The sequence below is a fragment of the Neolamprologus brichardi genome, chromosome 6 (genome assembly GCF_056152115.1).
Source record: "Neolamprologus brichardi isolate AB-2024 chromosome 6, ASM5615211v1, whole genome shotgun sequence".
In the NCBI taxonomy this organism is placed as follows: domain Eukaryota; kingdom Metazoa; phylum Chordata; class Actinopteri; order Cichliformes; family Cichlidae; genus Neolamprologus; species Neolamprologus brichardi.
In genome coordinates, this window is record NC_142109.1 from 10,678,805 (window position 1) to 10,808,350 (window position 129,546).

Genomic DNA, 129,546 nt, shown 5'->3' on the forward strand with positions numbered 1-129,546 from the left:
CGCTATGCGTCGCCAGGTGCTTCATCGGATTTGAGGTGTTACCTCCTTTGACAGTATCACAGTATCAGCTTAAAGCACTTGTTGCAGGCTGGTGAGTTTGCATATTTTGCTGTGAAGTACAGCCAGACTTTTGACCGCTTCGCCTTGGGCATTTTTAATCTGTAGCTCTGCTCTAAAAGAACGTACGTACCTGGGCCCACCTATCCTCAGAAATGTAAAATGATTGGCTAGAATCTAAAGTGTATCACAACTCAGGAAAAAAAAAAGCACCGAAATAAAGCACCAAAATGCTCACTGCAGGCTCCCGCCCTTGGCCCACACACCTGTTCGCGATCAGTTGTCATCACCTGTCCACTACTTAAGGCTGAGACACAGATCTTCTCATCGCTGGATGATTGTGCGAGACACATTAGTGATCCTCTCAGCTCCCGTGAATCTGTGCTTAAGTATTTTTGTGACTTGTGAGTAATTTGCGAGAGGGGGGGGGGAATATCTCCGGGATCACCTGTTGAGAGAAAAAGAATAGAAAACAAGCAAAAAAACCCAAAGCAACATACTAAACACAACACCATCGCATTAATCTAGCTAAGTGTAAACAGCAGTAAATACTAAATATTGAATGTTGTTGTGCAGCACGCAGGACAGACAGCGCACAATGTGCTTTGAAGTAGCAGCCAAGAAAGGTGTGATTTAAGTCTACGAACAGTGAACACCCGTGTGCACACCTGTGTGGATCGGCACGCTTGTATTCAAATAGTTTCCCCATGTAATGGTCTGCAAGAGGATGTAGAGAGCCATAGCCCTGTCCCCCAGGGCATGAAGCAGGCATGGAGGAGATCCAGGCCCCAGACATCCAGAGGCCCCAGAGTGCAAGAGCCCAAGGAGGACCACCGGAGGGGCACCTGTGACCTTCCTGCTGCGCGAATGTGTGTGAGTTTGGACTTAGAGATGAGAACAAGTGTGAGAGAGCTTCCCCTTGTGTCACGGTCGGACGGTCCTCCCCGGACGACCTGCTTGTTTATTTGTGATGTGTGTGCGCCTTCCTCTCTTTCTCTCTTCCTCCCTATTCTGCGGGTTGGGCTATGCCTAGGGGCGGCGTCTCCGAGAGAGCGAGAAAGGCCGACCTCTGACCCGGAAGAGTAACCTTCAGCTCCAGCTGCCGCTAATCATTCCTCACTACACAGAGGTATTTAACGGGGTGTCCAGACGGCAGTCGACGCTGGATTGTACTCGGAGCTCGGTAGATAAGTGTGCTCGTGATCTTATAACCCGCATAGCAAGGCAAGCCTTCTTATCCGCTGTTGTGTTTGCTCGTCTCTCAGGTGGAGAAGTACGGAACGGAGGAGTGGAGAAAAGGGGTTCACTGGTGTTTTCGGGAGGAGGAATTCACACGGAAGGAGTGCACACCGACCTCACGGGGAAACTCGCCTTCACCACTTTTGGGATTTAGAGAAAGGACATTGTTGGATATCTCACTGTTTGAAGACTGTATTTCTAGCACTGTAAATAAACGCACTGTCGGCTTCAACTCAGAGCTCCGCGCCTGAATCCATACCGCTCATTAGCCCTGACACCTTGGACCTTTGGAACCCTGGATTTCCCCCTCACTGTATATATTCTGCACTGATATTGTTTGGAAATGTCAACCTGCTCTGCGCTTGAGTCTCTACTATCAACGACAAGTTAAAGCTTTGTTGTGCAAAGAAGAAGCAGCCACATGTGAATGCGATCCAAAAAGGCCGCCATCTTATAGGGAAAACTTTTCTGTGATAAGATGTATTGAAAATTGAAAGTTGAAATTCCTTTTGGAAATCAGACACCACATCGGGATGAAGAGAAGAGAAGACCAACTGGCTTGTTATCAGCACTCGTTCAAAAGCTTAAATTTCTGATTGTATGGGGGTGAATTAGTGCCTGGAATTCGCTTGCCCATCTGGGAAGGCACTATCAACACTGAAAGGTATGCACAGGTTTTAGAGCAACATATGCTCCCATTCAGATAATTTCTTTTTCAGGGAAGTGCTTGCATATGTCATCAAGACAATGGTAAACGTCATACAACAAAGATGACCCAGGACTGTTGAGCAGCTAGAATGCTATATTGGACAAGAATGGGACAAAATTCCTTCCCAAATCTCCAAGAACTGCTCCCAGACATTTAGAGAATGTTTTTAAATGAAGAAGAGATGAACAGTGGTAAACACGGACCTGTCCCAGCTATTTTGAGACATGTCGATGCCATCAAAATCAAAGCAATCTAAGCAAAGCTCACTTGTCATTCCAGGGATACTATTATGTTTCCGCAGTCTTAGTAAGTGCAAAATTATAAAATGGAAAGCCAGTTTCATATTACATACATTACATAGATTCAGAAGTAGCTTTATTTATATATGAATTCATATTCTCTATTCACCCACACCATCCTCCAACCATAGACCACCACCACCCCAACACATCCTCCTGTTTTTATCCCCTGTCAGTCTTATCACTGTGCCCTTGGCTTTCATTTCTCCGGGGTATTGATGGGTGCTGCGATGGCACGATGATTGACAGGTCAAGCTGATTTCCACACACTAATCATGACATCACCGCTCAGTCAATTTGATTTCATTTCACATCACATCACATCATATCAGAGCAGTCTGACTAGAAGGCAAAAAATGGCCAAAAGACATTTCACTCCTTATCTTATAGGAAAATAATGTACATTGTCAGTGTCATTTAAAGCACAAACGATCTGCTTACACTTGGGTGTATTATCAGCTGTTTGAGCGAAAAAGAAGTCCCTAAACTACCACAATGCATTCTTTTTATGTATTTATCCACTGATTTATTTTAAATTTCTCTGCCATGTGAAACATGAAGTACGCTGGAATTACTGCCTCCACCAATCAGCGAAGCTGCCATTTTTCTTCATGTTGAATTTTGCTCTTTTAGATATGAAATTTTAGGAATGCTATTTATTTACCCCGATAGAAATTTGAAGTCATGGCCAAAAAAGAGTTCACAATAAGGTCCTCTTGATCCTGACTTTTGATTACCAGATTGCAATCACTTTATCCTTGAGTCCAAGTCATTGCATGTTTTTAAGAAATTCATAATATCTTGAACACTTAAGGGCTTAAAAACTTGAACGCTTATTTGAAAAAGATCATATAACAGTAAAAGCACTTTGAGTCTCTTTCAAGTTACTGAAAAGAGTGGTTGAAACATGTATTTACAACAATGCTGACAATGATAATATTTTAATTATGTCTTACCTCCTTATCTGTCACTCTGTGATTTCCATAACACTTGGTGACAAGATGGATACATTCAGTTTCTCAGTTTTTTTTATCCAGATGAGTCAGGGGGGCTGGAGACTATCCTGGGGGCATGGTACACCCTGAACAGGTCACTGGTCTCTCGCAGAGTTAACACAAATAATCATTCACACTCAAAACAAATTTAGAATTGCCAATTAAATTATCTCATGCATGTCTTTGGATCTAGTGAGAACCACGGAAGCATGAGGAGAAAAAGCAAACTCCACAGAGGAAGGCTCTAGCCAGCTGGACCTTTTTGCTGTGAAGCAACAGTGTAACCACTACACCACCATGCTGTACCTTTATAGTCACTACCCCAATAAGCACATAATTTGATGCAATTTGATGTTCTAATGGGTAAAGTAACATGCATCATATAGCACAATTTTTGTGACTTTTTTTTCTAATAATTTCTTTTTTATGTCGCAAATCAACATCAACAATTTTCCAGTCAAAACTAGATAAATAACAAATATTGAATTACTAAATTCATTTTAGCACTAGTAAGACTCAACATAAAAATAAAGCTATCAGGTCATAAAACATCCAAAACAACATATTTCAATATTTAGAGCCTAAAAACGTCTATAAATTGATTACATTTCTCTCTGAATCACTGTACAGGGATGTACGGAAATGTGACAAAATCCAATATCACTTAATGCTATTAACTAGGGATGCAACGATACCAATTTTTTCAAACCGATACATACCGATACTTGGATCTGAGTACTTGCCGATACAGAGTACAAAAACCGATACTTCTACCACACACACACAAATGCAATGAATTGGTAGACAGGTTTTATTTTATTCTCTGCCGATAAAAAATAAAATCTTAATAAAAATGACCACAAAAAAATTTCAAGTGAAAAATAAGCACTTCTGTTAAATTATTGCAGAGTGTCCACATTGTAATTTAAAAAAATATCACTGAACTATTGGCACTGTCTCGAGCTTTCAGAATAATAAATAAACACTTCTGTCTGGAATAAAATAAATACAAATTAGGTTTGAGAATAAAATAAACTTATAAATTGTTGCAGAGTGTCCATATTGTAAACAAACAAACAAAATAACGAAAGTATTTGGCATTGACGAACTCCTCATCTGCCCGTGGATCATCAGTCCACTGCGCCGTTAAACCGAGGACTGACATCGCACACACTGCTTGTCTTTACCTCTTCAGAAAGTTTTGGCACCATTATCTCCCTGATGTGTGGGCGGTTGGGAATTTCATATCGCAGCTCGAGTATGCTGAGAAGATGGTGCAATCCTATGTTTTCCACGGCCGGCATTGGCTGGTCATCCAGAGCAATAAAATGAGTCAGCGCCTCTGTTATTTAAACTGCCCGTGGATTTTCTCTTGACATTTTTCATCGCTTTTCCAAAACCTGAGTTAAAGTTGGCTGTTCCGGTCCACACTGCTGACATTTTGTTTAGCCTTGCTACAGCAGCCTCCAGTTTCTCTTTTTTTTTTTTATCTGGAGCCACCAGTCTCACTCGCCTAACCCTGTGCCTGTTTAGCGCGGGATGTCCCCCTAGTGGCCAATCTAAAAAACTACAACAGAAATGACAAGCCACCCTCTGATTAATGAAATAAGTTAGTATCGGTTCATGGTATCGGTTAACTTTTACGAGTATGAATACACACACATTTTACAGTATCGGCCCCGATACCCGATACCAGTATCGGTATCGGTGCATCCCTACTATTAACCTATGTTTATAATAGAGCATTTTTTAGAAATATCACGAGTATGGTTCACTAGAGGGATCTCATGCATGGCTAAAAATGGATTTACCATCATATATTCTAGTTTTAGCTCAACGGGGGACTATGGTTACATCATTTTTATGCCATAAATTTCACTAATTTATAGAAATCCAACATTGACGATGCCTATATGTACATTTAGAATAACAACTGAACTATATAACGCATGACATTCATCAACTTACCTACCAATTGTGATGGTCACAAGCGTGGGAGTAGGTAGGGGTGAATAACCCAATTCCCTGAATGCTGGAAACACAGTGAATTTTGAAAATGCTCCAGACATTTACTGACTGATTAGATGCAACAATGTCACAATACCTGTCCCTAACCTGATTTTTGCTGATTGGCCAGGAGAAATCTATGTTGTTCTTTAACCTCACAATGTGTCAGAGGGAGGGCAATTTTGGTTTTGATTTAAGTCATCAAATATGTTTCCTCGCCACACACTGTGTTCCACACCAGTGGAACACACACTGTGGTCCACTCGTACATACTGTACACCAAGAAGCTAATGAGGCAAGTCAGATCAGGCGAGTGAGGAGGTGGGAGTGGCTGCACACAAAATGAAAGTTAGTGCATAGCAAAACACAAGCAACAAGAATGAATAGATCTGCTAAGTGAGCGATGACTGAGCAACCATGGTGCAGATTTTTTCTTTGTAATCTTTTTTGCAAACTTCCTTTCCATATCTCAAGAAGGTCATCTTTTATAACAAGGCTCTAGAGGGAGTAGAACATGGCTGGGTTGAAACTGAGTCCTACTCCTCCACAATTAAATTCTTATCCTTCACTCTGTCTTTCTCACTGCTTCTGTCTCTCTCCTTTTATCTCTTCCTTTATTCCACACGTGACTATACTGTACTATAAATAACAGCAGCATTCCCCCAAAACATCTTCCCACTGAGTGAAAAGAAGCATTAAACCTAAATAAGCATGCCTTTGCCTGACAGGCAAAAGGCCAATGTTTCACCTCTAAGCCTGACGCTAATCATGGTGACAATATTTAGAAAAAATGTGCACAGATACTCACAGCAGCTCTGTCATCTCTGACATTTCCCATTTTCCATCTTGTTATCTGCAGCCTTTTGTTGACATTCCCAAAGCCTCACGTGCGGAGCCAGAAACAGTCGAAGGAGGGTCTAAAAATAGCAGCAGCGCATGGCTCAGTGTGCCCAATACGATTGAGCACGTTTTTAATATCTCCTCATAAATATGCATGAGATTAAGTACTCCAGACTCCACTGTTTATTGAGTGAGAAGCATTGTTTTGAAATTCATCCACTCCCTATGCCCGTGCAGCAAATTAGTTGTTTTTCATCCAGTTTAATGCGAACAATGCCTCACTGAATGACATGTGAATGGAACCAGAACAGATATGATAGAAGATACTGTTCCTATTACTGTAATCATTACACAAAATGGAAGTAATTAACATTCCCAGTGAGGAGTTACTCGTTTTTTAAGTAAATATGTACCTTCTAATTTACCTTTGTTTTGTTGTTGAAACTCCTGTTTAGGCAGTCACATGACCAAACTGAGAGAATATCACTTGATCTCCTAAATATACAAGAGAAGAGCCAACCTTTGTCGCTAAAGCGGTCTAACACTCACAGTTCAGTGTTTTAAGTTCTTTAAATGTCAGAGTTTACATAGTTACCCAGCAGAATAACAACACATTATGTTCTTTATGCAAATCTGTGTGTTACAGAGCTTTGTGTGTGGGTCTCGGGGTGGGGGAAATGCTGATGTCTACCTTTTCCCAATGCACAATGCCTCTAATGATCTATGTAGGTGCCAATAATTAAACCAAGGGTCATCGCTCATGACCTCACAGCCAGGACAGCATATGCCAGAGTAGGTGCTGAAAGATCTGGCTGCAACTTCATACGTGTATTTCACAAAGACCACCTGTCTGCAGCAGATTTTCTTTGTCAATTTCCATGCCACATCTGCAGTAAAGTAGGTGCAACTGTTACCCCGGTTAAAATCCCCTCTGCTGAATTGGCTCCAGTGACAGCCTCCATAATCTGAGGGGACAGGTGTTGCTATGACAACAGCTTGCCCTGAGCTGAGTTGGCAGAGCTTACAAACAAATGATTACAAGAGTTAAAAAAAAACAAAACTCTGTCTGTGCCAAATATACCTGTAAAGAACGCACACGGCGTTCTGCTTCCTCTGCTGTTCTGTATGAAGAAAGTGTAAAATGCATCTAAGGCGTCGAAGGCGAGCACATTCAGAAGGGATTTTGAGACACAAAGTAGATACCACACAGTCGGCATGAACTGACCTTGAATCGAGCAGCAGATAACTTAGTGGAGGAATTGAAAACTGACAGCGCATGGTAGTCTCATCGCTCTGCTGGCTGAAGATAAAGCTAATAATAGAGATACTGAATCTTACAAGTTAAAAGCAGCAACAAAGCAGCAGTAAGGCTTTGCTTACAAAGTTCTCCCTTCTGAATCCACGAGGAACAGCCGTGTGACCGATGACCAGCAGTTCTAGTAACTTCTGGCTTTTTTAAAATTTCCACCATTAAGGTTCCTGATGAGTTATATGTTCAGGCTGAAGGCTTTGATCCATATCAGTTAAGTCCAGCTGACAGCTACAGTGAGCTATGCTTTTACAGATAGGGCAGAGTTACACAACCTTTATTTGCTTTTTTGTTATCAACTGCCAGCGTGGGTGCTAATCTTTAAAAAAAATGATGAAAAGAAGTGCAGAACTGTCAGTGTTTATTTGGAAAATTCTTGGGAAAGACACATTTAACTTAAAGCAATTCAATGTTCTGCGAAGCAATCATTAAATCAAAATGCAAAAATATGATTATAAGCAGCTGATTATCTGGACTTTAACTGGAATCAAATTTGGTTGTTGCCGTAAATGAACAAAAAGAACCATTTTAAAATGTTCCAGTGTGGCATTGCAAGCATTATCTTGAGTGGGTGTGATCAGCTCTAGTGGGGCAAAAATGCGACACAGCCGCAACCCGGTGGATGTTCAGGCACAGAAGTAGTTTACTGTTTACTGTTGAGACTTTAAAACTCTGAACATGCTAGGATGTAACAGAAACTTCATGTTACGCTGAGGTGAACTTGTATCTGGTCAGAAACAGGGTTTTTCTCACAAAGAAATCTCTTACTGGAGAAACTCTGCATTTCCCCAGAACGCTCCCCCTGTTTTGTTATTTTGTTTGTTTTTGTTTTAAACATAGTAAAGTCAACAATTGTATCAGAATCAGAAAATTTTATTGATTCCACAGGAAATATGTAGTTATAATTAAAGGTTATGTCATGTGTCAGTTTGTATAATTTTTTCTACATCTGATAAAAATAAATTGTGGAATTTATCCAGGTTATTCAAAAAACAAGGAAAGATAAAATTCATGTGTGTGTTCTGGAAAAAACAGTGCAGGTGTGAAAAAAAACTGATTGGTATTACCAAGTCAAAATTTTGGTGTGCAAAAAAAAACCCTCAAAAAACCCCTAATCTGTAAAAAAAGAAAAAAAATAGACTACACGTGTAATTTAGTTATTTAAAGTTGTAAATTATGACAATTTAAATTCACCTTTAAAACAATTCGAACAACAACAACAAAAAAGAGCACACAGGAACAGCAATAAACACTAAGAAACACAAGAAAACATGTAAATGAAATGACCAAGAACTAAAACAGTCTGTTTTAGGCTGCTTGCAGAAAACATTACATTACCATAGTTACAGGATTTTTTATTCCTGCCAAGGAGATTATCTTTTCAGTAGTATTTGCGTATGAGTCATTCTGTCTGTAGTGACAGCTTAAAAGGTTTTTATTATTTTATTATTAATAATCCAATAAAATTTGACTTACATCCACCGAGGTCTTCAAGGTCAACTTAATGATTTATTGGTTGAAAATTGTCAAGGACAACTTAGAAACTATGATTCTTAGTGTGGTGTGTATTGTCAACATATAGAAAGTGCCATATGAAGATTTAAAATATCTCGTCACATTTGACCTCTAAACAATAGATTGATCTTGAAGGTCAAAGTCATACTAATGCTATATAGCTATTTAAAATAACAACAGATATTCAGACTAGACCATACTGGCATGGGGTACCCGGACTAATTGTTCCCACAGACGATGTCATATCACACCTGCTTCACACATCACAGACGAGTTCCTAGGAGGGGATTATGTTAGTATGCTCTATGGGACTACAGTTCAGCATTCAACACAGTGATTGGGTTGGGAAAACATGTCTCCTCCTCCATCTTACTCAGCACAATAGTGCCTCGGGCTGTGTTTTAAGTCCCCTGTACTCACTGCAAACTTACGACCTTACACCTCATACTTACACCTCAAACCTGGAGAACTGGTGCCAGGAGAACAACCTCCTCCTAAACGTCAGCAAGACTAAGGAGCTGATCGTGGACTTCACAACAAAGCAGACGAGGAATTACAAGCCTCTGATCATCAGTGACGCCCGAGTGGAGAGCACGGACAGCTTCCGGTACCTGGGTGTCCACATCACTCAGGACCTGTCATGGTCATGTCACATCAACACCCTGGTCAAGAAAGCCCATCAGCATCTCTTCTTCCTCAGAAGACTAAGAGACTTCCACCTGCTGCTGAGGGTGCTTAAAAACTTCTGCAACATTGAGAGCATCCTGATGGGAAACATCTGCACCTGGTATGGGAACAGCACCAAGCAGGACAGACGAGATCTTCAAAGAGTGGTATGTTCGGCCGGACACATCATTCACTCTGAACTTCCTGACCTGCTGTCTGTCTACACGAAGTGGTGCAAGACCAAAGCCAGAGAGATTATGATGGACCTCTCCCATCCCAACAACGGACTCTTCTCACTCACCTCCCTTAAGGCCAAAGCAGAGAGAATGAGGACGAGCTTCTTCCCTCAGGCTATTTGGGCCCTGAATCAGGGGTTGTCTGGACTGTTAGACCTTTTTTTGTTGTTGTTACTGTAAACTTTTAAAATTTAATATTTGTAAATTTTGTAAATTTCTTTACTGTAGTTTAATGGTCAGGCATTGCACAGCACTAAGCATTTCACTACATGTCGTACTGTGTATGATTGTGTGTGTGACAAATAAAATGTTATTTGATAGTTACATATATACATGAAAAAGGCTTTTTTACTTGAAATTTATTACTAAAAATTTTAAAGAACTTTCCTAAAAAAATGAAATGAAATGAATGCTGCACTTGCAGTAGATCTACATAAATAAAATAAGATTATAAATAATATTATAGTATAAATAACAATAATTATTTCCAGTAATAACAATACTATAAATTAGATTTCAACAGGCCAAATATTAGAAGCTAGTGTCCTTATTTCCACCACACTATAAACTTATCAAAGTATGTATAAAAAGAACAAATTAGACAGAATGTTACAGAATTGCAAAAAGCAATACTATTTGCCTTTAAATTAAGAGAGAGCTTCCCTGGTGGAGGTTTGTGCTCTCACAACGCTTCTTGTTTTTTCCTGCAATGATATTTATCTTTATTGATAGCCTGGATTATCTCATTCCCTTTTCTATTATTAGTCAAAAGTGTTTTCCTTAGAGGGACACGATGTGCAGTAATTCGATATTCAACAAAATAGTGAAGTCACATACTGTCGTCACCATCCCCTGTAGTACTCTGGAGTTATGAGGACAACGCCACCAGTACATGCAAGATGTATTACTATAGAATGTTCACATCCTTTCCCAGTCATGCTACATCAAATCATCACGTGGGGAAAAAGCCTGAGGATGTGACTACATTGATGTGTTACAGAATGTGTCATATCTGCTGTTGTGTGCCTTGTTCTCCAGCACATAATGTAATCGTTAAAACACATGCAACCCTTTCATATATATTATTATTGACATGTCATTTGCTACTTCCTGATCCCCTTTTACTATGAGTAATGTTGGGTCCCCTTTTTCCCTGTTGTGTTTAAAGTGCAGCATTTTTTCCAGATAGGAGAGAAAGTGTAGTGAATACAGTGGTGTCCGTGCACACTACAGTGCTCTTCAGCAATGTTAAGAGGAAATGCTGGTAACCAGGAGAACACGCTAGGACATATCTGTACGTATCTGTATCCCAGTTTCATGCAGCTACACATTTTTGCTGGGAGTTACATGAAAAAATCAATACCACTCTCATATCTGTCCATTTACCATGTCCATTAATGGCTGGTCAGCTTCACTCTCCAAGGATACTATGCTAGTTGACTTGTGAAGACCAGTATAGATAACACTATGATAAGCTGCTGCACCAGCCAAGAAGCAATCCACCCATTCGCCTTTAATAAAACTACAACTTTCTGTGTTTCTGTTGGTTTGGTTGAAAAATACAACTAAGTTTTAGACTTTTAGGAATGTATTTTTATGTTCGAGAACAGAGGTATGTGTTTCTGTTATTAGCGTTTAGCTGAACATTTTCAGTTGCTCACACATGCAATTTGAGATTGAATTGGAGAGAGTGTTGCTTGAATATAGCTACCTATACAAAAAAAATGGTTATGCTTAGATTGCAGCTTGACCTGTTTAAAGTAATTAAGTCAAGTTGGACTTTTCTAAATAAATTGTAAAATCAGTGCCTTTATCTCAGTTTCGTATGAGAAAGTGAAATGAAACTGTTCTTTGTGGACATATTTGTAAAGCTGTTTAATGTATTATTTTTTCTCTTATGCCTCAGTCACAAGAGTACAATAGAGGAAACCTCTTTGTGACTTGGAAAAATTGATGGTTTCCCATCAATTGCATTTTTTTTCTAACTGCAAGAAGTTGCATTGACCAACTGATCGCCCATTCAATCACACAGTGATTACACAGGTTGCTTGATGGGAAACAACCTGTCACCAAATAATTGTAGACTGACTCAGATTGACTATAAAATGATTCTCAGACAGACTAGTGAACATGTGGCAATAATCGCCAATGAACCAATCTGACCAATCACCCCACTGCATTTGGAACAAGTGCACTCATAGCGCAAAACGTGCACCAGTACTGATTATACAACGATATGGAAATGGTACCTCAGAGACACAGGTTGACGCCTTTCTGGGTCAATCAGCTCTCTGAAATGATTTCTTTCCCTCCTCAGATGTGGTCTCAACTCTGCCAACAACAGTTCAAACTGCCCAACTGATGTCCTGAAATAGGCACGTCATCATACAGCTTCAACTCCTGAAAGAAGAAACTCACAAGTTAAAATGATAAACTGTTCTAATATTAAAATTCTAAGGTCATAAATTTATGAGAGACACTTCATAAGATGTGTTTAAGGACTGTTTGAAAACAGTTAAAACTCATCTTTTTAAAACAAGGGGTTAATACCTAAAACATATGTTTATTTCATTGTTTATTGTTATTTAGTTAATTAACAATCCAAATTTTGAGACAGACTAAACAGTGTAGATATAAAACCATCCTAAATACCCGGTAATACTCGTACCAGCCACAGGAAGTTTTGTAAATATTTAGAATTTTTAAGTACATATACACAATACCATGTGTTTACATTCCCTAGTGCACAAACGAAATAAATCCAGGCATGTCTGAGAGAGCCACATGGCATGTCGGCTCCTCCAATGAGGAGCTACTTCATCAACCTCCAACACAGCACAGCACTTTGCAAAATATGTAGGAAAACTGTTCCCAGTAAGGTGGAAAATACAAATTAGTTAAATACACCGTGAAGAACAACCAGAGTACGAAGAAGGAGATACAAGCGGTGACGTGTGACCCAAATGTAAAGGTATGACTCCACCAAGCCTCGATGCAGCACTCCATATGACACGAAGACCAAATGTGGATGGAAATTACTGATGCGGTTAAATGGGCTTTAAGCAGCTGGTTGAAAAGCTCAGCCCAAGAAACCAAATTCCAGTTCTATTTATTTATGCTATAAAAATAGATTATATATAGATATATAGATATAGTTAGCTCACCTCCAAATTCGTCTGAATGTTGTCAACAGACTTAAAGGTCTTCTGTGAATTCCTCAAGTAACAGTTTGTTACATGACAGTTAGATACAAACTTGTTTATTCAGCTTTCTCATCGTAGAACACGCAGGAATTAAAAATGTATCAACCCAGTTCCTTGGGAAGTTGTTTTCAGGAACCACAACCCACAAAGCTACCTTTTTGTAGGTACCAGGGTATTTTAGTATCTAACATCAGCTCTCACACTTGTGCTTGGGATAGTAAAGCATTTAAAGCATGGAGGTGCTTCTCTGTGGACTCCGGCTCATATTCTTGCAGAGCTGTCTCATCCAGGAACACTTCAAATTAGCATCTCTGCCCACGGGGCAGTTCTAGGAAAATGCTGGACTGTCTGTAACGTGGGAGCCAGGAGCTGGCTGACAAAGCCCAGAGGAACAGAGAGGCCCTTACTGCCTTTGGTTCAAGATTTTAGAGCATGAGTAGGAGAGATAGAGTAGGTGGATAGTTTAATCACTTTGAAGTAAGAATCAAACCAGGGTGTTCTAAAAAGTTCTGGAATGTGGTAGCAACAATTAAAGAAGAGTAAAGTTTAGTAGATTACTTGATGTGAGAAAAAGCACACGTAACAGTCAAACCAACACATTTGCTCCAAGGCGTGTACTTAAAAACTGATTGAGAAGAGGAATTTAATATTTAATATTTAATAATGATTTTGCTGTGTCCACACAGGGAGTGGTTCACTGCGCATGAGTTACTTTAAAAGACGGTTGGCCACTTGTAGACATTTTTTTTAATGTAACCTTTATTTAACCAGGAAGATCCGATTGAGATTAAAAACCTCTTTTTCAAGGGAGACCTTGCCGAGATAGGCAGCAGCAAGTGTCTCAGAGTTACAAAGAATTACTCAATTAAATACAGGCAGCAACAACACACATGCAAAAATAAATGAAAAAATAAAGATAAAATAAAGATAAAATAAAATAAAGATAAAATTCAAATAAAAATTCAAAAATTCAATTAAAATGTCAACCAATATATTTGAAACAGTTGCATGTTATGGACTTGGCCTCAAGGGGTTCTTTGTTTAGATTTAAAAGCACTTAATGAAATGAATTCAGTAATTTTCCAGTTGTTTTGCCAACATGGGTGCTAAATGGACAAAAGCTCTTTTGCCAAATTCAGTTTGGGCAAATGGAACAGAAAGCAAGAAGTGAAGATGCGGACGAAGAGAATACCTACCAGGATGTTTCAGTGCAAGCACGCTCTTATATATAAAACTGTATAAATGAGAGTTCCTCCGACTTGCCAGAGCAGGCCATCCTACCTGAGAGTATAACTCACTATGGTGAGTCTGAGATTTACGGTTTGTTGTGAACCTCAGAGAAGCATGATACACAGTATCAACCATTTGAAGAAATTGAGCAAAAGTATTCATATATAGAATCTCCATAATCCAGCACAGGTAAAAATGTTGCAGCAACAAGCTGCTTCTTTGTATTAAAAGAAAAACACAACTTATTTTGAAAATAAAATCTCAGTTTTACCTTCAAATTTTTCACAAGATTCTCTACATGTGGTTTGAAGGTGAGCGAGTCATCAGTCAAAATTTATATATTTATACGTGTGAACCAACTCTATTTTATTACCTTCAAGAGTGGTTACTGATGGAATTATTTGGGCCCATTTTCTTGATTTAGAAAACAACATGAGCTTTGTTTTGTCTGCATTGAGGACAAGTTTAAGCTGAAGTAATGAGTGCTGGACAGCAAAAAAAAAAGGGGGCTTTCTGCAAGGAGTCGATGGCTTGGACAAGAGTTGAACCACAGCTGTAAATAACTGTGTCATCAGCATAGAAGTGCAAGGTTGCATCTGGCACATTTACACCATGATTGTTTACGTAAATGATAAATAGAAGGGGACCTAATACAGAGTCCCGTGGCACTCCGTTGCAACTGTAGCAAATTCAGAACATAGATGATCAGATTTAATGCACTGAGACCTATTACTGAGGTAATTTGAGAACCATGCCACTGCTCTCTCAGAGTCCTGACTGGAGTTTTAAAAAACAATGATCAACAGTGTCAAATGCTTTTGACAAATCAATAAAAAGGGATGCACAGTGTTTTTTCTTATCAAGTGCAACAGTAATATCATTTACCAGTTTAATTGCAGCTGTGATAGTACTGTGAGTTTTCCTTTGTTGTATGAGAATGTCTTTAATTTATATATTAAAAAATAATGCAATCCTTTTGTTAAACGCTGGAAGTAAAGCTGAATGACTTCTCTTTGGTACTTAAATGGAAGTACATAATTAACCTAACCCCATGCAAGTCTTTGGCTGTGGGAGACCTGGAGAGAACCCACACAGACATGGGGAAAATATGCAAGCTCCACATAGAAAGGCCCCAAACTGGAATCAAACTGGACCTTCTACTGTCACGGCGAGTGAAGTGAGCCGTGTGGAGATAATGAAGTAGGATCCAAACGCAGGCACTTGTAAGTGATGACGGACAGCAGGAAGAACACACGGATGAAATACGATGGATACACAGACGGACCAGTGACTACAACAACAGAAGACACGACTTAAATACACTCAGAGAAACACAGGGAGATTACACATAGGTGGGGGACACAGCTGGGAGTAATTAACGAGACGAGACAAGGGAGGTAAAACTGAATACACTCACATGAGACGCAGACCTCACAATAAAACAGGAAACAAGAGATTACTATACAAGGACGCAGACTAGATACTGAGAGACAGACAGAATATAACACATGGAACTCAATGCTAAATATGAGGCACAAATCCTGAAACACGAATAAACAGAAACATGGAATAATAATAATAATCATCATCATCATCATAGCACCCGAAAAACACAACAATCATTCAAAAATAACCAAAACATCAGAACTCAAAATACTGGGTGTCATGGCGGAATGAGTGGACGCGTTTGGTGGCTGCTCCCTATAATCAGGAATAGAAAAACACCGAAAACTCGTTAACAGACAACTCAATTGAGTAAGGCGAATGTAGTTGGTGAGGAATAAGGCAAAAGGAGGCCAAAATGCCAAGGGGACATGACAAAGCCGCAAAAACAAATGCTAACAATGCAACAGGACAAGATTGCACGAGCCCCGACAGTATAATTAGCGACTCGGCTGGCGAGTTATTATAAGCTATCGAATCATTGAAATCAGAAATGAAACAAGATAACGAAAGACTGAGAGAAGGCATCAACACGCTACAGCAGGAACTGGGCGGCAAACTCGATAAGATAAAGGAGGACATAAAAACTCTGTCGGAGAGAGTGGGGGAAGCTGAGGACCGAGTGGGAAATATAGAAGACATGACACTGGAGTTAACTGAAGCGCTCCTCCAAAGTTTGAAAACACAGAAATTTATTCAGAACAAGCTGGTGGATCTAGAGTCAAGATCCCGCAGAAATAACATACGCCTGTTTGGAGTGGAGGAAGGCGCTGAGGGGAGATCCGTCCAAGACTTTGTTTCGGAGTTGCCACAGCACGAAATACCTATACCAGACGGGCTGGAACTCAAGATCCAGCGGGCCCATCGTATCCCCATACAGAAACCACGCCCTGGAGAATTCCCACGCCCGATTCTTATCAATTTCCAGGAATTCACAACGAAAGAACTTATACTTCGAGAAGCTTGGAAAAAGAAGCAAATCCAGGTGAATGGCAAGACGATTTATTTTGATCATGATTATGCATCAGATATTGTCCAAAAGCGCAAACAATACAGAGAAGTTAAACGGATATTAAAGGACGCGGGTGTGCGCTTCCAAACTCCCTACACGAGCATGCGGATCCATTGGCGGGACGGAGTCAGAAACTACAGCAATGCACGAGATGCGGCTTTGGAGTTACAGAGGCGGGGATATGATGTACAGATCCCGGCGGTATCTGAGGAGGAGGACGCGCTAACTAGAAGGTGTCGAGAGTGGAAACGGGTCCCAATTTCCCGTCGAGAGCAAATTACCTCCCCGGGGCAGAGAGCTAAAAAAAAGCTGGAGGAATTTCAGAGAAATGTTGATTAGTTCGGGGGACATCTCTCCCCTGCCACTGATCAGAATATCACAGGGTTGCCTCATCAATTCAAAGAACGGGAGGAGCAACACCGGATGGAGGTAAATACGTTGGACTATAAGATGGGAACAATATTTTCAGTTTTCAAACTTTTTATAGGGCCCTCCCTTTATGGAGGTTTTTACCCTAGACCTACCAACGGGGTCATGGTGGGAGATTGTTTTTTCCTACTAATTGGGAGTCACAAGTTTTTGATTAATTTTTGTTTTACGTTTAGTAATATTGTTTTTTCTTCTTTTTTCAAATTTGAGGGGATGGTTACTGCACATTGTACAAGTCATGAGTGGTGTAGGTAAAATAAACATTATCTGAATCAATATCAACGGTCTGGGGAATCCGGTTAAAAGGAGTAGGTTGTTATCTAAATTGAAACGACACAAGGCGCAGATTATATTCATTCAAGAAACTCATATGTCAAAAGAAGAACATGAAAAATTTAAAAAGTTTGGCTATGTAAATTCCTTTTACAGTTCATGTAAGAATAGCAGACGAAGAGGAGTTATAACTTTAATTTCTAATACGGTAAATTTTGAAATGCTAGAAGAAATCTGTGACAAGGATGGTAGATATGTTGCTGTTAAAGGGAGGATTAATAATAATGTGGTATCTCTGATAAATGTGTATGCCCCTCCAGAGGGCAACCCAAAATTCTATCAAAAACTATCTGAAAAAATTATTAGTTTTAGTGAAGGGACTCTGATATGTGGGGGTGACTGGAACTGTGTATTAAATCATACTAAAGATACTACAAGCTTAAAAAGACGCAAAAATAATAAATCCAAGGCTCTTAATTTACTTATAAAGGAAGTGGATCTTTGCGATGTATGGAGAGAATTACACCCTCTGGAGAAGGACTATACACATTTTTCAGTAGCCCATAAGGTACACTCAAGGATAGATTTCTTTTTGATAAATAGAAGCGATAAACATAGAGTCATAGAGTGTAATATCGGTATAGCTGATCTGTCGGATCACAACGCCATACACTTGACTATTCACTTATATAATCAGAATAAGAAATCATTGTGGAAATTAAATACTGGTATTCTTAACAATGAATCTGTGGTACAAGAGATTAAAAAAGAATTACAAGTCTGTATTGCTGACAACAAGGATGAACAGATGGATCCAACAATAATTTGGGATACTGTTAAAGCAGTAATTCGAGGGTATCTGATATCAAGGACTACCCATATCAAAAAAATGAAAAAGCTCACACAATTCAAATTAGAACAACAATTAAGGGATTTAGAAAAAAAACAGCATACAGATTTGAGTGCCGACTTGGCTGAAAGCATTAAAGATGTAAGAAAACAACTAAGCGATCTGTCTATGGAGGAAATAGAAAAGAAACTGAGATTCACAAAACAAACATTTTATGAGTCTGGTTCTAAAGCAACCAAAGTACTGGCTAAACGGTTAAAATCAATACAAATAAGTAATGCAGTTAATAAGATTAGAGATCCAAACACCAAGGAACTATTATATGAACCAATACAGATAAAAAATGCCTTTCAAAAATATTATAAAACATTGTATAATCAACCCGACCAGAAAAACAGACAAGAAATTGAAGAGTACTTGGATCAGTTAGACCTTCCTTCTATTGGGACAACTCAAAATGAATTTTTAACTAAACCAATCACTAAGGAAGAACTGGATAAGGCAATAAGGAGATTGAAATCTAATAAAAGTCCAGGGAGTGATGGGTATCCCAATGAGTGGTATAAGACTTTTAAAGAGGTTTTGGCTCCTATTTTGATAGATTCCTTTAACTGGACATTGAAACACGCTAAAACTCCACCCTCTTGGAAAGAGGCCATTATATCAGTCTTACCAAAAGAAGGTAAAAACAAGGAAAACTGTGACTCTTATCGCCCAATCTCTATTTTAAATGTGGATTATAAATTATTTACATCCATAATCACAAGACGCTTAGAGCTGTTTCTCCCAGATCTGGTGGATGAAGACCAGACAGGGTTCATTAAGGGGCGACAGACACAAGATAATATACGACGCACATTGCATATAATTAATGAAGTTAATAAAGAGAAAATCCCAACAGCCTTAGTGAGCTTAGATGCTGAAAAGGCCTTCGATAGAGTCTCTTGGATATTTCTTTTTGCTGTTTTGAAGAGAATGGGCTTTAACAGTATCTTCATCGAGTGTATACAATCCTTGTACCACAGGCCATTGGCTAGAGTTAAAATAAATGGGGACCTGACAGACAGTTTTGAGCTCTTCAGAGGAACCAGGCAGGGTTGCTGCCTGAGTCCAGCCCTTTTTGATCTGTATATCAAGCCTTTGGCTCAGTATATACGGCAAAGTGCAGACTTAAAAGGGGTTTTAGTTTCTAAAATTGAACAACGAATAGGTCTCTTTGCAGATGATATAATTATATACCTACAGGATCCTGACACGACCTTTCCTCGGTTGATTAAAGCATTAAAATATTTTGGCAAAAACTCAGGATATAAATTAAATATCGTAAAGACTCAAGTACTCTGTCTGAATTGTTTTCCCAAAGAATCAATTCAAAATGAATATAAACTAAAATGGGACTCAAATAAGATCAAATATTTAGGTGTCTATCTAACTAGTGAAATAAGTACACTATACGAGGCAAATTATGTAAAGATTAGTAATACAATCCAAAAAGATTTGATTAAATGGGCTCCGCTTGTCATGGACCTTAGCTCAAGAATAGAGGTAATAAAAATGAATGTGCTTCCCCGACTACTGCATCTATTCACTTCATTGCCAGTCCATATACCAGATGCACAATTTGGTAGATGGGATAAATTAGTTAGTAGATTTATTTGGAAAGGGACAAAGCCAAGAATAAGATTTAAAATACTCCAGTTAACAAAAGAAAAAGGAGGACTTGCCCTCCCGAATTTCAAGGAATATTTCTATGCAGCCCAGCTGAGATATATTGTTTACTGGTGTTCACCGGATTACACCTCAAAATGGAAGCATATGGAGATAAATTATTGCTTATCATGTCATCCACAAGCAAGATTGGGAGAAGAAACTATCCAGTCTACGAACACAAATCTCATTACTGAATTCACTATTAAACTCTGGTGGATTATAGTGAAGAAATATAGAATTATAGAAGACTGTAAATTGCTGATTTGGCCTGCATATTCTCGAAAATTCCAAAGTGGACAATGGGATAGTACATTTTTAAGATGGGTCAATAAAGGAATTACAGCAATGTGTACATTAATAGACGGGACAACATTCAAATCCTTTGAGAATTTACAGAGACAATTTGGACTGGATAAATCAGATTTATTTAGGTATTTTCAATTAAGACATTTTTACAATACAGAAATTAGGAAGAAGTTCTTGAGAGAAGGAAGCCATATAATAGAAATAATAACAGGTGCATATAAAAATCCTCCATCAAGAATTTTATCGAAATTATATAATGGCCTGCAAAATTTGAATAGGAATGAAACATTATATATCAAACAAAAGTGGGAATCGGAATTACATCTTGAGTTGTCAGAGGATGACTGGCGATCCGTATGTCTCACACAGCATAATTCCACTAGCTCTAGACGATGGAGAGAATATGGCTGGAAAAATGTGATTAGGTTCTTTATTACTCCTTATATCAAAAGCAAGCAGCTGAAAACACCCCAACAATGCTGGAGATTATGTGGAGACTGGGACGCCAATCATTCTCATGTGTTTTGGAAGTGTAAAAATATCAAACCTTACTGGGAAAGCATTGCGGTAACAATGACGAAAGTGCTGGGGTATGACGTGCTGTGTGAGGCACGAGTAATGTATTTTGGAATATGGGAAAATGTAAGAAAGGAGGACCATTACTTGTTTAAAATTATGTTGTTGTCAGGCAAAAAGGTAATAACAAAAAACTGGCTGAAAAGTGACCCTTTAAAATTGGAAGAATGGACTGATGTAATCGAGGACATATATATAATGGAGAAAATGACCTACACTTTGAGACTGAAATCTGACAAACACCGAAAACAGTGGACAAAATGGATAGCTTATAAGACTCATTCAGCCCCATAGGGCAGGGACCTCTCCTTGTTGTTTTTATTTTTGTTTTTTTTGTTTGTTTTTTCCCCCTTTTCCCTTCTTCCACAGATTGGGTGTCCTTTTATTTATTTATTTATTTTATTTTTTTGTGTTCTTTTTTTCGTGTTTTTGTTTGCATGTACTATAAAATTGGAAAAAGTACAAAATAAAAAGTTATAAAAAAAAAAAAAAATACTGGGTCGACCCAGAACCGTGACATTCTACAGCCCTATCCAACTCTCCAGGAGTAACTGCCTGTCTCCTGGAATCGCCTCCATGCTCTTAATACATGTCATTGCTGGAAGGTTTGCAGTGTCTCCCAGCATAGTTTTGATGTGTCATCCTGGAGGAGCTGGATCACCTGTGCAGCCTCTGTAGGGTCCAGGTATCATCTCATACTACCGGTATTACCACTGGCCATAATCAAATGCAAAGCTAGTCAGAAAATACGGGGAGGGGAAAATGTCAGTGTCCTCCACCTGCAAAGTCATTCCTGTTTGGAGTGTTGTCTCATTGTTGCCCCTCTAGTGCACCTGTTGTTAATTTAATTAACACCAAAGCAACTGAAACTGATTAAAAAAAACCTCTGACCAAATCAGTATCCCAGAAGTGACTTGTTTTTATGCTTTTCTGAGCAGTGTAAGTTGTCCTCTACTTATCCAAGGACATTTTCCAGTTAATCTTGGTTGATCCAGATTTAGTATGTATGTATAAATGTAAACAAGTAGACCTGTTGCTGTTAATACTGTATTTCATTCTTTGCTTTGAGTTGCATGCTTAGTTTAACACATGACTGATCATTTATGTACTTAGAAACCAACAAATTCTCCTTTTAGCCAATGGCCAAGTAACTTGCCATTGTATCTAGTATAGTTGGCATGCATAGTTGCTAATTGCTTTTGCACAACAATTCCTTCAATTAGCCTTGTCCCTCAGTTCACTGCATTCATTTATCAATGCAAGAGAGAGCCTGTGTTTCCTCTTTAACCAAGAAGCCACTTTCATCTTTCTATTTCTATTTTTGGATTACTTCTGTGTTGACCAGCATAGCCTTTCCTTCCAGAGGCTTGTTACTTAGAGCTGGTGGGATCTGGGCACATGTGTCCCTGTTTGTTTCCGATGTATTTTCAGCGAGGTTAATGCGTGCTGACATCACATAAATGTCCTCTCATCCAACTGAGAATATGCCAACCAAGCAGCAAGCAAGCCAACTGCACGCACACAGGCACAGTCACACACTTTTTATCAGTCTGCCCTCATCTCTCATGTGAGGTGATCTTTCCTTTTTCAATAAACTGTAAGATCCCTCTCACTTGACTTCATTTGTAAATAAACAAGGACTTCCACTTGATTACTCTTACACGTTCATGTGACAAAATCCACTGCTTTTCTAGGTCTTCATTTATTTTTTTCTGCAGTTTTTCCATGGCTTAGATTTAGTAATAATTTCCATCTCTATCAGAGAGATTTTGGGGTATAACCCTATTTCAAGAACACCAGGTATTGTGTAAATAAAATAAAAGATTTTTCATATTACTTAAACCCTTATATCCTGTTGCACTGGAAATGGTACAAGGACTGTGAAGTGAGTATCAAGTGTATCAAGAAGAATATGAAGTGTTGAAACTGAGAAGAACTGGCATTGTTATTATTATATGACCTTTATTCATTTAGTTTGTATAATGTAACACGCACGACACATTTAGCAGCAGACTGTTGTGTAGAAAGAAGCACCAAGTAGAAGATCTTAACTAATGATTGGTTACAAACAGAGGTGACAAAAGTTTGTACATTCTGTACTTAAGTAGAAGTACATAAATAACCTAACCCCATGCAAGTCTTTGGATGTGGGAGAAAGCCATATAATGCTACATTCACACTGCAGGCAAAAGCACATCAAATCCGATTTTTTTTGACCCTATGCAACCCATATCCGATCATGGTATGACAGTGTGAACGGCGCAAATCCGATATTTTCATATCTGATCATGGTATGACAGTTTGAACAGCACAAATCCAATATTTTCAAATCCAATTTAGGTCACTTTCGTATGTGGTACTGAATCCGATACATATCCGATGTTTTAGAAAGCGACTGCTGTTTGAACGGTCATGTCGCATTAAATCCGTCTTTTACGTCACTGACACGAGACAGACGGCAATTATCAGCGCTGGAGAAGCACCCAAGAAGACATCACGAACGCTTCCTGGCCATCCTACGTAGATGTCAGTGAAACTGTTGGGAAGACGACGTTGGCGAAACGTGAGCATGTTATTTGTACTGTGTAATCTGCAGATTCTGACAGAAATCTGCAACTATCCTTTGAAGCACCACTCCTCTCTTAAACAGCAATAAGGATAATTATTAGGTTATTTACATTATTATGTAAATAACAAAATAACTTAAAGCAAAAATCGGGAAACGTAAAGTCCGAAGTCTTTATATTAACGGCCATCTGTCAAACAATACTTTTTGGTCTGGGTCTAAACAGAGCGCGTTGAGTGTGAAGTCTTCTTTTGCGCATGCTGGCCGCTTTGAGCGTTCACACTAGAGCGCATTTGCTGTCGCATTTTATTTGTAGTGTGAACACGCAGACAAAAAAATCAGATTTGATCAAAAAATCCGAATTGAGCATTAAGACCTGCCGTGTGAACGTAGCCTTAGTTAGAGAGACCTAGAGAGAACCCACACAGACATGGGAATAATACGCAAGCTCCACGCAGAAAGGCCCCAAACTGGAATCAAACTGGACCTGTCCAACTCTCCAGAAGTAACTGCCTGTCTCCTGGAATCTCCTCCATGCTCTTAAGACTATGGTGGGAGACACTGCAAACCTGGCAATGACGTGTATTGATGTGTTATCCTGGAGGAGTTGGATCACCTGTGCAACCTCTGTATTGTCCAGGTATCATCTCATACTACCAGTATTGAGACTGGCCAATCAGTATAAAGTGTGTCTAGAAAAATATGAAGTGTTGAAACTGAGAAGAACTTGTCTTGTTATTATATGACGGTGGCAGGGATGTGGTCTTTGGGGTATGCTGCAGGGGAGGGGTGGAGCTGTGGGCTCAAGGGGCAGTGCCAGGGAGGCTGATGGGGCAGCAGTTTCGTCCCTTTTAGTGACACCAGAATGGGAGAGAAGTGTTGTGGAGTCAGCTGAAAAACGTGGAGAACGTGGCGGTGCCAACCCACAAACATAAATAAAAAAGACAAACTGAACACTGTGTGGGTCCCCATCTGTTCACAATGACATTTATTCATGTCATTTGTGATGTAAAGTGCACGACACATTTACAGATTTGGACTGGGGTAACAGCAGATTGTTGTGTAGAAAGAAGCACCAAGTGGAAGATCTTAACTAATGATTGGTTACAAACAGAGGTGACAAAAGTTCATAAATTCTGAAGTAGACATACATAATTAACCTCACCCCATGCAAGTCTTTGGATGTGGGAGAAAGCCAAATCACTTGGAGAGACCTTAAGTAGAAGTACAGATACTTCTTCCATCCATCTATTTTCTTCCCCTCATCCGAGGCCAGATTGTGAGGGCAGCAGCCTCCTCCCTGGTGGGACATGTCTGAAACACCTCAACCAGGAGGCATCCTTGACATATGCCTGAACCACCTCAACTGACTCCTTTCTATGTGAAGGAGTAGCGGCTTTACTCTAAGCCCCTCCCGAATGGCCGAGCTCCTCACCCTATCTAAGGGAGAGGCTTTTGCTTCAGCCACTGACCAAGATGCATTCCGCTTGGCCTGCTGGCACCCATCGACTGCCTCTGAAGTCCCACAGGTTAACCAAACATTATAGGACTCCTTCTTCAGTCTGATGGCTCCTTTCACCTCTGGTGTCCACCAGATGGTTCGGGGGTTACCACCACGACAGGCACTGACCAGCAGCCACAGCTCATTGCAGCAGCCTTAGCAATGGAGGTGCTGCACATGGTCCATTCAGACTTAGGCTACGTTCACACTGCAGGCAAAAGCACAAATCCGACTTTTCTGACCCAATGCGACCCATATCCGATCATGGTATGACAGTTTGAACAGCACAAATCCGATATTTTCAAATCCGATTTAGGTCACTTTCGTATGTGGTACTGAATCCGATACATATCTGATGTTTTAGAAAGCAACTGCTGTTTGAATGGTCATGTCGCATTAAATCCATCTTTTACGTCACTGACACAAGACCAGTGTTGGGACTAACTTACTTACTTAATAACGCGTTACAGTAACTACGTTATTATTGTGGTAATGAGCACGGTAACTAGTTATTATGCCAAAATCAGGAATGCGTTAATCGTTACTGGGATTTAGATAGGCTCGTTATTTGTTACTTTGTGTGGTGGCTATCGCGGAGCTTCCACAGATTCAGTAACATTAGGAAGTGGTGGAGGCCAACAGGTGGATGAGGGAAAGGGGAGGCAAGAGGAGGAGAGACCCGAGGCGGCCACCGGTCCAAGTGCCAGGTGAACTGAACTTCAGGTAAGAAGTTATGACCTGCAGTCTATCTGAGTCAGATATAAACCAAGTTTAGGTGGAGTTTATTTTTGTTGTGCTGACTTTTGACGTAGGCTAGAATCATGGCGGCGGTCAACAACGGTCCAGGTGTGGGATTTCTCTTGTGGAAATATGCACATTATTTTTTCCTTTCTATTGGTAGGTGGCACAGTGCACTTGTGGCAAGCAAGCTAGAAGACTGGTAATCTTGCTGGGTATCCAGTTACGGAAGCAACACAAGAGAAATCTGAGTAAAACCAAAGTTACTTTCCCTAGTAACTAGTTACTTTGAAAGTAACAAGTAACTTGAAGTAACTAAGTTACTTTTGATAGAAGAATGTAACTAAGTTACTAATTTAAAGTAACTTACCCAACACTGCACAAGACAGACGCCTTAAAGTCCGAAACAAGTCTTTATATTAAGGGCCATCAGTCAAACAATGCTGTCTAAACAGAGCGCGTTGTGTGTGACGTCTTCTTTCGTGCATGCGGGCCGCTTTGAGGGCTGTGAACGGTTCACACTAGAGCGTGTTTGCTGTCACATTTTATTTGTAGTGTGAACAACCAGAAAAAAAAATCGGATTTGATCAAAAAATCGGAATTGAGCATTAACACCTGCAGTGTGAACGTAGCCTTAGTGTCTCCAATCTCCCCAAGAGTTGAAGTTCTCGTGGACCGGGTCCTCTGCTAGGCATTCCCAGCTTGCATGGAGGTGATCTTTAACTAACCAGTGCCTTTCAACCTCACACACTAGCTTGAGCTCCTTACCCACCCAGGTGACGTTCCCAGGAGGAGCGTGGTCCCATGGGCAAAGGCCTAGCCACCAGGTGCTCACCCTTGGGCGTCCTCCCCAGGTCAGACTCCAGGGCAGGAGCATGGCACCAGGTGAAGTGTTCCCTTGATGTTATGCTCATGTTCTACATGGCTCTACGTGACTCATGACTCAGCCCCAGCCCCATACTTTTACACCCTGTACACCCACGACTGTGTCACCTCCAACAAAGACAACATCATTTTGAAGTTCGCGGACGACACTGCAGTGATCGGTCGCATCACTGGAGGGGACGAAGCGGCTTATAGGAGAGAGGTGGCTGGTCTGGTGTCATGGTGTGAGGACAGCAACCTCACCCTCAACACTGACAAGACAAAGGAAATGATAGTGGACACGAGGAAGAAGAGGAGGCCTCACCCACCGTCTATCCGGGGCCTTGACGTGGAGAGGGTGAGCAGCTTTAGGTACCTGGGCGTCTCTCTGAGGACCTCACCTGGACATGGAACACCACACAGCTGGTCAAGAAGGCTCAGCAGCGGCTGTATTTCCTGAGGAGGCTGAGGAAATTTGGTATGTCGGCCAAGATCCTCAGCAGGTTCTACAGCTGCATTGTGGAGAGCACCCTGACCAGCTGCATCACTGCATGGTACGGCAGCACTACTGCTATGGACTGCAAACGCCTGCAGAGAGTGATAACAACCACGGAGAAGATCATCAGAACTCCGTTGCCCTCTCTGCGGAGCATCTACCATTGCAGAGTCCAGAGGAGAGCTGCCTCTATCCTCAAAGACCCCACACACCCCCAACACGGACTGTTCACACTAACACCTTCTTCCCCACTGCCATCAGACTCTTGAACAGCTGACCCATTTTCAACAGTAATAGTAATTTTTGTTGCACATCTGGTTGTCTTATATATTAAGCCAGTATATTAAGCTATAGCTCTTTTGCACACATCTGTTTCAAATCTCCATACTTTGTCTCCTTTTCTGTCTTCAGCTATTTATTTGTACTATTTGTATTTATATGTTCTATTTCTATTGTATCTATTAATCTGTGGGTGGACAGCAAAGAAAGAATTTCATTGGACGAAGAAATGCCTTTTCTCTTGTGACACATGACGATAAACACTTTGAATCTTGAATCTTGAATTTAAGCTGAATCAGTTATGTAGAAATGTAAGGAGTACAGAGTACATATATTTGTGTGAAAATGTACCTGAAAATTCTGCTTAACTAAGTATTTGTACTTTGTTACTTCCTATCTCTCTTATCTCTCTTTATTAAAAAAAAAAGAGAGCGAGCAAGAGAGAGAGAGAAAGAATCCCAGAGAAGCCAAGTTTTTCAGGATTTGTGATGGTGAAATGTTTGCCGCTGTGTGCAAGACTGCATGGGAAATGGCACTCTAATTTGATGCTTCTAAAATTAAAAATGCAAGAAAATGTGAGATTTTGATGATCTATTTAGACATCATTTTTAGAAATAGGGACAGATTTCTATATTGATGCAACAAGGTCAAAGAACAATACTGAAATGCTCCGATCATCAGGTGGTGCTTCATTAAAAACAGACAGCTCTGTAATTGAAAGCAGTGCATGGGTTCTGAAAACCATTGTCAGTGAACACAGTTAATTTCAGCATCCACAAATGCAATTTAAAACTCTAAAACACTTTGCAAAGAAAAACATATCTGGACAAACCTAATTGAAGATGGACTGAAGCAGAATGGAAAACCATTCTGTTGAAGGGCAAATCAGAGCTTGATTTTTTTTTAAGTTATGTATCCTTGGAGAAGAACAAGAGAGGGGCCAAATGTCTTACGAGTTTTCATGCAGGCAAAGGACAGAAAGTGCACCTGGCAGAGATAACTTGCAAGGCAGCAATCATGCTTGATTTGGACCAAAATACACAAAATATACTACCTTACATTTTTCTGCAATTTTACAGTATAGTCTGTTTATTTTAGCAAGGCAATGCAAAAGCTGGTCATTATTATCATATCATCATGTCATTATTATACATATATTACAACCTTATACTCTAAAAGATTGATGTAGCTTCTAGGTCTAAAAAGTGATGCAACTGCAGTTGTGCCTTAAACCTGCATTCTTTCCTGCAATGTTCAGCAAGGGGCTGACTTTTCTGGTCACAAAATTATTTTACATAATATTGTTTTTCAAATACTATTATGTAAACAATATAGAATAACCACTTTATATGGTGAGGTCTTGCTCGTTTGGACGTGGAAAAGTGGAGCTCCTGGAGGACCCTAATGACTTGCTTTCTGCTTTTTCTGTTTCTTTTCTCTTTTTTCATCACTATTAAGGCCTGATGGAGAATCTAGCTCTTTGTTAACATTGCTGATGCTCTATGTTCACCTATCTGAATGGTAAAGGTAAATGGGGGCATGCAAAACTAGACTAGACTAGTTATGATCATTCTGTTTGCATGTGTGTTAAGTATTTGATTTGCATCTTTGTACTATTTCTTTATGAGAATAATCTGGTATCAATATGATAATAGACATCAAAGTGTACTGCTAGTAAATTTGTGCAAAAGTGACTTAAAGCTTTATGACAGAAGAGAGGGTCTTACTGCTTACTGCAGTGTTGAATAAAAAAAATAAACTAAAAATCGTTCTGTGAGATTGAATTCTCAGAATAGTTTAATAATTCCTGAGGAAATTATGTGGTTACAGTTGCTCCAAGACAGTAAGAACAGTTACTGACCAAACTAAAATAAATAATACATAATATATTACAAAGTTACAATATGTAACAAATAGGTCTAATATATATACAAATAGCTCAATTCTAAATATCCCAGTTTGTAAGACAAATGAAACATATATGGTTAAAATTGTACTTTAAACTGTAAAACTGTTATTTTCACCACAGACGATGTTATTGTAGAGAATGAGTAACTGCTCAGCGGGGGAAAAGGATGAAATGATTAAAGGTTTTCTGTATTAAATGAAATAAAAAAACATTACATAATACACTTAAATGGGCTTTAAAGCTCATTGCTGACCAAAAACACAAAGGTTTGTTTCGCATTTGCCAAAAAACAATTTGATGACCTCCAACACTTTCTGGGGGGGATAAAAATCTGCTAATGAGACAAAAGCTGAACTTTTTGGAAGCGTTGAGTCCTGCTACATCTGCATAAAACTAACGCAGCATGTCATAAAAACAATATCATACCAACAAACATGAATGTGGTAGTGTTGTGGTCTGGGGCTGCTTTGCTGCTTCATGTTCAGCCACCAGCTCATACCCTGAAGTTCAAGAGCACTTGGGTTATGCAGCATGACAATATTCCAGAACACACACAGCAATGGCTCAAAATAAATTGTTCTGGAGTGGTCAACATCTGGACTGAAATCCAATTGAGATGGTTTGGGATCACATCATGCTTAAATAACCCTCCAAAGTGGATGATTTTAAACAATTCTGCAAAGAAGAGTGGGCCAGTTGTCATTATGAAGAAACCAGTTTTAGATGGTTTAACCCAGGGATGTCCAACTCCAGGCCTCAAGGGCAGGTGTCCTGCAGGTTTTAGATATCACCCTGGGTCAACACACCTGAATCAACTGATTACCAGGCCTCTGGAGAACTTCAAGACATGTTGAGGAGGTCATTTAGCCATTTAAATCAGCTGTGTTGGATCAAGGACAAGTCTAAAACTTGCAGGACACCGGCCCTTGAGGCCTGGAGTTGGACACCCCTGGTTTAAGCTTTCTTACACAACTTCCTACTCAAAGCAGCCTTCAAAAGAAGGGTACATTGTGGTAATAATGGGACGGGCATGGTTAGCAACAATACTCAAGTAAGCTGTGACATTTAAACAATGCTTAATTGGTACCTAGTGGCCTGAAGTGTGCCAAGAACACCACCTCCAGCAAACTTACACCAATTCTGACCCTACCAACCGAATGCTACAGCAGAAACCAAGCCTCATCTGACTAGGCAATATAAGACTTCCAATTGTCCAATTATGGTTAACCCACATGGAGTGTAGCCTCAGTTAACTCTTCTTAGCTGACAGGAGTGACACCCACTGTGGTCTTCTGCTGCTGTAACCCATCTGCTTCAATGATTGTCGTGTTGTTCATTCAGAGATTCTCTTCTGCATAACCTAGTTATTGGAGTAACCATTGTCTTCCTGACTGCTTGAAGCAGTCTGCTCACTCTTCTCTTTTTTGGACAATTCTTTGTAAATCCTAGTTGTGTGGAAAAACACCAGTAGACCAGGAGCTTCTGAACAACTCAGACCAGCATTCAAGTTCAGTTTGAACTTTAGCAGGTGGCCTTGACTATTTATACACATCTAAATGCACTGACTTACTGAAATGTGATTAGCTGAAAAAATAGTGCATTAATAAGCAGTTAACAGTTGTACCTAATAAAGTAGACAGTGCATGTATGCGAAGAGTCGCAACATAGCAGACCAGTGTTTTTATAAGTAGTTCTGTTTTTCTTGTATACTAAAAACTTCACAGTGCACATGCAGCTCCTGCAGACCATAACAATAATTATGATTTTGAACAACAACTAAACACAAAGGGCAAAAGAAAGACTGATGATATCTCTGCCACTGAAAGCTTTAAGTGTTCAACGAGCAACATTTTATGTACACCTGCATTAGGAGAAATAATTGAAGATGAAGATAATTTAAAATCTTTACGTTACATTATATAAGCATACTCAGTTTTGTCTTTCTGCAGACACTCATTGACAGGTTTCTGTAGAACATCTCCTCTCAGCACAAAAACATGTACACATGTCAAAATTATCTGAGAGACAATCAGAATGTTTTTGAAAAAGCCTACACCTCTGATTGTACCGTTTCCCATAATAACTTAATCAGCAGTTAGGTGGAATTGCTGACACGTTCCCAAAAATAGGGGAACATTTATCTCGGAGAATAATGAGCATGCATTATTAGCAAGCATCCTATTATTGCACACTTATCTTGTTTTTACGGTCATCCCAAGTATTTTTACCCCCACTGCACAATTAAAGTGCAATCTCAAGCATTAATTAGCTCACCCCAGGGCTAAATAGTAAGCTATAATACCAGGTTACTTTGCTGTGTGTCTCACACTATTACATGCAAGCATGCATGAAAGCCACTGGACCTCTACTGGTACATCTTCTATTTAGAAAGTGTACTTGTTCACTTTATAGAAACATAAATGTTAAATATGGAGAAAGCCATAAGCATTAGATTATATGAATACTGATACATCACAGAGGAAAAACCTTAAGGAGAGTCACAGACAATTTAGCAATACAGATTATCACATTTAAAGCCCTGAACCACCCTGAAAATATTTGCACAAAAGTGGACCGCATACTAACCTACTCCTATGCTTTGAAAAGTTGAGCTTTGGTCCATGGTGTCTCCAGGCAATTGCTGAATTGCATTAGTATAACATTTAACAAGCGAGGCTCTGAAGTTCTCTGCTCTACATGTAAGTGACCTCTGTAACTCCACCTGAGGAAAAAAAATTCCACAATCTGAATTATTCTATAAGAATGTTTTAAGCATTGAATAATAAAAGACTGATGTTATGAAAGCTTAACAAAATGAATGTCAGAATATCCCTGATATGAGCATCGCTAGCCTTTAGCCGGTGAAGTTCACAGGAGAGAGGGAAAGATATCATTCATATTTATATAAAGTACAAGATTCATACCAACAACAACAACAACAACAATAATAATAATAATAATAATAAATTAATAAATAAAGAGAATGAAAAGCAGCATTTACTAGTTCAGTGTTTGTGTGTTGTCACAATGCAGAATTAATTTTCTTGAAATTGCTGAAGTAGTTTTCATAGCTTGCTTGTATTTGTGTTTTCTTATGTTGCTGTGTATTGAACTCATGTGGCTACCAAGGGAAAACAAGGGAACTGTTTTTGTCCTGAAGGCCACTGAAGGCTAAAAAACAGTACAGTACTAATCACCATCACATTTTCACAAAGGGAAAGAGGCACGAATGAAAGCACAACACAATGACCTTGGGAGTGTCACCGTTAACAGCGGGGTATTGTTGTAGACATAGCCAACTGCAAAAAGGAAGATCTTTTCTCTACCAGGAAGTAGACATATGTCCTGTACAACACAGTTCATTAACCCCATATGTTACCCTTGGCACCTACATCGCATACTAGCAACGTGCAGTGCGGGAGAATAGTAAATTCATGTCAGTGCCAAATAAACATGCTGCTTTTGTGTGACTCACTTTTATAAGGTGTTATAAATGTGGTGGCGGAAGACGGCTCAGTCCAAACAGATATTTTGAGATATTCATGTGAGAAATCACAATTACTTCTTAAGATCACTGTATACTGACTCCCATTTAAATATGTCATTTTACAATATTCCTTAGATCAGGGATCTCAAACTCCAGGCCTCGAGGGCAGGTGTCCTGCAGGTTTTAGATATCACCCTGGGTCATCACAACTGAATCAAATGATTAGTTCATTACCAGGCTTCTGGAGAACTTGAAGACATATTGAGGAGGTCATTTAGCCATTTAAATCAGCTGTGTTGGATCAAGGACACATCTAAAACCTGTACGACACCAGCCCTCAAGGCCTGGAGTTCGACACCTCTGCCTTAGATAAATAAAGCAGTGATTTAAAATGGCTTAAAACAGTTACTGTGATGATTAAAAGAACAGTCTTTAACACGTTGTCAATGGAAAATTGTACTTAGTAGTCAGTATAATCTTTTAATGATATAATTTTGTATATGGTAGAATACTGCATGTAACCATTTGTGTTTATTGAAAGGATGTCTCATCCTAGGAAGTCTGTAACATTCCAGGGTGTTCTGGCTTTCACCCCCACATCCTAGGAGCATGAGAAAGTTCGTACCTTGTTTTATTGTTTTACGGTAGGATTAACGTAGTTATATCTGTTTCCAGTCTAAGTGGTTTTGGTTTGATGAACTGCTGGACTTTCCAGACCAGCAGTTTTAGGGAAGTCTTTATGGGGTCACACTCTGACCCCCCCTCACACACACACACCACACACACACCACACAAGCACCCACTGAAGTGTATAAATAAAGGACCAGGGCAAGTCCTCAGCGCGAGTCTCTGAGTCTCACTCTAGGCTGCCCTTGCTAGCAAGAAATTCTGTGTGTTTCTCCTCTCTGATTCTCTACTGAAGAAGTGTTTTAGAATATATCTCTTAACATTATTTGGTCCTTCGTAGCCGGAGCAGAAAACATCAGAACTGTTATCTGTGACTCTGTTCCAAGATCCAGCACTGATTCCTGACGCCGTGGGAAACCAGCACTGAAGCCTGTGCACAGCCCTCTTAGACGAGGAGAGAGCCCCAGGACTTGAATTCGGGTCTGGGCCGGTGGCCTGGTCCACGGCGCTGGGATTCAGTCTGATGATCCGAACCACCAGTGAGACGTCGGAGGGTGAGAAACACTATTTTGGTATATAAAACGGCCGCAAAGGTTTAAAGTAACGTGATAAATTAGGTTGGGTTCGCCGAAAGGAGCTGAATTAGACTTAGGTTTTAGAGGTAGCCGAAATTACTTCGTGACAAATTAAAATAGGTTGGGTTCGCCGAAAGGAGCTGAATTAGACTTAAGTTTTAGAGGTAGCTGAAATTACTTCGTGACAAATTAAAATACGTTTAAGCAAATGAAAACACGTTGAGACAAAGAAATTAAAATAGGTTGGGTTCGCCGAAAGGAGCTGAATTAGACTTAGGTTTTAGAGGTAGCCGAAATTACTTCGTGACAAATTAGCGCGCAAATGTCTATATGTGTGTGTGTCTGGAAGTAAGTTGATCTTACAGCACAATATGCTGCTGAACTACTTCCATTTTTTGTTTTCTTTGCTGAGGCTCAAGTACTGGTGACAAAGGAGAACGGTTGAGTTTCATCTCATAAAACTGATACCGCTTCACCGTTAGGGTGAAGTTGAAGGCCGTATCAGTAAACCACTCTGAAGTCAAGCGTGCCAGCAACGGCCCAGCAAAATCTTTGAAAATGGAGAATAAACAAAAGGCTAAATTACAACTTATCTTTAATGTATTCATACTAATAATAGCAAGGATAACAACCTGTAAACTGGTATTAATGATGAAATAATATTAATATGAAGAGGCACCTCAGTCAGTCATGATGTGAGGTGGATAATTGTTGAAAGTAATCTGCATTAAGCTTTGGGTTGCTCAAATTCAGTACAATGACATATGAAGTAAAATAGGTAAATACTTTAACTAATTACGTGCATAGAGGCACTTGACCTGTTTGAAAAACTGTCATCCTAATATGAGCCATTGTTGAGATATAGAGCAAACCTATGAAAACAACTAATATGCTGAACCCTGTATGAAGCAGCTGAAAACTACATGATGGAGAAGCTGAATTGAATATGAAAGTGCAAGTCTTTGCCACTGTGGGGCAAAGCACGCAACCACTGTGTGAGGTTGCGTTGTGGTCTCTTCTGAGCTGATGAGCAAGCTACACATTATCAGATTGAGATCTGGCTGAGAACTCTTCAAAGAGAGGGAAACGAAACTATGATAACTGTGATAACTGGAGTGTGCAGAGTTTCCGTGAGCAGTTTTCCTGCATCTTGACTCATGTGTGTAGAGTGTTCATAGCATCAGCATTATGTTTTTGTTTATTTGTTTTGTTGGGTTGAAAATAATTCAATATATTTCTGATCATATTTATGGATCACAATGGCACATGCCATTGGCCAAGTGATTTATTTACGCAGATGAAAAAAGTGAGTGTGAATGTGTCTGACGTCACAGTGTTTTTGTGCGCTGTGTAAAAGTAATTGCCTCTGATTGTGAGAGCGGTGATTCTGCAGGTCACCAGCTATTTAAAAAAAAAAAAAAAAAAAAGAGTGAAAAAGAGACAAAAGTTACATTGTAGATGAAAAATAACCATAGGAAAAAGGTTTTGTGTTGATCAGCCAAGAACAACTACACTCTCATTTTCTGCTTTTAAGAAAGGACAGTTCACAAAAACAGAGAGAGAGAGAGTTGTGTGTGTTGATTAAGCAGTGATAATAATAATGAAAATGTCTTAGTTTGTCACTTTCAGGTGACAAGCAGACCTGAATCAATTTTCCACATGCAGCGGTCGGAATAAAAGTTATAGTTTAACATCATTAGAAACATTCAGGCCAAGTTTCTGGCTAACTTATTTACAGCACCATGTGTCTCTCAAACTCACAAGCGAGCTCTCACTCCTCCCTGAAGACAAGGAATGCAGCTCCAAAGAGCAATAACATGGCAGATAAAGAGACAGCAGCAGAGTCCTGAGCAAAGACTCCCGAGCAAAGAGTCCCAGCAAGCAGCAGCAGTGTGGACAAACAGCATCAGAGAAGAAGAGCAAACCCATCATCCTGCCTGATTGGATGAATGGCACTGTGTTCCCAACAAGCTGCAAATTCACTGTGCATGTGAAAAGAACGTTTGAGGAGAACTGAGGAGACTGTTGGAGTTTGACATTTGCCACCTTTGGAGAAAATGGCAAGAAGAGACAGTGAAACACCGGACAAAGCTGAAGGAGAACTGCCTGCTATTGGACTGTTGAAGTGGGAGAGGACAACAGAGTGAGAGGAGTGGTGAGAACACATAGGAATTTTGTTTTTAATATGGGAAATTAAAATTTGGGTTAGAAAACCTGGGAAAAAGAAAACTGACTGCTTAAGTGGGAAATTGTGAAGGAGTCTGAAACACTACAAAAAGAAACATACACAAACTCACACACACAAGCAGAACATGCATTAAACCTGCCTAATAACACAAACACACATGCAATGAAAATTAGCTTGTTATCTCTTATCAGTGTTAAAACAGACACTTGTTATCAAATGCTGAATTTATCCAATGCAAAAAATTGACTCTCTAGGTTGCAGGACAACAGTTTAACTTTTGTGGGGAAAAGGATTCTGGTTTGACCAACCAGAAATCAGACAATAAATTTAGTTGTTAATATAGTAAATTGGGAGATGCTTTCTGCTTGATTGATGCAGCACAAGTAATTTACTGTATGAGGGAAATTCTATTTTTGTGATTACATTTTGAACATGCATTTCTGTTGTCCTGTCATCTTAGTGGGTTAATAGCTGATATGCAAATTAGTTGATAGTTCTTAGATTAATGAAAGGTGACTGAATTCTAGCACGAGTGAATGAGATGTGTTGGAGTTTGTTAGAGTGGAGACTCTAAAACACTGAGTTTCCTGTTTTGATGTGTGAGTGAATCCTGTACCTAGATACACAACTCTGAATACATAAGAACAAACGTCTTTTGTGAAATAGCTGATGACATGTCTCATGTCTATGATGACGGGAAAAAAGAAAAACTGGATAATATGGATCTGTGGCCCAAATGAGTGAAAGGCACAGACTTGGGGATTAAACTCATAACATATTAGGGTTATGTTGTGTGTTGTGCAGCTGATGGTTGGTTTGGAGTGAATGTAGCTGATGATTTTTCTTTTGTTGTGAAGTTGAGCCTGCCAATTAGTATGATGGTATGATAAACCATGCTGATGGTATGATTTACCCTCCTGAGATGAGGAGCTTGTGTCATGACTTAACAAGGCCTTTTTATTTTGTTACTTTCACAGTGCACTGAAAGTTTTGTTTGATAATCTCTGTTTGAGCAGATCTGCACGATTTAGAAGTGCTATACGATACGTCGTCAAAAAAAAAAATTGTTACAAGTGAGTTTCTCCACATTGAAATGGGCTCAGGAGAAAGCCACTTATTTGGGACAATTAGAAAATGAGAGTCCCTGCCTAAAAAGGATTCAGCGAGGTAATCCGATCTAAAATTCTTCTTTTTCTTTTGAAATGACGTCATTTTGCTGAGGGTGGAAATCAAATGCGGCGATAGTTTCCACTATCAGCAAAGAAAGAAAGAATGGATGAATGAATGAATGAGTGAAATGGAAATGAAAACAAACTGACTGACTGGTAAAACCTGACAAGACTTGACCACGACTCAAAGTTAACCTCCACCTAGACAGGCCAAAAGGGTGGATGAATTTATGTGTTTCTTTTTACAGGAGCAGAAAGATGACAGCAACATCCGAGGTTGCATACCGATTTAGCTTTTAAATGCCACTTTCTGTGTCTGTGAATCTACCAGAGGTGTGTTATTCATGGGTTTGTGTTGCTCACAGAGATTACTGTGAGAAAGAGTGTATACACCCGCGCAGCGCTAACATTTACATTTCTTTTCTACAGCATTACAGTTCTTCTTGTGATTTGATGATGTGATTTATACCAGAACAACTAGTTAATGTTTTTCTACTACAAGATTTCTGGGTTTAAGTGTGAAGAAACTGTGTTTATAGGTTATGAGTTGGTGATGCTGTTACACTGTGTTTCCTGTGTTGAAAACTAGTGTCACTTCTTTCCACAGCTATGGATGGCTAACTTTATGGTCTTTTTATGGCACCTCTGGAAACTGTCGACCTGCGTCTGACCATCGGGATGGTCAATGTGTATTGCTAATGTTTGTTTTTCTAAGAGTACATGTAGAGAATTCAGCAGAAGCGGACAAGTGACATGAGAAAAACAAATAAGAGATGCAGTGTTTATGGAATAATTTAATATGGGGCTCATTAGCTAACCACCATTGAGCTCATAGTGATTGATGAGTGGAGTGACTTTGCTTAAGAGAAGTCACCGATTACATTAATGTTAACTGAGTACATGGGATGATCCATGTCTGAGGCAAATTATGGAAATATTTGTAGTTTACTGATTTGAAAAAACCTGCACATGATACTTGTCTTGCTGATGTTGAATGCTTTATTACTCTTATAATATAATTGTTTATAAGTGTGAAGTTTGATTTCACTTCCAGATCTTGTTTTCCAGGCCATTATGGTGTGTATGCAGGCTCCTGGCGGAGCCAGGTGTTAAGCAAACTTAATATGCAAAACACACTAACATCTTTTATTGCAGGATTATAGGTCCGGGGTGGTGCTGCTCCAGAGGAGGAGACACCCTGATGTTGCCTGGGACATGATCTAGCTAACCTTTTTCTTTAAGACAGGAATCTGGTTTTGATGAGTTGACTCATGGGAGTGTCCATGCGTCAAGAGGAGGGGTCCAGGATTAACATGAAACAATGAATTAACATTAAACTATGCTTTATATGATTTTTGCAGCGATTTGTGTGATTAACAGTTCATTCAACGGGTATTAAGCCTATGCAAGTGGTGCATCCATGCTCAGATGAGGCTTTGATGGCCTATAAGTGAAGTTCACTGAACTAAAGAATGTGGTTTGATGATTGTTGACATGCTCTCCAAATAGAAGTTTTTCCTCCTAGCAAGGAAATACAGGTGCAGCAGTCATCTCCTGAGAAATCTTCAGAGGCCCAGTGATAAACAAGAACCATTCCAGGCATGGCTGACAGCCCAGGCAGTGGTTGAGGTCAAAGGTCAAGCTGGTTGGGGCCCATCATGAGATCAGAGTTTGGAGCCACAGCAAGGACCACAAAACTGCGTTGGAATGAGAGCTGTGCCAAGGGGGATTTCCAGAGGCCAACAGAGAAGATTGTGGACAACAGACGGGCACCTGAAGGATGAGGGGGGCGTGCCAAGCTCCATCGACAGCGCAGGGGGAGTCCGAAGATGACATCATGATTCTGTGAAAAGCACATGAACCAGAAGCTATGGTGGTGATGACAGCAGTTTCCTATGAACATCACCTAATGCTGTGTCACTGTACTGTGCATACGATGACACTCTGAAGACTGCTGGGATCATAACAGCAGTAAGATAACTGGACCCAGCACCCTTTCTACAGAGGGGTTTTTCTGCAGAGGATGGACAGTAGAAGAGTCATAAATATTCCTATCGCAGGACGAAGGCCTAAAGTGAGGTGATGGGGGTTGATAGAGGCCATTTCAAGTGCTTCTGACCACTCCAACTGCCTGCAAAATAGCGGAGAGACCCTCCTGGATACATCAGAGCAACTGCAAAAAGGTTGAGGTCCTAGAGGATTCCACTTCCTTCACAGAAATCAACTAGTAGAGGAAAGTTTCACCCTCACTTGGTTGCTTCAGTGGCGAGGGGGAAGTGCTGATTGGGCGCCCGTAGGGAATTGCTCGCACTTCAACCTCCAGCCATTGGCCAACTCTAGAGTAACCAAGTAGTAGGGTGTGACGGACCTGTACGTAGCCAGGACTACTCATCGGAGTTGGGATATTTCTACTTTTATTTTGTGTCTTTGTAACGTGTATACTGCCATGTTTAAAACTCTTGATTAACCGCATAATATTTTCCGCTGTTGCTGCATACATAGCCATGACAAGTGATGATAATGACTCCGACCTGTTGGAACATGAAGACTTTGTGTGACCAATGACGATGTGACAGAAAATGTACAACAAGATGTTACATACTGATATCTCATTTAAATTTATACTGACAACAGGAGGGAATGTCAATGGAAAATTGTACTTAGTAGTCAGTATAATCTTTTAATGATATAATTTTGTATATGGTAGAATACTGCATGTAACCATTTGTGTTTATTGAAAGGATGTCTCATCCTAGGAAGTCTGTAACATTCCAGGGTGTTCTGGCTTTCACCCCCACATCCTAGGAGCATGAGAAAGTTCGTACCTTGTTTTATTGTTTTACGGTAGGATTAACGTAGTTATATCTGTTTCCAGTCTAAGTGGTTTTGGTTTGATGAACTGCTGGACTTTCCAGACCAGCAGTTTTAGGGAAGTCTTTATGGGGTCACACTCTGACCCCCCCTCACACACACACACCACACACACACCACACAAGCACCCACTGAAGTGTATAAATAAAGGACCAGGGCAAGTCCTCAGCGCGAGTCTCTGAGTCTCACTCTAGGCTGCCCTTGCTAGCAAGAAATTCTGTGTGTTTCTCCTCTCTGATTCTCTACTGAAGAAGTGTTTTAGAATATATCTCTTAACACACGTTTAACATCTTACAGCTGCTATAGCAGTAAGTGACAATCTTCATAATCAGAGGTCTTGCAGGTAGATAAAAGGAAGGATGTTTGAGTGTCTAATCACAGAACTTTCTTCATAATTTTGTTGTTGTTTGTATGTTTGTTTTAACAGCTATACAGATTGTATGATTGGTCCCTGCAATTATAGCACCGGTGCCCTTATATTAAATCCAGTGTCACATATATAGTGTCAAATAATTTTATCAACGGCCATATATCTGCTTTCTTCAGCAGGGTAATCAATAATAATTTGTTTTAAATACACATAAAAAAGTACAAACTCTCTAAAATCATGCTATCTCTCTTTTTTTTAACATATAATGACTGAACTTGGTGGGAAAGCATTTTACTCCTACATTACATGGTAACTTTCTTTAAGTGTATCTGTAAAAGAAATCAAATAAATAAGTCTTTATTGGAATCAGGTTTATTTATTATGTTTTTTACTTGTGACTGTTTTACTAAAGTGACAAGTATCTAATCCATTACTATATTCAGGGATTCTTACGCTGCCTGTTCATCAAAATGGGATTTGGGAAAATAAGATTAATATTGCTTAAAAGATAAAGTTATTAAAATCCTGACAAGTTAAGTGAGATGAAATGGCATATTGATGCATGAGGGATGAACAGAGAGACCTGAGAAGAAATTCAAGTGACTGATGTGCTTGCTCAGCTTTGGAACGAACTTGAAGATGAACTGTTTAAGGCATATTCTTTACACTTAGTGCTCTATCAGGTAATGGAGCGACTGGAAGAGACAGCATACAGTGAAGTCATTTTATTCTTGAGCATGACAGATAACTGGCTAGTAGTGGACATGACAGAAACAATGTGGTGTTCAAGCTATAGAAGGCCCATCACACAGCAGTCTATCACCTAACCCTTAGCCAAGTTGAGACAAGGTGACTTTGTGTTTGGCAGCTTTGCTCTCATGGGAAATGACTCTTGTGCAAGAGTGTGCAGTATGTGATGTGAGGGCTACAACCCTCCTTTCCTTGACTTTTCAGTCATATGTCTTTGCCTAACATGGTTTGTGTCACTTTCCTCAGTTGTCCTGTAATTGATCATAGAAGATCATCTTTCCCAGTGTGAACATGTGATGTGGTACACTTTTTAATTTCGTTTGCTATGAATTTAGCCTGTGATCTGATATTATTGAAAGAGAGTTTACATCATAGAACAACTGTCAGAGCAGCTGGAGAGAACCCACGGGAAGAAAAGAGGGGCACACAGAAAGGCTACAGCTGGCTCATGGATTAAAACCCACATGGGGATGTCACCAAAACTGATATTTATCAGCTTTTGGTATCAAAATAATGAAAACATGATTAATTGTCATTGTTGTTGAGTACCTTAGATACCATAGGGAGCAAATGTACTGAGCAGGGTTGTCAAAAAGCGATACCCGGATGCTAATCAATACTTAATATTACTCTGGGATTAGCTCCTCATTTGAAACAATGTTGCTTACTTTGCCTCATCCAGATGACACAACCTCACACAGCACCAGTTCCAGCAGGCACACGGCCCCTCTCCTGGCTAGCAGCTGAACACACGGGCAGTAGCACAACAAACTTGGCGAAGCCTTTTAAATAGTGATGGGTCGTTCGTGAACGAAATGGCTCTTACGGTGTGTTCACACCGAACGCGATGGACGCGAATAGAGCGTCAGGTTTACATGTAAAGTCAATGGAAAAGCGCGATGACGCGCGATTGTGGGTCCCGCGAAAATTCGGAAGCAGATTTGCGTCGCGAAAACGCCAAAACGCGTGAAACGCGCGTCAGTGTAGCGCGTCTGGCGCGTTTGACTCGCGAATAAAACCACGCGCGTGAGTTTTTGTGTTGCATTTTGTGCATACGCGCGTTTCGCGTCTACCGCTCGAGTTGGAAAAATCTGAACTCCAGCGTCAAATCGCGCCGCGACAACCAATCAGGAGCCTGGTGACGTGGCTCTGACCTAGGTCAAAGGGGCAGATCCAGCCAAAGCCCTTCATTCTTCATTCAGAATGGAGGAAAAGCTCATCAGAGCCGTGGCTAATCACCCGGAGCTATACGATGCTAGCTACTACTTCTACCGAGACAGGAATAAAAAGGACCTAGCTTGGAGACACATAAGTGAGGAGATCGGGCAACCTGGTAAGTTCATTCCTTCTTCTTTTTAATTTTCAGACTGACCCGATGAACCCGCGCAAAAGCTAGCAAGCCCGCCTACTGTCCCGCTATTTTCCCACTGATGTACAAATACCTTTCCGCTAACAAGATAATGCGTTTATTCAGAGGACATCTGCAGGAGAAAGTGGAAGAGCCTCAGGGACACTTATAATAAGGAGAAGAAGACAGAGAAGGAGAAGGGGAGTGGGTCTGCAGCAGGATCGGGGAGAAAATGGAAGTTCTTCGCGGTCATGGGGTTTCTGGACCCCTTCCTCACCCCGCGGGAGACTAGCGGAAATATGGTGCGGACCGTGGAGAACTTCTCCCCCGAGGACCAGGGACAGCCCGAAGAGGCAGCAGGGGAGTGTCAGTCAGAAGGTATGTTTACATTGAGTTAATGTAGGCAGTTAATTTATGCGTGTTGTCATACAGGAACATATTTTGTTTATTAATAAACAGTATACAGTAGTCCCGCTGTTCATCCGTCACTGCCTCGCCTTTTCGCAGATTTTTTTTTTTGCACCGTACAGCTTTCAACAATGCGCATTGCATTCTGCAGCCCAAATGACAAATCTCCTCCGTGTCGTGTCTCCTGCGCTTGCCAAACTTATCATGTTTGGTTTTGATAACCATCACGTCCAATAGAAAAAAACAGCACAAAAACACTCATAACTATGACCCTCATTCGGAAATACACACCTGCACCGGGAGCAAAAAAGGCGCACAAAAGTGGCGCCGCAGACGGAGAAAAAGCGCGGCATAATACTTTTACGTTTTAAAATCGACAAAGGTTTTCACTTTGAGAATCAACTTGTGAGAACTGTGACTACTGTTCATGTGCTGCAATAAATGAGAGACCACTGTATATAATAATAAGTATATAAGTATATAATAATATAATATTCTCTATGACTATTGTCTTCAACCTGTTAACATTTAATATTGTCTTCATAGAGTCAAGTAATCATGCAGCAGAGTCCTCCCCTGTCTCTTCTCCCTGTCCCTGGTCCCTCAGCTGCTGCACCCACAGGTATGAACATCAAGCACTGACAGCTTTTTACTTGCTTGGATTCCCTTGTGATCACCTTTACTAAATATCTACAACCAATCTGTTTATATCCTGTTTTTTTCAATTTTGAAAATGAAAATCTAGTAGCAGCCTTCTCATTACTTTGTGTTGTTTTGTGCTGTGTTTTACAGGCCCACAGAGGAGGACAGCTCGAAGGCGGGCGAGGGACGGGTCCCAGGACGGTCCATCGGCGGTGGAGCTGGCCATCCTGGAGTCCCTAAAGAGGCCACGCCCGTCTCCAACTGAACATTTCCTCCTCGGCCTTGTTCCTGTTCTGGAGAGCATGCCGCCTCAGACACGAGAATTCGTGAAATTTCAAATTTATAAATTAGCTTTTGAAAACAGCACAGCTGTGTTAAATTTGGAAACATTGGACCCTAATGATCAGTAGTTTTCTGATGAGGCAGCAGCTCTCCAGGGCAGAAACAATGTTCTTATTTTTCTCCTCCTTCTCCCTGAGGCTCTTCCACTCCAAGCTGGGTCCTTTTTATTCCTGTCTCTCTGTAAATAGTTAAATTTCATATATTTATGATAAATGTTTTTGTTAATGAATTTATATTTTTTCAAATAAACATTTATAATGACAAAATGTCTCTGTTCTACTACACAGCAAATATTGGCACCCGACTTGACACAAGTAGAATTTATTTCATATTATACTAATGACAAAACATACTAATACAGTGGGATGCAAAAGTTTGGGCAACATTGTGAAAAGTAATTATTTTCTTGTACAAATCATTGGTTGTCACAATAAAAATAGTCAAATATATCATATAGGAGACACACACAGTGATATTTGAGAAGTGAAATGCAGTTTACAGAAAGTGTGCAATAACTTTAAATCAAGCAGGTGCATAAATTGGCGACACAAAAAAAGAGAAATGAAATAAATATTTAGTGTATATCAATGTGTGTGTCTCCTATATGATATATGTAACTGACATTTTTCATTGTAACTGCGATTCATACAGGAAAATAATGACTTTTAATAAGGTTGCCCAAACTTTTCCACCACACTGTATATAGGAACATAGTGAAGACAAGTTACTTAAGAGAGTAAAAAGAGGTTAGTTTATTTTGGAGTAGAGCTCCATTTATTAAGAAAAAATTAAAAGGACAGGAACACTCTTTAGAGGTTTGTGGGTGGCTCTTAAAAGAGCCGTTGTGGGGAAGTCACTCGGACTTCAAACAGGCTACTCCTTTGGTTTCCAAGACACAGCTCCCTCCGCCGAGAAGTGAGCCATGAACTTCTCCCTCACCAGGACAGCCTCTCTGGAGGAGTTGTTTGCTGGCAAGGAACCTGGACAAAATTGTTTAAAATGAGTATTATGTGTACTGCAGTTACAAAATACATTATTGAAATTCCAAAATTACAAATTGCAAAACATAAATCTTACATAAAACCTTTTGTAATTATAAGGATAATTACATGATATATATTAGATATAATCTAAAACAGTCTGCGGGGATTATATACAAATATTCAACTATCCCAGAATTAAACCAGGTCTAAATAAAAAGGAGTGAGTATCACTACAAAGGTTAACTCAGTGGTCCTAATGCTACAGTTTGATATCAGCAAACACCGAGCGCATACATTGATATGACACCACAGCCATGCTATCATGCAAACACTGATAACAGCATAAATCGAATTAAATCAGGACTTGATGAGACCTTCTGAGTATCACTAGAAATATTATAAACAGTCGTCTCCGTACCACAGTTTGCTATCAGTAAACACCGAGCATTCACTGTTAGCATAGCATATCCATGTTAGCAGTGTATAAATGGATAGTTTAGCATATATTAGCACAGGTATCAATAAAGGACTACCGTATTAAATACTTTTACTAACCTCAGGCAGATGGACAGGCGCTCTGCAGGTGGGATTGAGCGCCTGTAATTGGTGTCTAGGCGGGCGATTCTGGGACCGACCCGGGGAAGCAGGTCCTCAAACTGGCCGAGTGAAAGACAGTGATGTCGCTGGAATCGGCCGTCATCCAGGCGCAGCTCCTGGAGCAAATGGTGAAACTCACCAAACTGCTCATGCCTCTGGAGGACCTGATGGACCCAGGTACGGCGAGGGCGTCTTTTACGCCGCTGCTCTGCTCTCCACAGTACATAGAGAAGGGAGACTCTCTCTTCAAGCGCTAACTCGACAGCTGCCATCTTGCAAAGATACCGGTCTGGCACAACTTCCTCCCACATCCCTCCCACATTTCCGGTTCACGCGCGTCAAAATATGATATTTTGACGCGCGATGGATTTTTCTTGGACACGCGTTGAGGCGCGAATGTGCACGCGTCAAATTAGGGGCGTTTGGGGCGTTTTTGTTCGCGTCCATCGCGTTCGGTGTGAACACACCGTTAGAGCCCACTCTTTGAAGTGAACGACTCGAGCCGGCTCCTTATTGGAAGCCGTGAGGGTTTTTTTTTCTTTCTCTCACCCTCTCTCTCGCCCTTTTTTCCGCTAAACTCCGCACGCGCCGCCTGTACTTTGCGCTGGGCAGAGGGGGGAGGGGCGTTAGTTACACTAGCAGTAGCACAGGAACAGAGCCAGAGAGAAAGAGAGCGAGGGACAACAACATCACATTAGAAAGGTATAGTAATCATCCACTATTTTCAGTTGCAGATGATAAAGGATTCAGAAAACATGCAGGCCCATATGACAGAGAATGTGCATCTTCTTTTTGTTTTAATATTTTAATTTATATTTAATTGTGTTGTGGTTTGCAGTGTTTTGTGTTGTTTCACGTTAAATTTGTTTAAAAGGAAAAAGCTGAAAATTTAAATAGTTAAAAGTTTAAAATGTAAATAGTTGTTTTTTGTATTATATGATTTATTTATTACATTTTATGTGGAGTGAATAAATAAAAGTATATTTACAGTGGCCCTTAGAGACAAAGCACGTACAAACTCCAACACACGTACAAACTCCTAAGCATGTACAAACTCCAAAACGCGTAAAAACTCAGACGCACTTACAAACCCCGAAGCATGTACAAACTCCAAAACACGTAAAAACTCAGAAGCACGTACAAACTCCAAAACACGTAAAAACTCAGAAGCACGTACAAAACACAACAGAAGTGCTCCAGGATGCTAGGGTGCAGTGTTGAGCTTTTGTTACCTAGTGGCTACACAAGCCAGGAAGTATCAACAACCGGATTTGGTGTGTGGTAGTAACAGGTAAATGAATTTTTTTTTAAATTATTTGAATAAATATGAGTGCTTGTCTATAAATACACAAACAATACACACATGCTTTCTATTGTGTAATTTAAGTGATCTGGGTAGCTCTGTTTTGGAAGTTCAGTTAACATTAGAAATGTGTTTTGGAGTTTGTACGTGCTTTTGGGAGTTTGTATATGCTTTAGAGTTTGTACGTGATTTGTCTCTAGGGGCCATATATAAACATATATAAATAAAACCACTTTTTTTTACATTAGTAATTCCTTTTCTGCATAATTTTATATTATTGTTAATGATTAAATAATTAAAGCAACAAAACAACCTGAAGAGCCGGTTCGGAGCCGAAAGAGCCGGCTCTTTTTAGTGAGCAGAACCGAAAGAGCCGGATCTCTAAAAAGAGCCGGAAATCCCATCACTACTTTTAAAGACAGACAGCCTGGTCTTTATGAAGAACTTTATGAGGGCACCAACAACGACATTTACCTGTTTTAATGTTAATGTTAGTTAATTGGCAAATATCCAAAAAGTAAGAAAAGTTATCATTAAAGTAGTCATTAGCAGCTAATTATAAAACAATAATGTCAATGTTATAATTATTATATTATTATAATATATTATATGAGTAGTCCTGTAGTCACTCCACTCAATACAGGTCGTGCTATGAATTATAGAAGTTACACAGAGAGTGTTAAAGTCCCCCAGCATACAAGAAAGAAAAAAAAACAACAGTAATAATAATAATAATAATAATAATATTTAAATAAAAAAAATACACTAATAATTGTATTCTTTCTGAAATGAACAGCTACATCCTTCCCAGGGATACCATGATGGCTGACAATGAAGGCATAATGGCTTTTAATTGGTTATATTTAATTCAGCTGCTGCAAATTGTTATTCCACATTCATGTGCCAGCTTTTGTTCAGCTATTTTCAAGTAAGGCATTTTTGACATTGTTAAGTCAAAGCAAGAATATGACTGCACATCTGTTAATTTTATCTTTGCAGGTGCAAAAATAATTCAAGCTCTGAAAGAGAAGAGAAATGTGCTCCTTGAGGTACAAAAGGTGTAAGTGCGTGGTTGTATGCGTACGTTTGCCACAAAGAGAGACACGCCAAGTCATGGAGGATATATTCTCCTCCAGCAAGTACAGTTAACACTATTAATGGCTTCCTAGCTTGTCCAAAGACGTCTTGCTCCCTCATTAGGAGAAAGTGTCAGTGCCCGGTCCATTGCTAAAAGGGACCCCTACGGTGAAGTGAAACAGAGAGCAGACAGCCATCTCCTACTGGGGCTGCCTTTGCGTGTCTCTTTCTGGACTCCCTCTCTTTCTTTGTCTCTAAACCCATCCATCATTGCTTTTTTCTGTTTTATCCACGACCCGAGGAGGACTTCCTAATTGGAACTGTCATTAAAAGTAAAAGAGAAAAAAAATCTCACAAAGACGTAGTGGAGGCACTCACTAATTCCACATTCAGAAGGCATCATCTGTCTGTCAAAGGGATAGATTGGATGGTCTGAATATGCCATGTTGTAATGAAGAGCTAAAAATAGCTGTCCACACATTTTTATTACAGTGATTTATCCTTTTGAAAAACCATCAAGACTTCCTTAATTACTCTGAGACGCCAATGCATTTGTGCAGTTTCTGTCTGTTTAAAGTGTGGACTGTCGACATAAGGAGAGAGACAGTGCTGTCATTATTATTGATGTAATTATTAAAAAGCAAAAACAAAACACATATATATATATATATTTATATATATATATATATATATATATGTATATACATATATATATGTATATACATATGTATATACATGTATATATGTCACTTGGTGTTCGCTCGTTCTGCGGTAGAGTATCACTTCCTGTTCCTGCTCAAACACAGTGGTGTTTCTGAGTAGCTTATTTGCTTAGCAATTTAATTAACAACTTTTAAATACATTCTTTTTCAGAGTATAAACTTTCTGTGTACTCACTACCTAATTTATAGCCAAAGTATTCACTCACTGTCTCTGCACTGTTTCGCTAGCTTAGCTTAGCTCATAGCCGACTCGTTAGCACTATGGCTACTTCACCTGTCCCTCCTGCACTTTCTTGCTCATTGTGTCAGATGTTTAGTTACTCCTCGGCCTCCTTTAGCAGTAATGATATCTGTAACAAATGTAGCATATTTGCAGCTCTGGAGGCCAGGATTACTGAATTGGAGACTCGGCTTCGCACCCATCATTCACCCGTAGCTAGCCAGGCCCCTGTAGCTGGTGCAGCAGAAGATAGCGTAGCTAGCTGTTCCCCGGCAGACCCCAAGCAGCTGGGTAAAGAGGGCGGCTGGGTGACGGTGAGGAGGAAGCATAGTCCTAAACAGAAGCCCCAGGTACACCACCAACCCGTTCATGTGTCTAACCGTTTTTCCCCACTCGGCGACACACCCGCCGGGGGTCAAACTCTGGTAATTGGTGATTCTGTTCTCAGACATGTGAAGCTAGAGACACCGGCAACCATATTCAATTGTCTTCCAGGGGCCAGAGCAGGCGACATTGAAGGAAATTTAAAACTGCTGGCTAAAGGTAAATGTAAATTCAGTAAAATCATAATTCACGTCGGCAGTAATGACACCCGGTTACGCCAATCGGAGGTCACTAAAATCAATATTGAATCGGTGTGCAACTTTGCCAAAACAATGTCGGACTCTGTAGTTTTCTCTGGTCCCCTCCCCAATCAGACCAGGAGTGACATGTTTAGCCGCATGTTCTCCTTAAATTGCTGGCTGTCTGAGTGGTGTCCCAGAAACGATGTGGGCTTCATAGATAATTGGCAAACCTTCTGGAGGAAACCTGGTCTTGTTAGGAGAGACGGCATCCATCCCACTTTGGATGGAGCAGCTCTCATTTCTAGAAATATGGACAAATTTATTAAACCCCCCCCCAAAATATGACTATCCAGAGTTGGGACCAGGAAGCAGAGTTGCAGTCTTACATGCCTCTCTGAAGCTTCTCTCCTCCTTCTACCCCCCCCCCCCCCCCCCCCAAAAAAAACCCCATCTCCATAGAGACTGTGTCAGCTTCCAAAAAGACAAAAAACAAACTAAAAACCAGCAACAAACAACTTAAACATAAACAATTACAAAGAAAGAACAATACAGTATCCACATCTGAACCAAAGAGTAAAACAGTGAAATGTGGATTATTAAATATTAGGTCTCTCTCCTCCAAGTCTCTGTTAGTACATGACTTAATAATTGATCAACAAATTGATTTACTCTGCCTTACAGAAACCTGGTTGCAGCAGGATGATTATGTTAGTTAGTAGAATCAACACCCCCGAGTCATTCTAACTACCAGAAATCTCGAAGCACAAGCCGAGGGGGCGGTGTGGCAGCAATTTTTCACAGCAGTCTATTAATTAATGAAAGACCAAGACAGACTTTTAATTCATTTGAAAGCCTGATGCTTAACATTGTCCACCCCAGCTGTAAAACTCAGAAACCAGTCTTACTTGTTATCATCTATCGTCCACCTGGGCCTTACACAGAGTTTCTGTCTGATTTCTCAGACTTTATATCTAATTTAGTTCTGAGCTCAGATAAAATAATTATTGTGGGTGATTTTAACATCCATGTAGATGCTAAAAATGACAGCCTCAACATGGCATTTAATCTGTTATTAGACTCAATTGGTTTCTCTAAAAATGTAAAAGAACCCACCCACCACTGTAATCACACTCTAGATCTTGTTTTAACATATGGCATAGAAACTGAACATTTAACAGTGTTTCCTGAAAACCTTCTCCTGTCTGATCATTTCCTGATAACATTTACATTACAAATAATTGATTACACAGCAGTGGAGAGTAGACTTTATCACAGTAGATGTCTTTCTGAAAGCGCTATAACTAAGTTTAAGAATATAATCCACCCACTGTTATCATCGTCAATGCCCTGTACCAACATAGAGCAGAGCAGCTATCTGAACGCTACCCCAACAGAGGTCGATTATCTTGTTAATAATTTTACCTCCTCACTACGTACGACTCTGGATACTGTAGCTCCAGTGAAAACTAAGGTCTCTAATCAGAAGTACCTGACTCCGTGGTATAATTCTCAAACACGTAGCCTAAAGCAGATGACTCGTAATCTGGAGAGGAAATGGCGTGTCACAAATTTAGAGGATCATCATTTAGCTTGGAGAAATAGTTTGTTGCTTTATAAGAAAGCCCTCCGCAAAGCCAGAACATCTTACTATTCGTCACTGATTGAAGAAAATAAGAACAACCCCAGGTTTCTCTTCAGCACTGTAGCCAGGCTGACAAAAAGTCAGAGCTCTTTTGAGCCAACCATCCCTTTAACGTTAACTAGTAATGACTTCATGAACTTCTTCACAAATAAATTTTTTATCATTAGAGAAAAAATTACCAATAATCATCCCACAGATGTAATATTATCTACAGCTACTCTTAGTACCATTGATGTTAAGTTAGACTCTTTTTCTCCAATTGATCTTTCTGAGTTAACTTAAATAATTACTTCTTCCAAACCATCAACGTGTCTTTTAGACCCCATTCCTACAAAACTGCTCAAAGAAGTCCTGCCATTCATTAATTCTTCGATCTTAAATATGATCAACCTATCTCTAATAATCGGCTATGTACCACAGGCCTTCAAGCTGGCTGTAGTTAAACCTTTACTCAAAAAGCCATCTCTAGACCCAGCAGTCTCAGCTAATTATAGGCCAATCTCCAACCTCCTTTCATATCAAAAATCCTTGAAAGAGTAGTTGTCAAACAGCTAACAGATCATCTGCAGAGGAATGGTTTATTTGAAGAGTTTCAGTCAGGTTTCAGAGCTCATCACAGCACAGAAACAGCTTTAGTGAAGGTTACAAATGATCTTCTTATGGCCTCTGACAGTGGACTCATCTCTGTGCTTGTCCTGCTAGACCTTAGTGCAGCGTTCGATACTGTTGACCATAATATCCTATTAGAGCGATTAGAGCATGCTGTAGGTATTACAGGTACTGCACTGCAGTGGTTTGTATCATATCTATCTAATAGACTCCAATTTGTGCATGTAAATGGAGAGTCCTCTTCACACACTGAGGTTAATTATGGAGTTCCACAGGGTTCAGTGCTAGGACCAATTCTGTTTACATGCTTCCCTTAGGCAGCATCATTAGAAGACATAGCATACATTTTCACTGCTATGCAGATGACACCCAGCTCTATCTGTCCATGAAGCCAGATAACACACACCAATTAGTTAAACTGCAGGAATGTCTTAAAGACATAAAGACCTGGATGGCCGCTAACTTTCTGCTTCTTAATTCAGATAAAACTGAGGTCATTGTACTCGGCGCTGAAAGGCTTAGAAATATGGTATCTAACCAGATTCTTACTCTGGATGGCATTACCTTGGCCTCCAGTAACACTGTGAGGAACCTTGGAGTCATTTTTGACCAGGATATGTCCTTCAACGCACATATTAAACAAATATGTAAGATTGCGTTCTTCCATTTGCGCAACATCTCTAAAGTTAGAAATATCCTGTCTCAGAGCGACGCTGAAAAACTAGTTCATGCATTTATTACTTCCAGGCTGGACTACTGTAATTCATTATTATCAGGATGTCCAAAAAACTCCCTGAAAAGCCTTCAGCTAATCCAAAATGCTGCAGCAAGAGTACTGACAGGGACTAGAAAGAGAGAGCATATTTCTCCTGTTTTGGCTTCCCTTCATTGGCTTCCTGTTAAATCCAGAATTGAATTCAAAATCCTGCTCCTCACATACAAGGTCTTAAATAATCAGGCCCCATCTTATCTTAATGACCTTGTAGTACCATATCACCCTATTAGAGCACTTCGCTCTCGCTCTGCAGGCATACTTGTTGTTCCTAGAGTATTTAAAAGTAGAATGGGAGGGAGAGCCTTCAGTTTTCAGGCCTCTCTTCTGTGGAACCAGCTTCCAGTTTGGATTCGGGAGACAGACACTATCTCTACTTTTAAGATTAGGCTTAAAACTCTCCTTTTTGCTAAAGCATATAGTTAGGGCTGGACCAGGTGACCCTAAATCCTCCCTTAGTTATGCTGCAATAGACGTAGGCTGCCGGGGGATTCCCATGATGCATTGAGTTTTTCCTTTCCAGTCACCTTTCTCACTCACTATGTATTAATAGACCTCTCTGCATTGAATCGTATCTGTTATTAACCTCTGTCTCTCTTCCACAGCATGTCTTTTATCCTGTCTTCCTTCTCTCACCCCAACCGGTCGCAGCAGATGGCCGCCCCTCCGTGAGCCTGGTTCTGCCGGAGGTTTCTTCCTGTTAAAACATATGTGTATATATATGTATATACATATATATACACATATGTATATACATATATATACATATGTATATACATGTATATACCTGCAAACTAGAAAGGACAGGAAAGTTCCAAGCACACTCAAAGGTATGAGTTATGACAGATTTATATCTTTATTGCTTTGACTTATCTGTATAGATGGTAAATTTGTTTGTGTCATAATCGTATAGAAGCATGAATTGTGTGCTATGGCTATAGCTTTCTTGCAACATCGCTGATTCAAAGCTGTGAAAAATAAATATCCTGTTTTAGTTACTAAAGAGGTAAATAGAGCATTCATAAAAAATGCAGGCTCTCACAAAGACAGCAGTTTTAACATCTTCATTAAATAAATCTTTTCAACAGCTCATTCGTACAAAAAAAAGAAAAAAAGCCCCAATCCATCCCATGTTGTATCAGTTGTTGAGGCTGCTGCTGGTGGTGTAACAATGTGGGGGACTTTTTTGGCACACTTTGGGCCCCTTAATGGAGCCATTTTCTGATGGTAACTGTTTAAGCAGTCACACATGTCACACAGCACCAATCATCCTAAATGGTTTCTCAAACAGGACAGTGTATTCACCGTACTCAAATGGTCCCCACAGTCACCAGATCTCAATCCAACAGAGCACCTTTGGGATGTGGGAGATTCACATGGTGGATGTGCAGCTGACAAACCTACAGCAACTGTTTGATGCTATCATGTCAGTATGGACCAGCATCCCACTGTTTCCACCACCATGTTGAATGGGAGGTTTGGCAGTTCTGAAGGTGAAAAGGGGTCCAACTTAAAAAGGTGTACCTAATAAAGTGGGTGGTGAGTTAATAAGAAGAAGAAAAAAAGAATAGCCAAACAGTAGTTTACAGAGCTTAGCTACAGTGATGTACGTGGCAAAATGTAGAAATTGTATTTATATAAGCAGCTGAAGCACTTTGTCATTTTGAGGAAATACAACAGTTTATTATGAAATAACAAATTAGAAAGTTGATTTCAGGCCACATACTTCAAGCATTTGGACCAATTAAAAAAAAAACATTTCAATCACCCTACTGTTCCTATACATGTTACATGGCTATAATTTAATTTACCGTAATATGGACCCACATTTCCTGTATTTTATATATCTAGTTCATGTTCACTGGGATGGATGTGAAGTAAATTAGCATGTCAAGGACAGTTCATGAGTTCAATCCATAATCCATACTGCTTTATCCTATAGAGTTTGCATCAGTGAATTATGAAAACATGCAATGCTAGCTCGTGATTCAGTGACCAGGTTGAATGTAGATGGTAGAAATAGTATGTTCAAATGTTCAGTTTTCTGATGAAGTGAAATTATCTTATGTAAAGTTGCTTTATATCCGCGTAATAAGAATTTTGGTGTCAATAGTGAAGAGAACAACAATATTTATATGTGCTTAATATGTTATTTTGTCTATCGACAAAAGCCATCTTTGAGCATATTAGCTGCCACTAGGGATGGGTATCGAAACCCGGCTCTTGCTGAGAACCGGTTCCCACTGTTTCAATTCCTTGGAATTCTTTGTTATTTTTGCAAACGATTCCCTTATCGATTCCAGTCGCCACGAATGACGTCACCACGTTGCGGAGCGTCATGTACCTGGCAGGAAACATGGTCAAACGCTCAAAAGCTTGATTATACTTTACGAGAACGGATGACAACAGGGCAACTTTCAATACTTCCAAAGTAGATATTTCATTTAATGGAGGAAACACTACGAATATGCAAAAGCATTTGCTCACAAAACACGCGATGACCTTAAATGAATGTCGTGTTTTTAATTCCAGACTCCGGACTCGTGAATCTCAACCCAGCAGCAGCGGTAACGTTTGCACGTCCTCTCCCGTTAATGCGGCAGGTAAATAATCAACTAACAGTGCATATTATGTTAACGCGATCTGCCTTATTACAAAACCTGCCATTACTGTGCATTTAGGTGACCATGATGAGAGAGAGAGACAGAGTCTAGCAGGCTCAGACGCTGGCAGTTCTCGCTGCAGTCTACCGGTAGCATCTCATTTCAGGCCAGGATAGACAAATGTCACCGAGCAGTGACTAAGTTTGTGGTAAAAGGCTTACACCCATTTGCCACAGCAGATGCCTCCAATTTTCGGTAAGTGAATGTGTTTAATTGTAGGCAGGGACATTACTGGATATTCTTGTGTAATTGCAGAATACACAATTATTACAGAATAATTTATGTTATACTTTGTTATTGCTACAGAAGAATATTTATTTTATTATTTTACATTTACAATTTTTTTTCCTGGGGAGCCTGTGACACCCCATTGAAGAGCTGTAGGCTATGCATCTCTTAAGATCTCACTGCTGGGTTTGTAAGGCCATGTTACTCCTAAATTTCTATCTTGTTCAAAGAGAAGATATAAAACAAAGTTCTAAGATAATCGACCTTAGTGTTCTCCTTTTTTAAAAAGAATCTGTAAGAGAATCGATAAAGAATCAAATCGTTAAACAGAATCGAAAATGGAATCGGAATCGTGAAAATCTTATCAATACCCATCCCTAGCTGCCACTGCTAAATTCTGCATAAACATTTAGACGTTATGTGTTTTTTCCTGATTCTGAAGTCCCTCAAAAATCAACCACCCAGTTAATCACTGGTTTTGCTCATTTCTACTATTTGTAGGTTTGGTATTCCAATATGTTTGTTAGTTTTCATTTTAGTCTGTGAGTCCCTCAGCCGATGATCACTGACCTGTTTAATCAGAGCAACTGTACTATCTCATTCATTGATTTTGCTGTGGTAAGATACCGTCAGCTCCAACCAACCATTACAAAAATACACTCCTGGATGCAGCCGATAAATGCACAAACAGTATGCCTGAAGTGCACGCTAGTGAACTGCAAGTATAGACACATTCAGTAAGGACAGCTGATACAGAGAGATGCCACCTGAACTCAAATGAATTTCACTTTAACAAATATTGCAAAACTAATCAAATCTGCTGTAATAATTTACTGTATCTATACAACCATCCTTAGTGTTTGCAGTGTCTGATTCACATCTACCAGCGACTGATGTCCACATGAACTGGATAAAATATCTCAAAATTATGGAGTTACAAAAAAAAACCTCATTCTTGTTCACCTGCCGATTAAACAAAATGGACATGTGCGCTGTAAATTATATCACACCTGCTAGTTCTAGCATCAGTTGGCATCTTATCCATCTAAATAAGAAGGTTACCAAAAGTTAGGTTTTTACATTATATCTACATATTCTCTGTATTGCTACTGTTTGCTTCTTGCTGCTTCAGAAAATCATTGTAAAACACACATACAGTGGGGCAAAAAAGTATTTAGTCAGCCACCGACTGTGCAAGTTCCCCCACTTAAAATGATGACAGAGGTCAGTAATTTGCACCAGAGGTACACTTCAACTGTGAAAGACAGAATGTGAAAAAAAAATCCATGAATTCACATGGTAGGATTTGTAAAGAATTTATTCGTAAATCAGGGTGGAAAATAAGTATTTGGTCAATAACAAAAATACAACTCAATACTTTGTAACATAACCTTTGTTGGCAATAACAGAGGTCAAACGTTTACTATAGGTCTTTACCAGGTTTGCACACACAGTAGCTGGTATTTTGGCCCATTCCTCCATGCAGATCTTCTCAAGAGCAGTGATGTTTTGGGGCTGTCGCCGAGCAACACGGACTTTCAACTCCCGCCACAGATTTTCTATGGGGTTGAGGTCTGGAGACTGGCTAGGCCACTCCAGGACTTTCAAATGCTTCTTACGGAGCCACTCCTTTGTTGCCCGGGCGGTGTGTTTTGGATCATTGTCATGTTGGAAGACCCAGCCTCGTTTCATCTTCAAAGTTCTCACTGATGGAAGGAGGTTTTGGCTCAAAATCTCACGATACTTGGCCCCATTCATTCTGTCCTTAACACGGATCAGTCGTCCTGTCCCCTTGGCAGAAAAACAGCCCCATAGCATGATGTTTCCACCCCCATGCTTCACAGTAGGTATGGTGTTCTTGGGATGCAACTCAGTATTCTTCTTCCTCCAAACACGACGAGTTGAGTTTATACCAAAAAGTTCTACTTTGGTTTCATCTGACCACATTACATTCTCCCAATCCTCTGCTGTATCATCCATGTGCTCTCTGGCAAACTTCAGACGGGCCTGGACATGCACTGGCTTCAGCAGCGGAACACGTCTGGCACTGCGGGATTTGATTCCCTGCCGTTGTAGTGTGTTACTGATGGTGACCTTTGTTACTTTGGTCCCAGCTCTCTGCAGGTCATTCACCAGGTCCCCCCGTGTGGTTCTGGGATCTTTGCTCACCGTTCTCATGATCATTTTGACCCCACGGGATGAGATCTTGCGTGGAGCCCCAGATCGAGGGAGATTATCAGTGGTCTTGTATGTCTTCCATTTTCTGATGATTGCTCCCACAGTTGATTTTTTCACACCAAGCTGCTTGCCTATTGTAGATTCACTCTTCCCAGTCTGGTGCAGGTCTACAATTCTTTTCCTGGTGTCCTTCGAAAGCTCTTTGGTCTTGGCCATGGCGGAGTTTGGAGTCTGACTGGTTGAGGCTGTGGACAGGTGTCTTTTATACAGATGATGAGGTCAAACAGGTGCCATTCATACAGGTAACGAGTGGGGGACAGAAAAGCTTCTTACAGAATACGTTACAGGTCTGTGAGAGCCAGGGATTTTCCTTGTTTGAGGTGACCAAATACTTATTTTCCACCCTGATTTACGAACAAATTCTTTACAAATCCTACCATGTGAATTCATGGATTTTTTTTTCACATTCTGTCTCTCACAGTTGAAGTGTACCTCTGGTGCAAATTACTGACCTCTGTCATCATTTTAAGTGGGGGAACTTGCACAATCGGTGGCTGACTAAATACTTTTTTGCCCCACTGTATGCACATGCACAAAATTACATGTGGCTCAGATAACCTTGCATGCCTACACATCTTTCATAAGGTCTAAAAATAGCTGCTTGCATTTAATTAAATGTGACTGCACTTCAATGTAAATAATGCAATAAGATGTTAAAGACAGAAATCCAGATTACCACGTGGTTCACAAAGTCGCAGCTTTAGGCGATCATTTTCTTTTTTCATTGAGTCACTGATGCTTGTGTGGTTCCACTTTGTTCCAGTGTAGGACAAAAGTGTAAAAAAATTACAACAGCCAAATATAAAGTAGTTATTTTTATTCTTTAAAAGTTGTTAGCGCCAGTTCATGCTGATTTTAGGTTCTCTCTAGCACTGTACCCTATAGGTACCCAGTAGTTACCAAACTCAGAGGGTTATTTTTTTCCTTTTTTCCCCTTGTTCCCTAAAATCTCATTTACTTGGACTGAGGATAACAGCAGGTGGAGCTTATTTTCCAGTTGGGTGCAGAAGAGGCAGTCGAGCAAATACGATATTCATCTTTGTCCGGTGTGTTAATTTCCCAGTTGTACAATGTCCTTATGCGTCCTCCTACTAAAGCAAGCTAACACTGTGTTTATGCACAAAGTCATAACTGTGCTTAGTTAAATTTAATATTTTAAATTCTGAAAAACCAAAAAGAGCAAAACCATCTTGACCATCTTTAGTTGCTGAAGAAGAAGAAAAACGTAGCATTGTGCCAGATGACAATCTTGGGAGCGATGTCACTCCCAAGATGAGGACATGGCAGGACTTTTCTTTTTCTTTTTTTCTTTTGTTCCTTAGCAAGGTAGAACCATCTGTGTATCCGTAGCAATACAAGGCTTATTTAGCTAGTTACAAATACACAACTGTTGCGATACAGATGACAAGATTTCGAGTTCTGCTAATGTTTACATGCGCTGTGGCCATCTTGGCTTGTTAAGTCTGGGTTATTGGGGCCTGTTGGACGTCTACCTTGAGTGGGCCTTCCAGTTGAAAATTCAGATTGGGAACTCAGAAATCCCGATTTCATGACTTCAGATGGAATTCACCAAAAGAAGGAGGACATTCACAAGCACGTAAGAAAACACACAGCCAGGCATGTGCAGGGGGGCGGCTAGAGGGGCTTGAGCACCCGCCCCTTTCCTGATGGGTGCCCAAAGTGCCCTTTTGTTGAGGCAACTTTTTTTAAAAAATTATTTATTTATTTTTTTAATGTGTGTGCGTGCGGAGTCCTGTCTGTGCCCCTCAACAATAATATTTAACTATTAATCACAGTTTTGCTAAATAAAAGAATCTGGCTTGCATCAGTCACATGATCACATTTAACCAATGATCACCCTTGACGGCAGAACGCGCTGGTTACGAGCCGGGAACGAGCTCACAAAGAGCACGCGCATTTTTTGCGGTGCTGTAGGAGAAACACATTAACTCAGAGACACAGACTGATGCAACAAAACCAGTAAGTAGTTGTACAGCGTACACTGTAGTGTATAGCACACAGGAGTATTAGCTTATTATGTACACGTTGGTAAGCTGTCTTGTTGCAACTGACGAACTGAAACAAACGAGCGTGCTGTGTGTGCAACAGCATGACAAACATTACCTGTCCTTTTATTAACTGCACAAGTAGTGCTGGTCATAGCTGCTGGCTACCTGTGTAAGGCTGTCATGGGTCTGTATCTCTGTCCACCGTTTTAGGGAACATATTTAGTTTTAAAGTATTTAGAACATATTTAGTTTTAAAGTTTCCGGGCTTTTCCTGCCTTTCTGGAGGGATTATATTTCACTAAAAAAACGGTCTAATATGCATGTCCACATAATTATGCATTATTATAAGTATAATATATTAAAAAACACACGCTGTATTTTAAAGAACATACATTAAGAAGCAGATTATATTAGATTTATATTTTAAATAAGACAAAATTTGGATTTTACAGCAGTAAAATTATTGTATCTCTACAGTTTAAAATTTAATAAGCTTTGCCCCTGGACAGAGTGGATAGTGAAACAAATGGAATCATCATAAATACATTATTTCATATTTATTACTTCCCCCTCCTCATTGCTTTATTATTGTAGCTCTAGTAATAAACAGTAATGTAAGGATTCTGGATCAGCACCATGATGCCCATAGTATATACAGTATTCTGAAGAAGGTCTAAAACGTCACTGTGTGTGCGTGCATGTGTCTGTTTTATTTAGATGGATTTAAAAAAAAAATATTACTCATGATATAACATTGTCCAGACATGCCTGGTAAGGACATGAGGAGGAAACAGTAGAGCTGTGTGAGGCTACTAAAGGCAGTGCTATAACATTTTTCTGTCATCATTTTATTATAGATGAAGTGCAAGAGTTGTTAAGTGTGGATAATTAAATTATAGTGTATTGCAATAGCAAGTTGTGACTTGTTCTCAGATAGACAGCAAGTGGAGAGTGATATATGAAATATGGGATGGATGGAAGAAGAGAAGCAAAGAGTGATTCACAGGCAGAGCCGAGTTTATTTCTCACAGTTTTTTGTTGGCTTATGGTTCCAAGCGCTGTCACCAATCTTTGCATTTTGTTATTATCTCATGACACTTGTTTAATCAGCTACCATCTCTCCTATGGACTTTTTAATGTCTACAGTCTCAGATCAACACAGCCCGGCCCTCCAGCACTATCCACAGCAACCCCTCAACAGCAACATTGTACCCATCAGGTAAAACATCGGCTACGTTTTCTTTGCCTTGTTGCCCATATTAGATTCTTAATGAATGTGTGTTGTTGTTATTCAGCCTGGCTCAATGTGCCCCTTTTTAACTTTGAGCACCCGCCCCTTTAAACCTCTCTGCACGGCCCTGCACACAGCTGCTGTGAAAGCTCCACAACCACTTACTGAAAACAGTAGGACTCGGGTGTAGAAGTACTCTCTCTCTTGCTATCCTAAAATACACATTACAGTTGTTGGAAACAGCTGGCTTTTCTGTTGTGGAATACAATTTGGTTCATAGAGAAAAATGTTAGCAATGTTTCACAGGCTGTCTTGGCTGATTTCCATTTCCTGCATTTACAGGATACTTTTCATACTTCTTTACATTAGACAGTATAAAGTTGGTAGGTAGCTGAATCTAAGCATCGTCATGTAACCTAATCCTGAACACCACAGCCACTATGTCACTGTATGATTTACTGTACCTAATGTGAAAACAAGACCCTCAAAGGAGACAAAGAACAGTGTTGTGTTTTAGTTGATGATCTCACTTTTGGCAAAAGGAACAGAAGATAAAACTTCAGAAGCAAAACTAGGACGAAAAGATTAATTACAGACATAATTATTTGCTTTGTTCTGTGAAAAAAAATGTTAAAGCTGTTTTGCTTCATTTTAAATTCTATCTTCCAACTTGTTCTTCGTCTTTACTTCACCATATTAGGCTTGAGTCACTCAGGCATGGGGTTAGGAGAAGTCTTTACAGTCCACTACACACTGTTCCTTTCATAAGTAGCAGTTTATGTCTGTGGAAAGGTGTACACACTGTTTATACTTCAGGCCGCTGATGTTTTTATCTGCCTTGTTTTTCCTTGTCTCAAGTGGAACAGAGGCTTCAGTGGGTGTTTCAGTGGATGCTATGATTGATTTCCCCCTCCCTTCATCATTTCACAAGAGATTGTGGGAAAATATTTGGTGTCATGCTGTTCCAAAACAGGATGTTCTTGTCAATCTGCCATACTCTTTTAATGTAAAACAGTTTGAAATTAATCAGGTTCTTTAAAATACAATAAATGTGCATGTGTGTGCCATCTGTGCTGGAATGGGCTTCAGCCCTCCAACTACCTTAAAGTGTGTAATGGACACCCTGGTCCACCGTGTCCATTTCACGCTTTGCCTCTCCAAAACGTGAAATGGACACGCATGCAGAAACTGCATTAGCAGCAGGAGGAGAAAATGTATGTAAAGCCACAAGGTCTGTAGTGAGCAAAAAACATATTGAGTACATTACAGCATCCTTAATCATCAGAAACGTTTAAGCTAGGCGGCTAATATGTATATACATGTAAATGTGTTAATAATGTCTACTTAAAGGCTTTCCTGTGATTATTTTCACGTTGGCTTGGAATAAAATATTTTCCTCTGCTGTTGCTGCAAATTCTGCATGTGTGTACAGTTCATGTTTTGGAGAGGTTATGCGTGAAATGGACACGGTGGACCGGTGTGTCTATTACACGCTTTGTCATGATATCGGGATAGGATTAGGTGATAAGTGATTAGGAAATAGATGAATGAGATATATATTTGTGCTTTACCAGGTGTTAAAGGGTCTGGAAACAAAACAGTTCCTGCATTTATGCTCTTGTAAATGTCATCAGTGATGCCATGAGTGAAGACACCAAATACACATTTAAACAGCCGTCATGTTACAGACACTGTTTAAAAAAAAAACAAAAAAAAAAAACCCCAATTCAGATTATGTCATAGACTAATATTATTTATGTAGGCATGTTGCAAGAAAAAAAGAAACAAAAATGGTAGCTAGACGTTAAAATTCTGACAGAATTATGTGTATTTATACTGTTCCAAATTGAATGTTGGCTATGCATCAATCAGATGTCTTTGAAGATTTATTTTTATCTTTCCCTTACTCTTTGTAAGAGAAGACATTACAGTTTACAACACTTTTTTAAAGTCCCTCATGCTAGCGTCAAAAAACCCTAAAACATGCTTGCACAACAGAAACAAGTCCAAATCAAACAAAGTAACTGATAACATCTCTCGTTGTCCATCATCACCAGCTCTTGGATCATGTGCACATAAGATTATTTTGCGGCTGCATGCATCCCTGCTGGTTCTGACCTACAATGCCACAGTCATGGTCATGTTAGCCCTTACATATTTTACCATTATAACCGTAGTTTACATAGATTTTTTTTAATTTAACAAATAAATAAATAAAAATGTGGCAGGGTGTGGCTTGGGCGCAACTGGAGGGGAGGCTGAGACACACTGGAGCTCCATCAGCTCATCACGCCTCCCCTGTTTAAAGGAGTGTACCAGGAGCCTGAGCTGAGAGAACCCCTGACCTGAGGGGTTGTTGTTGTTAATTAGATTAATTAGATTAATTAGAGTAAAAAGCAACTGAAATAAAGTGTCTAAAGTGCAAGTATGAGGTTGGGTCCGTCAATCCTGTTACAAATTTAAAAGTAATTTTTTATTTAATTTTTCAACCTTTTATCCAATGCAAACGAATCATTTTTAAAGACTATGTGAACTCACACATGAAGTTGTGATGGAAATGTGTAATTTAACTTTTTGATTATCTCTCGGGCACATCATTTTCTTGGAGATGGTAAGGACAATTATGTACCATGTAATTCACCCTAATTGGATACACTCAGGCACATAGTGTATAAAATAATTTTTAAAAAGCATCACAGTTCAAATACCTACCTGTCATGGCTGCCGGGGCGAGCCGTGTGGTGTTGGAGAAAAAGGACCCAAAATGCAAGCAATGACTGATGATATGAGTGAGAGTTTATTTACAAGTGGCAGAGTGACAAAAACAGGAAATGAGAAGAGAGAAGCTACTGAACAAACCTAAACTGGGAAAACTAAATAGCAAACCTGAGATCATAGCGAAACGGGGTGAAGGGCAGAGAGACGCAGACTAGGGAACAGAACACCATGAAACGCAGACGAGCCGACAAAGAGCACAGACCGACACCCACTATACACACACACAGACACAAGAAACCCAGGTAATCACACACAGGAGGGAAGCACAGCTGATCCTAATACACAAGACAACTGGAGGATACAAGCTGAACACAGTGACAACAGACACAGACCTTCAAAATAAAACAGGAAATCCACAACACGAACAAGGCACAAGGGGAGGACACAGGATACCAAAATCAGAATAAACTAGAACAGAAGACAATAATCACACTAAACACAAAACGCTGGGTCAACAACCCAGCACCATGACATTACCACAGTGGATAATAAATCAGCTACATCTGAGCCTATGAAAATGAGGCACTACACATAAAAATGACTGTAATTCCTAAACGTTGGATCATAGCTGAAAGCCTGCCCCTTAATAATATTTTGATTTTTTGATTTAAAATCCACGGCAGTGGTGAACAGAGGCAATAATATGTTCAAACACATATAGACCTAGTACCAATAATGCTGATAAATGCATGGTTGCATCCACAGTCATCAAAAATCAAAAGTTAGGAGTTCATAGTGGTTTGAGATAAACAGCTTCTCTTTGTTTTTCCAGCATGCCACTGCAAACCACTGCAGAACAAGGTCATGTAATAAAGAATGGAAACATGTAATTCACCCTTTGTTTCATGTATTCATTTGTGTAACTTCACAGTCACCTTATCTTCCTGCACAGATGGATGCTTTTGTCTGCTGCTGTTTTTCCTCTCACTTATGGAGCAGAAGCTTCAGCAGACATTTGGGTCACATGCTTCTTATATATCATTGATTTGCCAAGTCTCTTTTTATTGCCCTTCATTGGATTTTAAGGAGGCGCTGAGAGCTCTACACAGACAAAATGCATGCAAATAGACAAAACACCTTCACACATGACAACACAGTCTCCACATTTTAAAAAAAAATAGGGTTTTTTTGCTTTCTTGAAGTGCTTGAACATTCACTTTGAAGTGAATGTTCTTATTTTCCAACACCATTAACTGAACTGACTTTTGTGAGTCATGAACTCTTGCAGGAGCAAGCGCGTTCGACTTGTGTCCGTGTGTCACTTGTGCAGCGAGAGCAGAAAGTGGGTCAGTGTCTCACAGGCAGGTTGGCAAGTAATCAGGTAACAGAAGATCGAAACAATTAAGAACTGGACCAGCAATCTGGAAACAATATCGCTCGTGAATGTTTGAGTGACACTCTGCCAAGAAACAACAGATAGATGGCAGGTATTGATACACTGGGCCTGATCAAAACGGGGATTGGGGAACAGGAAAGGTGGGTGTGGCTGTCAAATGACTTGGAACACAGAGAAAGTTTTCCAGTGGTTGGGTGGATCTCTTTCACTCACATGACAAGAGACGCAAGTGAAAGAGAGACAAAGACGAGCTACAATACATGACAGCATGTATTATGCGCTATTTCACTTAACTTCAGCATTGTTTGTGCTGTATATTTGCAGCTTTTTCAAGCTCACTAAAGGTAAAATCTTCTGAATAAAATGAGGACTTTCATCAAGTGTAAGAGTCCTGCAGCTCTTAAATTGACCAGGTTCATAATCCAGCTTAGTGAAGCAGACCTCAGGTATAGCTTTTTCTCAGGTTTTTAAGCCTTCTCTTCCTCTCAGCAGTTGATGTCCTGGTCATAACCATTGAATCTCAACACATCAATCATTGCCCAAAGTTGCCACAAATTAAAAGTTTTATAAAATGCATAAATAACCTATTAAAAGACATCCACTGTTGGAGGGCATCTACAAATGAACAGCATCAAAATCATCCATCCCTCAGTCCATCTATTTTTTTCTGTCTTCTTATCCAATTCAGCCTATCCCAGCAGTCATATGGCAAGAGGCAAGGCACACCCTGTACAGGTCACCAGCCCATCCCAGGGCCATGACAGAGCAGTAGACCACCATTCTCACTCACACTCAGCACCAGTTAAGCTATCGTTCAATTTGTTGGACTGTGGGAGGAAGCCGGAGTGCAGCCAGAGTGAGAGAACCCACGCAGCCACGAGGGTGGGGTGGTTAGCACCATCACCTAAGAGCAAGAAGGGCCTGGGCGTGAATCCGCTGGCCATCTGGAGGCTTTCTGTGTGGAGTTTGCATGTTCTCCCTGTGTTCTTCCCAGCCTCCTCCCACAGCCCAAAAACATTCGCATCAGGTTAGTTGGTGTAAATATGTTGTGCATAAAAAACAGCTACATCTATGATGCAAATTTATGCAAAAGAAGTACTTCACTATGCCAAGAATGTCTGATTAATCCTTGCATTGTTTGTTGCAAAAGCTCTTTGGCTTCATCTGTACAGTCACAAAAAAACCCATCTGTCCATTTTCTTAACCACTTCTCCAACCAGGATAAGTGACCTAAATAATCAGTTAGCACTGAGAATAACACAAACAGCAACCAGCTGAGGATGCTGCTGAAGGGCTGTTCAGAGATGACAAGATATCCAGAATGTTTTGCTTTTGTGGTAACCCTGAGAAAACAAATGAAGTCATACAAATCAGAAATGAATCAGGAAAGCATCTTTATTAATTTAGCAACACAGCCACAACATTTACTAAAGAAATAAAAAAAAATACTGCAAAACACAGGCCACTACCAAAACAAGCTGCATACACATAATCACATATGTAAGTGGCAAAAAATACAGAATAAAGTATGTTTTCTTAATTTTGCCTGCACTGTTTCATCTGTTTGCATGTGTTTTCTGAAGCTGGTCTCAGTGCCTTCATAATCATAAAGAGTACAGTGGGTAGGGAAGGACTGCATCTAATGTTTAATGCACATTGCAACAATATGCAACAACTTCACAATTTAATTTTATGGAAGAAAAAACTTCATGTGAAAGAGGCTGGCTCAAACTGCTGAAAGCCTGTGCTGGAAAGTGTTCCACTACATTAGTACTACAAAGTGATGAAGAACAGAAGGAACATATGCATCACCATTATGGCCAAGATGCATAATGCTTGTTTGTTTCCCCTAGGATTTCAGGGAAGCTAATGTCCACATTATGTTACAGGTTCTGACATCTTCTCCAGCATGCATCCCAACTCTACTTTTCTATTATTATTCTCGGTTCATCCTCCCCCCCTCTCTCTCATCGCTCTGATGAGGTCCATATCATTCTTGTGCTTGAGCAGAAACCAGAGCTGACATGCCCTTCTGGGAAATGGGGTAAAAGGTATGTGAAAATGACTTCCATTAGTGGATGAAAGCCAGGAGATCTGAGAAAAAACGAAGAGAAAATGAGTGAATGAAGCAAGAAACAGAGTAGAATATGAAGTGAAAGGGCTTCCTTATAGTTTTTCAAAGAAGACAAACGCCTTTTAAGTGGGTCATTGTAATGCTGTTCAACATACTTAACTCTTTGCCAATGTTGGAGGACTGATGCGTGGTCAAAGTCTGATATGAAAATTTACCCAGAGCTATGTTTTGTAGAACTTTTGTGACACTTTTGCATGAAGTTTTAGCATCATCCAAGCCCCTCTAACAGTCTTTTCTTACAACATGGCATTGTCATGGCAGTTTATGCAGGTCAGAATCAGGAGTCAGGTGTCATCATCGTCGTCGTCATACTATAATGATCACAGTGAATATATGTCTGCAGGTTTGTTTCCAGACTCCTCCTGGAAAATTGGTTCAAATCTTGGTGAACCGTAGCTTAGAAACTACCTTAGATACCAAGATTTGTAACATTTATATTGTGACTGATTAAAATATTGATTTCAAATAAAAAGTATAAAAAGTTTCTGTTTATTTGTATATACAAATCATGTGACTGAGGCCAGTTTGTGAGTGGGTGTGGACGCCCATTCCTTTGAGGTAAAGTATTGCCTTAAATTGCTGATGATGACCTGCTCATCTTTACTCGTCCTCCTTTTGTGATTCTTTAATGTTATTTTTCATTAAGAAAATTCACAAAATACACCAAGAACTGGTTTCCGAGGTTCCATTTAGCTCTTCCTGTGTAATTCATCTCCCATCACACTGTTTTTCTGCTTTCCAGCTCCCCTCGGTTACTGATATTTCAGATTTCATCTGTAAGTCAAAACCTTCTACTTGTCAGCTAGACCCCATTCCTACAGTTTTGGTTAAGGCATGTCTACCTTCTTTGCTTCCCCTCATATCTGCTATCATCTGCTCTTCACTTACCACTGGAACTGTTCCTGCTTCCCTCAAAATTGCCGCCATCAACCCAATATTGAAAGAAAAATGGTCTAGATCCCAATAATTTTGAGAATTTCCGGCCTATTTCTAATCTACCATTCCTTTCAAAAATTCTTGAGAAAATAGTTGCCACACAACTCCACTCACATTTAACTAATAATAATCTTTATGAACAGTTCCAGTCTGGTTTTCGCCCCTCCCATAGCACTGAAACAGCACTTATAAAAATAACCAATGATCTTCTTATGGCAGCTGACTCCGGTTTACTTTCCATTCTTATTCTCCTCAATCTGAGTGCTGCTTTCGACACTATTTCTCACTCCATTCTTCTCAGTAGGCTAGCCTCTATCGGTCTCTCCCATACGCCACTAGCCTGGTTTAAATCATACCTGTCTGATCGCACTCAGTTCATTCAACTCAAATCCTTTACTTCTCAGCCCTTCCCTCTGACCACTGGCGTACCCCAGGGATCTGTCCTGGGGCCCCTTCTTTTCATTATCAACCTTCTACCGCTTGGACATATTTTCCGTAAATACATTATCCATTTTCACTGTTACGCCGATGACACCCAGCTTTATCAGTCCACTAAAGCTGATTCTGCTCTTCCCCCATCCTCCCTTACCCTCTGTTTAGCTGAACTAAATTCATGGTTCTCTTCTAATTTTCTCAAACTCAATAGTAATAAATCCGAGCTCCTCTTGGTAGGCACTAAATCAACATTATCCGGAACCAACAGTTTCTCTATTACTATCGATAACTCACCGGTCTTCATTTCGTCCTCTGTGAAAAGTTTGGGTGTGTGTGTAAAATATGTATACACACACACACATGTAGAAAAACATATCTAGTATACACATCCAGTAATGCATATACTATTATATATTGTACATATATTTATTAGTCTCAGATTTAGCCATTCTTATATTTTGCTTGTTTTATGTTATTGTATTTTTGCACAACTCTGCTGCTTGTGAAGCTCGCACACAAGAATTTCACTCACATGTACTGTACCAGTGTACCTGCACATGTGATGTGACAATAAAAGTGATTTGATTTGATTTGATTTGATTTGTTAGTAATTCAATGTTTTCTTTAAAATTCTCAACTGTGCCATATCAAGTTTAATGGAGGTTTTTGCTAGTAATGATAATAATAATGATCCTTGGTTCAAATCCAAATAACCTAACCCTACTAACTGCATGTCTTTTTGCCTTCTTGCTGTAAGGCAACAGTGCTAACCACTGTGGCAACAGATTGTTTGTGAAAATTAATTTAAGCTGTAATTTTGTAAAGTAATGCATTATAATTGAGTATAAGCCCAAAAAGGTGTATGTGACATAGAAGCAACGATGTACCCGTTCAGTGTTATTATCTCATAAGTTGTGGAATTACAAGAATGGAGTGGATTGTTTTATATGCCAGGCTTCAGCAGCAGCCCCACAGGATATTCAGGCCACAGAGAAAAAGAAGCAAAAGCAGAAGAACTAAATGCACAAGTGCAATTCAAACATTCTGCTACTCCTCTGATGAACAGAAATAACAATACCTGATTAAAAATAAGTTCTGATGCTCCGTTGAAGGTCATCTCCTCGTGGACCTCTGGAGCTCTACCAATGCTGCTGCTATTTTTAGCTGTGTTGAAGTCCTGTTCTGACCACTTGCATGTGTGCATCTAGTTTCACTGAGCAAACATCCACTTCTGTGTTATTGGGTTCTCTTCATTGGCTCCCTGCTTAATCCTGGATTGGATTTAAAGTCAGATACAATGTCCTTAATTATCAGGCCCCAACATATCTTAACCACCTTATAGCACCATTTTATCCCAGTAGAGAACAATGCTCGCAGAATGCAGGGTTAAAGTTTGACTCCTATTCTATTTTTGGAGAGTCTGCAGCTATCAGCTCCCACTCTTGCTGAACCAGCAACCAGTCTGGGTTCAGGAAACAGTTACCCTCTGGTTCTGCTGGAGGGCTCCTGTGAAAAGAGTCCTCAATCTTCAATCTGACTGCCAATAGGTTGATCATAGGGCAGGGATGTCAAACTCATTTTACATCAAAGACCAGACACAACCCGCTTTGATCTTAGGCCAAACCTTCTAAAAAAAAAAAAAAAAAAAGTTGAACTACAAAAATTTATATTGTAGATAGAGATAGTGGGGGAAAAAACAACTTCCTGTCATCTAATTGTTGATTTACTTAGACATGGAGGAGATCTTTATCAAAAGGAAAGGTTATAAACCTTTTAAATTTATAAATGGAACTACAGTAAAGTCAAAAGTTTATACCTTCATTCACATTTTCCAATGCGATCCAGTGGGCTGTATTGAAATCTCACCTGACCCCTGGGCCTTGTGTTTGACACCCCTGTCATCGATCAGGGAGTTGTCTACTATTTGAGCCTTTTTTTTTCAGTGAAATTCTCAGTATTTTTTGTATTATTGGGTCTTTAACTCAAAATAAGAAGCACCTCAAAGCACCTTTTGATTTGATGATATAAAACTGTAATTCAATTTAAGTTAAACTGACCAAACTTTCATGTCAAAGACCATGATTGTTGATGAGTTCTGGTGTCCATCTGCAACCCAGTGACCAAATAGACCCTGCAGGCTCCACTACAGACAGCACCTAAGCCTGAGGATGCTGCATCGGGTCATGAGCCTCTGTCAGTGCGCCCCAGGGCAGCTGTGGCTTATTTATGAGTGTGACCAGGTCCACGCTTCCTTTTTATATACTTGTATTCTTTTTTTATTAGCTGTTTTTAACCTTTACAGAGTTGTGCACCTTAAATACGGGGGCAGACTGTCAGTGCAGAGTTCTAATATAACATCATGAAGTAAAGGTAAAAAGTGAGTGCAAAGAAATCCTCAGCTGTGACACACGACATTGTGCCATCATGAACATGCTCACAGTAGATTAAAATTGCCCAAGTTTTTGGCCACACTAACAGCCTTTACTTACTCATATTACCCATATTAGCTTATTGCAACTTTGCCCTATAGACAAAAATGAAATCCAGTCTTTGCAGTTTTGACTGAGTGAAGGAGACTGAGTGTGCACATTTCTCCTAATGTTTCTTAAAACATAAATTCTTTGTACACTTTTAGAAGTGCCAAGCAGTAGATGATAAAGAGTCAAATATTCTGCTGTTGGAAAAAAAAGACATTTTAAACAATAAATCCACTGAAACCGGTCGCAGCAGATGCCCGCCCCTCCCTGAGCCTGGTTCTGCCGGAGGTTTCTTCCTGTTAAAAGGGAGTTTTTCCTTCCCACTGTCGCCAAAGTGCTTGCTCATTGGGGGTCATATGATTGTTGGGTTTTTCTCTGTATCTATGAAGCGCCTTGAGGCGACTTTTGTTGTGATTTGGCGCTATATAAATAAAATTGAATTGAATTGAATTGAATTGAAATAACAAAACAATGAAAAGAAAGAAAAAACATTAATTTCCCTTACCTGCTTTCCTGGAGCCTCCAACTAATATAGCATCCACTCTTCATCAAATATCTCATGTGCTGGTCTCCTTGCATAGCTTACAAACCTTTGAAATGTTTAGACAAGCCTTTTTTATACAGGGCCTACTGGTGCCACACTTGGACGTGACTTGTCCGTAAACTTTGTTAGTGTGTTAGTGTGCCAAGGATCATTGTTTTATGAATGTCTTACTTCATCTGAGGCTGCCCCTGAGACCGTGAAGCAACAGCATACCATAACACTTCTACCACCGTGCCTCACCGTGGGAAGTTCTTTTCTAGTCTTTGGTCTGAATCAAACTGTTTCTGTGGCCGAGCAGGTCTGTCCAGAGCGCGTTCTTCTAAAAGTCTTTGCTTATATGTTTATTTGTAAACTGTCATTTTGCTTGTTGGACTGTAACAGCTTTTTACAGGAGTGCCACTTTGGCACACACAGCTGCAACAAATCTGTGATTGCTGTCAATTTCTGCTCTTGGTGTGAATAATACTAGAATACACAGCTGTTTGAAATTTAAGCCACTTGTATATGATTAAATTTACAGGGAGTGATTTATTTCTGCAGAATTTGGAGAGCTCTTCAACATAATAATAACCACACCTTTCAATAACAAGGAAAATATAGGACTCTGGGTTTTAGAGGCTTTAGGTTGTACCCTTCAGTCTGTATGGAGGGTTAAATTATTGAGATTGAGACTTACTGACCCGTAGCACTGGGTTGGGCCCCTCTTTTTCCTTCAAAACTGCCTAAATTCTTTGTGGCACAGTTGCTGCAAATTTGTCAGTTGTAAATCTACAATGCAAAGCTCTTGTTCCACCGCATCCTAAAGGTGCTCTGTTGGATTGAGATCTGGTGACTGTAGAGGCCATTTGAGCACAGTGAACTCATTGTCATGTTCAAGAAACCAGTTAAAGAAGATTTGAGCTTTGTTGACATGGTTTCTTATTCTGCTTGAAGCAGTCACTATCAGAAGATGGGTGCACTCTGGTCCTAAAAAGATGAAAATGGTCAGCAACAATACTCATGCAAGATGTGGTGTTTAAATGATTCAGTTGGTTGTCCATTTTTCCCTCAGTTTCCTGCTCTTAGCTGACAGGAATGGCACATATTGTGCTCTTCAACTGCTGTAGCTCATTTACTTTAAGGTTCAGCATGAACTTATGGGTTCAGAAGTACTCTTCTGAATACCTAAATCAACTTTCTTCTCCATTTTTATGCTAGCTTTGAACTTCAGCAGGTTGTCTTGACATGTCTAAATGCACTGAGTTGCTACGATGTGAATAGCTGATTAGGTAAATATGTTAATGAGCAGTTAAACAACTGTACCTAAGAACTGGTGCCAGCAACTGTCACACCACAATGCTTATATTATTTTGAAGCCTAATAAATGTAGGTTTATTTGCTTTTTTCCATTAAAATTTTTTCCACACTTGCTCCTCCCCCTTTTGTGAGTGTGGACGCTTCATCTCTTTGCTCTTTAAATGCTTTGCGTCTTTTATTGATTTTTATTGATTTTTATGCTGATTTATGCTGATTTTTATGCTGATTTTTATGCTGATTTTTCCCTTTTTTCCGTATGAGCTTACCTGCGATAGCTTCTGGACACTTATAGATCATTAGGACTAAAGTGTTCTTAACAGAAACAGCAACATTTTTACAGTTACCTTATCCTCAGCGCTCCGTGTGTCTGTGGCCTAGACACAGCTGAAGCCTGATTACAGCGTCTGGGCACCGAACAGCCTCAATAGCCTGGAAAGGTGCTAACCGCTAGGCTAACTAGCAACAAGATGCCTTCCCTCTCCACAGATGACTACCACAGCCTCCTGCAGAAGATTGCAATACTGGAGACAAAAATTCATCGCTTAGAAGTAAACGTGGAGGTAAATGGACTGTGTGGAAATGAAACAACCTTGCCTTTGATTCAAAACAATGGCGATGAGCAAGCTAGTACACAGCTAAGGAGCACAAATAACATGACCAAGAAAGTAGACTTTGTGCACTATTATAAATCCTCAAGCGATAATCCCCCCTTGGACTGTCTTGGTGCAATACCAAGACATAAATCATGTCTCCTGGAAGGGGGAGGACGTATCACAGGCAGAGCACAGCGAGCTGAAATCTCTGAAACCGACTGGCCTTCACTTCCTACGAGACAGAGAAGCTCTTCTACCCCTGTATACGAGAGGAAACAGGACTGGACAACCGTGAATAGGAAGGTTAACAACAAACCTCCAAAACAACTGAATGTGAAACTGCAGAACAGATTTGCTCCACTATCAAAGGACCCTGGATCTATATCGGACAACCATCCATCTAAAAGTAGCGAAGTAAGGTCTGAAAATCTACTGAAAAGTAAAAGGCCACAGGGAAAGCTAAAGGCTAGGCCTGAAACTCTGATTGTGGGTGACTCTGCCGTAAAGGATGTACAAAGGATGTGCGGTAAGAACACTAAAGTCCTCTGCTTTCCTAAGGATATGGTCAACAACCTGAAGGAGAGAATTCTTCAAATTGCAGATGAATATCCAACTGTGACAAACATTGTTCTGGATACAGGGTCAAACGATGTGTCCAAACAACAGTCGGAGGTTCTGAAGCGGGACTTTACTGGATTATTAAATACTGTAAACTCTCTGAATGCAGCTGTATTCATCAGTGGACCTGTACCGCCCGTCAGAGGAGGAGACGAGAGATTCAGCAGGTTGTTCACACTGAATAAATGGCTCATATCAGCATGCACTGACCACTCAGTGCATTTTATCAACAACTTTAATATTTTTTGGGAACGCAGGCATCTGTTTAAAGCAAATGGATTTAATTTTAACAAGTCAGGGGTGAAACTGTTCACCTCCAACTTGTTTTATTCCATACGTCATCCATCTGTGCTTGGTGCCAAGGCTGAGATAAACGAGGAGTTATCTCATAAAGAGGAACAAACAGTACTCCAAGAACAGACAAAGCTCAGCAGAAACCTTGAGGAGGAGCTCCATCTGCCCCCACCCGGGAAGAGCCTCAGAAAGGAGAGACATCTGAGGCAAGAAGAGGGGTCCCTATTTGCCTCCAACTCTCTCAACAACACCAACGACCAGGACCAGGGACCACAATCTTCCCCAGTCCCCCAAACCCCTGACAGGCCATCACCCTCCTCCCCCTCCCTTTCTCCCTCCTCCCCACTCCTGAAATTCACTGAGGAGATGATGGAGCGGGTCAATGCTGGGCTCAGATCTACCCCCCGGCCCAATCCCTTTTTGTCCCCCATAAACCCCCCACCAGAGCAGCCAAAGGTTCGCCATCGAGCCCCACCCTCAACAGAGCAATTGAAGTCACATTGCCCAGCTTCGCCCCCCTTAGTTCCTCCTTACCACCTTCATGCCCTGTCTCCGCAGTCTGATGTGTGATGTGTGAAGGGTCCGGGCTGCGAGGATTATGGCAGTGGTGACTTTTCCCAGGAGAAGCTGGGACAATGTTTACTAGAAGGTTTTAAAATTTCTGTACTTTTAGGTGACAGAAGGAGACATGTGGCCTGGTCAAAACACAGAGAGCTGCACTCTAAAAGATCTTTAAATATAGTAAACATACCTTGTGTGCCACAGACTGCTCCCAAACACGAGGGGACAAGTAATGCCTCTAAAACACTTAAGTTGGCTTTATTAAATGTTAGATCTTTAGCTGGGAAAACATTTTTAATTAATGATTTAATCACTGAGCACAGCCTTGATTTTATGTTTTTAACTGAAACTTGGTTGGACCAAAGTAACAGTGGAGCTGTTCTCATCGAGACGACCCCTCCTAACTACAGTTTTATCAGTGAGGCCAGGGTGAGCAGGAGAGGAGGAGGGGTTGCTGTCTTATTTAATGAATCATTTCAATGTAAGCAGCTGTCTCCTGGAAGTTTTCAGTCTTTTGAATATGTGGCTTTACAGCTGAAGGCCCCATCCAAAGTTGTGTTTCTTAATGTTTACAGGCCTCCCAAATACTGCACAGACTTTTTTAATGATCTCAGTGAACTGCTGTCTGTGATCTGTGTTGATTTCACTTGGTGTTCGCTCGCTCTGTGGTATAGTATCACTTCCTGTTCCTGCTCAAACACAGTGGTGTTTCTGAGTAGCTTATTTGCTTAGCAGTTTAATTAACAACTTCTAAATACATTCTTTTTTTTCACAGTATAATCTTCACGTGCTTCATCCGAAGCACACTTTCTGTGTACTCACTACCTAATTTATAGCCAAAGTATTCACTCACTGTCACTCACTGTCTCTGTACTGTTTCGCTAGCTTAGCTCGTAGCCGACCCGTTAGCACCATGGCTACTTCACCTGTCCCTTCTGCACTTTCTTGCTCATTGTGTCAGATGTTTAGTTACTCCTCGGCCTCCTTTAGCGGTAATGATATCTGTAACAAATGTAGCATATTTGCAGCTCTGGAGGCCAGGATTACTGATCTGGAGACTCGGCTTCGCACCTTGCACTCACCCTTAGCTAGCCAGGCCCCTGTAGCTGGTGCAGCCGAAGATAGCGTAGGCCCCGCTAGCTGTTCCCCGGCAGACCCCAAGCAGCTGGGGAAAGGCTGGGTAACGGTGAGGAGGAAGCGTAGTCCTAAACAGAAGCCCCAGGTACACCACCAACCCGTTCATGTGTCTAACCGTTTTTCCCCACTCGGTGACACACCCGCTGGGGGTCAAACTCTGGTAATTGGTGATTCTGTTCTCAGACATGTGAAGCTAGAGACACCGGCAACCATAGTCAATTGTCTTCCAGGGGCCAGAGCAGGCGACATTGAAGGAAATTTAAAACTGCTGGCTAAGGGTAAACGTAAATTCAATAAAATCATAATTCACGTCGGCAGTAATGACACCCGGTTACGCCAATCGGAGGTCACTAAAATCAATATTGAATCGGTGTGCAACTTTGCCAAAACAATGTCGGACTCTGTAGTTTTCTCTGGTCCCCTCCCCAATCAGACCAGGAGTGACATGTTTAGCCGCATGTTCTCCTTAAATTGCTGGCTGTCTGAGTGGTGTCCCAGAAACGATGTGGGCTTCATAGATAATTGGCAAACCTTCTGGAGGAAACCTGGTCTTGTTAGGAGAGATGGCATCCATCCCACTTTGGATGGAGCAGCTCTCATTTCTAGAAATATGGACAAATTTATTAAACCCCTCAAAACATGACTATCCAGAGTTGGGACCAGGAAGCAGAGTTGCAGTCTTACACGCCTCTCTGCAGCTTCTCTCCTCCTGCTACCCCCCCAAAAACCCATCTCCATAGAGACTGTGTCTGCTTCCAAAAAGACAAAAAACAAACTAAAAACCAGCAACAAACAACTTAAACATTTACAAAGAAAGAACAATACAGTATCCACATCTGAACCAAAGAGTAAAACAGTGAAATGTGGATTATTAAATATTAGGTCTCTCTCTTCCAAGTCTCTGTTAGTACATGACTTAATAAATGATCAACAAATTGATTTACTCTGCCTTACAGAAACCTGGTTGCAGCAGGATGATTATGTTAGCTTAAATGAATCAACACCCCCGAGTCATTCTAACTACCAGAAATCTCGAAGCACAGGTCGAGGGGGCGGTGTGGCAGCAATTTTTCACACCAGTCTATTAATTAATGAAAGACCAAGACAGACTTTTAATTCATTTGAAAGCCTGATGCTTAACATTATCCACCCCAGCTGTGAAACTCAGAAACCAGTCTTACTTGTTATCATCTATCGTCCACCTGGGCCTTACACAGAGTTTCTGTCTGATTTCTCAGACTTTATATCTGATTTAGTTCTGAGCTCAGATAAAATAATTATTGTGGGTGATTTTAACATCCATGTTGATGCTAAAAATGACAGCCTCAACATGGCATTTAATCTGTTGTTAGACTCAATTGGTTTCTCTCAAAATGTAAAAGAACCCACCCACCACTTTAATCACACTCTAGATCTGGTTTTAACATATGGCATAGAAACTGAACATTTAACAGTGTTTCCTGAAAACCCTCTCCTGTCTGATCATTTCTTGATAAAATTTACATTTACAATAATTGATTACGCAGCAGTGGAGAGTGGACTTTATCAAAGTAGATGTCTTTCTGAAAGCGCTGTAACTAAGTTTAAGAATATAATCCAGCCACTGTTATCATCGTCAATGCCCTGTACCAACACAGAGCAGAGCAGCTATCTGAACGCTACCCCAACAGAGGTCGATTATCTTGTTAATAATTTCACCTCCTCACTACGTACGACTCTGGATACTGTAGCTCCAGTGAAAACTAAGGTCTCTAATCAGAAGTACATGACCCCGTGGTATAATTCTCAAACACGTACCCTCAAGCAGACGACTCGTAATCTGGAGAGGAAATGGCGTGTCACAAATTTAGAGGATCATCATTTAGCCTGGAGAAATAGTTTGTTGCTTTATAAGAAAGCCCTCCGCAAAGCCAGAACAGCTTACTATTCGTCACTGATTGAAGAAAATAAGAACAACCCCAGGTTTCTCTTCAGCACTGTAGCCAGGCTGACAAAAAGCCAGAGCTCTTTTGAGCCAACCATCCCTTTAACGTTAACTAGTGATGACTTCATGAACTTCTTCACAAATAAAATTTTTATCATTAGAGAAAAAATTACCAATAATCATCCCACAGATGTAATATTATCTACAGCTACTTGTAGTTCCATTGATGTTAAGTTAGACTCTTTTTTTCCAATCGATCTTTCTGAGTTAACGTCAATAATTACTTCCTCCAAACCATCAACGTGTCTTTTAGACCCCATTCCTACAAAACTGCTCAAAGAAGTTCTGCCATTGATTAATTCTTCGATCTTATATATGATCAACCTATCTCTAATAATCGGCTATGTACCACAGGCCTTCAAGGTGGCTGCAGTTAAACCTTTACTCAAAAAGCCATCTCTAGACCCAGCAGTCTTAGCTAATTATAGGCCAATCTCCAACCTTCCTTTCATATCAAAAATCCTTGAAAGAGTAGTTGTCAAACAGCTAACAGATCATCTGCAGAGGAATGGTTTATTTGAAGAGTTTCAGTCAGGTTTCAGAGCTCATCACAGCACAGAAACAGCTTTAGTGAAGGTTACAAATGATCTTCTTATGGCCTCTGACAGTGGACTCATCTCTGTGCTTGTCCTTCTTGACCTTAGTGCAGCATTCGATACTGTTGACCATAATATTCTATTAGAGCGATTAGAACATGCTGTAGGTATTACAGGTATTGCACTGCAGTGGTTTGTATCATATCTATCTAATAGACTCCAATTTGTGCATGTAAATGGAGAGTCCTCTTCACACACTGAGGTTAATTATGGAGTTCCACAGGGTTCAGTGCTAGGACCAATTCTGTTTACATTATACATGCTTCCCCTAGGCAGCATCATTAGAAGACATAGCATACATTTTCACTGCTATGCAGATGACACCCAGCTCTATCTGTCCATGAAGCCAGATAACACACACCAATTAGTTAAACTGCAGGAATGTCTTAAAGACATAAAGACTTGGATGGCCACTAACTTTCTGCTTCTCAACTCAGATAAAACTGAGGTCATTGTACTCGGCGCTGAAAAGCTTAGAAATTTGGTATCTTACCAGATTCTTACTCTGGATGGCATTACCTTGGCCTCCAGTAACACTGTGAGGAACCTTGGAGTCATTTTTGACCAGGATATGTCCTTCAACGCACATATTAAACAAATATGTAAGACTGCGTTCTTCCATTTGCGCAACATCTCTAAAATTAGAAATATCCTGTCTCAGAGTGACGCTGAAAAACTAGTTCATGCATTTATTACTTCCAGGCTGGACTACTGCAATTCATTATTATCAGGATGTCCAAAAAACTCACTGAAAAGCCTTCAGTTAATCCAAAATGCTGCAGCAAGAGTACTGACAGGGACTAGAAAGAGAGAGCATATTTCTCCTGTTCCTGCTTCCCTTCATTGGCTTCCTGTTAAATCCAGAATTGAATTCAAAATCCTGCTCCTCACATACAAGGTCTTAAATAATCAGGCCCCATCTTATCTTAATGACCTTGTAGTACCATATCACCCTATTAGAGCACTTCGCTCTCGCTCTGCAGGCCTACTTGTTGTTCCTAGAGTATTTAAAAGTAGAATGGGAGGGAGAGCCTTCAGTTTTCAGGCCCCTCTTCTGTGGAACCAGCTTCCAGTTTGGATTCGGGAGACAGACACTATCTCTACTTTTAAGATTAGGCTTAAAACTTTCCTTTTTGCTAAAGCATATAGTTAGGGCTGGACCAGGTGACCCTGAATCCTCCCTTAGTTATGCTGCAATAGATGTAGGCTGCCGGGGGATTCCCATGATGCATTGAGTTTTTCCTTTCCAGTCACCTTTCTCACTCACTATGTATTAACAGACCTCTCTGTATTGAATCGTATCTGTTATTAATCTCTGTCTCTCTTCCACAGCATGTCTTTATCCTGTCTTCCTTCTCTCACCCCAACCGGTCGCAGCAGATGGCCGCCCCTCCCTGAGCCTGGTTCTGCCGGAGGTTTCTTCCTGTTAAAAGGGAGTTTTTCCTTCCCACTGTCGCCAAAGTGCTTGCTCATAGGGGGTCATATGATTGTTGGGCTTTTCTCTGTATCTATGAAGCGCCTTGAGGCGACATTTGTTGTGATTTGGCGCTATATAAATAAAATTGAATTGAATTGAATTGAATTGAATTGAATTGAATTGAATTGAATTTCGACTGTGTAATTATTGTTGGGGATTTTAACATCCATGTGGACAACCCTCAGGATAAAGGGACTAAAGACCTGAGTAACACTCTGGGCAACTTTGGGCTGACTCAGCATGTAACAGAGCCCACACATAATAGAGGACACACTCTTGACCTACTGATCTCCAAGGGCCTGAGCATTTCAAAGGTTACTGTGTCTGATGTGGGCCTGTCTGATCATTACTGTGTTTTCTTTGAAAGTAAAATCTCAGCCCACACAAATATATCAACAGCAGTGATCACAAAACGGTGTATAACTGAATACAGTAGTGAGATATTTAACCAGGTCTTCCCATTAACACCTGACCTGTCCAGAGGTTCAGTCAATGAGCTCGTCAATAGCTTCAATGCTAAAATGTTAAATGTAATGGATACAATTGCTCCCATTAAGGTGAAGGTTATCTCTGGAAGGAAAAAGTCTCCATGGAGAAACTCCACACTAGTGAAAAATGAAAAAAGAGAGTGTAGGAAAGCTGAGCGCAGATGGAGAAAAACAAACCTCCAGGTTCATTATGACATCTATAAAGAGAAACTTCACAATTATAATTTACAACTGAGGAGTGCAAGGAGGTCCTACTTCTCTGACATCATCACCAAAAACAGTCATAATGCTCGGGTCTTATTTTCTACAGTTGACAGGCTAACAAACCCTCCTGTGTCAGTGGCAGCTGAACTTCATTCGACCATGGCCTGCAATGACTTTGCCAAATTCTTCACAGAAAAAATCCAAAAGATTAGACAAGCAATTGGTACATCAACAGCAGATCCAGAATATGTACTGTGTCCACCGAAAAACTGTTTAAACACCATGAAACAGTTTCACCCGATTAACAGCAAAGACCTGGAGGACATCTTAGGTCAACTGAACTCCTCCTCTTGCTGTTTAGATGTCCTGCCAACAAGTTTTTTTCAAAAAGGTCTCAAAGACTTTAGAGTCAGACCTGTTACAGATCGTCAATTTTTCTTTATTATCAGGTGTGTTTCCAGAATCACTAAAAACTGCTGTAATAAAACCTATACTAAAAAAGGACAATCTTGACAAGACACAAATGAACAACTACAGGCCGATCTCAAATCTCCCATTTTTAAGTAAGATCATTGAAAAAGCAGTTTCTCAACAGCTCAATTACTTCTTAAAACAGAATAACTGCTATAATGCCTTCCAGTCAGGTTTTAGACAGAACCACAGCACTGAAACCGCTCTGACCAAAGTGTTTAATGACATATGTCTGAATACAGACAGTGGAAAAATGTCAGTCTTAGTTTTACTGGATCTCAGTGCAGCATTTGATACAGTTGACCACAACATATTACTCAAACGACTGGAGAACTGGACAGGTCTTTCAGGAACTGTACTAAACTGGTTCAAAACATACTTAGAAAACAGGAAATACTTTGTATCAATAGGTAACTTCACATCTGAGCAGACAAGTATCACATGTGGAGTTCCCCAAGGTTCCATCTTGGGACCTCTTCTGTTTAACATTTACATGCTCCCACTGGCACAGATTATAAAGAACAACAAAATAAACTACCATAGCTATGCAGATGACACACAAATATATATCACAATGTCACCAGGAGACCGAGGCCCTGTACAGGCTCTTGGTAAATGCATTGAGGAAATTAATGACTGGTTGTGCCACAATTTTCTCCAGCTAAACAAAAACAAAACTGAGGTAATAGTCTTTGGCGCCAAAGAAAAACGATTACAGGTCACCAGAGAACTTCAGTCTATACACCTAAAAACCACAAACCAGGCGAGAAATTTGGGTGTAGTGATGGATGCAGACCTAAACTTAGAAAAACACATTAAGACAATAACAAAATCAGCTTACTATCACCTCAAGAATATATCAAGGATAAAAGATCTGATGTCTCAACAGGACCTGGAAAAAGTAGTCCATGCATTCATCTTTAGTAGGCTTGATTACTGTAACAGCATCTTTACAGGTCTACCTAAAAAATCAGTCAGACAACTACAGCTCATTCAGAACTCTGCTGCTCGAGTCCTCACTAAGACCAAAAAAGTGGACCACATCAGTCCAGCTCTGAGGTCTTTACACTGGCTGCCTGTCCGTCAGAGGATAGACTTTAAAGTTCTGATGCTGGTCTATAAAGCTCTGAATGGTTTAGGACCAAAATACATCAGTGACCTCCTGACCCAGTATGAACCTTCCAGATCCCTCAGGTCATCTGGATCCGGTCTTTTATCAGTTCCCAGAGTCAGAACCAGACACGGAGACGCTGCATTCAGCTTTTATGCTCCTTATATCTGGAACAAACTCCCAGAAAGCCTCCGATCAGCTGAAACACTCAGTTTATTTAAATCCAGGTTGAAGACTCACCTGTTCTCAGCTGCATTTGAATAAAGCACCAAATCCGCACTTAAGCTTAAATTTCAAAACTTACATTTTAACTACTGATTTTATCTACTGTTCTGATTTTATCTACTGTTCTGATTTTATCTGTTTTGATTTTATATACTGTTTTGTTTGTTTGTTTGTTAATTAGTTAGTTTGTTTGCTTGTTTTAATCAATTTTAAATCATGCTTTTTATTTGTTTTTGTTTCTAATGTCTCTGTAAAGCACTTTGAATCACCTTGTTGTTGAATTGTGCTATACAAATAAACTTGCCTTGCCTTGCCTTGCCTAAATATCCCTTTGCATTTTGTTTTGTTGAATTTTACTTGTTTGAGTGTCTTACATATTTTTAGGCTGTTTTAAATGTTTGCTCATCCAAATATATCAAACAAGTCGACAGTTTACATGGGATGTTGGGATATTTCTTTACATGATTGACTTCAAGTCTATAAGGCTTAACTACTATTTTGTTTTAATCACACTTACAATGGCAAACATTTTTTGCAAAACTGGTTTGACTTTCAAAGGTTTTTCAAGGTAGGCTTGAATCCAAATGTGCAGAGACAGACATTAAGAACATATGCTGTGTTTTTGTTGGTGTACTTTTGGATGAACTGTTTTCTGTCTAATTTGATTTATTCTCTTTTGTTCCTGTCTTTTTTTTTTTTAAAGAGATGTTCAATGTATTCATATTTTTTCCCCAAACAACATCAATTTGCAGTGATTTACTTTTTTTTCCATCTAAAGTTTGGACAGACTGCAGAACTTTGAGTGCTCTGTTTGAGCTTTTCATGGCCTCGCCATAGTAAACACCACATTTTATGGTCTTTTTTTGGACACTGAATCAGTAAATAAAGACAAGCCTAAATCAGTGACATGAAACACCTGATTTTCCTTTTCCATTCTGTTGCATCCCTTGCTATAAAAACCACTGGCCTCAGATTACTGTATGACTCTGTTTGGGGGCAGTGTAAATCCCTGGGATTTTTACATTTGCTCATCCCCAACCCATTCATTCCTTCCTACCGCACACAGCTCTTGGGATTAAACGGATTGAGAAGGGGGCAGGGAGTCCTGTGGGTGCTGGCTCTTTTAGCTCTTGCTTTGAGGATGATGGTCAGCTGCTGTTATGTAAGCCAAGTGGATTTCAAATGCATGGTTGGGCCACTCTCCTCTGCGGTGCATTATTTCTTTGTGCTCCACTAACCGGGTAGCCCACGCACACTATGCAACACGCATGCAAGTGCTGATGCATAGTAGCCTAAACTGTCCCGGCCTCTTACGCATTGCAGAATTCTTCACACTGTGAAGGGCACAGTGAAGGGCACAATTTTCATACGTTCACCTTAAAATGTGTTTGCTGACAGAACCTTATGAGCTTATGCGTTTAACCGCCACTCATATCATTCAGACAATGCAGAAGAAACTAAGCACTTGCTTTATAAACTTACCCTATCATATCCATTGGATGCTTTTACAGGTAATGATCACTGTGTTCCACTGTGTGTGAAATCCCAGTTACCCTGGCAAAAAAAAAATATGAATAGAGGACAAACCAAACTACATCATTTACAGGCCAATGCAGTGTCCTGAAACAAACTGGTCATTTGAGAGGGTTAGAGGCTAAGACTGCAGCAAACAGTTACTCTTTATAGCCATTTATAACTGTAACACATGATGGCCAAAGGAAAGAAGAAAACACCTCCAATAAACCAGAATTGTAGTACAACGAGCATCTGTAAGTACACTGAACACAGGGCTAATGCAAAAACGCCATCAATATCAGATTTTATTTTGCATATGAATAATTTCTGATATCCATGCATACATTATAATGAGCACACAATGTGGTAGAGACAGAGAGAGAGCGAGAGATATTGTCTTTACTAAAGAATATATTCCACCTAATGGAATGGACTGTAGGTTACACTAACACAGCAGCAAGCCACGCTGCTTGCACTCAGTTAGTGTTACAGTGTCACGAATGAGGTTATTAAAATTGGTTAACTCCATTTACAAACTTGCGAGTATCTTTTCAACCGAGATTTGTAGAAATCTTATTTTAGTGGCCTCATAAAATGTTCTTTTTATTCTTTTGAAACCGGAACCTGATATATTGTGTATTTACATGGCATTTCATACAAAATAAATACTTATATATTTAATGATACATTTATATCATCATTGTAAACATGAAAACAAAACAGACATCATATATTGTTTTGTACTACAGGGACTGCAGAGTCAAACAAAAGTGCTTGATCAGAGACAAAGATGTTACGCACCCCTGTTCTTGCTGTGATTGTTCAGAGATCAGATAGCACCGTATGAGTCCCGACAGAAGCTGTTTGTGGTTTATATTTGGTATTTTTCTTACTCAGCTTTTTTTTTCCTTTTCTTCCTCATACTCTCAGTATATTGGTTTTATGTCTCTGAGTTCTGTTTCAGACAGAGTCCACTTTGACCTGGTTGTTGTTGGTCATGAGCGGTGACGGTTTACTCTTGAGCCGCTCCCCTGCGTCATTCGAGCTGTCCTGGAAGAAGATGCGAGCCGTGCACACTGACACTACAATACGCTTGTACTCGCGCCGGAAGTTCTGGTTCAGCACGCCATACACAATGGCATTAAGGCAGCTGTTAAAGTAGGCCATGAAGTAGCTGGCCACGAACAACCACTCAGGGATGAGGGGAATCACAACCTCCGGTTTGATCGCTACAGCCAGTCCGATGAAGTTTAGCGGTGCCCAACACACAGCAAAGAGCACAAACACCACAAACATGGTAACAAAGTTCCTAACGTCATGTGGCGTCAACTTGGGTCGATTGTCTGGCTTGACCCGTCTCCTTACCTGTATGACCAATATCCAAATGCGCAGGTAGCAGTAGGTGACAATCATGATGGGTAAAATGAAGTGGAAGAAGACCACGGCGATGGTGTACGCGGAGCTGGCCGACTGAACAAATGTGCAGGAATAAACCCGCGGGTCGTACTGAAGCGAGCCCACAAACAGGTTGGGCACGATGGCAACAACAGTCAGCGCCCAGATTAACAACACATAGCAGACAGAGTTTTTGTCGCTGTAAAGTTTATCATATTTGAGGCTGTGGCAGATATAACAGTATCGGTTGATGGCGATGCCGGTGATGTTGAAGATGGAGCCGATGACGCTGACACCCATGAGGAAGCCGCTGATTTGGCAGTGGACGTAACCCAGGTTCCAGCCATTGTGGAAGATGGAGGTGAGGACCAGAGGGTATGGGTAGATGGCCACCACAAGGTCTGCCACTGCCAGGCTCACCACAAAGATGTTCCCTATCGAAAACACAAACAGCAGAGACATGGATGACCAACCGAGAACAGACTGAACATTCAATTAAAGGAGACATGGAGTCATTATATCCACAGACTGCCAAATGTTCCTTGCTTTAACATATTTACTTTCCCCCACCTTTCTGGGAGTCTTGTGACTTATTATGAAGAAAGATAACGAGTACAGAACAAATATGGCGGCATGAAGAACCGCATCATTAATAAAGTATTGTTGATGTCACCCCTGTGGACTTTGGATTGGATCATTTAAGACATGGATAAAGCTCTGCTGCTAATTCCCATCTTTCCCCTGAGTCAGAATCTTTTAAATTGAGCAAGAACACAGAATTACAATTTGTATAAATATCACTGAGAAGATCTTCTATGTGATCATCTGACTCAAGATGCAAGGCTCCTCATTTCTTACAGCATTAAAGGCAAAATCTGCCCAGTGGAAATGACAATCCTTTTGGAAATCTGAGCCCATTGCGTGCTTGCTAATATAGCTGGCCTTAATTAAAATAGATGTAATCAAATGTGCTAAAACAAAGAAGACCCCCCACTAACACAATACTTTAGAGACATCCATTTGTTTCTCTTGCAATTTTGTAACTTAAGCCAGAGGAAAAGTGCCTCAAGGCTGGATGTTGAGAGGGAATCCATCTGCAGTTTGGTATTGTATTTGTGCGTATGCACATGTGCGCTTGTGTGAATGCATAAACACAGTGGTAGTTTCCCTCGATGATTTGGCATGTGCGAACATCAGCGTACATTCAGCTGTTACCTTTTGATGTTGGTGAATAATGAAAGACGAGGAGGTCCCTCTCGCTAAATAATGCATATTTCTAATTGTCAGGAAGGACTCTACAGTGCGCATGGAAGGTAAGCATGATCTAAAGTGGGGATTATAAAGATACAGTCTGCAGGAAACACCCAGCCACCAAAGGACCAAGTCTGTCCCACTGGATGACTTTGAGAGTGTCAAAATGGCAAAGACTAGGGCATAATTTTGCATCAGGAAGAATTGTGGAAGTTGGTATGAATCGATGTTGCCATGAGAGTGGTTATGTAGGCCCTGAACAGTTGATTGCACTGTAACTTAAGAAAACACCAGTAAAACACCTATGGTATGAATTTAAAAATCCTAGATGACCTCCTTCTCGAGTACCGCATTCACGAGCTTAGATGGCCACGCCGCCCGCCTGGTGAGGCGACAACAATATCAGTCTTTTACAGCTAAGGGGTGAAAAAACAGCGTGAAGTGAATAAAACACAGTGGAAGGAGAAAAAATAACATATCCCAAAACACAACGGAAGTGTATTTTGGGAGACATTAATGTGACAGAACAGCTGTGAGAGGATTGCACAGGAAGACACATTTAAAACAAGGAGCATTCATCGCTTTTGTGAGGAAGAGAAAGATACTAGGTAATTATATGAATCACATGATTCATATAACACTGTAGATACATGTTTGCTATTAGCTATGCAGCTGTTATGTTGTGATTTCTGCAGCTGTTCCATCACGTTATTGTCTCTGTAAAAACACTTTCATCCTCTTTTGTGAAATCTTTCTCCTCATTCCGTTGAGCTGTATATCATTTCTATTGTGTTTTGTGTGCTTTTGAAGCATTTTTTTTATTTGCTAGTGGTTCTTTTGTAAGGTGAAGTGTATTTGACCTCTCAGGGCCACCTCATATATATCTTAGTTTCGGAGCATCTATGCTTCCAGTGGTAGAGAAGGTCATCTATGAATCGAAATGTGGGTGGATCGATCCCCACTTCATACACAGAATTGTATTACCAGAGTTCTGAAGGATTCTGGGCATGATACTGAACCCCAAGTTGCCCCTGATACATTCATCAGAGAGTGTGTGTGAGATATATATATATAAAAAGGATACAGATAAAATCACTGTATGTGTGACTGGGGGAAAGAGAATTAATACAAAGTGCTTTGAGTGCTCAAAATTAACTATAAAGTGCTACCAGCCCATTTCCTATTACCATAGGAAAGTTGTATGGCAAGTCAGTACCAATGGCCTGTCATACCACACCAAAGTAAAGTCTTTAAACCCAGCAGTAATAAAAGGAAGGGAAACATTTGGAAGTGTTTATGGTCCATGAACTAAAATAAGTTTGACACCCCTGGTCAACAGACTGGGTAGTAATCAATGGGATGCAAATGCTTTCTTTGCCCCAGAACTGATGGGGAAATTATATACCCTGTTAAAGAGGGACACACTTTTGCACAATGACAGCTGACAGAAAATTACTGTAATTCTCAGCCTCTTTCCAATGATGAGCAAAAGAGACAAAAGCATAAATATTTGATGACACCTTGCAGGAACACACTCTGGACTTTGGCTTGAACCCTCTGTGATGACGATGTTGGAGGACCCTGAGATAAAGCCACATGGCATTCTCCCTAGCCTTCACTCGTCTCAGTGGAATGCGTTCTGCTTATGAACACAGGACGAGCCCGGATTTGCAGATGTATTCACAGCTTGTCACAAATGATAAGACGGATTCTGTGTCGCATAGAAACTAAGGTGCATCACATGTATCTCTGCAATCACTGCAGTGCGCAAAGCAATTAAATGTTTGCACAGACATTTGTGCAGCCAGTTACAGACACGCTCCCTAAACCTGTAGACAGACCTGTCAGTCTCACCTATGCATTAGAAGCACATTGGTGCTCAGTGGCACTGTTATCTCCGATAAACCATGCTATTCTACTGCCAGGAATCGCATGTGGCTATTAATTAAGTTTGTCCTTTTGTATTTCTCATTGGGCTGCCCTCTATACGGAATTAAATGCACCTGCTGTTGTCACAAGATCCCACGGCTGCAAGAGAGCTTTACTATATATGTCCGTGTGTGGTGTGCTTTTTGTTCATCTATCTTTGTGAGGACCTTGAGAAACAAAGTTTTTTTTTCCTTTTTTTCCGCCAGAGGCACCTGTAAACTTTCATGTAGTATTTTTCTGTACATGTGTAACAACATGGGTGAGTATGGTGAACAATATACAAATAATTCATGATTAAAACCCTCCACATTGTACATTTAAGTAATCAAACAGTCCATAAGAGAAAATGTGTTTACCGTTATTGGAACCAGGTTTAGCTAAAGGTCTGGTTAGACTGTTTTACAGAGTGACAAATAGAGATGATCACAGTGATTGAATTAAATCCATCTGATTGGGGTTTTTTTTGTTTTTTAACAGTGACAACTAATTTGCTTCGTACACAGTTGTGAACAAACGGCCCCACAACATCTTCCCTATGTACTTTGACTTGTATTACCAGAGTTCTGACCTGTTCAACGAGTAAAAGAAGTATTTTGAACCAATTTCATGGTAACACATGCAACTTTTTTTGTTGAGAAGTTGCCACAAAAAAGTACAAATAACTAGCTATCACACATACAAGCAGTTGTCAGGGTTTGGGCACAAGTAGCTAAAATTATTGAAGTCTAATTCACCTAAAAATTGATTTATAGAAATGTAGAATTAATCAAGTAATGTTTTATAGAGTCCAGATTTGTATTATTATTAAACTTTATTGTGTTATATTGTCCAGTGTATCTATTGTTTTGTCTCTTTCATATGGTTCAACAGCATTTTACTTCATCCACTAAACCAATAAAAAAAGGTTATGCAAAACGAACAGCACTTTAGTGGCATTTTTTATATGTTTGTCACACTTAATGGTTTCAGATCATCAAACAAATTTAAATATGAGACAAAGATAACAGAAGTAAACACAAAATCCAGTTTCTAAATGAAAGTGTTTATTACTAAGGGGAAAAAATCCAAACCTTCACGGCCCTATCTGAAAGAAATGGTTTCTTCTTTACACTTAACACATCCAGCACTCACTATTATTATCAATAGTCATGTTAATGTGATAAATATAAGTCCAATATTCACCCTCCCTTTAGCCATGTTTCAGCCTCCACCCACTCCTCAGGGAAATATGTGCCTTTTTAGCAGCTTAATGCTTCATAGTGCTCACCAGCTGGCAGCTAACTTTGTCTGTCTACCTCTCAGTGTCGGACAGGATAGCATACAAATAACACAGAGTGTTAAATTGAACAGAATCAGAACAGAAAGATAAAAAAAAACTGAGTGAGATTGTAATTTTGTAGGTTGGCTAAAATGTGACCCCTTTCACTTTATTAAAAAACAGAACAAAAAAACAAAACACTTGATCAGTTCCTATTTATTCTACTGAGTACAGCCTTCAAGTACAAAGTACAAGTGTGTCACAGCTAGCACTGTGTGTGTGTGTGTGTGTGTGTGTGTGTGTGTGTGTGTGTGTGTGTGTGTGTGCGTGCAGTTAGTAAAACTGTGTGTACTACCAAATGAAAACATGTTTCCACTCAGAGAAAGTGTCAAGACAACGTGCTAACCGTCAACTTTAGTGGCCTCCCCCTCTCTTCTACAGCTATTCTTTACTGTAACAACCCTGTTACAGGGTTTTAAAGTCAAGTCACTCAGTATTAACAGCCTTGACCTTGACAAGGTGAAATGCTTACAGGCAGGTGGCTCTTTTGGCTGTTGGACTCTCTCACTCACTGACTCTGTCACTGTGACTAGTCCTGTGATTGACGCATCACTCTGAGTTTTCATTTGGCTCGAGGAGAGATATGGCCTGGTGCAGTGTCCCTTTTCCATTTCTGCAATCCCACACTTTAAACCAGTTTCTATTAGGACTTAGGCACAAGTGAAGCCCATCTGAGCATTTTTTTTTTTTTTTGCCAATGTAGCTTGCAATAAATTTTGGCACAGTCTGCTAAGCTGAGAAGATACACAGTTCATTTAATGTCAGCTTGACTTTTCCCACATGTTACGGTGTCGCAGCATAATCTCAGAAGCGAATATGGTGATTTTTGAACTGTTCTCCAGACATGGCATACCATCTAAATTACTTTTTCAATAATCTAAGTCAATGCTAATTTTTGTAGTAATGACTCCCTTACCCTGAAACATCTGAATTTGGATTTTATCCAGTTTTTCTGAGCAGTTAGTTTAGTTCAGACAGGCTGAATGCCTGAGCAGCTATACCGATGTCTTTCAACCTATTTTCCAAAGGGATTGAAGAGCTGGACTCTACTGGGTCATACAAGGGCGGTCACTTTTTTCTCCTGAAGCCATTGCAGTGATATGAAAGATTTACCCTCCTATCAGCTCAAATTATCCATCCTAGTTGACATTATTAATTCAAACAGGCCTAAAACCTTAGACTCATTATAACTATGTACTAATCAGCATGTGATTGTTTACCCTAATCAGCTACTAGGGCATTACAGTGGGTCCTAGCACACAATGATGAACTCTCTGGCAGACACCAACATAAACTCTGGCCAAGTCAGAGGGAAGACCAATTACACGGTTATTGCCCATAATTGGGCATTAGCACGGAATTAAGTCTAAGCCAAGAACTCATCAACTTTTAATCAACTGGACTTTTTCATAAACATCACTTCTCTTGAGTGAGCTGACTCTGTGTACCGTCTGCTAGCGAACAGCACAACATAAGGCTTCATATTTGGGTGCTTGTGGACGTTTTGTAAAATTCCAATTAAAAGTTTTATAGAATAGAACATCGAAAACATATCAGTTGTTTAAACTGGGCTAAATGTTTTCAGTTTGTGAAAGTTCTGGACTGCAGGCAGGCCAGTTCAGCACCTGGACTCGTCTGCTATGAAGCCATGTTAGTGTAATTTCATGTCATGTAATTTCAGACTTATTCTGCTGGCCTTAGTCTTTGCCTCAGTCTTTCTTAAATGAGCTTTGGCCCAGAAGGAATGGTTGGGTTTCTGGGTCATGTTCATAAAAGAGCTTTAACCAGCATTTGAGGATGGCTCAGCGAACTGTGTTCACAGACATCGATTTCTGGAAGTGTTCCTGAGCTCATGCAGTGATTTTCATTACAGAGTTATGTCTGTTTGTAATGCAGTGCTGCCTGAGGCCCTGAACATCACAGTCGTTCACTATTGATTTGTGGCCTGGTAGGTTGCACACAGAGATTTCTCCAGACTATCCAGAGAATTTGTCCATCTTTGATGATATGTAATGTAGATGATGAGAAATTCAAAGTTTTCACAACTGTACGCTGTGGAAAAATGTTCTGAAACTGTTTCACAATTTGTAGGGTTTTTTTTGTTTTCATAACTTTACTTCTGAGAAACGTTCCTCCAGCTGTTTATTTGTTGTAGCAGTTCCTTTACCAGCCTGTTGCAATGTTTTTGAGATTTGTTGCTGCCAACAAATTCAAAATGCAAATAGTCTTAATAAAACAGTAAAAATCCCAGTTTAAACACTAGATGTTTTCTACATTTTATTTTCAATTAAATATCTGTTTAAGAAAATTGTGTTTTTATTTACATTTTATACACATTTTTTTTATTGGGGTTTTATTCAGAGTCCGGGGGCCTGTTTTCAGCATCAAAACTGCTTTGTTCCAATAGAGCACTGTGTTACCTAAGGCATGTTTGTTATATAAAAAGGCTTACTGATCATTAAAATACCCTTTTACCATTATGCTAGAAAGCTAAAAACGGTTATGCAAATGAAAGAAGCAATAAATTTGGCTGTCTTAATAATAATAATAATAATACAAAAACAGCAGCTCATTTTCTCTCTGTTTGGAGTTTGTTAATTTGCCCATTTTTTATCTTCAACTAAAAGAAAAACATTTTAGTATTCAACAAAGACAGCAATGAATAACAGACCAAAAGAAGAATTACCTTTAGCCCTATGGTAACATGATGGGAGAAGACTGCATTTTGTTAATTAAAGTGACATTTCTCTCCAGATTTTTTTTCTCTGGCTTGAAGTCTTATTTATCTAAATTGTTTAGGTAGGAGCTGCTCAGCATTGAAGACATCAGCCGCAGAGATGTCTGCCTTTTTCCAGATCCAGAAGTTTCTCGAGAAAATCACGAGCAATGTCATTCATATATTCAGAAATCATGATCAAGTTACTATAAAAATAAAAAAAATCCACAAACCTTGTTTTGAGTAACTTTGTGTAGTAAGTATTTCATTTCTAAGCATTAAAGGACCTTCAGCTGAGCTGTAATGTTAGCTACATAGCTGTCATAAAAAACTCACTAAAACAATCTCGATGGAGAAATAGCTTTAGACCTACAAAATCAGGACTCCGCGTAAGAAGAAAAATGTGTAAATTTAATTTGGAGGTGAGTTTCCACTTTAAACATGTCATGCATTACTGCCATAGATAGTTATGTGCTTCTTTGTCATAGATACTACAGCCATGGTCACTACAAGCCATGTCCCAGTTACAGATTTTGCTATAGAGTGCAGCGACTTTACTCCAATAACAGCCTCCTTATAAAATAATGTGTATGTGCTGAAGGTCAACAGCAGGGGGAGTCGGTCTGAATATGCAAGCTGTATATTATGTGTCACTTTGTCCAAACTGCACAACCAAACCAGGCATTTCATCGACTGATGTTGTGACTGAGGTCAGAATAAATGAGCTGAGAATCATAACTTATTTGTTAATGTATCATGTTAGTATAGAAACATGATATTTCACGTAAACAACATATAAATGCGTATATAAACACATCTTGCACTTTGAATTTCAATTATAAATGACTGTATTTTCACAACAGTGCGACGTGTGAAAGCTTTTTTACTTGTATAACAAAGTTGTTTTTCCTGACCAACAAACACACGAAAGATTTTAATCTCACCAAAAGTGCGAAAACAGGAATGGCAGTTCCTGAGAACACGGGCAGCACAGTGTATGATGTATTTTTATTTGGCTGAAAACTGAGTCCAGTTTAGTGCAGCCTCACTTAGTTCTTAATAATGTGCATCTCCCAGCAGACAAACTTAATACTTCTGTAGTAGAAATAAAAAGCAATTATGAAACAGTGGCAAAGGGGGTAATAAACTCTTCACTTCACACTCGGTGACCACAGAATCTCCACAACGATACAAAAGCTTATTTGTAGTGTTACATAAATACATCTCGCCACATTGAGATTTTTAAGAATGAAAAAGGCTCCAGTTACACTTGTGCAACAATATAACTAACACAGCAGGCAAAATGGTATGAGATAAGGACTGTGATTATGTCAAAGTATAACAGCACAAATACCTATTTGACTTGCAGAGTCAGATTAGTATGTGGACTGCAGCACTGTGTAGATTATAACAGGCTGTTACAGGTGGTTATTCAAAAAATGTTAAATGAAAAAAAGGCTTGTATGGATATCTACAAATCAGACACTGCATTAAAAACACACACAGGCAGGGACAGTATCTAAAGGAATCCAACTCATATTGAGACTCATATGATACATGATACAACTTGTAACAATAAAGCAAATCAAGTATCTCATATTTACAAATTGTTAATGACATCAAGAAAACACCTTACATGTTACAGGTCAGTGGGAAATTAGAGCGCGTTACAACTATAGATGATGACACTTGGACATCGCAACACTAGGATGTTTGTTCTGGCTGTTACAGGGGGGTTGGGAGCCAGCCATGAAAAGAATTTGACTGGAAAGTAAAAAACGAGGTTCTTCGGGGCTCCTCCAAGGACAAGCATTGTTAAACATATGGGTAATAACAATTGCTGAAGAAAATGCAGTGTGGTTAGGGATCATAGCCACATGTCCTGGAACTGCAAACATTATAAAAGAGCAAACTTTACCATATATATATATGTGCTATATTTTACATGTTTTATTTATGATTGCAAGAAAAACTGATTATCATTAACTCTCCTACAATAGCTCAGTGGTTACAAAAGTTAAACATGTCAAAAAGATGGACATGACTGCCATCCCATATCTTAAACTGCCTCTGTTTATAATAGGATGGACACCTGCTATGATCTACCTGGATAAAGACGTAGTTTGATGTATTTTGCAAACATCTGTAATAACAGGTTTGTTAGTTCATCTGTATGTAGCAAACCTGTATGTTGAATAAAACCATAAATCTGACTTGGTTTTTAGTTTCTGTCCTCTCTTTGTTTGCTCTTTTCTCCTTTTTTGCCCCTTTTTGCTTTGTATTGTTAAAAATGCCTTCTTTTGTTACTAGCAATTAAGTTCAGTGAAAAAGAAGAACAATGCATTTGAGCACTTCTCTGATCTCTTGATGATTAGAAAACCTGAAGTGAAGTCCAGGTGACGTTAGATTGGCTGGTCGCCATTTTTTAAAGAAATGCAGCTGACAAAAACAATCGACATTTATAAGAATATAAATGAGAGGTCAACGAAAAAAAAAATGTGCCGTCATCCTTTAGTCTACTTTAGGTAATACTGTGTGAAGAACGTATTCGTACGATAAATACATGTGAGGGTGTTGAAGTAAGGTGACACAGTGGTGGGGTGGTGGCACTGTTGGCTCACAGCTTGTGTGTGGAGTTTGCATGTTCTTCAATTCAAAGTATGCCAAACACTTTACTTACTTTTAGCACAACTATGGAATATGGTACAATGCAAATTAACGAGAAGGCATTCTGTAACCTGTAGTGAAATAGCCAATCCCAATACTGGATTGCTAGCTCTTATATAAAGATGATACCTAGATGAAAGAAAGGATCCCATGTGTTTTAGTGTTTGTGCTTGTGTGTGTTAGCTTAAAACTTCTTGCATCTATCACTATGGCAGGGTAAAAAATAAATGGATTGTCATGGTACTCTGTCCTGGCAGATTTAGAGTGGCAGCTCCTGGGTTTGCTCGCAGAAATGTGACAAAATGCACACAAAAACAACAACAACTTTGATGTTGGAAAATTACTTGAACTGCATTAAAAATAACACAAGAGAAAAAGATGTTGAAAAAAACTGTAGAAACAGAGAAGAGATGGAGGCACTCCTCTAAAGAAGCAGAGTAATTATGTCCCAGGGTCACTATTGCATTTGTGAATATTGTATTTATGAATGAAGCCGCTGACAGCCGTGGATGATGAGACTCGCAGCCGTTTTAATCCCCTCGCATCTTTTACAATGCTATTTCAAGACTCTAGGATTGGTTCAGAAACACACAACAAAGCAAAGCGCATTAATAATGAAATATGATAGAAGTAGTCTATCAGCTGTCTTCTCCTTTGCTGTGATAAAGTATTTGCTTTCAGCTGCTGTGAGGAAAGTAGGAAAAGAGAAGCCCTTTTGACATGGTTTTTAGGTAGAAGAGGTTTATTCCTACCCTGGTGTGGAAAAGGAAAGAAGGGATTTGCAAAGTGACCTCAAGTGCCCTCTCTGCTAACGGAGTACCAAACAGAAAGAGCAGAGTGGAAAGCAGCGTGATGCACTGCCAACCTGATTTCTGTTTTGCATCCAGCACCAGGGCTGTTTTTACAAAGCAGTAGCCTGAGGATTATTTTTAAATGTCAGAATAAAAGTGTTAATCACTGCAGTTAACACTGACACACAGGCAGTGCAAGTTCAAAAATTTCCTCAATGACCATGGCAACACATTTTTCCTTGGTTTTATCAGACTGTTTTTAATTCAAGGTTATTTCCTGACTCAAGGCATTCGAGAATGTTTATCTTAGCTTTCCCAGAGGGTAGGAAATTCCTCAGCGATATTCTCGAGTAAGTAGACAATGTCCTTTGTCCAGGAAAAATTTAAAACAGCAGACCTTTCTTCCTCTCTCGACAGCAACACATAATACATGTCAATGTTTTTTGTCTTTTGCATTTTTTTAAGGAATGATTGATGAGTTCCCTTTCTCCCCTGGCACAATTAGGATGTCCGGTGGGTCTCAGTGGTGCGATGCGGCTTAAGTGACACTTTAGCAACATCTCAGATCTAGCGAGAACTGCCCAATCAACTCAAAACCTCAAACATCTAACTAAGCAGTCTCAATCTCAAATTGCTGGGCCTCTTTCCCACAGTGACCACTACAATTTTGAGGCTCATGTGTTGTGAAAATACCTGTCTGCCACACTTACTTTCCCTGTTCAGGGAGCAGAGATGACAAAACACCACGGGTGGTGTCACACTGGATGTCAGCCAGGGCCCCACAGCTGGTGGCCTGACACAGCCTGACAGGTCCAGTCACGTCTTCCAGATAAAGCCTCCAAGACAAGTTGTCCAATGTCATGTTGTCAATCTGATTACATAGTCTTCATGTGTCATGAACTAGTGGCAAATCCAGAATATAAAAAAATTAACCTGTTTGCCAGACTGGGCATGAAAATGAACTAAATTTGCAACACTTGCATCTGTGTGAACCAACATGCTGTCATCTTTAGTCACAGACGTGCTAGTATTTGATGAATATCAGGTCACTATGAACAAGATACTGTACTTGGAAAACCCCCTAGGAGTTGTAGGTTGGGTGGACCATGTGGCCACAGCTCTTGTAGCTTCTGGTGCTGCTAAGATTTACAGTAGTCCAGCTGCTCCCTAGTGAGCAAGACCTTTAGCTACAACATTATATCTGCATTTGGTTGACTTTTCATCCCACGATTCCAAAAAGAAAACAAAGTAGGGCAATATTAGAGTAGCTTACAGAATATCATTTTTCAGACACTTCCAGTGTGTCTAAAATCTCTTTGAACCTGCGGTATTACAAATTTAAGCTCGGTGACATCTTGATTGCTACATTTCTTATAAATTCAGGTAGTGTCATGTAGTGAGGGGCGAGTGGCAGGCAGGAAGTGGACCTGGAATGCAGGACTCAATAGACAGAAATTAAACTCAAAACTATTTAGCTTTGTTGCTGGCACAAAATGCAACGAAAACAAACTTCAAAACAGAGCATAGAAGGAAATAGTTGACCAACTACTGATTGAAAATTAGCTGGATAGACAGAAGTCATACACACAATGAAGTAAAAAATGCAACACCGAACAGAGGGAGATGCAGACAATATGTACACAAGAGGTTGATTAAGAGAAATGGAAACACATGGGCACACAGCTGAACTAAATCATAACTAATGTGAATGGGCAAGCAGAAATGTACATTACACACTTAAAACACAAGACTATCAAAATAAAACAGGAAATAACACACACACACACACACACCGAGGCTCAGACACGTGAACTTGGCATTGGGACTGGGGCTAAACAGACATGGAGACTTGACAGTCTGGGGAAACAAAGGGATGAAATTCAAGGAGATGCACATGGAAACAGGAAGGGAGAAAACAACAGGACAGGACAACAAACATACTCATGGAGACAGAACACAGACAGACCAGACAGACACGGGACATGACTGGGGAGAAAGGAGGTAAACAAACACGGGGAAACTAATGGCAGGATACAGAGAAAAGACAGATAAACTGGACACGACGGGAAACAAAGATAAAATAACAACTAAGAACACTAATGCAATAGAGAACTCAAGACTAACTGACACTGTACAGCATTTCATAAATAAAGAATCCAGAACAAACTCTAAAACTGGGTCGAAGAGCAAGAATTGAGCTGTGCCAAATTATGCTGTCCACAACAGGAATTGGCAGTTGGACTGAGCAATATTAACAGCTGAGGTTTAACAGCACATTTCTTTTTGATGGGTTAAGATGCTCTAGGAAGCCATGGTGGCCTGGTGGTTGCCTCACTGTAACCCATCAAAATGAACACTGTTCTATTTTGATGGGTTAAGATACTGTTTGAACCCTGACAAAAAATGACTGGTTAATAAAGCGTGGATCACAAATGGACTACAAACAGAAACTAGAATGCTACCAAAACTTTTGTCCAGTGCATAGAGATTTCTGCAGGCTACAAAAATGCAGACGAGAACTGTGCCATATTATACTGTCCACAACAACACCAATAACACTTTTTGCATGATAAAAAGTGTCTTTCAGTATCAATGGTACAGCAACATCATATATTTATGTTTCCTACCACACACAATGGTGCTAAATCGCCTCTGATGATGACTTAAAACCTATAAAAGGAGCTAAATAAATAATGTGGAAGTAGTTAGGCTACAAGAGATCACGCCTCCACCAAGTGCAACACTTTGCAAATTATTTAAGAAACCTGTTTTTTTTCACAACTTGAGAAAACACTCCAAAAGTGAAAGCATGACTCACCCGAACATCGCTAGAGCATTTGCTAGTTGGTTCCACGTGGCAGGAAGAGCAAACAGTGGATGGAAATCACTGATGCAGTCAGTGGAAAAGCAGAACTGTGAGTAACTGGTTAAAAAAAAACTCAACCCAGGTACAAGATACTTCATTTTGTGACACTATTGTGAATGTCTCAAAGAGTTACAAGGTATAATTAGTAATAAGGTTAAAATGTAAAGCAATCATGTTATACTTTTACTTAAAAATTCCAGGGAAAATACTGCTTTTGAGCTTACATTTGTCTTATGCTGTATCACTGTATTTAGTATAGTGTTAGTACTATGTCACTATATTACTGGCACCTTGTGGCGATAGCTCGCACTTTGAACTCGGTAGTTGGTCATCAATGAAATTAGATGACTGCAAAAGAAGTACGTGACATACCCTTCATTTTGTTTAAATGATGCCACCTGTGAGCTGCAATTTTGCAACAACAAAATGTTCCGTGTTGTTTTTTCCATAACACACTAAATATGATTATCATAGATTTCCTTGAAACATCGTGATATCTTTTGGATATCATATCGCACAGCCTTAACCCAGGATGCAATCATCGATTTACATTATATAGTCTTGCAGAAGACAGTGATATTGATGCACATTCACATATGCACATACCTTTGCAAACTGCCAGTTGAGCAATTTAAGGCGCTCAGTTGGAAGATTCTAAGAACTCGTTAAACTGGTTGGATTTCTAAATGAAATCTACCATTCAAACAGTCAGGTAGGTGACTGTTATCATTACAAATCCAAAAAGAAGAGTGTTCACTAAAAGGAAAATCATCATCATCAATCCATCTGAAAGGTTATGCAAGGAGTCCTTTTGGATTCAGAGCTACGGCTGGAAATTACCCCGATGAAGATAAAGCTGTTTGCTGACTTTGTAAAAATGCATGCAGCCACCGAGCACCACAGAGCACCATTTCTAAAAATGAAAAATAAAATATTACAGTCAAGGTTTAAAAAAAAACCTTTTTGCACAACAGACCTTTAACATTGATACACATATACCAACATGCACACAGCATTACAATCATCAAAATAAAGACTAGCTGTTCTGTATGAATCTGTTTTCTACCTTTCCATTCAGATGAACAAAGAACACTTTGCCACATATGTGAATGCACAATGCAGACAAATTATCTGGCGGAAAAGGGATTTTTCAAACTGTTCTCACTTATCCCACCCACATAAAACCTTTTAACCCCCCCCCTCAGTCATACCTCAGTATTTCACAGGTGATTTCAGTCTAATAGAGTAGCTGTCTGAAAGGCAAACCAGTGTAGAGCACGGCAGGGGGCTGATGGGTTGACCCAGATAGAGGGAAACAGACATAAAGTTCAACCAGGACACATGGAAAAGATTTGAACACAGTGCAACAGTGGCCACTGCTTAACTGACCCTGAATCCCTCTCAGACACTCACTCACTCACAGCGAAATCCAAAAACCAGTTAAGTGCCCATCTCTCCTAAAAAAAAAAATTAAAAAAAAAAAATCTGCAGTCTTTCATATGCTCATCACCTGCAACTCAACTGGGAGCAGAAACAGAATGTGATCCATCCATCACTTTCCAGATAAAGCTCTATTTCCTCAAAGTGAACATTTGTTTAAAAAAAAAAGGAGAACAGAAGTCCTGTCACTTATGTAAGGAGTGTACACATCCAGCTCTGCAGACAGAAGGCTACTGTATAGATGAACAGAAGTACTGTCTGCAGATGGTCACATGGAGGGTGCTGAAACATTCGACTCTCCTCCTAAACTCCTCCGAGTCAAGAGGTGATGAAAAGAGCCTCGGGCTTTAGACTATTAGATGGAGCCTGTTTTGATAGCTAAAATAAAGAACTGAAGCCTAACGTTCTTATTGTATGTTACATTTGATTCAGTTGTTATCCTCATGGGACCTGACATCTAATTTCAAGGGCACTGTGAATGGAGAATGTTGAAGCAGAGAATAGCTATAAAGCAATGTATGCATTGATGTTAAAATGCAAATACGCAGGTGTGTGTGCTTCTCTGAGCATGTTGCTATGAATGTGACCACGTGTCACCATCCACGCAGCCAGCACAGGTACAAATGCTGGCAACTTATCCGAAGCTCTGCATAGATTCACCAACATAATTCCGAATAAACATAAATACTGAAAACGAGTAATGCATTATGTTTCTCTGCACAACACATCCTGACGTATTCTATCAAATACAATACTAGCTGACAATGTCAACACAAGGATACAGTACCACAAACTAATACAAATTCTTAATAGACACATACACAAGGTTTATTTTAGCTTTGTGTTAAGTGCAAACACAAAGCTGGAAAGTAGAAAGTTGAAAACCACCCCATAGAGAAGCAGAAACAGGTGGGGGTAGAAATTTTGGCTACAAGCCAACTGCTCATCACTGCTTTTGTTGCCTTTTGAAGATCATTCTGTGTCCTTTGCTGCTTGCTTTGTGTTAGAATGTTGTCTTTGCTAATGTTTGCATCGTGTCAATGATCTGTTACCAGCGCACCTGGGTGCAGTTTGCAGTTTAGCTTAATTAAAATTAAAATAATGTTCATACCCTAACTGCTCAAAAGTTAAAGACTGCTCCACTATTGATTGTAGTCCAAGTGCACATTTTTCTGTCCGCCCATGAAGATCATTGGCGAGCTTTTGTAAGTGACAACAAAGTTGGTACTTTAGTGTGATTACTTTATTTAGTATGACGTGTTATATTACTGTGTGACACTAAAGTTAATGCAGTTACACTAATATCTTAGTCTATAACAGGCTGGAGTCTATTCTAGGTGTAAGAGGTGAAAAGTGGGGAAGAACCTGGACAGATAGGCAGACTATCACAGGGCCAACACCTAAAGACAATCATTCATACCCGTATTCACACCAATCTTTGGATTTTGGAATGAGGCCGGAGTCTTACCAGAAAATGTAAAGGAAATTTTAAGCAAATTTTGCTTCACAATCAATCTGTCTGTGTAGTAGACCTTGCTTTGGTCTTGACGTGACTTCAGGCTTTTGCAAAACTCCTAACAATAGCAAGCTAACTGCTATTTGTATAGCATGCTAATAGCAAGCTAATTGCTATTTGCTAATAGCAAGCTAATTGCTTTTTATAGAAGAGAATTCTTAAATAGAGGTTTTCCAGACACGTGACAGCTTACCACGTGATATTAATTTGTCTACTAAACATTATGCAGATGAGATAAACTACTATTAGTAAACAAACAAGTGTATATTCTAACTCTGAGGAAGTAAAACACTTTTATGGCAAGCATCTTTCTTGTTATGTGGGGAAACTGGGCTGAAGATGGATGTTAGCTGTGTTTACTGGTTCTGTGAAGTGCAACCCTGGCACTCCTCTAATGTAGCAATGACAGTGTCCTGTCACAATCAATTGGGAAGCTTTAATTAACCAATTCATATTTTGTACATTAGTACAAGCCTAGAAAAATCATCTTGTAAGAAAAGTTAGGATGTTATTATTTTTAGTTTGGAATATGGCACATATAATCATTATTATTAGAGTGGTTATAAGTTGGACTTTCTTGTTTAGAGGCAGGGGTAACATCCTTTTAATAGTTTAGTACTATTCAGTCCCTTTTATAGAGGGTTACTTGACATAATTTATAGTCAGTTTTGGAGAAATGACGTTATGACTGAACAGGCTCATGGTGGAGTTCATTTAACCCTTCAAGGAGGAAAAAAAGCTTTAAGAAATGGCTAACATCAGTTAAGACAACTTCACCCTTTGCCTATGCCTTTCGACTCCTGTCTCATAAGTGTCTGCAAACATGCCACTTTGTGAAGCAGCGTATACTCCAAAAACTATATAGTGCAACCATAAGAACTGAAAAACGTAAGTGTCAGAAGTCTGCACAAAATCTCCTTTGAAAATTCTTACCTATTCACACACACCCACATACACATGCACACAAGCAATTACAGGGTGCCTTAGATTCCCATTTGCAATTTTGGAGCAGCTTGATCCTGTCAGAAGATTGGATTGATCCCATTTATGTCATTTAGGTCCCTAGAAAGCAAGTATTTAATGAGGAGTTACTGCCACTCATTATGAAATGAGCACACTCATCAGGCTTCAAGGTTATTGGGGTCATGCACAACTTCAGGTAAATCCGCATAGTTACTGTTTTAAAGCTTCACAGGGATATAAAAATATAAGCTGTAAACAAAATCACAAATACTGAAAAGATTTATAACTGAATAGGTGCACTGCCAAGTGCCATACATAAACCAGGAGTTTTAAACAAAGGGAATATTTTTCAGTTGTAGTTTATATTTCAAGAAAACAATTAAGGAAAGAAACCTATACTTACATCCAAGGACACACATTTGTATGAACACTGTAAATTTGGGAAAGTTGCATCACTGCTAAGTAGGAGGCATGACCTGCAGTTGCAGTTAATCACTTTATATTTTTTATATTATAATTGTATTAATTCTAACCACTATAATTGTTTTTCCCTGTGTGATTAAATAAAGTACAGTACGAGTCTGTGGTGAATATTTATGCCTGGGGATGAAGTTATTTTAGCTCCCTATTAAATACATTTTACAGTTGTTGTGAAGGCAGCGTCATACATGGTGGAAGTTCAGAGCTTATCATCCTGAACAGCTGATGCTGGGCTGCGTTTGTGTGTGTTTGTCTCCGCGTGTATGTGCTATGTTCTCCCCTTTCTCACAGCTGCTGCTGCTGAACGATTTCAGGATCTCGTCTCTTGGTAGCCTATTAGAAACCATGAATGTAGTGGAGGTTTTTTTTAAACCATTACTTCAAAGGCTGTTTCCACAACCTTGATGCAACCAAACAGCACTGACGTGTCTGATGACTTTCATGTTCAGCTTCCCTGATCAATATCAGTAAAGCAAGTCATTTGCAGTCGTGAACGATCACTCTTCAGCTCTTACATTTGGTATTTTGACTGCATGAAAGTGCTCACACTGGCTTGTTTGGTGCTTGTGGGAGTTATAAAAAGATGTTTGGTCAGATGCTCAACAAGCTGTAAATGTCAAGGTCAAACTTCAAATAAGTATACAGCTTACTGTGTTTGAACTGAGGCAGTGATACCCTGTTAAAATTAAGGCTTTATGCTTATATAGCAAACATGATGTAGTACATGGCAGTGCACTAATGGCACCAGAGTCCAAACTGAAAAATACTACAAGTCTGCAGTTAGTTTAGCTTCTTAGCTCATTATTTTGGTTTTGTCAGGATGCATTGCCGTTTTATCTGTCCACTTTTCTAGCAGCTCTTTTGAGCAAAAAGCTCTAACAAGCCCTGTTTGCAGCACCAAAAACATAGCATTTAAAGCCTGAGAGATTCAAAGATTACAGTGACTGCTTTCTGTTAACCCATTGCTGAAACTACCTTATAAACGCAGCACTGGATAAAAGGCAAGAAGTTAAAACCGGGAAAAGTGAAAATCCAAAGCACGTACTCCTTGTCTTATGTTATGCCTCCCATCAGAAAAATATGCAATAAACAAGACTGCATGACAGCTTTAGGTGATGGAATGGTAGCGTAATGAGTTATGTAACCGTCCTACAGCAAAAAAAATCTTTTGTATATTTTGATATATCATGCCTGTTCCCATGGAAAATCGAGGTCAGACCAGAGCTTCAGCATCTGTTGAGCTGTATTATATATGATTAGTTTGTGCAGCAGTTATTTCCATCATTCCATCTGACCCCAATTGACCTGAAACTGCGTAACGTAATCTCCTTATGCCATTCTTCCTGCATTTTATGAACCCCATCTTTTGACCTTGTTTGCAAACTTGCATACCACGAAGTTTAAGGCTTTGGAAAGATTAACTATGTTATTGCTACGGTTAATAACTTACTAATACTTACTTAATGTAAAAGTTAAGACATATACAGAGCAGCCAAAGGGTCATCTTCTCACTAATCCCAGTATCAAAAGCCACTGTCTTTTTTTTTTTAAGTCATTATTATTTTCCATATTCAAGTGTCCCACAACCTTTTGTCCTGTTCAACCATTCCCATCATACTTAGCAATGTCTGTGTGTGGGTCTATGTGTGTATACAGTCTCAGGAGCATATGCACACAGAAACTGTATCTGTGTGTGGAAGGATGCTTTGCGAACCAACAGTAAATATAATAAGAAAAATAAGCATTGTGTTTAAACACACAGAGCAGCTGGGAGACAAACATCAATCACTCACCCATGCTTGTCATCTAAACCCTCTCTCATCCAGTCTGTGTGTTTCACACACACACAATTATTCAGCCACAACAAGCTGGTGATAGAAAGAAGAACCAAAGGACAATTAGTACGACCAGAACACATCATTCCTTTAAAATAGTTGGAAAAATGGCCCTAGTGCTTTTGACTATAAATAAGCAAATAAATAATATAATCTCTCAATGGAAATAATTATTAAGTCTATATGATGAGAGAAAATAGCTTTAAAATGTTATTAAACTCTGAATTATTTGGTTTTTACAACTGCACCATTCACTGTCTTTTCATCGTAACAACTGTTAAGATAACGTGTAATGTAAAAGCATTTGAGTGGAAAGAGAAATCCACAAAGAGTCATCACATGATTCTGCAGTTCCCTTGAGCCTCCTTGTTGTAACATCATTCAGCTTACAGTTATAGAGCTGAAAAAGAGTAAACATCATACTTACATCAGCTTGAAACACTGTGTAACATCTAGTTTTGCAGTCCCTAAGTGGCTAAAATATTTATTTAAAAAATGCATGTAAATATATGTATGCAGTACTAACATATGTGTCATGGCCCTGAGTCTGCCGACTCAGTGTTTTGTGTTTCTTTATGCTTTTGTTTATTCTGATTATGTATTCCGTTATGATTTGCCATTTGTTAGCTTTCTGTTCTGTGCCTGCCCTGGTCCCACTTCCGTGTTCCCTCTGTATGTCTGTGGCGTCACACTGTCTGCTTGTGAATCTGTCTGTTTAGTTCAGTGTCTTGTCTGGTTCTCTGTGTCTGAGTTTCCTGTTTTATTCTGAAGGTCCCCGTCTCATGTGAGTGTGTTCAGGTCACGTTTCCCCTGTCCCGTCAACTTTGATTTCTCCCAGGTGTGTTGCCCTCCTGTCTCTCATCCCCTGATTACTGCTGTGTGTATTTAAGCCCTGTGTGTTCTCTTGCCTGTTGCTGGTTCGTCTGCGTCTCTCTGCCTCTCTCCCAGTTTCGTATGGTCTCAGGTTTGTTATTTAGTTTTTCCAGTTTAGGTTTCTTTAAATCTACCTCTTCCCTTCTGTGTGGTATCACTGTATGAATTATTTGTCGGTCTCCAGTAACTGGCACAAAGTGATGACTCATATTGTGATTTGCTGCCATATAAAGACAACAAAATAAAGTTGCTTAACAAATACAAAGGATTGCAAATTTTGTTGTTTACTATAAGTTTGCGAACTCTTAATTTCAGCTCAGTGTGAGAGTATCTCTTCCTCTGCTCTCTGTCTCAGTGCTGAATAGTTAAGGAAAATACTGCAAAGTACACATGTGGTGCACAAGACTAATCTACAATAAATTAAAAAGAATGAATCTGTTATGCCAGCTACAGTGATACAAGACTATAGTTCCACAGTGTTTCTTTAGTCCAGTATTAAGAGATGGCTGCCACTCCCTGAGCCTGGAGCTTTCTTCCTGTTAAAAGAGAGTTTTTCCTTCCCACTGTCAACAAGTGATTGCTCATAGGGCGTCATCTTAATTGTTAGGGTTTTCTCTGTCTTACAAGCTCTCTACCTTCCAATATATACCTTATATTTCTCACAATAATCAAGAGACAAACTACTCCTGAATAATGTGAAAAAAAGATGTTATTTCTTGCAAGTCCATTATGACTTAACAGAGTCATAGTCAGATAAATAGTAAGATAAATTTTATCATCTTTGGTTTTTGGGTCTGGTCTGTTGCTAGGTTGCCTTCCAGTGACACATGGCAAAAAAACAAACAAACAAAAACTCAAATCAACTGCAGCGGTACTCAACCGGTTTAATGTCAGGCAATACTTTCACGGACCGGCCTTTAAGGTGTCGCGGATAAATACAGCAAAATAAAATGATACGACAGAGACAAAAACTGTGGTATTTTGTAAATATAATAATAAACGCGTAGCTTTATTAGCAGCGTCCCCCTGAAATGCACCAACAACATTGAGAGTAACATCCTCCTGTCTGCCACTTAATGCTCTCTGGTCGCTATGGTTATGCGTAAATATTTATTTAAAAAAAAAGACACACAACTACAACACAGGAAAAGACAAAGTTAACGAATAAAAACCCTGAAAACCATAAATTTCACACCTGAGCCTCAACTCTCACGGCCAGGTACCAAACGACTCACAGACCGGTCCGTAGCCTGGGGGTTGGGGACCGCTGGTATAAAGTCAAGAAACTAACAACCTAACAGACAACTGGGTGTCCGGAAATAGGATTTTGGACTGGATATTGCTTTTTGCCTGCTGCATGCTTAAGTGAGACATTGTTTTCCAACACACTTATCTTTGGGACCCTGTTTATGCTTCTCCTGTTTTGAAGTCTCCCCCACAAGTGAACCAAAATCCCTCATTTCGCACAGGCTTTGACAGAGGAGCCGATAACACTCAATGCTAAACGATTCTCATGAACAAGACAACTTGGCACTAGCTCTAAATGGAAGCAAATTCTCAAATCACAACCCTAATGACCTCATCATTAACATGCTCTCGCTGTGCACGGCTATAGTAGCTGCAAAAACACCATCCTCTCATTAGCACTTAGTCCAGATAAACAGGGTGATCCTGGCTGCACAGTATAATGGGAGGACCACAGGTTAATCTCTATAACTGTCCGAATGTCATTCATTATTAACACCTACACACAAACCGAGAAAATCAAATGTGTAATACACTTCCTACGTGCCATTTTTGCGTCTTCGTTCTACCTTCCCCGTCTCATTCAGCCATAATTGGTGAAGAGCTTCCACAGCAAAAGTAAACTTTCTAATCTGTCACTGAATTGCTTCTACATGAAATTACAACTCATAAGATATTATGTTGACTGCAAAGCCAGCAAATGCCCCCTTAATAAACATAACCCGCTATTATATCGCACACATCTATTTGCATTCTCAATTTCATTGCTGCGCAACGTTTTTCCATAAAATGTATTAGATCATTTCTTCATACCTCAACAGGCCATATGAGTTCATTCTCATATTCCCAGAGAAAGTGAGGCTTAGATTGGGTCAGCGTGCACTAGCAGTGTGAACATCCAACTTCCTACTGCGTAATTCCCTATTGCTTTTGGACAACGCCCAAAGTACGCTGGAATGAACCCAAGCAATGTGTGAACGTGTGACAAAATACACTAATTTAGATAATAATCACAGAGAGCATGTTTATGGGTCATTAAAGGAAAGCATACTGTGACCAAGAAATCTCACACACTAAGCTCCTGCTCATTAGAGGGAAGCGGACGACTCAACTAATTACTCTGTGAACGTGACGGGCCACAAAGAATGTGTCATAATCTGTCTCTTGAGAATTAGTGTCCACCTCTGCACTGCTATAATTATGGGAACAGGGCCATTTTAAAATCACTCGTAATTCTGCAGGCAAAACAAAGTATAGGTGTCACTGAGATGGATTCAAGTCCTCGTGTCAGTTATATAAAGAGAAAAGAGGAACTAAGTTCAACTCTGGTTTCATTACAAAGGTCCATTATAGTGCTAGAGATCTAAAAACAGTAATATTCATTGGTGAATATAATTAATTAAACCTCTTGAGTGGGTGCTTACTCAGACAATGACAGCAGTGGTATTTGGATAGCAAAATATGATTATGCAACCTCAAGTATTAAATAAGTGGATCATTGAGCTAACAGAGCATGTGTTTCTGGTAACCTTAATGGATATATGAACAGATAGTCTTAGCTTATGCTCATATATAGTTAGGTCCATAAGACTTTGGAAGAGGACATATATTTAACTACCAAATATTGTTTCCTGCCTTGAGATATTTTGCAAGGCCGTTATTTGCAGCCAATTTCAGCCGCTGCTAGTTTTTGAGTCTTTCTGCCTTCAGTTTATTGTTTGGTAACTGAAAAGCATGATCTGTTGAAATCAGGTGACTGACTTCCTCATTGCAAAATATCTCTTTTTTTTGCTTTAAAAAACTCTTGGGTTGCTTTTGCAGTTTGCTTTGGGTCATTATCGTTTTGCACTGTCTGCTCGGTTTTGCAGCATTTGGCTGAATCTGAGCAGAGACCACTTCTATGGTCTTTTGTGCATTTTGGTGTTGCTGACCTGGTCAGTATATTTATTTTTTAAAGACTGGACCAGATTGTTGTTTGGCCATTCCTAATTATTTTTGCTGTGTCTCTGGTAGGTTAATGTTGGTTTTTCAGCCAAATGATGGCCTCCTTCAATTTTTCCTTCCTTCGTGTTTTCCGGACCTTATATTGAGAGTTCCAGTGACAAGCTTCAACACTCAGAATCAACTCCCAGTCTTTTATAAGCTTCATTTGTCATGAAATAACAAGATAACAGGACTCACTCTGCAATTAAACGGCTTGTCATTCAGTTGCCTAATTCCTCCTGAGCCTCTGAAAATGGGCAACGACGTATAAAATGGCTGTAATTGCTGAAGAGTTGATGCACAACTTTTGTTAAACCACTTCATTTAAAACTGAAAGTCAGAAACTCAATCACATCTTGACTGTTTGATTTCAAATCCACCGTGGTGGTGTACAGAAGCAAAAGTACAAAGATTATGTCACTGTGCAAAAACCTATGGAGCTGTTTGACTATGCGCTACATGATGGCTTACAGGTCATGACAAACTGCAGCAAAGGAATCCAAGTGCAAAAGAACTTGGCATTTTCAAAGTCTTCTAGCTCTATGTATGTTAATGTGTAAAAAAAAACAAAAAACAAGAGTGAACTAAACCAAACAAACTGGTTTAAAACAGAACAAAGTGGTTTCAGCTGCTCAGTACAGCTGAGGTGATCTGCTGATTTGGGTTATGAATCTCTGTGGCTATTTTTTCACTTTTTACACGCAGTCATTTGACCCATTATTAAGATAATGATGTGAAAAATTATGGTTTCTCAGTCTAAATACCAACACTGATGTTGAAAAGCGCAGTGATTACAATCATTAAGCTCTTTATGCCTGTATCTCTAAATATTCATGTTGTCAAAAACTAATATGACACGTGAGCAGGGCCATCGATACACTGGTGCATTGCTACAGCTTTAATAACTTCATTTATTAGATTCCTGTAAGTTCATAGCATCCAGTATCTGATGGGCTGTGAGCTTCAAGGGACTTTACAGTGACCTACATCTATATCAGTCACATCTCATTCTTTGTTTTGTTTTTTTAGGATTGCGAAAGAGTCCCTTTCTTGGAAACATTAATACTGCCACTATGTTTGTGTCTGTCAGGCAAAAGCAAATGTTCTCAGAGTGCTTCTGAGAACAGTCAGGATGAATCTCCTCTGCTTCAGAATAAAAAAGAACAAACGGCCGTCTTCATGAATGTCTTAGAAAACACAGATTCCAGCGGTCATAAAAGCGACTCTGTTTCTGTGCGGCTTACAAGAAAATCTTCTTGAACTGTCTTCCAAGTAGCACACACTTTCCGCCAGTTTCTACGTGCTCTGTAAACGGTGGCACTTCTACTTTAAAATTAAGTGAAAATATCAAACTTGGTTGTTTTTTTTTCTATTTTAGATGAGGCTTTGTTTGAACGGTGTTACTAATTTAATCTGACAGCATCTACCCCCTAACCTTAGGATTATTTTTAGAACTAACTCTGTCATTTCTTTGTTTTGTTGTTACTAAAATTATATATGTGTGTGTGTGTGTGTGTGTGTATGTGTGCACTGTTGAACTCTTTATCTGCAGTGTGCATGCAACCAGGCTGCTGAACCAAGACACTGTTCTGCTACATCTGAATGGGACAGTGTTCACAGGGCTGCATCAAATGGCATTCATGCGTCTGCCATAATAATCATCATAACATGTCATTCAAGTGAATCACTCTGTTGGCTCACAGAGACTGATGAGGCTTTTTGATTGAGCTGTTTTGCTTGTTACTCCGGTGGGTAAACTGCCCCCTTAATGATAAAAGGGAGAGAGACGAGAGAGTGGCGCTGATAATGGGGTCAGTTTCTGCATTTGTGTCCTTTTTTTTAACATTATATGTGAGAAAAGCTGAGCTTGCAGATTTCTTTTTTTTCTGTTTTAATGGTCATACGGTCTGACGCATTCACAGCTGGAAGCTGCTGAGTTCAACCACAGTCCTCCACTGTCGTCCACTGACTAGTAACGTTGGACCAAGTGCTTCATTCAAGGGCACCTTGAGCACAGATAAGAGCGCCTCTCGTTTCCCTGTTCCGCCTCTGCTGATTCTCTCAGCTGGGATTCAAACTGGCACCCTTCCTGATACCAGCTTGCATTTCTAACCTGCTGGACCTCAAATGTGTGTGTGTGTAATCAAACAGTTAAGGCTCTACTGTAGGCACTCTACAGTATGGCATGTGTTATGCAGAGTTCCTGTTGGATGAGCATTAGATTTTACTTCTTTCTCACTGCCCCGAGCTTCCCATGTGTGTCATGCTGGGCTTCTATCAAGCAGAGAGACGTTTTTCACTGTATAATATTGTAAATGATTAAAAATAGCACAGGGAAGCATGGAAAGAGGGAGAGCTGGAACAGTGAATGGTAGGTAGAGTGGATGACTGAGAATAAGCTCTCTTCTATATGTATTTCTAGACTCATTATTTGTTCCTTTTGAAGCTAAAACGTGCTTTCCCCTGTGAGTATATGCATACAGAGTGCGACAGAGGAGATCACACACCGGACGCCCATTTTTTGTTAAATTCGACCGCGTCAATAACAACATTGGCCATTACATAATCTGGTATCTGCAGGGTTCGTGTGATAACCGTCTTGTTGCCTGACTGGCTTGATGCAAAGTGCTATTGGCAGAATTCCTCTACAGGTACGGGGTCTGACAACATAGCGTCCTTAGAGAACGGTGGGGGTGTTGGATCAAAGTGATGCAAACAGACAGGGTGTCATGGAATATGAAGCCTGGAAGGTGAAATTTAAGTGAAAAGGGGAAAAAAATGAGTGTACTGTGCGTGTTTGAGGGTGAGTACGCATGGGAGGAGGAGGAGGAGGTGGCGGTGGAGTACAAAGACAGTGATGGGAGACTCAGATGAGACTCAGGCACAAAAACCTGGTGAGGAGAATGTGAAATGCTGTGCAGAATGTAAACCAGTAAAGAGAGAAAAAACACACAGCTTTCTTAAAGAAAAATAAGGGGGCGGGGGGACAAAAGCTAACGTCCTGATCACGCAGCAAATGCATTTCTTGTATATTCAGAATGGATTTCTCCTGGCAGGGCTTGTGCAGTCAGGCAATCCAGGACATATTAGAAAATGATGAAATCGTGCAGATGCTGGCCACCATAAAAAGCAGGCTAAGTCATATGAGTGCTTGCTGGGTCAAGTTGTCTTTCTCAGAGCCTGGAAGGAGGCTTAAGCCCAGCAGGACAATGTGGCACCTACTAAGACTGAAATAATCCAGTCACACTGAAACAGAAAAAAGGGAGTCACAGAGCAATTTTCCCATGATTGTTGCTAATAATGTGGGTGGCTGTAGCTCAGGTGGCAGAGCAGGTCAGCCAGAATCAGAAGGTCGGTGGTTCGATCCCTCCTGGCTGCATGCCAAATATCCTTGGGCAAGATACTAACCCCATGTTTGCCTACTGGTGGTGGTCAGAGGGCCCGGTGGCGCCAGTTTCCGGCAGCCTCGCTTCTGTCAGTGCGCCCCAGGGCAGCCATCGCCAGTGTGTGAGTGTGAATGGGTGAATGACTGAATGTAGTGTAAAGCGCTTTGGGGTCCTTAGGGACTAGAAAAGCGCTATACAAATGCAGGCCATTTACCATTTACCATTGTTACGAGAGCATTAACCAACCCACACCAGCAGCAAACTAACATCTACCTCCTTCTCTTTCACCGCACGTCCAGTTTGTGCAAAAGCCTCGCTCCAGCCCTTACTCCTCGTCATTAACTCTACCATCATGCTCTGTTGAACTCCTCTCTCACTCACTAACAACAAAAAGCTGCGGCAAACAAGCCAGACAAGGTTGGCAACACAAACAATGATAGCATCATCCCCACAATCCCAGCACCGGAACCAGAGCCCATGCAGATATCTGCTGCCTAATTAGATCTGCGTGTGATCTAATGTTTGAGTTTAAATCCTTATGAGAGGTGCAAAAGCTCTCTGGTGGGAAATCTGTACAAAGTAGATCTGCTTAATTAGTGAAAAACATATAAAGTATTTTACATGTTTCAGGACACGCGGGAGGATTAAAACGAGCAGTCAGTTCTGAAGTTATCAAGTGCAAAGCAGCCCCAGGGCGCGCTGGCAGGTGTTATTTTATTTCCGTGTCTTGGCCGACAGGAGGGACATTAACTAATCTATACCTGCGAGTTAAGTGCCTGGTGAGTAAAAGGAGCAGATCTTTATCCTCTCCCACTCTATGTTCACTTATTCAGCTTGGGAAAACTATAAATTAACTGCAAAGTCGCAGCCTGCCCTCTGTTACGTGTCTCTGGTTTATCTGTGTTTTTTACCTGCTGAAACTTTCCGCCGTAGCGTGCCGTGCCGATGCTTATCACAGCCATCACCACAGAAACTAACAAACCCAGCAAGCAGCTCTGGCTTCTACACCATCGGCCAATTATCAGCCAAATATGGGCCTTAACTAAACAGGCAGTATTTGCATTAGTTCATGGTTTTCTTCAAATGATAACGATCTGTGGGATGAATATGCGGTAAGGCATTAAATTCACGACAAATATTTAATTTAATATGAGCAGCATGGAGGATGTGAATGACTAACATGTTTATTTTCATAGGATATAATCTGATTACATCTTGGCAAAAGATATAAAATAGCTCTTATGTCAAGGACTTGGAGCACACGTAGTCTCTGATCTTTCAAGTTATTATGGCTCTTTTAATAACTAAAACTAAGAAGCCCACTTGACCTCTGCTTTGCTCTTCAAAGACCATGAAATCTCTGACAGATTAAAGTGAAACTTCAGAGATTCCCTCCATACATGTTTGGGATTTAAAGTACATTTTCACAAAAATCAGACACTTTTAATGGTAAGCATACTGAATGTTCAGTAATTGTGTTTACCTTACTGTTCAGGTACGTAATCACTACCCTGTAGGTAAGTAGTCACTAAACAAGGAGCGATGTGGTGGTTTACTGCTTGTGTGGTTTAGTTTGTTTTTCCATCTATCCAGCAGCAATGCTTTTTAATTTTATCTTGATGATCAGCCACCCTGTTTAGTGTTCTTACAGAGCAGTAATACGTTACACTAATGCTATTACAAGCACAATATCCTAAGGCAACTACTTCACATTAAAAGCTTTCATGTAACACCACATAACCCAACTTTCTGGTGAGATAATCTTTAGTCTTTTCATTAGAAGTAATGTGAACTAAAAACTTTTACTACTGAAACAAGGAGTTCACAGTACTTTGCTTGAAAATGTTTCCTATTTGAACCTACAGTTTCTATGATAAAACATTAGATGGTGAGATAATAGGAAGCAAAACACTGTGTGGACCCAGCAGCATATGAACAGCTTAACTTCCTAGCCACAGTTGAACGTTTTCCTAGATCCTGTCCCTCAGTGACTGTGGGTGAAACTGAAACTGTGTAAGCCAAAAGCGGGCTGAGCAGGGTTTGCAAAGAGGCAGCCTTGTCATCAGAGGTGGGAACACATGATACAAGCAACCGATATCGATAGTCTACTGCTGCTGGGAGTGGATGCATTATGCAGTGTGGCTGTACAATGCCTGGACTCTTTGCAGGCACATCTTTTCAGTTTTTTTAACTCAACATCTAGATTTTACACATCAGGGTTTTTTTTAGCCTGGCTGTGTTTGGTCATGCAGAGAATGTGTAGCTACAGAATGTACAGTAAATAATAACCACAGCCATTCAAGCAGGAGGTGGTGCAGATGGTTCCAAAGCACAGCATGAAATGAGAAGATGAGTCATGCTGAGGATGTCTGAACTTTATGGAAAGAAAATCTTAAGATAGGAAATTAAAACTTTACAAAGAATTAAAATATAAGTTAACACACACACATACATAATCAGCTGTTGAGTGTACGCCGGTGTGAACAGAAACCTTTTGAGCCTGTTTATAAATGTATGCACGGATGTAACTAACCTTAAGTCAGCAGGCAGTTTGTTCCAAGGAACAGGACCATAGTGAGTGAAAGTCCCCTCAGCACACTTAGATTTAATTCTGAGAACTGTTAAAAGAGCTGCACCTGATGACCTGAGAAGTCTAGTCGGATTATAGACACAGAGCAAGTCAGAGATGTGCTGGGGGGGAGCCAGTGTGAGCCAAACTGACTTCAGTACTAAGAAAGTATGTTCAAGTGGAATATCTTCAAAGCCGAAGTTGTCCCACTGATGAGGTGGACGATCCAACAAATAGAGTGTTGCAGTAGTTTAATCACCCTTGAAGGCATAGACCAATTTTTCAGTTTGAGATAAGAATTTTCAAACTTTTTATAGATTGTTTACGTGGTTTTTACGAGAGATACTGTCGAAAATGATGCCAGGTTATCTGACATCCTTACTGTGTATCAGAAAAAGTGATATTAAATATGAAACAACTTTTTGGACTTTTCGGACCAACAATGTGTCCGTCTTGCTTTTGTTCAGTTGTGAAAATAAATTCTAAACATCCAACATTTAATGTCATCAATGCAACTCATTGGTCAGTGACCAAAGATTAAATTAGATTAATTCTTTTTTAATATGTGACAATAATGTAAAGACTTCCAAAAAGTTAGGGAGTTACTTTGATTTAACATTATTGCTAAATCAAATTGTTAAACAGTTGTGTTTTACTATTGCTTAAATTTTCCAGGCGAAATAATACTTCTTGGCTTCTTCTGAGCTTACATGACTTGACTTGCGCTGTATCACTGGATATACTGCTGTGCCACTACTGTTGCACTATAATGCTGCTGCTGGTACTTTGCTTTAGTAGATTCACTCTTTAAATTAGGAAGCGTGTTATCGCTGACAGGAGCTTACTGAAAAAGAAGGATTGAAATTACCCTTCATTTAGTTACATTTATAAATGTTGTCACCTGCAGGCATCCATAAAACATTAAGTATTTTTTTAAGTAATGTCACAAATATTATTGTTGCAAATCTTCTTGAAATATTGTGATATAATTTTGATGCTACGTTACCCAGTCCTAATATTCATTTTTGTAACTATGGCCCAATAAACATTATTCTGATATGTTAGCTGATAGTTTTTTTCTTTCCGAAATGCAAAATATGAACAGATAACTGTGTGTACTTATTTGCTTACTTGTTTACACTCTGTATGGATCAGCTGGTTGTTTTACTTGTGGCATTCTGAACACGTGTGTTGCAGAATGCCCCCTGGTGGAAAAATTATGCAATGTCATCACTCAGTGTTGAAGGGTGTTTCTTGAGTCTCTTTGTTACTTTGTCACCAACCCTAGAGATAAATCCGTTGGAATCCGATTTTGATTGAAAAGTTAACATGCTTTGGGCCAGCCCCAGTTTGTGAGACTTTAAAAAATGAATCCACAGATCAAGACTTTAAAAATCAGGGGGTAACTTCACATCAGCTAGATCCGTCTTTTAGATTCGCAGAACAATCTCGTTTCATTTCTCTAAAAAAAATCCTTTGACAAACTTTTACGATTAAAAAAAGGAATGTGCAAATGATTTCATTAACTTTCTTCTTAAATATCAAGTTAAACAGAAGACAGTTGTTATTCCTCAGTGTAATCATACAGAGATTTGTGCAGTCCCAGTAAAGCTAGGCATAAAAGACTTCAGCTTCTCATAAAACAAGTGTTTCAAATGGCTTTAGCTCTGATGAAAGCAAAACAGGAAGCTGCGAAATCAACATCTACTGTATACCATCTACAGAAGGGGATGATCTCTTTATTAAGCTCCACAGTGATGAGCCAATTTAGAATCTCCCGACAAAGCCCACGGATATTTAGAAACCTAAAACATTCATTTTCATTTGAGGAAATTGCAAATACCCCTAATTCTGCATAATTCCTGGAAATATTCATTACACTGAGACCAATAACACTGTAACAGATACTCGAGGGGTAATAAACGATCAGAAATAACATTCTGCGGGCACGCGGCCAAGTCACGCAACGCAGAAAAAGGATAAACACTACGTCACAGTCCAACACAGACAGCCCTGCTCCAATGTGGAGCTCTTTGGTTTATTATGCAGCAGCACATCCCAGCACACCAAGATATCTGTACACTTCTCACTTCAGACTGTGAATGGTACAGTAGTAAATCACTGTCTTAACTTGCCTGTTTTGCTGAACTTGTTGTAATGTCTTGAGATCAGTATGAAAACACTGGGACATAAATGACACCTTTGAGAACTAACCCTACACTTTTCTTTTATTTCCATTCACAAACTCAAGAAGCTGCTTACTAAAAACACATGATGCTGCTCTGAGGCAACGAGGTCTGCTCTATTTCCACTGTTCCATTATGCTTAAAACTTTGGGTATGAACCCGTTTTCACAGAATGCCAAACCAGTCCATTGTCTTTTGTAAAAAATAGAAAATGTACATGGCTCGTCTTCAAAAACTGAGGAGAAGCCCTGAGTCTTGTGCCACATTATTTAGGAAGGAAAGGAACTGCATGGCACAGCGTCAAGTTTTTGTTTTTGTTCTTATAAAGAAATAGCAACATAAAAACCATCACAGATTATATCCCATGAGCTAATGTTCCACTTTTTTGTGAGAATCTGCCAAAAATGTCATTTGAGACACTTCCTTGTTGCCATTATTTATTTTCCTGTTCAGAATTTCCTTCATCTCCTGGAAAACAGGTACAGTTAAGATGATTTATTGGCATTGAGTAGCGCTCACAGCATTGATTCTGCATCCAGCCACGCAGCTCAAAGCGCTCACCATGTGTTGCTGGCTTCACGTTCTCTCACGCTCTGGCCATTTCATGCACTGACGGAGGGTTTGGCCATGCAGAGGCAGCAGTCCTGCTGCTGCCTGCAATATGTGACAGCATTGCCTGCCAGGTTCTCCACTGAGTATATTTCATTACTTGTTATTTAATTTATCCCCCTGATGCCGAACTGCTGTGCAGTTTCTAACAACATTTAGTTTGTGCCATAGAAAAAAATAATAATAATTCCCACTTATCTATCCATCTATCTATCTATCTATCTATCTTTATATATCTATCTATCTATCTATCTATCTTTATATATATATATATATATATATATATATATATATATATATATATATATATATATATATATATATATACACATATAGTGCAGGACCCTCAAGGACCCTCAAGCTCCCAGGCCTCGAGCTTGAAGGATAAACCGCCCGCAGGGGCGTGCTGGGTGTTTTTTATATATATATATATATATATATATATATATATATATATATATATATATATATATATATATGTAGAGAGACAGAGAGAGAGATAGAGAGAGAGAGACAGAGAGAGAGACAGAGAGAGAGATGGATATTAAAGCACTTTCCTAAGAGGAGATGGTCAGTAGAATATGTGGTCAAACAACAATCATTTCTGATTCAAATTCCCACAGATAAAAATGCTGATTAAAGTATGACTGCAAAAGCTTTTGTCTGAATCAATATGTCTGCCAATTTGCACACAATTTGCCAATGGGCTTTGAACATAAAATTGAAAGCAGCTTAAGTTAGTCATGCACGTCTTTGAAAGTTGAATGGAAAAGTAGCAAAGGGGCTTCGGAGGCATGAACTTTGGGGAACCACGTCACTAGCTTCCAGAGGCCTTGTTTGCATTCATGGGAAGGATTTGCAATGCGCAATTAAATGATGATCCTTCCTCTAACTTCCTCTGGAGATTCACGTGTCAGACTTTTCTTAGAGGAGGGATGACGGATGGAAAACGGAAAACATAGCTGAAACATATGTATCATTCAAGCTGGTGTGCAACATTAAAGCTTTGAAGCGACATAAATCATGCTTGGTCGAATTCCTGCAAGTTCATTATGACCTCCTTACATGCAATTAGCTGTAATTAATGGAGCAACTTCAAAAGACGCTGTTTCCTAAATTTATCTCCTCTCTTGTCTCGCACTTTGTCCCACATAATATGCAGCAGAGAGGCTTACAAAATCGCACAGATGTATTTTCAGCCTGAGAGACTAAATCCACCTCAGAACCACTGTGTTGTGAGCAGCTCTAATCCAGCTGTAGCAGAGGGTTCTGCGCGCTTTCTCAAAGTAAGGAGAGCCTGTATATCCTTGTACATCCCATAGGGTCTTCCCGGGGGTCTCGATCCACATGATGGAAATCTATTCTGACCCTAACATTTCTGCAGTACGCGGAATTGTAATGTCAGGGGTGTGTTTAGCAAATCACCCAACTACAGCCTCCAAATGATGACAACCTTGGTACGCGTAGCTGCCAGCTAATGCGCGCAGACCTGAGCATGACAGGAGCCTCTTGGGTTTTCTCAGCAGCGCTCTGTCCTCCGACTATTAAATTATGAGCGTTTTACCACCTCCGCTGAGCAAGGCAAACACCGCTGTGTCAATCTCCTTGAAACTCGGGGGCGCACAATTTAATCCTTAGCCGAAATCATAATTGTATTACTGGTCGATCGTGTATATAAAAAGCCCACGCATATATGACAAAAGTTCCATCATCGGACTGGTAATATCTTAACATTTTGGCTGATAGTATCGTTTATTAAACTGAGTTAAATATGGCTGGAATAACGGCGATAAAGGAGAAGCCTGGGAAGCATTAGTGCGAGCAGTTCTGGGACGAGTGATGGGCATTCCCCGTCGCTTCACACTGTCAATAATCGCTATAATGTTTCTCTCCGCTTCGCTCTCCTCAGAGGCTGCTTAGCTGACGCGTACTTGACAGTAAATCATAAATCATAAATCATATCAGCTCCAACTAGGCTATGGCGAGTTGATGTGTGTGACTATTTGGTACAACTGGCCTCTGTAATGAATAAATATCAAAGCAAAAATACTGATGTCAGTAATACAAGTGGGGGGAAAGAAGAAAAACATGGATTGTGTCTTTAGCCTACTGTGCGACAAGCGCAAGCATCTTTACGCTTGCTCGGATTTCTAATTGTCAGCTCGCTGGTAAAACAAACAAAACCAAAAAGGAAAACGACAACCGTTAAAATCGCAAAACAAAACGACACGTTTCTGTCACTTAAAATAATTTAGTGGCTATAAACAAAACAATAACACACTTGGAAACGAGCTGTAATTAATAAGCACGTATTTTCAGCTAAAACTGTTATCGTTGTCACTTTGCAAATTAGAATCAACCAGAGTTTTTGTTTCGCTTTATTTTATTTTCTCCCCAAACCTAGCTGAGTAATCAGGCGCGCGCCGCTCTGGCGCCTCGCGCGCATACTTTCCCCGGGCTCACCTGCGTTCCTGAGCTTTTTGTTCCGATAAACGGAGAAGATGACCAGGAGGTTGCCCAGGATGTCAACGACCGTAGTGAAGATGAGAAAACACCCCAAAGTTGTGGCAACCCACGGCGGGCGGTTCAGGACGGTGTCAGCGGGGTCTGGTAAGGAGCTGTTCAGGTGAGACCCATTGATAACCATTGTACAGCTACAGTCGCCGAACTTTCTCAACTGAGCCAAATTCACCCTGCACTCCTAGAGCCCGGGTCTCGGAGTCGTTGCTGCTGCTGCTGCTGGTGGTGGTGGGATCCTATAACCTCCCGCGGGGTTCATCTTCATCCCCTCCACGCGCCGCTGCTCCTTCTTCTTGCTCTTCTTCTTTCTCCTCTCCGCCAAAGTGAGCTCTGCCCAACTACCGCGGATCAGCTCTGGCAGCCTCCCCCTCTCTTTGGTCGCCTCGGTGTCACTTCTGCGCCCGTGTGCCATTCACTTTGTCGGTACGCATGTGCGACATGAAGCCGCCACTTCAAACCATCGCAGCATGTGACCAAACAGTTCGCATAGGGGCGCTTTTATTTCGAGGGAGAAATGCTGTCGCTCCGTGGTCGAGCAGTGAAAGGGCAACTCCACGGCTAAGGAAGCGTCCTAGTTATCGAGCGCATTCATTCATGCCTTTGCGGTCGCTCGCTGGTTTTATCTCGGGAAGCCATTCATGATTATTTTTGAAGAATCATTCATATTAGTCGGATCTCTTTCAGAAAAATCACTATCTTTTCCGTGAATGCTCAAGTGCACTGGATTTAAAGTGTTTAATGTATCCAAAATGTAGTTTTCCCATAATGCGTCTTATTTTTGTAAAATCTGTAAATACTTACACACGATTGTAACTCAGTGAATTAATATAAAATAGTATAACACAGACACTGCAGGCAGTAATTCCTCTCTCTGTTTGTATTCTGTTAGATCATACATACTGAATGCCCCTGGCGTCCACGCTCATCTATAGTTTGAGAGAGTGCCGGCTTTCTATACAAAGAGTAGCAATTATGCTATTGTTTGTTAATGATGTTGAAAATAATGGGTCAACCCCGTTCCAAACACACAAGCAACCAAACCCTGGTACCTTTTCATGAGACATCTCATTAAAAAGGGGTTGTCAGAGTAGTAATAATAATAGTAAACATAAATAAAAACATTTGTTTTTGATTTTGAGGGTATTTAAGGGATGTGTTAAAAAAAAAAAAAAACACGCACATTTATAGTCTCTTTCCTCACTGAGGATTTTTCAGTATGAGGTACAGCAGAGAGAAAGGGTTCATCAGGAGCCACAGAACAAATCTGCAACTTTTCGGATAATCTGTTAATGTTTTGGGGGATGTTTCAGGTAGAAACACACAGCTTTATAAAACTTATTAACATCTAAAATTGTAATTTAAGTTGAATATATCAGGTTTTAGAGCAGGGGTGGGCAACTCCAGGCCTCGAGGGCCGGTGTCCCTGCAGGTTTTAGATGTGTCCTTGAACCAACACAGCTGATTTAAATGGCTAAATTAGCTCCTCAACATGTCCTGAAGTTCTCCAGAGGCCTGGTAATAAACTAATCATGGGATTCAGGTGTGTTGACCCAAGGTGAGATCTAAAACCTGCAGGGACACCGGCCCTCGAGGCCTGGAGTTGCCCACACCTGTTTTAGAGTCAAAGTCATGCAAAGTAAGACATCTGAGATTTTGTTTCTGACATTTTCTCTATTGATTTGACTGCCTAATTAAGAAAATAACAGCAGATTAATCGATAGCACCACAAGACCCCCCTGTTAAATTTTACTCTTCATACTCCTCATCCTCACAGTTTTTTTTCTCCTGCTCTCATATTTCGCCTGGAAGCTTTAAATGCAGGCTGTCGTGTGTCTTTCAAAGGCCTGATTAATGGAACTCAGCCGAGATGGTCGCCTGGTTTAACCAGATGGCCAACTCTATAAAGAGTCCTGGGCCGTGTTCCAGAAAGAAAGTCAAGCAAACTCACAGTTTAATACTAAACTCTGAGTTTGAGTTAAATCTGGGGTGGAAAACATTAAGTTTTTAGTCCCAGAAAATCTGATCACAGTAGGTTCAGTCAACTCTGAGCATGCTCATCCTGAGTTAAGTGCATGAGTAGAGAAACCAACTCGTGATGCCATACCCTGATTCACTGTGGCAGCTGATAAATGAAGAGCACAGCCTCCATTTTAATCCATGGGGACCGATTAATATAAAAGCATGTCAGTTTGGACGAGTCAGTCATCATTTACCCACCCTGAAGTTACTTTAACAGATGCTGGAATCCTTCCAGATTTTGCCTTTGAATATTAACTGTACTTAACACGTGAACATATTTTAGCACAAAAATGCGGTCCAGATGCATCCGTGACATCTGCAGCCTGGATTCCAAACTTTACGTCAAACTGCGTTTAGTATGGCTTTACCAACCGTGACTGACTACAGCATGGAGGTGTTGCCATACAGTAGTGCAGTAATGCATAATGAATGTTTGAGTGGAGAGGGACTGTCTGACAACCTGACAGCTACCCTAATGCCCACAGAGTCACAGATTTAGAACAATGTAGCATTTAGGCTTTTATCTAAACTGATAATAAGCCCATAATGCACACTTCTCACTGTCTCCGTCCTTATATTGGCAACTGAGAACATGCTAATAACCAGGATTTCCTGTTTTTTAAAGACCTATTTATGCGAATTAGTGGTCCTGCTTGTGCTTTGATATCAACTATGAATGAGCAGCTGACTGATGGAATCAGAGGGAAACTCAAGGTTTGATGAAGAAAACCTGACAATGAAATAGGTTAGGTCAGACGTTCCCAAAGTGTGGGGCCCGCCCCCTAGGGGGGGCGCAGAGCCATTGCAGGGGGGGCGCGGCATGAAAAGGGAAAAAAAAAAACAACAACAACGCTTGGACACTGCTAGCATGGGCGCCCACACAAACGCAAAGCAGGAGATGAAGCATCGCTGAATATGTTTCCAAACCAACTTCATTCTAAGCCAAAGACTAGAAAATATGATGAAGCAAATCTTCCCTTTGGTTTCACCTGCACAAGTGCCGAGGTAGGTCTCCCTGCAGGATTGGTTTTCCCTTTGTTGGGAGCAGCGCTGGGCTGTTTAAATCACGGACAAACAGTATCCCACATTCTTGATTTGTAGTTCACAAACACTTGTTGTAATGACTAACTACTCCTGACATTTTGGAGATGTTAGCTCTTTATACAGTAAAGTTACAGCGAGATACAAATAACATCAGGCTGTTCCTGCCACAATTTGTTCCCCCGGTTCAAATCACGGACAAACAGCATCCAACAGTTATTTATGTTTTTGAACCCATTTTGCAGAGTGATTCGAAACGCCGTTTACGTGTGGATGAAACAGCTGCATTTTCAAAAATACCCGTGTAGGTGTGGACGTAGCGTAAAAGACTTAGTAGTTTATTTTATTACTACCTGTAATTTATTGCAGATTACTTGTATTTGCTTAATTGTTTACTAAATGTTTGAGGTGTGAAATAAACCGCAATGGAGCAAAATATGGGTGTGTGTGGTTGGAGGATGTGTTCGTGCGAGCGTGCGCGCGCGCGCGCGAGGGGGGGGGGGGGGGGGGCGCGAACATTTTTCTTGTAAAACAAGGGGGGCCCAGCAAAAAAGGTTTGGGAACCACTGGGTTAGGTTACCCTAACCTATTTAGGTTACCCTAGGTTACCCTAAAATAAAAGTTTTCACTTAAGCCGCTTTCTGGAATGGGCCTTGCATTTCACAATAAATTGATTCACTGTGCTGCTGAACAACAGTTTTTTTCCCTACTTTTGTCTAGACTGTATCTCTCTCCCTTGAGTTTGTCACGGGTAGATTTCGATCAGTTTTAGACGTCTGCAGGATAAATGAAGCAAACAGCCTGAACTTGTACTCAATCTGGACTACCACAGCAAAGCGTCTGAATTCATTTGTCGTCTGGTACGGTCATAGTGATCAACAAAAGGTAACTTTATTAACAAAAACAATAATTTTTTTTAAAACAGGAATCCCAACAAAGCAATAATAAAGACACACAGCAGCTGTGTGCTCCCACCACAGTGATGTTGAGGGACAGGCTGACAAACATGATGGGAAAAGGGAGGACTGGAAATACACAGAAAAGTAACTGAAAACAAGGTGGGGCAGTTGATCATGGAGGTAAAAGGACACAAAGCAAAAAGAGAAGCATAGATGACGTTATTACCAAAATAAAACAGGAAGGTACCATAGAGAAGCTCACACAAGGGCAAACAGGGTGACACGGAGAAGCACAGGAGACACAAAGAAAACTTGACCATAGCTTTTATAGTTGAGGGATTATAGTTTTTGTATAAAATCCCACTCTAAAGTATTTGCAAAGTGGGCCTGTTGAGATTCTACAAAGCTCTGACCTATTTGGCTTTACAAAACCATGTGTGCATCCTGCTGTCATCACAAAACAGTAAGCTCAATGCATGTTTTTTTAATCCCCATCTTTGCATCATTTTAAGTCAGTCGGTTCATTGTGGCCTCAGATTTGCTTTTATGTTGACAAGGCCAAAGTTATTCTTCACTATCCACCCATCATAAATATACTACGACTTGACAAGATTATGCCCCATCATAATACTGCACTGGCTTTTGCACTCTTCCTTTATCCTCCATCCTCATGTATCATTCTAAAATACAAACAACTCATTATTATCAATTATTTGTGATTGGTGTTCATTCAGAACCCATTCATTATCCCTCCCCATTTGTCTCAATATTACATTTTAGGTCAACTTATTCTTCATGCCGAGCAACATTACAGAAATCCCTGTTGTACATCAGAACGGAGCGAAGGGAGGAAGAAAAGAAGCGGCAAAGAGTGATTTTGAATAATTAGAGCAGTTAGTGAGATAAAGAAGCATACAGTAAGAAACAGTAAAGAGGAAAAGGGGAACGGGGAGGTGGGGGGAGATGAAGGACGGGGTCTTTGTGTGTCACTTTGCTGATGATAAAAGAAGCTTCAAATGCATCAGTAGAACAAGTGAAAACAGCATGAAAGCTCTTACTTTGAACTGACTGCTTCATAGCTGGAGAAAGTATTGCTCTGTTTCACTGAAAGTTACCAAAGATTTTTTTTTTTTGATTTGCTCTGGGCTCTATCCTGGCCATTTGTGGCCACTTCACTTTTCTTTTTTCAACCATTTTTGCTCTGTTAATGCAAATGGAATGAAACGTCCCTAAGGTGTGTATTTTTTTTCAGATTTTTTTAATTTTCAACATCAGCTCCTTAATAATATCAATAATATTCACTATACACCAAATTGTTCCTCTTGACTCTATCGTGGCCATTTTTGGCCAATTGAAACCCATTATAACCACTTTTTTGATTCCTTGTTATTGACAGTACTATATTATGCGATTTAGGTAAAATTGCTTTCATTCTAAACTCAACACATGAAAATTGTCGTTTTTAATGTTTTCTACCAAATTACATCATTTACCCATTTCAAACCTGCAGCTGCAGCGCAAACAACAACAAACACTGTTTGTAAACGTGTCCTGGAGTTTCTGCAGGTGCAGACAGAGCTACTGCTGTAAGCAAGCCTAACAGCTTAAGTCTGATCTGTTAGTCTCTAAAGTTACACTCATTTCCACTCAATGCAAGTCAGGAGTTTTGGGAGTCCTTAGCCACCCTCTTATTTTATGTGATGATCTTATTGAGCAGGCTTACAGCAATCTCGGCTTTACACAATTATTTTTTTATCTTCTCCAAACTTTTTTCTATAAGGACAAATCCACAAGGACACTGCTGTGATTGTGCATACATTAATCCCTTTTCAAAAGAAGATAAAGCCTCGTTTTTTGGACTTTTTTTGTTGAAACAGCACAAGTTTCTGGGTTTTGGGTGGGTCTTTCAGGCACACTGCCACCTACCTCATGCACTGACTGCAGAATATGATACTAATACGCTTTTTTTTTTTGAAGAAGAAGAAGAAGAAATAGGAGACATATTTTTGGTTATGTAGGACATCACACAACCTAAGTCTGCTATAACCCGCCCTTAGCAGGAACCAATTGCTCTTTCAATTTAGAATTTAAATAAAGAAACTGGCTAACCTAGCTTAGCACACTAAAAGTAATTTCATACTTTGACTTGATACATTTCTAGATTTTTTAATTATAATCTCACAAAGTATTTGTTTTTCTACTAACATAACAGAATGACCTCTCTGAACAGGCTGGCAAAGCAACTTACAGTTTTATATTTTTTATAATTAGTCGACCAAGTGCACACATTTCAGTAAAATTGTGTGTTGGTGTTGTGGCTCCATGGTGTAGTGGGTTACACATTTGCCTTGCATATGAAAGATCCCCACACAGAAAAACCCAACCTTGTTCCACTCACCAAGGCCAGTGAAAATGGGAGGTTTGCTTCAGGAATGGCAGCTGGCATAAAATCTATGGCAACCATGCTGAGCCATCCACTGCAGCGATTTATTTACCTTGGGAAATAAGGGAGCAGCTAAAAATACAGTGCATCCACAAAGTATTCTCACTGTTTAACTTGTTCCCCGTTAATCATGTTACAGCATTTAATCAAATGGATTCAATTCATTTTTTGTATCTCAAAATTCTACACACAGTGGCCCATAAAAACAATTTGAAAAGATGTGCTTGAAACTCTTGCAAATTTATTAGACATAAAAAACAAAAATATAGCATGATTTCACAGCCTTTACTGAGACACTCGAGTCTGGGCTCCGGTATCCTGTGATCATCTGTCAGATGTTTCTAGAACTTGATTGGAGTCCACCTGTGGTAAATTCAGTCAGCATGTCAGAGCACAAACCAAGCCATGAAATCCAAGGAATTGTCTGTAGACCCCAAAGTCTTGATTGTATTGAGGAAGTGATCTGGGGAAGGGTACAGAAAAAAACGTCTATTACATTGAAGGTTTGAGTGAACATAATGGCCTCCATCATCCAAGTTTGGAACCACCAGGACTCTTCTTAGAGTTGGCCACCCGGCCAATCTGAGCAGTCGGAGTAGAAGGGCCATAGTCAAGGATGTGTTCAAGAACCTGATGGTCACTCTGACTGAGCTTTACTTCACCATTTTTGAAGCACTCCACCAATCAGGCCTGTATGGTAGAGTGGCCAAACTCGAGCCATTCCTCAGTAAAAGGTGCATGACAGCCCAAATGGACTTTGCCAAAAGGCAACTGAAAGAGTTTCAGACCATGGGAAACAAAAAAAGATTGAACTCTTTGGCTTGAATACCAATACCATCCCTACAGTGAAGCGTGTTGGTGGCATCATCATGCTGTGAGGGTGTTTTTCAGCAGCAGGATCTAGGAAACTAGTCAAGTGTAACCCTGAAGAGTTACTAAGGGTTTTAGTGTGTTATGAGTGGTGTTAGTATTTTGAGTTCACTGTTAAGTTTTATTAAGTTAAATTATTTTGTTGAGAATTAATAAAATAGAAGATGTCTATAATGTCCTGTTGGTCCTTGAAGTATACAGGGGGAAGTACCGCCTCCTGCCGTTCACTGGGTAGCAGCTACGGATATCAGGAAAGAGGAAGAAAAGTCCGTTTTTTTCCTAGTGGAAAGCGTGGTTGCTTTTATTCAGTCGGATTGTACGGTGGAAATAAACTATCTGGAAATTGTTGTTAACCAGAAAGGAGTTTGTTACTGCTCGGATTCTTCTGGGTGAGTTAATTTGTTGTGAACAAGAATATTGTGAGTTTAAGCCACTAACGATGACATGCTAGCGGCTATCGCGGCTATTGCTATTAGCCATGTGGCTGTACATGTGTGATTGTAAGGATTAAACTGTATGTTAGAGTTTGTTAGCTTCTTATGACGATGCATGTAAAGATTGTAAGTTATATGTATGCTGTAGATGTTGATATGTTCCTATATCAATCCTTAATTGTGTTCATTGTGAGATGAATACAGTTTAAAGAAAATGGGGTTATGTTTCTTTGTAGTTGTGCTACAACGCTGCACCATCGCCATTTTAAAGCTCCAGGAGAGCCCATTTTATTGGTTACTTTGGTAAGAAGTTATCATTGTCTGTTTTGGAATATTCTGTCATTCTTTCTGTGTACTGGAAAGGTAAAATGCAAATTTGTTAGTATGTATGAACGAAACATAAGAAAGGATATATGTATAAATGACTAAATATAGATTTTTGAATGTTATTCTGACTGTGTTATACAGGTCAGGTTTTTTACTTGGGAGTACAGTTCAGTGATGATCCAGTCCAAAGATGGCGAGCCACCCTTCCAGGATCCTTGAGATGATTGTTTTAAGAAGAGAACTAAATTCTTTGGACGAACCGTGAACTGTACAAACTCTACTTAAGTGGTAGGACAGATTTGCACTTCATTCCTCCTTTGCGCATCCTGCAAGGAGAATCCTCATTGCTGGACTCACACTTAAGGGTGTCGGCTGACACAAGAGAGAGACTGAGTCAAATCCCCCGGGGGTGTGTGTGTTTTGTTTATTATTTTCCGTGACTTGGGCCCAATCTTTCCTTTCATGTACTGTTATTGTTTTCATTGTATGTATGTGAGATTCTTTAATTGTGAATACAAACTGATCAAACCAAGTTCTCTGAGCGTTTCATTAGTCATCCACTCTGCTCCAGTAGTCGAACCTCAGCTATTGGCCCAACACACAGGTAACCATTTAAATCTGTATCCCAAGTGTTGAAGGGGGTGTTACACAAGGTCAAAGGAAAAATGAATCTACAGTCCTTGATGATAATCTGCTCCAGAGCACTGTGGACATCGAACTGCAGCGAAGGGTCATCTTCCAACAGGATAACAATCCTAAGCACAGAGCTGAGACAACAAAGGAGTGGCTTCAGGTCCACTCTGTGTATGCAAGTCAAGACTTGAACCCAAATAACCATCTCTGTAGAGATCTAAAAACCTTTATAATGTGC

General features: G+C 40.0%; 5 protein-coding genes across 5 annotated transcripts; 4 read left to right on the plus strand and 1 right to left on the minus strand.

The window, feature by feature from the left end:
- The first annotated feature begins 42,122 nt into the window (after positions 1-42,122).
- On the plus strand, positions 42,123-44,300 carry LOC148102489 (uncharacterized). Its single transcript, XM_087841666.1, has 4 exons — positions 42,123-42,627; positions 42,769-43,020; positions 43,597-43,672; positions 43,843-44,300. The coding sequence occupies exons 1-4, from the start codon at positions 42,498-42,500 to the stop codon at positions 43,955-43,957; spliced, it is 573 nt and encodes a 190-aa protein (XP_087697792.1). The 5' UTR covers positions 42,123-42,497; the 3' UTR covers positions 43,958-44,300.
- Positions 44,301-48,977: 4,677 nt separating this feature from the next.
- LOC148102490 (uncharacterized) lies at positions 48,978-49,847 on the plus strand. The gene has a single exon (XM_087842408.1). It carries the CDS (start codon positions 48,978-48,980, stop codon positions 49,845-49,847), a length of 870 nt encoding a protein of 289 aa, XP_087698534.1.
- Positions 49,848-73,052: 23,205 nt separating this feature from the next.
- LOC148102491 (uncharacterized) lies at positions 73,053-75,532 on the plus strand. Its single transcript, XM_087841667.1, has one exon. It carries the CDS (start codon positions 73,298-73,300, stop codon positions 74,903-74,905), a length of 1,608 nt encoding a protein of 535 aa, XP_087697793.1. The 5' UTR covers positions 73,053-73,297; the 3' UTR covers positions 74,906-75,532.
- Positions 75,533-75,563: 31 nt separating this feature from the next.
- LOC148102492 (uncharacterized) lies at positions 75,564-76,914 on the plus strand. Its single transcript, XM_087841668.1, has one exon. The coding sequence runs from the start codon at positions 75,810-75,812 to the stop codon at positions 76,674-76,676; it is 867 nt and encodes a 288-aa protein (XP_087697794.1). The 5' UTR covers positions 75,564-75,809; the 3' UTR covers positions 76,677-76,914.
- Positions 76,915-84,391: 7,477 nt separating this feature from the next.
- On the minus strand, positions 84,392-121,058 carry mtnr1aa (melatonin receptor 1A a). Its single transcript, XM_006796114.2, has 2 exons — positions 120,586-121,058; positions 84,392-85,933 (listed from the first exon to the last, which is right to left on the minus strand). Exons 1-2 carry the CDS (start codon positions 120,767-120,769, stop codon positions 85,065-85,067), a joined length of 1,053 nt encoding a protein of 350 aa, XP_006796177.1. The 5' UTR covers positions 120,770-121,058; the 3' UTR covers positions 84,392-85,064.
- Between the last annotated feature and the right edge of the window lie 8,488 nt (positions 121,059-129,546).

Bases quoted from the DNA above. Each gene is read 5' to 3' on its own strand.
- LOC148102489 (XM_087841666.1), top strand. From the start codon at position 42,498: ATGGAGGAAAAGCTCATCAGAGCCGTGGCTAATCACCCGGAGCTATAC. The intron at 43,021-43,596 runs GTATGTTTACAT...TTGTCTTCATAG, and splicing joins AGGGGAGTGTCAGTCAGAAG to AGTCAAGTAATCATGCAGCA. The intron at 43,673-43,842 runs GTATGAACATCA...TGTGTTTTACAG, and splicing joins CTCAGCTGCTGCACCCACAG to GCCCACAGAGGAGGACAGCT.
- LOC148102490 (XM_087842408.1), top strand. From the start codon at position 48,978: ATGGCTACTTCACCTGTCCCTCCTGCACTTTCTTGCTCATTGTGTCAG.
- LOC148102491 (XM_087841667.1), top strand. From the start codon at position 73,298: ATGCCTTCCCTCTCCACAGATGACTACCACAGCCTCCTGCAGAAGATT.
- LOC148102492 (XM_087841668.1), top strand. From the start codon at position 75,810: ATGGCTACTTCACCTGTCCCTTCTGCACTTTCTTGCTCATTGTGTCAG.
- mtnr1aa (XM_006796114.2), bottom strand. From the start codon at position 120,769: ATGGTTATCAATGGGTCTCACCTGAACAGCTCCTTACCAGACCCCGCT. The intron at 85,934-120,585 runs GTGAGCCCGGGG...TGTTTTCGATAG, and splicing joins CAAAAAGCTCAGGAACGCAG to GGAACATCTTTGTGGTGAGC.